Source organism: Ursus maritimus, unplaced genomic scaffold (genome assembly GCF_017311325.1).
Source record: "Ursus maritimus isolate PB19 unplaced genomic scaffold, ASM1731132v1 scaffold_2, whole genome shotgun sequence".
NCBI lineage: Eukaryota > Metazoa > Chordata > Mammalia > Carnivora > Ursidae > Ursus > Ursus maritimus.
Window position 1 is genome coordinate 92,274,371 of NW_024424452.1, and position 144,179 is coordinate 92,418,549.

General features: G+C 41.9%; 3 protein-coding genes and 1 pseudogene across 7 annotated transcripts in view; 1 reads left to right on the forward strand and 3 right to left on the reverse strand.

The window, feature by feature from the left end:
• Window positions 1–8,567, reverse strand: part of NENF (neudesin neurotrophic factor) — a 10,785-nt gene extending 2,218 nt beyond the window's left edge. The window contains exons 1-2 of the mRNA XM_040636359.1: window positions 8,358–8,567; window positions 304–364 (exon numbers count right to left, since the gene is read on the reverse strand). Of these exons, the coding sequence (XP_040492293.1) occupies window positions 304–364; window positions 8,358–8,534 (238 nt within the window). The 5' untranslated portion in view covers window positions 8,535–8,567. The remainder of the gene's footprint in view (window positions 1–303; window positions 365–8,357) is intronic.
• A 5,839-nt stretch (window positions 8,568–14,406) lies between these two features.
• PACC1 (proton activated chloride channel 1) lies at window positions 14,407–51,055 on the forward strand. Of its 5 annotated transcripts, none has more exons than XM_040636362.1 (8): window positions 14,407–14,610; window positions 18,435–18,531; window positions 38,603–38,833; window positions 40,249–40,400; window positions 45,053–45,195; window positions 46,172–46,316; window positions 48,381–48,580; window positions 50,128–50,261. In XM_040636362.1, exons 1-8 carry the CDS (start codon window positions 14,575–14,577, stop codon window positions 50,129–50,131), a joined length of 1,008 nt encoding a protein of 335 aa, XP_040492296.1. In that variant the 5' UTR covers window positions 14,407–14,574; the 3' UTR covers window positions 50,132–50,261. The 5 variants fall into 5 exon arrangements, with proteins under 5 accessions (XP_040492296.1, XP_040492294.1, XP_040492295.1 ...); XM_040636360.1 differs by having other exon boundaries at window positions 14,408–14,610; window positions 48,381–48,488; window positions 50,128–51,055; XM_040636361.1 differs by having other exon boundaries at window positions 14,408–14,610; window positions 38,624–38,833; window positions 48,381–48,488; window positions 50,128–51,055.
• Window positions 27,399–28,213, reverse strand: LOC103672468 (annotated as a pseudogene).
• A 1,594-nt stretch (window positions 51,056–52,649) lies between the features above and the next one.
• Window positions 52,650–118,157, reverse strand: PPP2R5A (protein phosphatase 2 regulatory subunit B'alpha). Its single transcript, XM_008701172.2, has 13 exons — window positions 117,346–118,157; window positions 86,239–86,435; window positions 83,448–83,549; window positions 70,299–70,391; window positions 66,172–66,302; window positions 65,030–65,089; window positions 63,802–63,910; window positions 63,100–63,153; window positions 56,858–56,908; window positions 56,239–56,358; window positions 56,028–56,155; window positions 55,257–55,358; window positions 52,650–53,841 (listed from the first exon to the last, which is right to left on the reverse strand). Exons 1-13 carry the CDS (start codon window positions 117,527–117,529, stop codon window positions 53,709–53,711), a joined length of 1,464 nt encoding a protein of 487 aa, XP_008699394.2. The 5' UTR covers window positions 117,530–118,157; the 3' UTR covers window positions 52,650–53,708.
• Window positions 118,158–144,179: the final 26,022 nt, after the last annotated feature.

Sequence of the window (144,179 nt, forward strand, 5' to 3'; positions counted from 1 at the left end):
TTCTATCATGTTCTATGATCCCAACGCCTTGCAAAGCAACACTTTTCCTCTCACTGCTTCAACCATGGTAAATCAGCAAGCTGGAATTTGATGCCAGAGGCAGCAGAGAGCCATGGAAGGTTTCTGAGCAGGAGGATGACATTATGAGAAAAACACTGTGGAAGTACAACGCTGACAAAGATTGTTACTCAGTCTGAGGGAAAAGGAGCTGACCAGTGTTCCCTCCCTTTCTTCACACATCCCGTGCCCACTCTGGCTGCCAAGCTCCCCAGAAGTAAGGATTCATAAAGCCGAGCCACTTACCCTTTCCAGAAGTGACATCAAACACCACTCCTTTCACTGCCATGTAGATGGGCTGATCCTCCTAGAAAGCAGGAGAGAAGCTGTTGGAGGGAACCCAGGAGCTCCACTCTTCCAGCCCAAGTTAGTGACATCTCTTCTCACGACGGGCTGTGCAGACAGCGGTGGGTGAAGGTACAAAGCAGCCTTCCCAGAGCTGGTCCTCAGCAAGCTCGTCCCTATCAGGAGCTTGCCCCTCCCTGCCCAATGTCATGTCCACTCACAAACTTTGGACAAGACCATAATAATACCTTTCTGTGAAAAAAAAAAAAATCCCAGGGACTGAAGCGAATCTGCATAGATAAAATTCAAAGGATGTTAAATGGTGAGTTATTTAAATTAACCCAAATTTCTTTTCATCTTGGTCAGGTACCCACATGGATGCAATCAGTATAAATGATCAATATTATATTTTGCTTCTTACAGGTAATATTCTTCATATAAACATTCCCATGTATTGAAATAACCAAAATCATTATCACTAACACAGCTATATTTTATATGAGTGATACTGTGTACCTGTTGGTTTAGCTCTTCTTCTCTTTTGGGTATTTGGGTTCTTGCCAATTCCTTAAAACCATAAGTGACAGGATTATGAATATCTTTCTATAAGCTACTTTATAATTTGGTGAGGTACCTCCTTGAGGCGTGGAATATATGGAATTCCTGGACCAAAGTATACGAACAATGTAATCACTTTCATTACAAATCTGCCCAGTTTGTTCTTCAAAAAACCATTTACAGTGCTAGAAATAGAGCAATGCTGTTTCTGCAAAGTACCAAGAGTGAGTCTGATACCGTACTCTTTGCTATATTCGTAGGGATAAAATGTCACCTTCAAATTCCTACCCCCGCCCCCTACCACCAAAGAGAACACCACAAAAACAGATGGCATGAATTTTCTAACTACCATCAAGGTGGACTCGGGCTGGGGCAACTGGCACAGTTCTAGGACATGCAAGACCAGGGCTCCTTTGTCTCAGCCCCATTGTGGGTATGGGGACACAACAGTCGGCTCCTAGGCTGGGGTGAAGGGGGGGCATTGCAGCCGGGTGTACAGGAATCTCTAGATCTCCAAGAGCACATGGCTTGGTCTTCTCTAGGCCTGGGCCTTAAGGTTCTTGCCCTTGTGGGGCTTAAGGTCAAGTTTTCGTGATTACGTTTCACAGAGAGAGGAGGTAAATGACTTGGCCCAGGAAGCCTATCTCACTGGCACATAACTTCCCAGGCCTCAGTTTCTCTAACTGTTATATATGGATAACATGTATAACTGACCTTCCAGGCACGCTGAAGGACACAGCGTCCGTAAGCACATGGCAGGCCCAGCTCAGGAAGTTGGTGCTTATTATAGTCCCTATCAGCTCCAAACAGACAGTCCCCAGAACTTCTTTTGACTTGGTAGACGCTTGCCCCACTTCACCTAAGAGTTATTTTAATTTTTTTTTAAGATTTTATTTTTAAGTAATCTCTACAACCATGTGGGGCTTGAACTCGCCCCCAAGATCAAGAGTCGCACACTCCACTTACTCACTCAGCCAGGCGCCCCAATAAGGGTGATTTTAAAAGGCCTGGCTTAACCAGCCAGCAGCCTGCATTTTTTTTTTTTTACGGCCTTTCTTTCACTATGATTATTTATTTTTTGACTTCAATTGCTTATCGAGTGCAAGTTATATATTATTTCAATTTAAACAATATATTAACAGTTATAATTTTACCCATGGCATTTTGTCATATTTTCCATTCTGTTGCTTTTCCTTTGATATGTTATTCCTTTCTTGTGTGCAAAGAGGCATAGAAACCTGCCATTCACATACATAAAATATAACCGCAAGCATCGTATCACTAACACCCTTCATTTCTTCGACAGTTAAATATTTATCTCCTCGTGAAACTCTACGTTGAATGTCAGTGCAAAGAGGAAGTCCCAGCAAAGGGGTCGAAAGGAATGTTGTTACAGACATTCCACAGAGAGGAAAGGCCTTCTCGGTTAAAGGTCAAGTGTGCTGGGGGTGGGGCTGGGGGGCGGTTCTCGTCTGTGGACCTGGGTGTCCGTGGACAACGGAGCAGCGGCATGGGTTCCAGGCCCTGGAGGTGGCAACTGAGAAGACAGTGTGAGTGGAAGCCTTGGGAGTAGAAATGCAGACTCCGAAACAGAAATGTCCATGGAGCGGCGCTTGGGTGGCTTAGTCAGTTAAGCGTCTGCTTTCGGCTGAGTCATGATCCCAGGGATCAGGCCCCTGGCCGGCGTTGGACTCCCTGCTCAGCAGGGAGCCTGTTTCTCCCTCTGCCACTCCCCCTGCTTGTGCTCTCTGTCAAATAAATAAATAAAAAATTAAACAAAGAAATGTCCATGGAGACATGGAGACGCACGTGGTCATCACCAGCCTCACACCGTGCTCCCCCACGTGCTCATCCACCTGGAAGGATGCTCCGTTCTTTTTTTTAATCTGCACAGCAGGTCTGAAGTAACTGCAGGAGGTCTGCCCTTTTCCCAGAGCCCAAAGGAGGAGTCACCATGGTGGTGCGTTCCAAGCACAAGGGCTCAAGTCAAACAGACCCGGATTTGAGCCACCGCTTATAAGCTGTGTTGCCTTGGGCAAGGTACTTACCTCTCTGTGCCTCCGTTTTCTCCTCTGTAATAAGAAGATAATGAAAGTATCCACTTACTGAGCCGTTGTGAGGGTTAGCCAAGGCAAGAGATACGAAGCACTTAGCAGTTTGGGGAAATACATGTTAGTTACCCAGATCCTTCTCTAGATTTTTAAAAGTTATCAGATCAAAGAGGAATCAGATAATCCAGTGGAAGAAGACTGGACATCTTCCCAAAGGAAAGATAGAAAAAAATGTAATTCCCAAGTGACAGATAAGGATTCTAGAGGAATTTTAAGTTAAAACTGGAGGGGCCTTGAAGATTATGCAACACCTTCATTTTACAGATGCAGCTCTCCTGGGTCCCAGCAGGAATTAGAGCTGTCTCTGGAGCCCGGAGCCCTGGAACCCAAGTTCCTTCCACTGCCTGGCCTGCCCCACCAGGGGGCACACAGCCCGAGGACGGAGCACTTGCCTGGGACCAGGAGAAGGTGAGGGTGGCCTGGGAAATTTCATCCACAAGACTCAGGACCACCAGGTGAGACACGGGGTGGGCCAGAGGCACCCAGATGGACGGGAATCAGGGGGACCACCTGCATGAATGAAACCTGGTTTTCTCCTCGGGGTCTGGACTTGTCTCACTGTCTGGCCTTCCTCCCCACCTACTGTCAAGGGGGTCCAGGAGAGTGCCAGAAGAACGACCACGAAAGGGCCGATGAAGGCAGCAAGGTGGAGGAAGGAGGCCTCTTCCACAGCCGGGAGGGAGAGGCCTGGAGCCTGGGTGCAGGCAGCAAGGTGGGCCCCTGAGCCTTCAACCCTCACACCCTACACCAGGGGTCGGGGACAGAGCTGAAGGTCCTCACTGATAAAGAGGGAAATTGCTGCGGATGTTTTATTCTGCAGAAATAATGGGGCCCTCCGACGATCTAAGGCCAGGTTAGTTTCTAACTGCAGTTGGCATTGGTAACCTATTAATGGATCATGGATTGATTTAGCGATTTACTAACCAATTTTAGATAATGAAGTAGAAAAAGAAAAGTTTAAAATAGAACAGAAAATAGAAAATGTCTAAGTGCATCACACAGTAAGAATCAGCATTGTTGCGTGGAACTTCTGTGGTGTGTGTACTGGGGGAGGGTGTAGAATGTACTCCTTCGCACAGCCAAACGTCTACAAGCCATCACTCAATTGTATGATTAGAGAGGTGGTTTCACCTCTTTATTCAGCTGCCTCTATCCCATTGCGTTCACTGACTGTCTGTATATTCTTAATGTCTGTCCAGAATGATCCTTTTGGAGGAAGTACAGTCTTTCTCTTCCCTATCATTAAGTTTTAGAAAAGCCGAAAACAAATGTCACCCTGTCCACCTCCCCAAACGAATGTCACCCTGTCCACCTCCCCACCTTAGCACAGATTTCCAAGGAGAGCTGGTGTTGAGCACAGACGAATTCCATCTGCGGAGAGTAACTGTGAAGCCGAGGGAGCCTTGGCAAGCTCAGGGTCCAAATAAACTCCAGACGCTAAACTACATTTCCGGGCACGCTTGCACTCTGGTATCTTCTTAGAACCAGTATGCCCCCGGAGCAGGTCACTGCCTGAAGCGATGGGGACGGGGGCTCGTGGTAGTTCATTTTCCCTGTGCAAGCCAGAGGGAGCAGCTCCTGGTTCACCTCTCTAACTGTCTACTTGTGCAATCTTGGGCAAGTTACCTAACCTCCCCATGCCTCCTTCCTCTCTGAAAACTCACATAATAGCACCTACCTCATGTAGGGGCTGTGGGTCGTCATGAAATGAGCTGGTGCTTTAAAGTGGTTGGGATGGGGGCGCCTGGGTGGCACAGCGGTTAGGCGTCTGCCTTCGGCTCAGGGCGTGATCCCGGCGTTATGGGATTGAGCCCCACATCAGGCTCCTCCGCTATGAGCCTGCTTCTTCCTCTCCCATTCCCCCTGCTTGTGTTCCCTCTCTCGCTGGCTGTCTCTATCTCTGTCTAATAAATAAATAAAATCTTTAAAAAATAAATAAATAAAGTGGTTGGGATGGTGCCTGACAGAACCGTTAGTGCTATATAGGAGTTAAATACATACATCTGGCCCCAGGCCCAGAAATCAGGTGGGTGTGGGGGCAGGCAGGGTGACCTCCTCTGCCCTTGGTGTCCGCCAATGCAACTAAGGCTCTAAAACATATTTTCTGACACTGGCAGAAACCGCGTTGTGCTGGGAGGGTGGAGGATGATATCCCCTCTGAAGCAAAGAGAATCCTCAAAGTCACCTCATCTTCCCTATGGAGGTCCGAGGCAGCACCCCATAATCACCTATATTACTATTTCCACAGTAAAGCACGAACATGAATATTCACACTAAGTACAACACATATAGATGCAGACTCATGTCAGTTCTGGCAAGGTTCTTTCACCAAAGGAGTTCAGATCCTTTAATAACAAAGAAAAAAAGAGAAAACAAACATTCTGGGGCTCCTGCCTGGCTCAATTGGTAGACCGTTCAACTCTTGATCTCGGGGTTGTAAATTCAAGGCCCACGTTGGGGGTAGAGATTACTTAAAAATAAAATCTTAAAAAAAAAAAACCCTTCTGGTTTCAGAGCTTATTTGATTTTTGAATTGCATAAGAGGATTATGGACCTATTACACTGCCTCTTGCTTATAACTTTAATAATAAGCTAACAAAAATAGCAGCTAAGATTTATTAAGGCTTACTGTGCTAAGATCACCGCAGGCCTATCCGACACACTTTGCATTTCACCATCTCATTAAATCCTCACACAACCCTAGAGGGAGTAGGAACTCCTGCGATAGCCATTATGATGGTCGGTTTTACGTGCCAACTTTGATTACAGTATCTGGGTGTTGCTATGACGATATCGTGTAGATGTGATTATCATCTACAATCAGTTGCCTTTATATAAAGGAGATTATCCTGAATAATCTGGGTGGGCCTAACCGCATCAGGTGAAAGGCCTTAAGAACAGAATTGAGGTTTCCCTGCAGGAGAAGAAGTTCCCCTGGTGGGCTGGGGCATCGGCTACGGCCCTGGGCTTTCTGGCCTGCTCTATGGACTTTAGACTTGCCCTGCCAGTGCCCATGATCACATAAACCAATTCCTTGCAATAAACCCAATATGTTATCTCCTACTGGTTCTGTTTCGGGTGGACCCCTGACTGATAGAATCATCTTATAGATGGGGAAAAAATGAGACTCCAAGAGCTTTAGCAATTTGCCCAAAGTCACACAGTAGAACAGGGAGTCAGAGCCAGGAATGAGCCAAAGGTATAAGGCTCTAACCAGGGTACTGTATAATGTATTATATAGACAGTGACACTTCCAAGAGTGAAGGGGGTGCTACTAGCAATTCTTCCCAGACAACAGGCATAAACCAGAACCATCTAGGGCGGCTCAGAGCCCAGCACGACTCTGCTCAGCTGCACTCAACGGCCCCTCTCCTACCTGACTCTCTTCCTCTCTCTGCCTACAGACACCCAAAACAATGCTCTCCTTAACCTGTTCCCGCCTCAAGCTTCCCTCTCTCCTTCCCTTAGTTAAGAATCAATAATGTCAGCATGAAAAACCAAGGGTCTCTTCTCCATCCTCATCCTGCAGCCCCTGGAGCTGTTGCTGCAAGTACCCTTGACCTTGAATTCTCTCTTCTCTTGGGTTCTGTGCTGGGGGTCTCCAAGTTCACCCCCATGTTTGAAGATTCCATTTGAGGACTCATAGAACTCAGCCTACAGTTGTACTCAGAGCTCAGATTTATTACAGCCACACAGAAGGATATCCAGTCAGGGGCGCCTGGCTGGCTCAGTCAGTTAAGCGTCTGCCTTTGGCTCAGGTCATGATTCCAGGGTCCTAGGATCGAGCCCCACATAGGGCTCTCTGCTCAGCGGGGAGCCTGCTTCTCCTTCTCCCTCTGCTGCTCTCCCTGCTTGTACTCTGTCTCTCTCTCTCTGTCAAATAGATAAAATGTTAAAAAAAAAAAAAAAAGGATAAACAGATCGTAAGAGAAAAGGACATGAGCAGAGTCTAGAGGAATCCATGGGCGGATTTCCTTATGCTCTGTCTTTCCCATGAGGGGTCACACACAGCGCTCTTCCACCAGCAACACAACGCAGCAACACGTGTGTGATGTTTCTGCCCAGAACGTTAGTCCCTACCCTATTGGAGACTCAGAGCCCAAGGTTTTTACTGGCAGCTGGCCATGTAGGCCCTCTCTGCCTAGCAGTGTTCAATATAAATACTCTGTATAAAGAGCCCAGATTGAGCCACCCTCATCCGTTCGGAAAGTGTGGAACACCCTGGAATTCCAGACATCAGCCAACAGCCACTCTTGCCAGCAGGCCTTTCTAAGGAGAGTAGCCCAGTTATGTTAACTCTATTCTGCACCGATTCCTGGATCCTGTATCGTCTGGTTCCCTGCTACCCTGAAAGATGTGTCCCTTAACATCTAGTCACATCCCTGTCTCCCTCCTCCTGTGCTCTCTTCCACTCAGGCTTCTAACCAACGTCCCTTTGCAAGTGATATTCAAACTAGCCATTCACTGCCTAAGGGCCAAGTTTCTGACCCCCGCCCCCCCTTCAAACCTAGTCTATCTAGGGCTAGCTAACTTAGGGTTAGGGATCCCAGGCTGGTGGGTTTTAACAAGAGAACACTGGTCTCTTCCTTGTTCCGCCACTAACTGGTGGCATGCCTCATTTCCCCGTGTGTAAAAGCAGGACGTGGGTTCCTATCAACGCTGACATGCTGTGGTATGGTCATTTCCCCATCAAACTGTCCCCCTGGCTTCCCCGATAGGCCCGCTCCGGCCCTTCTGCCTCGCAGCATCTTACTCGCACTCTCCGCAGGCGTCACGCTAGACCCCAGCAGCCCAAACTGCCAGGGGATTGTGAGGTGTGTCCTGGACACCTCCAGACTACTGACTGATGTGGCTGTGTTGGGGGGTGCGTGCCTTTGTCTCTAACTTCTGGTCTCGCCCTCTGCCCTCTCCACCAGCTCCTGCTCAGCCGAGAGTAGAGGCACTAAAAGTGGGTTTGAGGAGTCGGGCAGGGGCAGGAAAACAAAGTGCAGGGAAGCCTGGATCATGTCTGGGCCCGCCCTTCCTTCTCGCCCTCCCCCGCCACTCACCCCAAAGAGGAGGCAGAAGCGTCTGCCCCCAGCTGATGCTAACATCACCCCCCCCCAACTTTCTGACAGATCGTGGACAGATCACCAGCCAAAACGGGTCTCAAAGGGGCAGTTCGCCGGAAGGCAGGGGGCAGCGCTGGACTGGGCGTGCGGGCTCGGTGCCGGGGCTAAGCGGGGAGCCCCCATTCGGGAGGACTCCCCGTTTCCCTGCGTGGCCTTGAGCCCGGAGAGAGGAAGCCCGCAGGCCTGGCGCCCAGCTGGGGGTCCGCGCCTCCCCCGAGGCCTCCCGTCCGCTCACCTCCTCCCCGCCGTAGCGGGCCAGCTCCTCCTCGGTGAAGAGCCGCACCGGGGGCCCCGGCTCGGCGGGGCGCGGCGCCTGCCCGGCCCAGGCTGCGGGCGGCCCTGGGGCCAGCGCCAGGAGCAGGGCCAGCGCTGCCAGCCGCCGCAACCGCCGCCGGGGCACCGGGCCCACCATGGTGCGCGCGCCGAGCGGGGCCGGGTGGCCTGGGCTGCGGGGTGGCCTGGACGCCTGGGCCCGCGCGCTCCCGCCCCGCGGCCCCGGAACCCCGCCCCCCGCGCGCGCCCGCCGCCAGCCCCGCCCCCGCGCCCTGGGGACCACGCCGCTGGAGACGGGGAGCTGGGCTTGCCAACCCAGGCTCCTGACTCCCCAGCCGCGGACTGGAAGCTGTGCAGAGACCGACCTATGTGACAGTAGTTCCTGAGTCGGTTCGTGGGTGACACAGCCCTACATTCCAGAACCAACGGAGATATATTTATAAACCAGGACCCCACCTTTATTCATTCCCTCTTACTTCTGGGGCGCCTGGCTGGCTTAGTCGAGGAGCATGCCACTCTTGATGGGGGGGCGGGTGTGTAAGTTCGAGCCCCGCATTGGTGTAGAGGTTACTTAAAAACAAAATTCTTTTTAAAAGTTCCCTTTTACTTCTGGCTGATTTCTTTTCCTTCCCAGTCGTGTCCCTCAAGGGGATTTTTGCAAAGGGTAGGGCATGGCGCAGATAAGCACTGAAATAATAATAGCTAACATTTGTGCAAAGACTCCTTCATTAATTTCTTCAGCAAATACTTTTTGAGGGCCTCCATATATCAGGTCACTGGGAACACATCGCTGAACCAGGGATCCGTGCCCACATGGAGTTTACATTCCATGAGCTTACCTTCTATGGGCGAAATAGACAAAAATAAGATACATACGTTGTGTGTTACATGGCAATGAATACCAGGGAGAAAAATACAGCAGGGCAAAGGGAGAGCGAGCCTTAGGGGGGGGGGCTGCAATTTTAAATAGGCTGACCAGGGTCACCTGGGTGGCTCAGTCTGTTGAGAGTCTGACTCAGAGTCAGCTCAAGTCATGATCTCATGGGTGGTGGGACTTGGCAGGGAGTCTGCTTGAGAGTCTCTCCCTCTGCCCTTCCCCCTGCTTGTGCTCTTTCTCTCTCCCTAAAATAAATAAATAAATCCCACAAAACAAAGAAACAAACAAACAGGCTGACCAGGGAAGGCCCCACTAAGAAGGTGATATTTGTATAAAAAGGGGTTAGGGAGGTAGCCAGGAGGGGAGGGTGTTCTCTGCAGAGGGATAGACAGGTGCATACATGTTGAGGAAAGACAGTGCGGTGCTTGCCGGAGAAACAGTGGGAGGGAAGAGGTGTGGGAGATGAGGTCTGGGAGGTCAGGGAGTAAAGGGAATGGATGTGGGGGGCAGGTTTCGTGCGGGCCTCACAGCTCATTTTTAAATGATTTTGGCTTTTACGCTGAGTGAATGGAACAGAGGAATGAGTTTAAATGTTAGTGGAATGACTGCGGTGTTGAGGACAGACTAAAGCAGGGAGCTCCAGCAGTAATCCAGTAATCCAGGGCAGAGGAGATGGTGGCTTGCCCCAGAGTGCTGGCAAGGGAGATGGTGAGCAGCGGGTGGGGCGGGTGGGTCTGGATGTGTTTCAAAGGTGTGGCTGGCAGGATTTGCTGACAAATGAGAGGAGACATGGGGTCAGGGAGACAGAACAGAGTCAAAGATGACCCAGAGGGTTTTGGCCCTGGTAACCGTAAGGATGAGATAAAGAGGGACGGTGAGAAGAGCAGGTTTGGGGGAGAAGCTTGGTCGGTTTGAGAACATATAGATGTCAAAGTTAGAAGTATCAAATTGACGGTTGGCTCCATGAGTCTGGATTTGGAGGAAGAGTTCCAGGCGAGAGACAGAAATCATGGAATCCTTGGCATGTAGGTTGTATTTAAAGCCACAGAATGGATGAGATCGTCAAGGACTTGCAGGTAGATAGGAAGGTGGAGAGGACCAAGGAGTGAGTTCTCAGGCCCTGCCAACATTTTGCAGGTGGGAGTCCTGACAAAGGAAACCGAAGAAGGGCTTACAGTGTGCTAAGCCCTGGCTCAGCACTTTCACAAGTATTGACTCATTTAATCCTTGCTTTCACTCTATGAAGCAAGAATGAGTATTATTGCCCATTTTTACAGACAATGAAACTGAAGTGCCGAGACCTTGAATACCTTGCCCAAGGTCACAGGTGGGTGGCAGAGCCAAGATTCAAGCCCAGGTCCCCTCCCAGCGACTTCCCTTAACCATCAGGCTACCCCTTCCCTCAGTGAGTGCACCAAATTTTCATACATTTCATCCATTCAACAGAATGAGCTTCTAGTACAGAACGACATGAGCAGGAGCCATCACAAACCCTCTGAATCTCGGTTTCCATATTAGTAACATATCAGCCTGCCTCCTTGATGGACTTGTGCTGAAACCAAAAATGATCGTGGATGTGAGAGGCTGAGTAAGCTGCAGTGTGCAGGGTCTATGTCGCCTGGGTCACAGGGTCTCCAGGTTGAAAGAGGCCCTTCTAAGCCCTTGAATAGAATATCATCCCCTTCCTGATGCATCGTGTTCCTCTGTAACATCCTGGCATACAGTATGCTGCTTCTCTGCTTGAGCCTTTTCTCTCTCTACAGTTCTATTTGTCAGTAACTTCTCTGAGCCAAAAGATATGCCCTATAATTTCTACTGATCAGATCTAGCTTCCCCTCCCTGAGATGCTGAGTATAAATGTATGATTTAATAGCATGCTCATACGCCCTTGGATTTTTCTAGGTATTCCTCTGATTGCCCTTCCCTACTTGAACCCAGATACGTTTTCCCAAATGAATCAGTCACCTGCAAGGAGAATACAAATTATTCGAAGAGAAACAGAATGACTTGTAATAAGACAGTTGGTTGCATAGGGGTTGAAGGAGGCTGAGAAGAATCCCTGAGGTAACCAGAAGATTAGAAACAGCAGGAGAGTAACAACATCCTACCCTTAGAAGGGAGGAGGAGGCGGTATGAGAGTCTGGGGGCCTGAGTCACCAGCTGAAGCTAGAACCACAAACAGCCTTTGCATCTGGGGCTGGAGCCATGGAAGGGGCACTGCCAGGAACAGGAAGCAAGGAAAAGAAAACTCCTGGCTTCTCCCTTGCCCTGACCCCCTCCAATCTCCCAGTAGTGCTTGCTGTTGACTAAATTCAGTGGAAACCCAGCCACAGGCCAGTCTGTGCCCTATGAGAAAAGGTTTTTTTTCACCTGTAAACAGCAGGTGAATGATTAAAGCCGCCTTGGCTGGCAACTGCATCATTGTGGTCTCTGCTTCTGCCGTAACAGGGCATTCTCCCTGTGTGTCTGTCTTCACATCATCTTCCATCTTTGTGCAAGGACGTGAGTCATAATAGAGGAAGGGATCACCTTATTTAGTATGACCTCATTTAATCTAGTACATCTGCAACAATCTGTTTCCAAATGAGGTCACACTCTGAGGCACCAAGGGTTAGGACTTCAACACATCTTTTTGAAGGACACAATTCAACCCATAACAAGAATCTTTGGGATAGAGATCGGAATTCAGACCATGAGACTAGAGAGGAGCCCATTTCACTAGCCTCTAGGGAGTGAGTTGAAGGGAGAGCACAGACCTAGCTTGGGAATGCCGTCTTGGAGAATTGAGGGAATGAGGAGAAACCAGCAAAAGAGGCTGGGAAGGAGTTTTAAGTGAGATGGGAGGCAAAGGGGAAGCATGTGGGGCCCTGGAAGGAAAGTAGACAGGGAAGAAAGGATCAGCTGAGGCCAAAACAGCTGACAGATCAAGAAAGAGGGTAAATAACAAAACACATAAAAGCAGAATCAGACCTATAAATACAGAGAACAAACTGATGGTTGCCGGAGGGGACGGACAGAATGGGGGAAGGGGAGTGGGAGATGCTGTTATGGAATGAATGAGCCACGGAATAAAAGACCTAGCATAGGTTATATTTAATAAAAGGCAAAGCATTGATTATATTTAATCAATGATATTGTAATTGCATTGTATGGTGACAGATGGCAGCTACACTTGCGGGGAGCACAGCATAACCTAAAAACTTGTTGAATCACTGTGTTCTACAGCTAAAAATAATGTAACGTTGTGTTACAACTATACTAAAAAGAAAAAAAAGCTCACCAAAAAAAGAGGAGGATGGGGAAATGGACATCTGATTTGACAACTCTGAGGTCATTTGTGACCTTGACAAGCATATTTCAGTGGAGTGGAGAGAATGAAAGCCTGATTCGTGTGTGCTCACGGGAGAATGGGAGGAGAGGACTTGGGAACAGCTAGTACAGAAAATTCTATTTATGTGTTCATGGTGTCTCCATTCTAGAATGGAAGAGCCGGAAGGGCAAGGACCTGGGAGTATCCCATTTGTTTCTGTATCCCAGGGCTCAGTGCTATATTTGTTAAAACCATGTTAAATATTGTACTAGTATCTCCTTCAAATGTGGGATGCTGTAATTTTCCAAGTTGGTCAAAGCAGCAAAGAGTAGAGAGGAACAATAGGGCTGGACTTGATTTTTCTGATTCCTTCCAGCTCTAAAATTCTATGATTGTGTGACCTGTTCTTTCAACCGGCCTTGCATTAATACAGCTAGGTATCTCTTGAGTTGTTTGTTGTCATTTGTACTTGCAAGCAACTGTTAAATGGTTGGAATAAGTGTTCCATTCACAAACTGAACATTGTGGAGTACTTACGATATGTTAGGTGCTATGTATACAGTTCCATTAAAGATGCAAAACCAGGGAACCCAGGATGGGGGAGGGTGGTCAGAAGAGGCGGAGGGGGGGCACTCTCTACTAATACTCTGGAGGTCCAGGGGGCTTTGATGTGGTTGGTGCTACTGTGGTTGCTGCTGAAGAGGAAGAGGCCCCGAGTGGCCTGCGTGCAGGGGGTTGCAGAGCTGCAGCTGCCCAGGACACAGAGCAGCATTCACCAAAGCATAAGTGACCTCTGTTTGCCTCACTACGAATCAGCCCGAGGTGGCCGCACAGAACAGCAGTTCAGACAGTGGGAGGAGGGGAAGATGCGGTCCTCAGATCTATCCTGCTACAAGGCAAACACCATATCCTCCACTGCATTCAGGACAGGAGACTTCTGCTGCAGGAGACAGCGCTTTTGGGGTTTGCTGCAGGATCTGTTTAGGCTCTCAGTAAGGCCCTGTGAGCAGGGCAGGGTTTAGGCATAGAGAGGAGGGCTCAGAGTATTACAAGACTGGCAGGAGGGGCACCTGGGTGGCTCAGTGGGTTAAGCATCTGCCTTTGCTCGGGTCAGGATCCTGGGGTCCTGGGATTGAGCCCAGCATTGGGCTCCTTGCTTGAGGGAAGCCTGCTTCTCCCTCTGCCCCTCTTCCCTGCTTGTGCTCTCTCTCTCTGCCTCAAATAAATAAAATCTTAAAAAAAAAAAGAAAAGACCTGCGGGAGAGGGGCAGAGCCAGGACAAGAAGGTAGAGGTCCTCACTCCAACTGTCTGCCCTAGGAATAATGGAAAGTTCTTGGATTCTGTAGTCTGTTCCTGGATTAAATAACCTTCATTTCAAAACAACACTTCATTACTGCCCTGCCCAAATCCTTTCTGAAACAAGGTACCTCAGTTTCCTTATCTGTAAAACAGGAAGCAAACTGTCCGGCTCACAGGGTTCCTTGCAGGATCAAGGGCATAATACGAGTGAAAGTGCTTTGGAATATACAAAGTGCTCTGCAGACATTTATTAATGGTTATAAACCACTAGGCTGCCTCTTGCAGTTATAGATTAGGCTCTCCCACTCATCTGACCTGACCTCTTTATTCCACTTTCCACTCATTTTCTCCGTCCTTCCTCCTCCAACAAACAGAGGAAGTGAGAGATGAAGAGAGCACGTGCGTCTAACGCCTGGCTAAACGTGGCTCTGAGTAGCGCGCGGGCTTTGAGGCTCCAGGGTTGCCGAGCTGCGCCTCTAGCACCGAACTACATTTCCCAGCAACCCTTACGCGGCTCCAGCGGAAGCGACGCGCACGCGCCGAGTGCCGCCCCGCCTGGTCTCGGGGCCGCACCTCCGAACCGGTTTCGCCTCGCAGAGCCGGCAGCTTTAGGTGCTGCGGCCGCGGTTCTCGCTCCGCCGCGGCTCCCAGGCCGTAGCGGTCTCAGGTGTGCCTTAGCTCGGACCAGTGCCATGATCCGTCAGGAGCTCTCCACATCCTACCAGGAGGTACAAGGCAGTGGGGGGCGGAAGCAAAGTTTCCCGTGGGGCGCAGGAGCGGGGTCCCGGGGTCTGGGCGGATGGGGTGCGGGGGGGCGTCCCGGCGGGTCGAGTGCGCTTTCCGAGGAGTGCGGCGGGGGAGGGGTCCCAGTGTGCAGAGGAGCGGCGGAGTAGGAAGGAAGCGGGACGCCGAGGGTCCTCCGGATGCCTTCGGCGCGGGATGGAGCCGGGGCCCCGGAGCCGCGACCCGTAACCAGCAGGTGAATGATTAAAGTGGCGTCGGACCCAGGCAGCAGCGCCTCGGCCGGCCTTGACCTCGGCTGTTCTTTGCAGCAAGTGGAGGCGCCGGCGCCCTCCTCCCGGCTGGAACGGATGTGCGGGAGGCATTAGCCCCTCTGCAAGCCCAAGGCCTCGCGGACCCTTGCAGGTGTAAATGACAGGGATAATTGTGTCTTGTTTGGGGACCCGCCTAACTTTGAAAAGGTGCTTTCACCACCTAGGTGCTTCTCGCTGTGCCCGGTTTTTCTTAACAGTCTCACCTCCTCCTACACTTTAACTATCAGTTTCCAGCTCTTTCTCTTTTTTGTTTGTCCTGAGCTGCAGGCTGCGGTTCCAGCTTTCCCTGAGACCTCCCGACTCCCTGGAACTAGTGAACTGCCCTCCTCCTTCTCTCAGGTCCTACACCCTGGTCATCTCTGGTGATCACCCTCCCCTGTGCCCCGCATGGTGGTCCCCTCACTTGCAAATTCAGTGAGTTCCACATCTTCAGTCCTCAGGTTTGTGTCCCAGTGTCTGCTCTGGTCAACTGACTGAGATGCTGTGTTACTACCTCTCCCTTTGGTGTCTCCCATGCTCTACAGATTCGATTTGAGGCCCTGCCTTGATCCCTCAGCATCCCTTTTTACAAACACCTGATGCTGCCCTTGATCTGCCCAGAACAGTCCAACCTTCTTAGCAGCTTTCCAAGCTCTGCACAGCTCAGGGCCATATTTTCAGTTATCTTCTCACGCATCTACATTCAAACCACACTGGAAACTCAGTGTTTACAAATGTGCAACTGCTTTCCTGTCCCTTTTCTGCTTTCTCACGCCGTTTCTTTTTCTTTAACTCTCTCTCAAACTTCATTGGTTAAAATTCCACCACCCCCCCCCCCCATTATTCAGGGAGGGATCTTAAGTCCCATGTGCTCCATAGAGACTGACTTCCCAGATCAGTCTAGCATTCTTCCTGTCCTTCTCATATGTACTTCCTGCTGTCTTGATCAATATTGACCACTATTGATGTCCATTCCTCCCTTTGTAAATGATACTGTGTGGGTAAAGCAGATGGCTTAGCCCTACAGTGGAAGGGGAAGCCGAGTTGAAAGTAGATGAGATTTGCCCAAGGCTTCCTATTTTTTAGTATAAGACCTGGTCTGGAACCTGACTTTGGGACAAATTTCTATATTTTTCCTACCATCTCCTTTATCCAAAAGGAGCCAGATGAATTTTAACCAGTGCTATGGGTTCTGTGGCCCCTAGATTCTATACCCTAGACTGTGAGGGAATGCTGAGGAATGAGTTGTGTCTTTCCTCTGAAAGTTTTCAGGTTTATAGGGAGTAGGGCATAGTGGATAAATAACTGTTTTGAAGTCAGAAAGCCGGTGTTCCTGTCCTGGTTCTGCTTCTGGTCGTTTGTCAAGTCACTTCTCTGAGCCTCGGGTTTCTTCATTTGCAAACGAGGGTAGTGATAGGCCTTATCTCATATACCAATGAGCTGGCATATGGAGAGTGCTTAGCTCAGTGCTTGGCAGGGAGTGATCCCTCAGTGAGTGATGGCTCTTGTTAATAGGACGCGGGCGGCTCCTGCTTCTAGGGAGCTTTGGGGTCCTGGTTTGTAGGACCACGTCGCTCAGCATCCATACATAACCTACGGTGTTGCCTTTCCCAGCAGGGCTCCTGAAATGCTTATTAAAATATAGGCAGTTATCCTGCTTGAAGGGGCAAGGCCAAAGGTGGAGTCACTTTCTATTTGGGGGTACCCCAAGATGGAAGACACTGGAAGGACCCTTCCCCTTACCTTCTTCAGTGGCTTGTTTTGAAGACCCTGTCTCTTGTTTAGAAGAAGGAGGCCTCCCAGAGAGTGGCCTACATCTGTCTTGCCTGGATCGTTCTGAGAGCGGACCTAGCTCTGAGTGAAGTTTCTTTGCTGAAGGGAGATTTTGGGTTTGGGAATGGGGCAGGCAAGGAGTGGGCTCATTATGGCTGCAGGTAGTCAGGAAGGGAACTGGGTTAGGCCAAACCTGGGTAAGGCTTGGGTCAGAGAACTCTGGGTCTTCCCAGAACTAACATCCTTCTTTCTCTTTGGCCAACAAGAGCGCTTGGGATCTCTTGCTCTGTGCTCCCATGACCCATATCTCCTGGTGTCTTTTCTAGCCTCCCAGCCCTCTCCCACGTGTTGGTTTTCTTGTGAGCTTGGAGGATTTTAAACTGGAGGTTTTACCTGATTCTAAGGGGGAGGATTGGAGGCATAGAAAGGAAGATGGAGGCGCTTGGCTGGCTCAGTTGGTAGATCATGTGACTCTCGATATCGGGGTTGTAAGTTCAAGCTCCGTGTTGGGTGTAGAGGTCACTTAAAACTAAAATTAAAAAAGAGAGAGATGGAAGACTAGTAGATACATGAGAGTTTTATTTTAACCCAGGTCTCTTGGAGATTAATTTTTAGTGGAAATGTTTTGAAACCTTAAGTGTTAACACCGTGAACCTAAGAAAATACTTAGGGAAGGGAGGAAGATAGCTTTCCTCCTAATTCAGTGATAGGCCCTCTAAATTCTGGTCTTGATCTCTCTTGCCCTCTTCCTCCTCAATGCTATGAGAATTGTTGGTTATCACTGTATCCTTTTTGCCCCCTACCCTTCTCAGTGGCATTGCCCCCATTTGCCAGGTGAGAACACTGATGAGGGGAGGTTGAAGTTGCTTGCTACCAGGCTGTTATTCAGCATCTGTCTCTGGGATGGACTGCACTCCCCATTTTGTTCTGCCTGAGTCGGTGGACGTGAGCCAGAGGCCTGGAGAGCTCCGACACCAATTTCACCATTTCCTCCTGCCTCTCAGCAGACTCTTAGCCGAGTTTCCTCCTCGTCTGGAAAGCCATTAAAATCATAGGTTTTGGAACTAGACCAACTTGGATTTGTCTTCTGGCTCCATGACCATGGAAAGTGTTGTGGTTGAATTGTGTCCCTCCAAAAAGATGTGTGGGGAATGCTAACCCCTGGCACCTCAGAAAGTGGCCTTATTTGGAAATAGGGTCATTGCAGATGTAATTAGTTACGATGAGGTCTTCCTGGAGTAGGGCGGGCCCTGATCCAATATGGTGTCCTCATAAGAAGATGACCACGTGGCGACACAGAGACACACAGACTCCATGTGAAGATGAGGGTGGACGTTGGAGACGAGATGCATCTACAGGCCAAGGCACACTGAGGCTTGCCCGCCATTGACAGAAGCTAGGAGACGGCCATGGGAAAGATTCTTCCTCACAGCCCTCAGAAGGAACCAGCCCTGCCAACACCTTGATTGCAGCTTTCTGGTTTCCGGGGCTGTGAGGGAATAAACTGCTGTTGTTTTGAGCCGCACAGTCTGTGGTGCTTTGTTACGGCAGCCCTGGGAAACCAGTATACAGGAATTACAGGACTTTTCGGAGCTTCAGTGTCCCCATCTGTAGAACTGGTGTAACACACCCTACGGCATGTGATTGTGTGTGTGACCATTGCGAGGCAGTTTCTGCTTTCTCATTCTAGTCCCGACTAGCAGGGCTGGTGGAGCTCACGGTTCGCCTTCTGTCCCCCCCTTCAGCTGAGTGAGGAGTTGGATCAGGTGGTTGAGAACTCAGAGCGGGCGGACGAGCAGGAAAAGGAGACAGACGGAGTCCAAGGTCCAGGAGTCTTACCAGGTAAGTGGGTTCAGTGCTGGGGCGGAAGGGCTGGCAAATGGCGCCCTGCCGTTGCTGCAGCTGGAGGCCCCAGCCCGGGCGCCCTGCCAGCGGGGTACCTGCGGAAGAGGAGGAGCCCCCTTGCCCTGCGCCCCGGTGTCAGGTCTCAAGTATTGCCCTAGTTTTAAAGCGATACATATTTAACCAGCCTGGGGACCGAGGATGTGTCCAGGCCGGTAGCTGCTCTTTTCTGTTCGCTGGTCTGAGCCAGTTCCTGAGGCCAGGCCGCTGGATACAATGGATCTCCGCTCTTCTGTTTGTTTTTCCCCCCAGGAGGCAGTTAGCAGTTGAGCCTCTTAATATCTGAGTCACTTCCCAGGGCCTTCTAGGAGAATATCTAATAGGCCTCACCTCCTGGACGTCAGGCCTCCGCAGGATCGTCACCCAGCTGGGCAAGCAGGGTCCCATCAGTCAGGCGGCATCTTAGGGAATTTTACGGTCTTCCTCCTGGATACCCTCTGCTCCCTTAGGTGGTGTCATGTGTAACACTTTACTTCCCAGACCGCTTGCTCCTTCCAGCCGCCTTCGCAGTCTCCCTCCAGCTCTTGGGGGTTAAATGTTTGTCAGGGGCCCCTTGTCTCTCTGGCGGGCAGTCTCACCCAGGCCAACCTCCATGCTTCCGTCACTGCTCACAGCGACACCACGTTTACACTCCTAGCCCAGAGGTTACCTATAAACTCCAGACTTACATATCCTGTATATCCAAACGCCCATTGATAGCTCTGCTTGGATGTCCCAAAGGTACCCTAACCCCAAAACTGACTTCATGATCTCCCCCCTCCCAGTGTGGCCCTCTTCCGGTGTTTCCTGTTTTGAGGAATGGAACCCACCATCCATCCAGTTGAACCAGAGAGTCATTTTCTTCCCCTTCCTACCCTTCTTCCCCTTTTTCTCTGCAGTTCAACCACGCTGGCCTTTGATTTAGGCCTCACTCCTTTCCACCTTCAGGCCTTTTTGTTTTAGTCCTCTGCCTGGAATTGTCTTCCCTCTGGCATCTAGTTAATGGTGATTGTTCTTTAGGTCTCAGCTCACCCACTGTTTTCTATGAGGCCTGTCTGACCTCCTGGCTAGATCGCTTCCGCCCTCCTTGTGGCCTGCGCACCTCCCCGTTGTAGCCATCCCTGATGGAGCGGTATATCTGTGTGCCTAGCATTTGATGAACGTCGGTGCTGCTAGCCTGTCAGCCCCACGAAGGTAGACACCGGTCCGTTGCGCTCATCACCTTGGCCCTGGCCATGCAAGAAAGATTTCTTGAATGAATGAATGACTGAATGGAGCCTCAGCCTGACTCCCAGTTTCTTGGGTGGTTTGAAGGAGGTGGGATTCTCCTCCTCTTGATCCTTGCATTTATAGGGGAGAGGAATGAGATAGGATCTTCTGTGATTGTGTCTAATTCTTAGAGAAGACTCTAGAAGGAAGGAGGCTGGAAGAGTAGCTGTTTATTGACTGCTTCCTCGGGGCCAAGCTCTGTCCTCCCCATCGCCCCATTTAATTTTCATAGCTTTCACCTCCTGGGAGGTGGTCATTCTGATTTTGATGGATGAGGGCCCGAGGCCCAGGGGAGTTAAGGAAAGTATGGAAAGATCCAGCTCTGACCTCAGACTCTTTCTACTGCACCAGTGCCTTTTAAGAAGTATTGTAAGCGTCCTTTTATTAAAGCCTCTTGGCGTACGAGGTCCTCCGCTCTGACTCTCAGCACTGCCTCTGAAGCCCTTAGGCCCCAGGGAGAGAACAGTACATCCGTGTTTATTTGCATTAGCTTTGTATGTTAGTTTCTATTGTTTCTATAACAAATTACCACAAACTTAGTGGCTTAAAACAACACAGATTTATTATCTTACAGCTGGGGAGGGGGGCAGAAGCAGGACTGAATTCCTTTCTGGAAGCTTTAAGGGAAAATCCATTTCGGTCCCTTTTCGAGCTTCTAGGGGCTGCTCACATTTCTTGGCTCATGGCCCTTTTTCCATCTTCAAAGCCGCCCGTGGCTGGTTGAGTCTTTCTCATATCTTATCGTTCTGACACTGACTCCTGCCGCCTCTTCCATGTTTAAAGAACCCTGTGATTGCATTGGGCTCACCTAGGTAATCAAGGAAAATCTTGTTTTAAGGTTAGGTGAGTGGCAGCTTGAACTCCACCTGCTGCCTCAGTTTCTCTTTGCCGTGTAACTAGACCTATTGATAGTTCCAAGAATGAGGACCTGGACATCTTTGGCGGGTGGTTACTCTGCCAGCAGCACACCCTGCACTCTGCTCTCTAGCCCCCAGTCAGAAGAGGATGGATGGAGACAGCCAGACGAAGAGGAGAGAGGCCAGACTTGGAAAGATGAAGCGTTCTTTTGTGTTTCCCTCTTATAGATAAGTGCCAGGCAAACTAGGAAGTGGCCATGGTGACCTTTGGCCTTAGCTTGTCTTTTGCCTCAGATGCCTGAGGCCTTAAAGCCTGAGGGCAGTCCGAGCAGGAAGCCAGACCTCAGGCAGAGCAAATTTTGGGAAGTTTCAGGGCCTGGCAAGGGCCTCCCCTGCTTTCAGGGGACCCTTCTGGGTGCCTGTCCTTTGTAGACCATAGCAGATCCAGACTCAGAAGTCTCAGTAGTGAGCTGGTCCGAATCTGATGACCTGGTAGACCGCTCTCAGGGCTCATTTCCTGCCTTCGAGTCCTCTAACAATAATACAAGTAATGGTAATGATGACTTGGCCTGCCTAGGGCTTTGCCTATCTACTTACATGGCAGGGCTGGGATTTGAACCCAGGGCTGCCTCCCGGGGTGTTCTGACTCTGGCTCAGTTTCTAGATGAGACGCTTTCTTTCTCCCAAATCTTCCCTTTCCTCCACGGGAGTCACTCATGGACTCCTTCACCTGTTACGCCATGTGCTAAAACCACGAAGAGGGCAAATGAGGCAGGGCCTGCCTTCAGGAACTTAAGGCATGAAGAGAGAGAAGGCAGGCTACCCAAAGAAGAACTTACCCGTCCTTCTCCAGAGCTGGCCCTGAACCACCTAACGAGGGCCTCTTCTCCCCGTTAGGTGCTTTCCCAGCATTCAGTACTTTCCTTTGTAGAATTTAGCACAATTGAGAGGGCACACTTAGTGAATATAATTCTTTTTTTTTTTTTTTTTTTAAGATTTACTTATTTATTTTAGAGAGAGAGCACAAGCCAGGGGTGGGGCAGAGAGAGAGGGGGAGAGAGAATCCTCAAGCTGACTCCTTGCTGAGCGCAGAGCCCAACGCAGGGCCTGATCTCACCACCCTGAGATCACGAACTGAGCCAGTATCAAGAGTCAGACGCTTAACCGACTGAACTCCCTAGGCACCCCTTGAATATGATTCTTTAATTAGTCATTACTAACCCCTTGGGTCTGCCCCTGAGTTCTGTGAGGTGCTCTCAGAACTTTGTCTTTTAGCAGGGCACCTGGTCCACCATGGGTGCTCAGTATTTGTATTTGTACCTTAAGAGGAGGACGTCAGGGTTTGGAACAGGAACGTAGGTCATCTGAGCAATTGGAACGAATGAATGAGCATCAAGGAAATGGTAGAGATAGGTGCTTCAGAAATGAACAGGAGGGGGCTTGTTAGTGAAGGAAGTGGGATTAACCTGAGGAAGGGTGCTTTCTCTGCGCAGGCCTAGCACATGAAAGCACCCAATAAATGGCTACTGTCATCATTAGGCGGAAAAGAAGGGACTGGCCAGAGAGAGGGATGGCACGCCAACCATGTCGAGGTCGGGATAAAATGAACGTGTCGGAAACTGGGTAGCACAGTGTGGTTGGAGTGGAGGGTTGGCGGGAGAAGTGTAGAAGCCAATGAGGTGGAAGGACAGATTGGTTCAGATTAGGGAGGGCTTTGAGTGGCAGCATTTAGCCTTTAGGGAGCAGAGATTGGAGCAGAGCAGTAAGGGGTAAAACGGACGTTCTAGGAGAGAGCAGCATGCGGGGTCAGAGGCTGGCGTGGTAGGCTGCTCCGATGAGGGGGAGTGGGAGAAGGAAGAATCAAAGACGACTCTGAGGTTTGAAGCCGGGTGAGTGGGAGGACGTAGACATACAGTCCGGACGGGTGGGCAGCTCGAGGAAAAGGTGCTCGTGTGCTGCAGACACAGGAGGCTTCAGTGGGTGCGCTGTGTCTGAGCTGGCAGGGCCCAGAGGAGGGAGAGGTGAGGACTGGCGGCGTGAATGTGGGAGCCTTGAAGAAAGCCTGGGACCGCATGTAGAGGGAGCTGTGGAGACTGAGCCTCGAGGAATGGCCACGTTTGGGGGCCAAAGGGGGAGCTGGAGCCCAATGGGGGGCCTGGAGAGCCTGAAGTGTGGCCTGGAGCCTGACGGGGGGCCCAGAGGTGGGAGCCGCGGGACAGGAGGCCGGTACTAGGATCCTGAGCCTGCCGACTCTGGGCAACACAGGTTCAAGTTAAGCACCCAAACAGTCAGGATTATATTCCCAGTTTTGCTCTCTGAGATAATGCCAATCCATAATCTGAAAGCCTCAATCTGTTTGTTTCCTCTCCTTCAAGGGAATCACAACCACTTATTCTCTTCAAAGGGAGAAATGAGACCAGACATGCCAACTGAATAAGCAGTTTACTATATCACAGTTGAAAAAAAATTGAGGAAGACACTTGGCTAATTAGTCGTTACAGTCAGTTCTCCATGGAGACAACTGTATATTAATAGAATTGACAAAGGTCAGCAACCAAAGGAAAAAAATACATTGGATCTCCTCAAAATGAAAAACTTGTGCATTGAAAGACACTACCAAGAAAGTGAAAAGACAGCCCACAGGATGAGAGAAATTTTCAAATCGTATGTCTGATAAGGGACCTGTATTTAGAATATATAAAGAACTTTTATGATCCAATAATAAAAGGGACACCCAAGTAAAAAAATGGGCAGAGAATCTGAATATGTTTCTCCAGCACAGATGACTGAGAAGCACGTGAAAAGATTTGTCATCCGGGAAATGTGAATCTGAACCACGGGGAGATGTGTATCATTGTGTAGTCTTCACACCTGTAAGCATGGCTACAATCAATCAGATGGACAAGTTTTGGTGAGGATGTAGAGAACTTAGGACCCCCGTGGATTGTTGGTGGAAATGTAGAATGGTGAATTTTTTTAAATGGTGAGATGTAACGGTGTCTTGTTTGAGAATTGGAGTGTTGTGGCGTGTGCTACTGTGGAAAACAGTCTGGCAGTTCCTAAAAGTTTAAATACAGAGTTACCATGTGACCCAGCAATTCCACTTCTGGGTATATACCCAAGGGAAATGAAAACTCATGTCCACACAAAAACTTGGACATGAATGTTCATAGCAGCATTATTTGTAATAGCCAACAAGTGGAAGCAACCCAAAGGTCCATCAAGTGATGAATGGGTAAATAAAATGGAGTATTCACACAATGGAATATCACTTGGCAATAGTAAGGAATGAAGAACTGATACATGCTACATCATGGATAAATTTCGAAGATATACGTTAGAGAGGTCAGACACAGAAGGTCACGTGTCAGTTCCATTGAATTGTCCAGAATAGGCATCTCCATTGAAACAGGAAGCAGGTTATTGGTTGCCAGGGAGTAGGAGGAATAGAGGAGTGACTCTTGATGGGTAGGGAGTTTCTTTTTGGGTAATGAAAATGTTCTGCTAATTACGCAGTGGTGATGGTTGCACACCTTGTGACTATACTAAACACTAAATATATTCATTTTAAAGGAGTAAGTTTTATGGTATGTAAATCATACCTCAAAAACCCCACAAAAACAACAAACCCACCACATCACTGAAAACGAAAAAAAAAAAGTAGAGACTGTTCATTCCTTCTTTGCATTCAGAATGCATTTTGGCCCCGTGCTGTTTGCAAGGTAGAGTTTTGCAGGCTTTCAGTGGACAGCCAGTTCCCCCTTCCTGGGAATAAATGTCCCACTGTGGTTTCAGAAGTTGAATTACTCATCACACATCCCCTTACATTCTGGGGCAAGTCTGGGTTTTGGAAGCAGTGCTGTCATGGGTTTTGTAAAACTCATAGATTACCTTTCCCAAGAACATCTTGTGCATTATTTTTGACTGTCTACTGTCATGAGTCTGCATTCATACAAGGGGTGGTACTTTTACAACACACTCACCCAGCTTGCCCCAGAAAAGCCGGGGTTTGGTTTTCCTGACCGCAGAGTGCATAGGACATTTTATCAAATGTCCAGCACCGTTTTGTTTTTTTTTTTAACGGTGAGATGGAATGATGTCTTGTTTCAGAATTGGAGTGCCACGGCGTGTGTGGATGATAGTTTTACAGTTTGTATTCAGCTTACATGCCGATCTGTGGATCAAGGAAAGGCCGGTAGAGAAGCGCACCTTGACTTCTTTGCGTGAAACAGGAGACTCTTGGACAGTGCTCCCCACGGGAGTAACTCGTCCACGTAGCTCTACCGAAGAAGTCCAAGTGACGCAAATTGTCACGTGACCTTTTTGTGCCTTAAGTTCCTTTTTTGAGAATTTAGATGTATGGGGAGATTCATCTCTTTCCCTAACCAAGGGCATCATGAAAGTGGAACATTTCAAATCATGTTTTGTGGCTTCTGATTGAGTGAAAACCTGCCCCCATGTGCCCGTTACCATTCCTCTTCGTTGCATGGGTTAGCGGGATGAAATCTGCAGTTGACCTGAAAACGTGCCGAGCTTGTACTTGTCATGAAGTCCTATTCTTTCAATCACATCTTCTTTTGTCCTTGTTTAGTGACTGGAACTAAGTATTAATGTTCGCTGTTGTGGAGTGGAAGAACACTGATTAGGAGTCGGGACCTCAGGGCTCTCATTCTGTGCCAGTTATAGGCCCTGGGACCTGGATCACTGCACAAAGAGTGGATTTGAACCAGATGGCCCTTTAGGTCCCTGCCAACTCTTAAAAATTCTATTCAGATGTTATACAGCAAGTCAGTTACTTCAGGTTTGTGATTTTTTTCAAGCCTCGTTCGGATGTGGAAAGCTGGTCCCTGTTGCCACTGGAATTAGGAGCAGCTCGTGACAAGGAATGTTCTTTCTTTAACCTGACATGTTTTGAAGTGAACCTGTGAGGGGCACCTGGCTGGCTCAGTCGGTAGACCATGTGGCTCTTGATCTTGGGGTCATGAGTTCAAGCCCCATTTCAGGTGTGGAGGTTACTTAAAAAGAAAAAGAGTCTTGAAGTGAGCCTGTGGTCCCACATGGGCCGCAGGAGGCAGGAGTGCCTTCCAGACAGAAGAGCTGTGGGTGGGTCCTGTGACCCTGCTGCCCAGCTACATGGGACAGAGCAGGGATCAGCACCTGAGCTAAGGGGAGCCACCTACAGGCTGGGTATGAAGGACAGCAGGGTCCTGAGATGTGTGTGACAAGGTGCCCTATACCGGATACTCGCTGGGAGGCGGACTTTGCCGGTACGGTGGAACACAGTCCTAGAGAAACGTGGAGAACAGGCAGGAAGCAGAGCCACCTAGGAGCAGAAATCAGCATGGTCCCTAATAACAGTAAGAAGCAGTAAAAGTCGAAGCATAGACAAAGCTGAAAGAGACCTGCTTTAATTCCTCTTGGAGAACCAGAGCTGCCACCTTCCACGGTGGCTTGTGCTCGGCTGCCCCAGGGGCTTCCTTCGGGCTGCCTGGCTCCTCACTTCTCTTTGTGGCTGTCAACGCCCATTGCCCCCAGTGCCCTGTTCTTTACTGCCTGCAGGAACCTCATAGACACTTCTGGGAACTTGCACTTAAATGTAATGTAAAAACTTTCTAAAATATTTGGCCACGAAGAGCAAGACACACCAGTTGCTTTAGAGTTTCACATGCCTGGAACGCACTCTCTTCTCCTACAGATGGAAGGAAGCTAGTTAGCACTGCTAGACTTCGGTCCTCTATTATATGGGCCGTTCAGTCATCTAACAGGCATGGAAGCATTACATGGCTATACGTGAAAGATACCATACGCTGCCTCTCCTCCATTTAGTTTTTGGCACTTTTTTCCTAGTTTATCATTAGTAAGAGGCGGTAGTGTGGTGGTCTTCATTTTTGCTATCTTATCAGTGAACGCTTTGTTGTTTGAGGGGTAGAGGGTACATTCCATTTCTCTAGTAACATTAATGCATTAAGCAGGCACTCTGTAATGCATTTTGCAACATTCTGTCATTCCTTTTAGACATACTATAAAATTGAAATGATTATTTCTTTTTCACATGAAGAAAGTGAGGCTTAGGAGCACTAAGTAACTTGTCCTGGGTCTCGGAGTCGTCAATAGCAGAGCTGGAGCCCAAATCTCTTTTGCTAAAGCTCGTGCTCTTAACCACTTGGCTGGATATCGGGACTTTCAGTTCAGAAAATAAATGAATAATGAACACCAAATTATTTCTTCATCAGAATCTTCCTGGTGTTTTGGGCACGGGGCTATGTGACCTCCACAGAGCCTTTGCTGAACGCTGTCGTCCTCCCCACACTTCACCCCAAGCAAAGGAAGTCTCACAGATTACATCCTCCTGTCCTTCTGAATTCTGTGGTACTTTTAGCACAGACCATCAGTCCTCCTCTCTCAGTATCTCTCTGAAGCACCTAGCACAAGTCTTGCACACAGAGTTGGTGTTCGTTGCATGTTTGTAGAAGTATAGAATGAATGACTTACTTTTCTCTAACCTAAGACCCTTTGATGGTTCTGTGCTGATTGTGCTTTTGTGCCCTTTTTTTTAAAAAAGATTTTATTTATTTATTAGAGAGAGATCACAGAGGCAGAGGGAGAGGGAGAAGCAGACTTGCAGCTGAGCAGAGAGCCTGATGTGGGGCTCGATTTCAGGACCCTGAGATCATGACCTGAGCCGGAGGCAGATGCTTAACCAACTGAGCCACCGAGGCGTCCCCCTGTGCTTTAAGAATAAAAGAATATGAAGTAATTATGAGCAAATACTCTCATATCTTTGGATTTAAAGTCCATTTTTTTTTTTAGGGAGTGTATTGTTAGGTCTTGTTTTTAATCCAGCCTGACAGTCTCTGCCTTCTAATTGAAATGTTTAGTCCATTTACATTTTTTAAGTTGTAGTTGACATAGTTATAGACTAATATATTAGTTCCAGGTGTACAACATGGTGATTCAACAATCGTATATATTACACAGTACTCACCACAAAAATTGCCATTCGTCACCATACAAATTTACTACAAAATTATTGACTATATTCTTTATGCTGTACTTTTCATCCCCAGAACTTTATAAATGGAAGTTTGTATCTTTTTTTTTTTTTTTTAATGTGTTTATAGCTTTCCATTCATTTTGATTCAGGTTGCTTTTAGTGCTGCTTCTGTCTGAAGGAGCATCCTTCTGGAAGCTTTGCCTTTCTTCCTTATAGGTTGGCAAAGGACAGCCAACACACAAAACTGCTGTGTTTGTGCATGGCTACGGACAGTGGTGATTTTATAGCCTCCTGGGCATTTCACATCTATGAAGTAGGAATTCGAGCTCTGCACCAGGCGCTGCTGCTTATGCGTCCTCTTCTCTCCTTCCAGGGATGGGTCCTCTGCAAGGGACATGTTCTTGTGGGCAGGTTGTCACTGCCAGGAAGGCCTGAAGTTTGAATCTCTTAGTTCCTTTTTTTGTTCTCTTTTGTCCTTTTTAATTCTGTTTTGCTTATCACCCCCCACCCCTGGCAGCCTCCAGCTTGTTCTTTGTATTTATGAGTCTGTTTCTGTTTGTTTTGTTTTTTAGATCCTGCATATAAGTGAATCATATAGTATTTGTCTTTTTCTGTCTGACTTAGTTTCACTTAGCATAAGACCCTCTGGGTCCATCCATGTTGTTGTGAATGGCAAGATCTCATTCTTTTTATATGGCTGAGTAATATTCCACATCTTCTTTGTCCATTCATCTGTTGCCGGGCCCTTGGGTTGTTCTCATATCTTGGCTATTGTAAATAGTGCTGCAGTAGACCTAGGAGTGCATATATCTTTTTGAATTAGTGTTTTTGTTTTCTTTGGGTAAATACCCAGTAGTGGAGTGGTAGTTCTATTTTTAATTTTTTGAGGAACCTCTATACTGTTTTCCATAGTGACTGCACTAACTTACTTTCCCACCAACAGTGCCTGAGGGTTCCTTTTTCTCCACATCCTTGCCAACACTTATTTCTTGTGTTTTTGGTGCTAGCCATTCTGACTGATGTGAGGGGATATCTCATTGTGGTTTTGATCTGCAGTTCCCTGATGGTTAGTGATGTTGAGCATCTTTTCATGTGTCTCTTGGCCATCTGGATGTCTTCTTTGGAAAATTGTCTATTCAGATCCTCTGCCATTTTTTTAATCTGATTTTTTGGGGGGTGTTACATGAGTTGAATGAGTTCTTTATATATTTTGGATATTAATCCTTTGTTGGATTTATCATTTGCAAATGTTTAGTAGATTGCCTTTTCATTTTGTTGATGGTTTCTTTTGCTGTGCAAAAGCTTTTTAGTTTGATGTAATCCCAATAGTTTGTTTTTGCTTTTGTTTCCCTTGCATGAGAAGACAGATCCAGGAGATTACTGAGTATGTTTTCCTTTAGGAGTTTTATAGTTTCTGGTCTTACATTTAGGTCTTTATTCCATTTTGAGTGTACTTTCATGTATGATGTAAGTTGTATGTGTTAGAAAGTGGTCCAGTTTTATTTTTTTGCATGTAGCTGTCCAGTTTTCTCAACACCATTTATTGAAGAGACTGTCTTTTCTCCATTGTATCTTCTTGCCTCCTTTGTTGTTGATTAATCGACCATATGTAAACATGGGTTTATTTCTGCGTTTCCTATTCTGTTCTGTTGACCTACGTGTCTGTTTTGTGCCAGTACCATACTGTTTTGATTACTATAGTTTTATAGTATAGCTTGTGATATCTCCAGCTTTGTTCTTTCTCAAGATTGCTTTGGCTATTCACGGTCTTTTTGGTTCCACACAGATTTTAGTATTATTTGTTCTAGTTCTGTGAAAAATACTATTGGTATTTTGAAAGGGGTTGCATTGGATCTGTAGATTGCTTTGGGTAGTATGGACATCTTAATATTCTTCCAATCCATGAGTGTGATATCTTTTCATTTTTTTGGTGTTATCTTCAGTTTCTTTCAACACTGTCTTATAGTTTTCAGAGTACAAGTCTTTCACTTACTTGGTTAAATTTATTCCTGGGTATTTTATTCTTTTTGATGCAATCATAAATGGGATTGTGTTCTTAATTTTACTTTCTGCTACTTTGTTATTAGTGTATAGAAATGCAACAGATTTCTGTATGTTAACTTTGTATCCTGCAACTTTACTGAATTCATTTATTAGTTCTAATGGTTTTTAGTGGAGTCTTTACGGTCTCCATATATAGTATCACGTTATCTGCAAATAGTGACAGTTTCACTTCTTACTTACTGATTTGGATGGTTTTTATTTCTTGTGTGATTGCTGCAGCTATGACTTCTAGTTCTGTGTTGAATAAAAATGTCAAGAATGGACATCTTGTCTTGTTCCTGATATTAGAGGAAAAGCTTTCAGTTTTTCACTGTTGAGTATGATATTAGTTGTGGGTTTGTCATATATAGCATTTATTTCGTTGAGGTATGTTTTCTTTGACCCTATTTTGTTGAGAGTTTTTTTTTTTTTTTTTTAAAGATTTTTTATTTATGTATTTGACAGAGATAGAGACAGCCAGCGAGAGAGGGAACACAAGCAGGGGGAGTGGGAGAGGAAGAAGCAGGCTCATAGAGGAGGAGCCTGACGTGGGGCTCGAACCCGGAACGCCGGGATCACGCCCTGAGCCGAAGGCAGACGCTTTAACCGCTGTGCCACCCAGGCGCCCCTGTTGAGAGTTTTTATCATGAATGGATGTTGAATTTTGTCAAATCCTTTTGCTGCATCTATTGGGATGATCATATGGTTTTTATCCTTCATTTTTTTAAATGTGGTGTATCACATTGATTAATTTGCAGATATTGAACCATCCTTGCATAAATCCATCTGGAATAAATCCTGCTTGATCTTGGTCAATGAACTTTTTAATGTATTGTTGAATTTGGTTTGCTAATATTTTGTTGAGTATTTTTGTATCTATATTTATCAGGAATATTTTCTTTTTTTGGTAGCGTCTTTGGTTTTGGTGTCTGGGTATTCTGAACAGAAATCTGTTCAGATTTTTTATTTCTTCCTGATTCAGTATTGGAAGATTGTATATTCCTAGGCATTTATTTCTTCTAGGTCGTCTAGTTTGTTTGTGTATAATATTTTGTAGTCTTTTATAATCCTTTTTATTTCTGTGTTATCAGTTTTAATTTCTCTTTCATTTCTGATTTTATTCTTTGAGTTCTTGCTCTTTTTTTCTTGATGAGTCTGGCTAAAGATTTATCAATTTTGTTTATCCTTTAAAGAACCAGCTCTTGGTTTCATTAATCTTTTCTATTTTTATTTTTTTAGTCTCTATTTTATTTATATCTGCTCTGATTTTATTATTTCCTTCTTTTTACTACCTTTGGGCTTTGTTTGTTCCTCTTTCTGTAGTTTCTTTAGGTGTGGGGTTAGATTGGGATTTTTCTGGTTGAGGTGAGCCTGTATTGCTATAAACTTCTCTCTTAAAACTGCCTTTGCTGCATCCCAAAGATTTTGAACTGTTGTGTTTCCATTTTCATTTGTTTCCAGGTATTTTTCTTTTTTTAATATTCTCTTCAGGGGCGCCTGGGTGGCTCAGTTGTTAAGCATCTGCCTTCGGCCCAGGGCGTGATCCCAGAGTCCTGGAATCGAGTCCCACATCAGGCTTCTCCACTGGGAGCCGTCTTCCTCTCCCACTCCTCCTGCTTGTGTTCCTTCTCTCCCTGGCTGCCTCTCTCTCTGTCAAATAAATAAATAAAATCTTTTAAAAAAATATTCGCTTCAGTTTTTTCATTCACTCATTTGTTGTTTAGTAGCATGTTGTTTAGCCTGTGTTTCTGCTTTTTTCTAGTGTTTCTTTTTTTTCTTTCTTGTAATTGATTTCCAGTTTCATACAGTTGTGGTCAGAAAAGATACGTGATATGATTTTAGTCTTAAATTTATTGAGACTTATTTTGTGACTTAATGTGATCTTTTCTGGATAATGTTCTATGTGTGCTTGAAAAGAATGTGTATTCTGTAGATTTTGGATGGAATATTCTGTATATATATGTTAAGTTTATCTGGTCTAATGTGTTGTTTAATGACACTGTTTCCTTATTGATTTTCTGCCTGGATGATCTATCCGTTGGTGTAAGTGGGGTGTTAAAGTGCCCTACTAGCATTATATTACCATCAGTTTCTCTCTGTATATCCTTTAATATTTGTTTCATGTATTTAAATACTCCATTGTTGGGCATAGATATTTACAGTTATGTCTTCTTGTTGAATTACTTTATCATTATGTAATGCCCTTCTTTGTCTCTTGCTGCAGTCTTTGTTTTAAAGTCTATTTTCTCTGACAGAAGTATTGCTACTCCAGTTTTTGGGTTTGTTTTTGTTTGTTTGTTTTTCTGCCTTCATTTGCATAGTAAATGTTTTTCCCATCCATTCACTTTCAGTCTCTGTGTGTCTTTAGGTCTCAGGTGAGTCTCTTGTAGGCAGCATGTAGATGGGTCTTGTTTCTTTATCCATTCAGTTTTGTTTTTTTTTTAAAGATTTTATTTATTTATTTGACAGAGATAGAGACAGCCAGCGAGAGAGGGAACACAAGCAGGGGGAGTGGGAGAGGAAGAAGCAGGCTCATAGCGGAGGAGCCTGATGTGGGGCTCGATCCCATAACGCCAGGATCACGCCCTGAGCCAAAGGCAGACACTTAACCGCTGTGCCACCCAGGCGCCCCTATCCATTCAGTGTTTTGATTGGAGCATCTAGACTGTTTACATTTAAAGTTTTGATAGCCATTTTGCTTATTGTTTTCTGGTTGTTTTTGTAGTTTTTCTCTGTTCTTCTTCTCTTGGTCTCTTCCCTTGTGATTGATGACTTTCTTTGGTATTATGTTTGGATTCCTTTCTCTTCATTTTTTGTATATCACAGATTTTTAGTTTGTCGTAACCATGAGGTTTATATATAATATCCTAAGTATATAGCAACCTATACTGAGTCGATGGTTAAGTTCAAACACATTCTAAAAGCACTACATTTTTATTCCCCATTTTTATGTATATGATTTCATAGTTTACATCTTTCTATTTTGTGAATCTCTTCACTAATGTTTTAGATATAATCGATTTTACTACTTTTGTCTTCTAACCTTTATACTAGCTTTCCAAGTGATTGGTCTACTTTACTATATGGTTACTTTCACCCATGAAATCTCTTCCTTTCAATAATCTTCTAGTGATGTTCTGTTCTGCTTAAATAAGTCCCTTTAATGGCCAGGTTAGTGGTGATGAATTCCTTTAAATTTTGCTTGTCTGGGAAACTTTCTCTCTCCTTCAATTTTGAATAATAACCTTGCTAGGTAGAGTATTCTTGGTAGTAGGTTTTTTTCTTTCAGCACTTTGGCTATATCATGCTGCTGCAATGTTTCTGCTGAAAAATCAGCGGATAGCCTAATGGGGTTTCTCTAGTTATTAACTTTTTGCTTTTCTCTTGCTGCTTTTAAGATTCTCTCTTTGGGGTGCCTGGGTGGCTCAGTTGGTTACGCATCTGCCATTGGATCAGGTCACGATCCCAGGGTCCTGGGATTGAGCCCTGCAAGCAGGGAGCCTGCTTCTGCCTTTCCCCCTCCTCCCTGTTTGTGCTCTCTCTCTCTCTGTGTCAAATAAATAAAATCTTAAAAAAAAAATAAGATTCTCTCTTTATCTTTAATCTTTGACATTTTAATTATTATGTCTTGGTGTGGACTTCATTGAGTTCATCTTGTTTGGGACTCTGTGGATATCTCTTTCTTTCCCCAGGTTAGAGAACTTTTAAGCTGTTATTTCTTCAAATAAGTTTTCTGCCCCTTTTCTCTCTCTTCTTCTGGGACCCCCATAATGCATATATTAATACACTTGAAGTTATCTCAGAGGTCCTCTAACCTATCCTTAATTTTTTTTTCACTTAAGATTTTTAATATTTTCAAAATTAAGATTTTTAATATTATGACAGCTATATCGCCTTTTTTAAATTTTAAATTAAATTAACATATAATGTATTATTAGTTTCAGAGGTAGAGTTCAGTGATTCATCAGTTGTATATAATACCCAGTGCTCATTATGTCACGTGCCCTCCTTAATGTCCCTCACCCAGTTACCCCATCCTCCCCCCTCCCCCCCTCCAGCAACCCTCAGTTTGTTTCCTATGATTAAGAGTCTGATGGTTTGTTTCCCTCTCTGATTTCATCTTGTTTTATTTTTCCCTCCCTTCCCCAATGATCCTGCTTTTTTCTTAAAGTTCACATGAGTGAGATCATATAATTGTCTTTCTCTGATTGACTTATTTCTCTTAGCATAATACCCTCTAGTTCCATCCATGTCATTCCAAATGGCAAGATTTCTTTTTTTTTTTTTTGGCTGAGTAGTATTTCGTTGTGTGTATGTATGTATGTGTATGTATATACATCTCTGCATACACACACACATACACACACACACATATACACACCATATCTTCTTTATCCATTCATCTGTCAATAACCTATCCTCATTTTTAAAAAGTCTTTTTTCTTTTTGCCATTCAATGGGTACTTTCCATTATCCTTTCTTCCAAATTGCTGATCTGATCTGTGTATCCTAATCTGTTGATGTCTTCTCCTGTATTTTTCATTTCAGTTACTGTATTCTTCAACTCTGGTTGGTTCTTTTATATATATATATATATATTTTTTTTTTTTTTTTATATATAATGATTTTTATTATGTTAGTCACCATACAGTACATCCCTGGTTTTCGATGTAAGGCTCGATGATTCATTATTTTTTATATTTTCTATCTCTTTGTTGCATGTCTCACTGAGCTCATCCACTCCTCTCTCAAGTCTCATGAGCATCTTTAGAATTATTATCAGGTAAATTGTTTATCTCTGTTTTGTTTAATTCTTTATCTGAAGATTTGTCTTATTCTTTTGTTTGGAGCATGTTTATATGTCTCATCATTTTGTTTGACCTTCTGTGCAGGAACTTACCTGCATAGACTGCGTGTGCCTGGCTGTGTGTAGCTTTGGCTGGCTGACTGGAGCTGTAGTGGGTGCCAGCTAGGGGTCCCCGGGTGTTCTCTGCAGGGGGCATCCTGGCAGGGAAAAGTGAAGCTGGCACAGGTGAGGATGGGATGGGGGTCTGGGGTGTGCCTTGCTGGGTCAGCTGGCGCTTAAGCAGGCATGGGTTGGGAGGGGCACCTTGCAAATATGGCTGGATGTGTGGGCTGGGGTCCTGAAGCTCACTGAGGCAGTAGGTGGGTTAGAGCATCTAGCCTCTGCTCCCATCTGTGCCACCAAGGTGGACGGGCAACATAAACAGTGGTGCTCACCAGCACCTCTGACCCTGGAGAAAAGTCTAGCAATTTCTCCACCATTTGTCAGATGCTCTAGGGTTAGCGAATGGGTTTCCTTCACCTTTAGTCATTTAAACCTTTTAAACCACAGCTTTTTTTCTGGGCTTCAGGGCAGGTGAATCTGCACGAGGGTCCCTCAGTGCTATCCCCCTCTACTCCAGTCCACAATGGCAGGAGAGGGGTACAGTTGTTACTATGTTCCCATCTCTCGTGCCCGTCTGTGTGTGGTCCTTCTATCTTTTGTTGTGCTGTTGGGTCAGCCATCAGTTCTTCAGGAGGCATTGCTCTATATGTGGGTGTAGAATTGGTGTGACCATGGGAGGACGTGAGTTCAAGGTCTTCCTGTGTTGCCATCTTGGACTGTCCCTAGTCCGTTTACATTTAATGTGATTATTGATATGGCTGGATTTGGTTCTACCATTTTGCTGTTTTCTCTTTGTCTCGTGTTTTTTGTTTCTCCATTCTTCTTTCCTGCAAGTTATAAACCTTATGATTCTGGTGTGTAATTTTTGCTTTAGAAGTCTTATGTTTTAAAAATACATAAGCAGCTTTTTATATTTACCCACCTGTTAGCATTTCAGTGATCTTTATTCCTTCCTGTACCTTTGAGAGTGGTCATCTAGCGTCAGTTCCCTTTGGCTTTCAGAATTTCTTTAACGTGCATTGAGGTGCATTTCTGTTGGCCATGAAGTCTCTCAGCTTTTATGTTTGAAAATATCTTTCTTTCACCTTCATTTTTTGAAAGTTAGTTTTGTTGGAATTTAATTCAGGGCTGACAGAATTTTTTTTCTTCCGGCCCTTTAAAGAGGTTCCACTGTCTTTGGGCCTACATTATTTCTGATCCCAGGTTACCTATCATGAGACAGAATATTCTGTACATAATATGTCTTTTTTTGCCTAGCTGCTTTCAAGATTGTTTCTCTTTGCGTTTGCAGTTTGACTGTGACTTGCCTCGGGACTCTTCTTTACTCTGCTTGGCATGGATTGACCTTCTCAGATCTGCAAATTTGATGGTTTTTTCCTCCAGTTTTGGGAAGTTTGGGCCTTATTTTTTCAAATCCTCTTTGTAACCAATTTTCTTCAGTTACATGTTGTTAGACTGCTGGATATTGTCCCACAGTTATCTAGATAGGCTTTATCTAGGTAGGTTCAGTTTTTCCTTCAGTTTTGTTTGTTTTCAAAGTGGTTAATTTTTGTTCATTTAACTTGAGCTGCGCTTTTTTTTTTCCTGCCGTCTTCTGCTATTAAGACAGGTCAGCGAATTTTTCATTTACTTTCCAGGTTTAGAATCCCGTTTGGTTCTTTTTTTTTTTTCCCTTCAAATTTATTATTTATTTGAGAGAGAGAGCAAGAGAGAGCACGAACAAGGGGAGGGGCAGAGGGAGACAGAGAAGCAGGCTCCCCACTGAGTAGGGAGCCCAACGTGGAGCTCGATCCCAGGACCCCAAGATCATGACCTGAGCTGAAGGAAAATGCTTAACTGTCCGAGCCACCCAGGTGTCTCTGGTTCTTTTTTATAGTTTCTATTTCTGTATTTCCTCTTTGTCTCTTCCTTGTGTATATATTTTCCTTTAGCCCTTCAAGTGTTGTAAAGTTCCTTTCTCCAGATGGGAGCTTCTGATGGCGACATGTGGGCCATCCTGGATTTGCTTTCTATAGACTCCTTTTTTTCCTTAGGTATGGGTCATGTTTTCTTGTTTCCTCTCATGTCTAGTGATTTCTGATTCAACCCTAGACACGATAATGGTACATTACGGAGGTTCTGGATTCTGTTACAATCCTCTGAAGGATTTTTGTCTTAGCAGGTAGTTAATGTGATGAGACACGTTCCAAACTCCTGGGTCCCCTCTATTAGCAGCAGCTGTAATCTCCACTCAGTTCTTTTCATTGACAGCTGCTGTTTTTTTTTTTTTTTCCCCTTGGGCCCCCCCTGGAGTCTCCAGCCAAGAGTTTGATATGTGCATATTTAATAATGCAGATTTGGGGGTTCACCCTCCCCATCCCTTTCAAGGTTCCCTTTGACTTTCTGACTGCTCTGTCAGCCCTGAACTCTGTCCACGGCCCCCCGGAACCATGCCCTGTAGAGATGGGTGAGTGCACTCAGGCAAAACATGCAAACTTATAAATCTGATCAGGTGCAGTTTCTCTCCTTCCAGGGTCCACTCTTCTCATTTCTGCCTGCTTTTGATCGTTCTCCAGTGCCTTCATGTAATTTTTAAGTATTTTGTCCAAATTTTGTAAATGTTGTCTGGTGGAGGGTGGTGTGACCAAGGTGTTCTGTCATTGGTGGAAGCCAGAAGCCACGCACATACGTTTTTGGACTTACGGTCACACTGCTCTTCAGCCTTGGGCTTCACCACTGTGGAGGGAATGGGGCTCCTTCCTCAGGAGTGGAGACGGCACAAAGCACAATGGGAGTGTCTCAGTCGGCTTGGGCTGCCGTACCAAAGTACCCCAGGCTGGGTAGCTTAACCAACAGACATTTTTTCCCTCTGTCCTAGAGACTGGAAATCAAAGATGAAGGTATTGACAAATTTGGTTTCTCGTGAGGCCCCCCTCCTTGGCTCGCACATGGCCACCTTCTCCCTGTGTCCTCGTGGGGCTTTTTCTCTGTGTGTGTGTGTCCCTGGTGTCTCGTCATCTTTCTTAAAAGGGTACTAGTCCCGTTAGATCTGGGCCCCACCGTTATGCCCTCATTTAACCTTCCTTATCTCCTCACATGCCCTAACTCCAGGGGCAGTCACACTGGGGAGGAGGTTCAGAGTATGAATTTGTTGGGGGACAGATAATTTAGTCCGTAGCAGAGGATGACCAAGGCTGGGGGTGGTCTGCGAGCAGGCAGGAGAGGCAGAGCCGTGCCGCAGGGATGGCATCAGGACACACTCCCTCAGCCGCTGAGTCACTCCCCCGTAGAAACGCAGGACGCCGCGCTCGTCCAGGCACGTTGTGAAGGGCGAGGGTTCAGTGAGGGCAAGACCGGCTCTGCCCTCGTGGAGCCTATGGCCGAGGAAGATGAAGAGACGTGCAGACAGGCTGTAGAGTGAGGAGAGAGGACATGAAGGCGCCTTGGGAGCCCTGACAGAGGGGTCCTCCAGTCAATGTATGGGTCAGGGAAGGCTTCTTTGAGGAGATGCTTTTCTAAACCAGAGCCCGAAGTGTGAGTTAGGGGTCAGCTGTGGAAGAAAGGGGTGTCAGGCCAAGCACATGGATGGGCAGATGGGGGGGCCCCAGGGTCGAGGGGGGCTCTGCACGCTGGGGGAACAAAGTCATTTAGCACAGCTGGAGCTGGAGGCATTGCAGGAGCAGAGAGGTAAGGGATGAGGCCAGAAAAATCGGTTGGGGCCGGCTTCTGTGTCGGATTGTAACTTTGTCCTCCAGATGGGAGGTTCTTAAAGAGAATAACGGTCTCCTTCCACTTGGAGCCCCCTTTCTGGCACAGTGAGTGCCCGGCGAGTGTCGCCACGTGCCACGTGTTATGATTTGGGGGAGGGGGCCGAGGGGGGAGGGCTGGGGGTGCGGGGGACCTTGCCTCCTCGGTAGAGCAGGCGAAGGGCCTGCAGGTCGCCGACCGCCTCCGGCCGCACCTGCCGCTGGGCTCCGTCAGCTGTGCCACGTTGTTGTCCAGCCCCGGACAGCGGGTCCGCCTGCAGCAGCGTCCGCTTCAGCAAGGCCTGCCTGAAGAACGTCTTCTCGGTGCTGCTGCTCTTCATCTACCTGCTGCTCATGGCCGGGGCGGTCTTCCTGGTCTACCAGACCGTCACAGACTTCCGCGAGAAACTCACGCACCCGGTCATGTCGGTGTCTTACAAGGAGGTGGATCGCTACGACGCCCCAGGTAGAGAGCCTGCCCCGGATGGACTGGGGCCCCGGCTTACAGAGGAGCCCCCGCTGCGCTCACTCGCCGTGCTGGGCGCCACAGGCAGCCGGAGGAGCCCGAGCCCCGTCTCGGTGTAGCGGACACACCCAGGGGGCTGCTGTCCGGACGCAGCAGAGCGTGTCCTGTGCCGAGCAGAGGGGTGGACAGGGCTGGCCGTGGTCACTGCAAGGAAGGCTTTGCACAGAGATCGGACTTGAGCTGGGCTTTGAGAGGCGAGAAGCGAGTTTTTCTGGGAGGGGGATCGGCAGGAGCAAAGGCGAGTATAGGGAGGCACAGGGCTTCTCTGGAGAGGCTGTGTCTAGCCTGGCTGGAGCTAGAGGCCAGCGGTGAGGAGCAGTGGGAGCGAAGGGTGGCAGGAGGTAGAGCCATCCAGAGGTGGTTGGGGCCCTGCCTGGGGAGGGGGCTCCCTACCTCTCCTGTCCCATCGGGAGGCCAGTCCCTGAGCAGGCAGTCATCTGTGCCAGAGAGTGTAGTGTCTGCCTCCTGGCCATGAGGCTGCCACAGGGTTCCGGAAGTGTGGGCGTGAACTGAGCTCTGAGGGCGCCAGCCGTGCCCACCTGCTGCGCGCACCTGCTCTGAGAACGGGATGCCCGACTGCCCCTGTGGATGGCGGCACGCAGGACGAGGCCAGAGTCTCAGTGCCTTTTGCCTGGGCTCCTGGAAGGTGTGCGGCTCGCAGCTGCTTTGCCCATCTTTGTCTATCTTGTGTTTGTCCCTCTTCTCTGTGGGTCTGCTTTGGTCCCCGAATCCGCGGTTTCAGCATCTGTTTCCGGTCTCTGGGTCTCCGAGCTCTGCCTGTGTCTGGTGCCAGTCGCTGCTCTCAGGTGTTTCTGCCACCGAGGGCGGACAGCTACTGTCAGTAGAGCCTCGAATGAGGTGCTCTGGCTGAGGTGAGGGAGGGACCGTTGGGGTGCGACTTGCACACCTGGAGCCCTGATCAGAGCAGGAGGCGAGAGGCAAAGTAAGCCGTGGGGAGTCCCACAGCCGGGGGCCTCCCACTGAATCCGCAGGTGGGTGGCGGTGCCGGGGGGTTGGCGCCTCCAGGCTCTGTCATGGAGGCCCCCTCGGGGTGTCCCGAGCAGGGTCGTGAAGTAGGGTGGGTTTTGGTGCAGGCGCCAGGGAGGCCGCAGCCCAGGCCAGGAGAGGGGCTTTCTGAGAAGGGGACTGTGTCCTCCGTTAGAGTAGGGCTTTCTGGGGGCAGCAGACTCGGCTCCCCACTCCATAACCCTCTTCTTCTCCCTCCTCTGTCATCAGCCAGGGAGTCTTGAACTTGGGTTGTGGGTGGGTGTGAAAAAATGTGCGTGACGTGATATTAGGCGTGTGGCCGGGACCGTGACTTCTGACGTTCCCTTTTTCCTGTGTGTGCCCCGTAGGGATTGCTCTGTACCCAGGTCAGGCCCAGCTGCTGAGCTGCATGCACCATTACGAGGTCATTCCGCCTCTGAGGAGCCCCGGCCAGCCGGGCGACGTGAACTGCACCACCCAGAGGATCAACTACACGGACCCTTTCTCCAGCCAGACCCTGGTAACTCCCGTCCGCTGCGCCAGGCCTGGGCGGGGCGCTCCATCAGCCCTACGCCCTGCGGGCCTGGGCTTCTTTCTGCCACGGGGCCTCTCGCACTCCCTTTGTGCGGGCCCTTGGCCCCCAGCAACCACGAGGCTGTCCCAGTTGGAGTCATGGCCATGGCTGGCTGGCCTCTGTCAGGAAGGGCTGTGGGGGCTTCAGCATTCTCCGAGGGATGCTCGGGGATTCCTGACGTTGTGATAAGATCCCACCCTTGATGGAAGGATGAAAGGTTGCAGGGTGAGGCCAGTGTGGCGTAGAGGAGGCAGTCCTATACCTGAGCGCCCGACAGAACTGCCACATGGGGTCGACTGAATGATTCATTCCTGGGAGCGGAGCCTGGGAATCCGTATTTTGGAATCAATAGGCCACTGTGAAGAAGCCGGTCTGGGTGGGAACGAGGACCCCCCAGCCCTGGCAGCACCTGCCCAGGGTTTTGAAGGCAGGGAAGGAATTTTATATTTATTTACATCTTCTCTCTTGCATCCCATGTCCTTGTTCCAGGGAGGATTGAACGGGGCTGAGTAAAGGTTTTTCGGATCAAAGAGAGGAAAGGGGTTTTCAGGTAGAGGCAGCCGCTTGCCTGTTTGTGTCTGTGCACGGTTCCGGTAGCTGGGAGCGCTGCAGGGGCAGGGGCCCCCAGAGCGGCGGGAGGCGGAGTGGGGGGGTGAGAGGAGCTCATGTGGCTCCTGGGGTGGGCCTGAGGTGAAGAGTCCTGCCGGGATGGTTCTGTTCACATTTACTCTAGGCTTCCTCCTAAGAGCCGGCTGAAATGATTCCCTCTGCTGTAGAAACTAGAGTAAAGCAAAGTTTCCATGGGGGCCCCACAAACCCAGAACGGGTAAATCGGGTCAGGTGGACCGAGCAAACAGAGTGCACACCCTGGAACAGGTGAGGAGAGGCGTGGGGGAGCCGAGAGCCTTCCTTCCGGCTCCCAGCTCAGCGTCAGCAGGCACAGAGGGCAGGGCAGCGGTCAGGGGCAGTCGTCCCGGGACCGTCCTTGGCAGGGCCTGCTCTGCGTCCTGCCCTCCCGGGGCGCGCGGAGCTGCTGGGCATAGCGTCTTCCTCTGGGTAAGAACGTTCTCGGTGGAGGCTCAGGGGAGGTTCCCTGTTTGGGCGCTGGGGCGGCACAGAAACGGCACAGCTTGACACTGGGCCTCCACAGCTGACCCGGGCGACAGGTACCGGAGGGGAGTGTCTTCCCGGGAGAGAAATCAGCCCAGGACCCGGCCTGCGGGCATTGCCTGTCCACGGCCGCAGGCTGTCAGGCCCAGGCGAGCGCGGGCCCGCAAGAGGACGCCCGGGGGGCACTCGCCCCCCTGACCTGTGCTCGTCACCCTGGCCCGCCCTTCAGCAGTGGGAATGGACAGTTAAGGCTCACCGGACATCTACACGAAAGCAGCGGCATAGAAAGGAGGACCGAGAGGAGCAAGCAGGGCGGACTCTGTAGAATAGGGAAACGGATGCTAATTTAAATGAAAAGGAACGTACTTTTAGAAACGTTAAGGAAGAGCTGGATGGACCCTAGAAACGCCGTGCGGACCCCCGCCGCTGCTGTCCGCTCGGGGTGGCCGGCCCCCCCGCCCCCGCTGAGCCGCGCAGCCCAGGGGCCCCCACGCTCGTTCCCACTCCTGGTGGGGCCGGTTGCAGTCACCGCAGTAGTTACGGGATCTGAGTACATATAAACTCCCGTGAAATCCGGGCACACAGGAGGGTTGTTGGCGCAGAAGCTGCGTTGAAGGCCCTCAGCGCCTCCAGCACCGGGTGACGCTCGGTCTCCCCCGGCGGTTCCGCACGCGCTTCCTTGCGGTCCGCAGCCGTGAATTGGGAGCGATTCTGGCCTCCCGGGACGCCGGGTCCCCCACCCAAAGCAGCACGGGGCGGTGAGGCGGGGGAGGAGGGTCAGGGAAGCATCGGAGGGCTCCTGCGGGGCCGGGGGCCAGCACACGGCCGCTGTGGGGGCGCCGGTGACGCCCGCGGGGGGCGGCCTGGGGCGCCTCTGCAGGCACCGCGGAGCACCTCGGTTAGAGGTCTCTGTGCGCTCCGTGGCCCCGGGCAGATCTGGCCTCGGCGGACGTTCTCCCTGGTCGTGGCTGGAGTGGACATGGGACAGTGCGCCCCCACCTTGCCCTGCCGCCGCCGCCGCCGCGGCCTTGGAGGCAGGCTGGTCCTCCCGCTCCCGCCTCCACCCCCTTGGTGTGCAGTGCACCGTCTGGGAAAGGGGTCGGCTGCGCGCTGCTTGCATCCTGGCCAGTCTGCGTGCACGTGACCTCCCAGGCGCCTCCTCCGAGCTGCTCGGTCAGACTTGGGTTCTCGCGTTTCCTGGTCTCTCGTGCCCCGAGTTCCGTGCACTTTTACCACGCGATGGGCTCTGCCACAGTTGGGGCCACCGCTGCTCCAGCCTGTAGCACCCGTTCCTTTCCTCACCGCCTGCCGTGTTCCCGGGGCCCAAGTGGTAAGCCCTCGCCTCTTTCGGTTTGTCCCCAGAGCATTCCAGTTCCAGAAAATAGCTTGTGTGTTGGGCGGAGACTAGGCGGAGCTGCTGTGCAGAAGCAGACACCCCAGACACCCCGCTCTGGCTGAGCCCAGAGACAAGTCTGGTTGTTTGGAGCCGGTGGGGCGTGCGGGCGGTGGGCGCGGTGGGCGGTCAGCGATGGCTTCTGTCCGTCGCTCTGCTATCCGCAGGGCACGCTCTTGGGCCTCGGGGGCAGCCCTGGCTCGCCGGCACCGGCTCACGTGCCCGCTCCCAGAGGGTGAGGACAGGCGGCTCCCTGTGACGGGGCCGTGTGGTCGCCTGAGTCACTGCTGTGCACGTCTGGGAACTTCATCACGTGGCGGCGGCTGGGACCAGAAAGGAGCCTCCCGCCCGGCGGCCGAGCTGCTGAATCTGGGATTGGGGAAGCGGTTCTAGCTAGTTCTCCAGGAGGAAGTGGATTGTGGGAACCATTAGCATTCTCTGCTGCCACCCGACATGTCACGGAAAGGTTGAAAATAAAAGGGACAGAGATCTCTGGGGAAAATGCAGCAAGAGGCAGGCAGAGTAAGGGGCGGCTTTCATATCGGTCAAACTAGAATGCCAGGTGCGAAGGGCTCCAAGAGGGGGGTTTAATATGGATAGAAAATATATGCCTCTCCACGAAGATGTAGCATTCAGAAAAGTCCGTATGTGCAAAAACAGCATTCCATTTGTATATTTTAGGCAAAACCTGCTAGCAATAAAAAACACCCATCGCCTTAAACGGTGACTAAATCCGTACTTTCCGCTCTCACGCTCACAGACAGAATAGACACAAAGGAGTAAGAAGGGTTGACCAGCCCCGCGCAGAGGTCCAGCGTGCGTGTGTGATATCTTGCGCCTGACAGTGCCCACTCTCTCAAATGTCTGTAGAGCGTTGATAAAAGTTATTGATGTAAAGATGTTTTTTCCCCAAATTAATCTATAAACCCAGTGTCATCAGTCAAAAAAGTCCCAGTTCATTTTTTCATGGAATTCAACAATCTAGTTTTAAAAGTTCTCCTAGAAGAGCCCCTGTACAACAGTCAGCCCTCTGGGTTTGGGGACAGGGAGCAGCGTCACAGAGGGGACCTGCCCGGTCAGATGGCAGAACAGTGTGAGCCCGCAGGGGTCAAACTTGCCTCTGTCTGTTGTCTGTTGTGTGTATCACACCGGATACAAAACTGAAAGCCGGGCGTGTAAAGCATCTGAATGTAAAAAAGTTTAAGAGTGTTATAAAGAAATAGAGGGGAGGGGCGCCTGGGTGGCTTGGTTAAGTACCCACTCATGATTTTGGCTCAGGGCTGTGAGATCGAGCCCCACGTCAGGGCCCCTGCTCAGCGGGAGTCTGCTTGGGGTTCTCTTTCCCTCTGCCCCTCCTCCCGCCATCTACCTCCCCCCACGCACCCCCCCCATGCTCTCGCTCACGCTCTCTCTCTCTCTTAAAAAAAAAAAAAGAAAGAAAGAAATATAGGTCGTTGATGTCGTTTTACCCAGAAACCATAAAGGTAAAGATTTACAGGTGTCACTGTATCAAATTTAAAGCTTCCTTTAGCAAATGACATTAGAAACAAAGTTGATGGAAAAGTGACAGCCTGGAAGAAAACATTTGTACATGTAATGGATGTAAGCTAGCATGCTTTTTATTAATTAATTAGAGAGCGAGAGTACGCATCAGCAGGGGGAGGGGTGCATGGCAGAGGGAGAGAGAGAATCTCAAGGAGACCCCCCCCTCTCAGCAGGGGGCCTGACTCGGGCTGGATCTCAGGACCCTGAGGTCATGACCTGAGCCAACATCAGGAGTCCGATGCTCAGTGGACTGAACCACCCAGGCTCCCCACTGGCGTCCTTTCTAAGTAAAGGGCTCCCCTCGCGCAGGCAGCCACCAAGAAAAGTGGACAGAGGACAGTTGCTCTCTCAGCTGTGGTCCGGCGGTACCCGCAGGGCTGAGCAGGAGCGAGCATGGACAGCGGGGGGTGGGGGGTGGCCTGTGGTCATCTGGGGTCTGCCAGGCGAGGAGCTTTCCAGTCACACTCAGTGTCTCGGGGGGGTGGGGGCGGTCAGGAGCAGAGCAGCCACAGCTCCCCCAGGGCTGATTCTGGCCTTTGTGTCTCTGCAGAAATCTGCCCTAATTGTCCAGGGGCCCCGCGAGGTGAAGAAGCGGGAGCTGGTCTTCCTCCAGTTCCGCCTGAATGAGAGTAGCGAGGACTTCAGTGCCATCGATTACCTCCTCTTCTCGTCTTTCCAGGAGTTCCTACACAGGTGGCCTTCCAAGTCCACAGCGGGCTTGCCCATCTCGGGGCGGGGGCAGACGCTCGGGGCTGCGATGACCCATCGGCCCGGGGGACTGACCTGGAGCTCCGTGGCTCTGGGAGACCTGTCTTCACAAAGTGCAGCAGGTCTGGTGTGGTGTGTGTTCAGACTGGTGGGCCGGGAGGCTTGGTCCTGTCGCTGCCGAGCAAAGGCGGGAGGAGCTGCTGGGACCTCGTGCGCCCCCCGAGTCCCTGGCCCGAGCCAGGTCTCCCCTGCGGTGTCAGGGGCAGTGTGTCTAGCGCTCAGTGTGTGTTTGCCACGTGTGTTTAATATGGGTATGAAAGTTCTTGTCTGCCGCCCTCGTTGGGGCCCAGAGTGCTCACTGGGACTGGGAACATTTTCCTCCCATCCCCAAGCCAGCGTGACTCAGGCCTCTGGGTCCCGCTGAGCCTGGGGCTCCATTGAAGGGAAGCGGGTGGCAGTCACCACGGAGGAGAGGCCACTCCCCTGGCTGAGGCTGTTGGCCATCTCCCCCTGCTCACACACCCCTGCTCTGTCCTCTGTTTCGGAGCTTGAAGCCTCTGCTGTGATGTCTTTGACCCTGTCTGCTCCCCAGCATTCCCTCTGCCCTCCCTGCGTGGAGCTGCTGGCTGGGCAGATACCATGGGTGTCCCGTCTGGTGAGGCTCCCCTCACCGGGTCTCCCAGAGGGAGGCTGGCGGGCGCACCTGCAGACTCGCGGCCAGTGCTCTGGGAGCAGGTGGGAAGGAGGAGGGACCCCTATGGGGGGCCACCTCGAGGTGGGTGACAGTTCTCCCTGTGTGTGCAAACCGAGACACAGAGCTTGGAGAGGGAGCAGGAAGCAGGCAGCATCCCGGTGGTACCAGCCAAGAGACCAGCTCGAAGTGGGGGCTTGCGTTGGAGTGTGGCCGAGTTTGAATCCTGCTGTTGTGCCTAACGGGGCCCTTTCTTCTCTGTCTCCCAAGCCCAGACAGGGTGGGCTTCATGCAGGCCTGTGAGAGCGCCTATTCCAGCTGGAAGTTCTCCGGGGGCTTCCGCACGTGGGTCAAGATGTCCTTGGTGAAGACGAAGGAAGAGGACGGGCGGGAAGCGGTGGAGTTCCGGCAGGAGGTGGGTGGACCTGGACCTGCTGTCCGTTGCCGGCCACCTCCACCCTCGACTCGGGGGTGGAGAGGAGCTTTGCAGAAGGGATGACCTCTAGGCAGTCTTCAGAATGGGAAGGGACCCCGTGCTGGGGCGGAGACATGTTCCCCAGGCCCTTCCCTGGGCCACCATCAGTCCTCGCCAAACACGTGGGCCAAGCCGAGATGCCTGCGTTTCATGGAGCAGGTGACTCGCCTTGCCCAGCCGGGTTCTTGGCCCTCAGAGGCTGCGGGCCGCAGGGAAGACGGGGGATTTGCAGGGAAGAGACACTCGCTACGGTGGCCTCTGAAGGGTTGTGCACGTGACGATCCACTGGGATGCGCTTTCTTCTCGTATTAATTTCTTTATCATCCTTTTTCTATTTCTGAATATTTTGAAAGGCGTGTCGTGTTAGAACAGTAACAGAATGTTACATCACTTCTGAAAGTCATATGTATGTTGGGTATATGCTCAAAATGTGATCCTGATGGGAAGCGCGATTGAAACCTTCCAGTCCACTGGCCTGGAGCCCAGAGACGTCCTGACGGTAGACAGGAGAGGACCCGGGGAAGAGGCCCGGCAGTGCGGATGGGAGGAGAGGGCATTTTGGTTGCCACAGCAGGGCTGTTTGTCAGTTACCACTGAAAGCAAGGCCGCAGCCCTACCTTTGGGACGTCCACCTTGGCTGTGGCTGCCCCCCTGCCCACATCCACACCCAGAGCCAGTCATCCTGTGTATCCGTGGCTGGGTCCTGCAGAGGCAGCGAGGAGACGGGTCTGTTCTAGAAAACTCTGTTCCTCCTTAGAGGAACGCCTCTTAGAGATGTTCTGTTGGGCTGGACTCAGGCAGCATCAGGAAAGGCCTGGGTTGGAGTAGAAGGACCGACTTCCACCCACGCGGCTGTCATTGGCCAGGAGCCATGCTCTCGTCCGGGTCTGCCCCTTCCCTGCCCCTGGTCCTCAGATACTCCAGATTAGAGACCTTTGGGAAGGGCTTAAAGCCGATTCCCTTCAAGAGGACAGGCTTTTCTCCTGCCCTAGGGTGTGGCAACTCCCTGGCCATGGGTCCTTAACGTATCCTAGTTTGTCAGATAACTGTCACCGCCTGGATTTTTACTCCACACTCTTCTCCGGGAGCTTCCAGGACCTTCCTCATCAGGCCCCATGGAGGCTGAGGAAAGGAGACACCATACGTTCACCTCGCAGTTAGGAGCGGCCTGCCTCCCCAGCTCTCCCCGCAGCTCCCCCGTGACCGGAACCCAAAGGGGCCGAAGTCCCAGTGAACCTACGCATTTTAGAATGTTTGTGCCTTTTGTTGCTATCTAAACTGGAAGTTTTTTGGTGGGTGACATGACCTCTTTAGAACGAAGTTTAAAAGTTTTTTTATTGAGTGTTTTAAAGTTTAGAAAACTTAATGTAGTTATTGTCTCATTTGATCGCGACCGCACCTGCTGACCGTCTAGGCGCTTTGTCGGCTGTGCGGCGAGTGGCTCAGGGAGGCTCAGGTCAGGGGGTGGGCACAGCCCTTCAGCTGGACCTGGGCTTCTGCCCCTGGGACCTGTTTGCTCTCCGTGACACCACGCAGTTTCTGGTAATTGCTAACCAGAAATTACCAAGCACGCGTGCTGTTTGCAGGGAATGCTCAGCTGGGCGGGTCTGTGAGGCTGCACTTCGTCCCTGTTGACCTGAAGCGTTGAAACACTCCGCTTTGAAGATCAAGTATTTCGAAATTTGAGGTTTCTGTGGCTTCTCATTATGCCTTAACATGATACTTCGAGTATGGTTTACTCATGAGTCCAGATACATAATGACGATTTTGGTGATAACCAGAATAGCTGTTGTACATCCCAGATCCTGTTCCTTTCCCCAGGGAGCTGGAAACCAGGGTAAAGTCTCGGCTCTGGTACCAGCTTATGAGATTTTTGGCTTTCTCTGTCCAGAAGATGGCAGGAAGAGAACCAAGGTCCAAGATCCCGTGACTCCTCTCCTTTCCTGCGACCCAGGCTGGGGAGTGGCACCGAGGTGCTAACACCGCTTTCTCTTCTCCACCTAGACCAGTGTGGTTAACTACATTGACCAGAGGCCAGCCGCCGAGAAAAGTGCTCAGCTGTTTTTTGTAGTCTTTGAATGGAAAGATCCTTTCATCCAGAAAGTCCAAGATGTGAGTACTACTTCACGTTGCAAGAGCAGACTCCTTGCGCTGAGCTGTTGGACCCATCCTTGCAGGCTGTCCTCGTCTCCTTTCGTGCACAGGTTACTTTGTCATTTATGACTTTGTGTCCTCTGCTGTGTTTCACTGGCCTTGCCGTCACAGGACGGGTGGCCCTGTGAAGGTGGGAGCTTCATCTTTTGTTCACCATCGTTTATCTACCATCTGGCAGGGTGCTTAGCACGGAGTACGCGCTTGATGGTACTGTTAAGTGAATGAACCAAGTGGAACGCATGGATTGCATTTAGCTCATGTCTAGATTACGGCTGTCGGAAGCCATTCTTTTTTGACGGGTCTCTGTTGGATAATAATCCTTATTATTTGTTGTCAGAGCAGAAAGGTACGAATAAAAATTAACAGCACGGCAACTAATGCCAGATGCTGACTCCGTCTTGGGGGGGAGGAACGATGGGACAGCTTTGCTAAAGGGAAGGGAGACCCCACCACCAGAGCCAGGCCCGATCTGCTACTCATGCGCGTTTAGATGATCCCAGCACGTCCTGGTGTGGTCGTGGCTGAGGGGAAGCGCCGTCCGGGGCCGAGGCCCACACGTGGAGGGTGTGAGTGACCCGAGCTGCCCCGCGACCTACCCCGCCCGGGTGACCCGTGGCCTGGCAGGGCTGCGCGCCGCGGACCGAGGCAGGGCTCCGGCGGAGGAGCAGCCGCCTTGGCCTCCGCCCGTGCAGCGCGTGAGGACGCGTCTTCCACTCCCGCTGTTGTTCAGGAGGCGGCGCCCAGCGAGCCGAGCCAAGGCCACGCTCGGAAGAGGCCTGCTTTTGTCGCGCGGTCACTCCGCTTCACCGCAGCCCTGAGCGGTGGCGCCGGTGTCGCCGCCTTGTGTCTGCGAGCTCTGAGGCTCCCGCTGTCCAAGGTCACCCTGCGGTTACGGTGCTGGGGACTCAGAACACCCCCCGAGGCGGCCTCGGCCTAGAAGGGGTCGCGGTCAGGGGGAGCGCGGGTGGAAGCCGTGACGGGGCGCGTCCCAGGCCGCACGCGGCTGCCGCAGGGGGTTGTGGGGTCGGTGCCTCGGCCGAAGTCGAGAGGGTTTCGGCTTGGTGGTCGGAGAGCAGAGCTGCAAGGGGCCGGGACGGGGCGGTACCCTGGGCCCGGGAAAGCCTCGCGGGCCGGGCAGCAGAAGGCACAGCCTGGGGCAGGAGTGCGGGCGTGAGACCGTCGCGGGACCGGAGGGAGGGCAGGTTGGAGTAGCTGAGATGGCACCCAAACGGGAGGAACCGGCCTGATGGCGCGGGTGGAGTTTTGGGGGAAATTTGTCCCAAAGCAAGTTCGCTTACCGTGGGTGAGGCCAGAAATGTCAGCCTCACTACTGAATATCTGACTTGTGCAAGAGCTTTTTTAAGACACGTTTTTGTCCAGGATCCCTTTATGGTAGGGGCGTGAGTACGTGTCTCAGACTTGAGCTCTGCACCTTGTATCGTCAGAACGGAGTACAGTTACAGCGCTGTTAGGACCCGGGTGTTTTTCTTGCCACTCCCGTCACTGGGGGTAGGAGGCCCTCGACAGTCACGCTGACGTGACCTGGGCCTCAGAGCTGAAGCAAACTGATGAGCTTGTGTATGTTGCTGTTTTCCAGATAATCACCGCCAATCCTTGGAACACAATCGCCCTTCTCTGCGGGGCCTTCTTGGCGTTATTTAAAGCAGCGGAGTTTGCCAAACTGAGTGTGAAATGGATGATCAAAATTAGGAAGAGATACCTGAAAAAAAGAGGTCAGGCGGCAAACCACATAAGCTGAGTGGCCTGTGGTGTTCGTAGAACTGCCCCCGGCGATGGAAGTTCTCGTCACTTCTGGTTTGGTAAACGGAGCGACCAGCGGCCCTGTGCTCACTGGCAACGGGCCTTGCCGGGAGGAGCAGCCTGCCAGACTGCAGCTTCTAACCTGGCCCCAAAAGAGGATGTTTAGAGCCTAATGGAACAGATCCAGTGGAAACCTAAAACCTATTTAAGTATTTAAATTATTAGTGAACGTTTTTGGACGTATGACTAGGGATTGTGGAAGATGGAATTAGATATGTATCAAGTTTTCTGAAGGTTTGTGAAGCTGCCTTTTTTATTTGTTTTGGTGTATAGTTAAGCTCTAACGAGATAATTAAGGCTCTACATCTCACCTTAGTTTTTTTTCCCCTGAGGTTTTTAAAGTGGACAGAAGAGAGTGTGATTTTCTGTTTCCCCAGATCCTGACGACGCAGACACGCAGGGTAGGCGCACACAGAGGTGGAATCCCGTATGTCCCCGGCGTCATCTGCCGGCTGCGCTGTCTGGCCACGTGCTCTCATTTGTTAAATTTTAAGTGGGACTTTTTAAAGCTGCTAGAAACTAGTGCGAAGATTTCTTGCGGCTCGACTAGCCACCTGCCTGTCTGGCTCGAATCTGCTGATGCAGGCGTAGGAGCGCAGTGAGGAGCATGCGGGAGCACCGGGACGTGTGTGCAGAGGAGGGGCCTACTCGGTGTATTTTGATGATTTTATTAACAGGTAAATAAAAGTTAGGTTAATGCAAAAGGCCTCCGCGTGCCAGTATGCGTGTCTGCTAAGTTGGTACGCACCGGTGCGCTCCCATTCTGTGACCTCCACGTAAGTGGCCGCGTGAGCTTGGACCCCCGGGATGCATGGATCGGACTCCCAAGGTGCATCATGCCTGCGTCCAAGGAAGGGTAAGTGGCCCAGTCGGGAAGAGTGACAGACAGATGTGCTGCCATGACCAAGCCGTGGTCTGTTCCTGTCCAACAAAAGCACCCATCTGAGAAAGGGGCTCTCGGTGTGACCCTCAAAGCCTGCTGCCTGGCTTTTGACAGAGGTGAGTACTCAGTATTTTTCACATGGTAGCAGTGGGGTGATATTTAAGGTTATGGAAATCGTCTCCAGAGCTTCCAATTATTTCATGCCTTCTGCTTCCAAAGAGGACTTGGCAACACTTCCTGCATTTTATAACCTGGTTTTAGGTAAAGAGGAAAAACTCAAATGTGCAAGGGGGTCATTCTTATCTCATGTCTAACTCAGCAAGACACTGTTATTTGATTGAATTACTAAGGATAAACTTGTGCAAAGAATATTCCCTGGTACTTCGCTAAGCCACAGAAGCACGCACATTCAGATGTGGGCCTAGATCTTGTCTCTCTGTGAAGTCTTTTTTGTAAGGCAAATGCAAAGCCAGGCGTAGCTTAACAGTAGTGGAAAACACGTGTCCGTGTGCATGTTAAAATATCTCTAAAGAGGACACACCACTTTAATACTTAACTATCTAATAGTTGTTCAAATGCACGTACCGAAACTGCATTTCCTGTACTGTGGAAAGCGGAGAGACATCTTGCATGCGCTTTAGAGTAAGTAGGTGGTTAGGAAGTGCGCGTTTTTAGTTTGTCAAAGAGAAGACTGACTACAGCTGCAGCCTGTCTGAGGCCGCTGTGACTGCTTTCGGTGACAGAGATATAAACCTTCCACAGCATTCAGACCTAACCTTCACTTCCTGCCAAGGCAGGGGCTGCCCTTCTGGTCTGTGTTCTGCAGTAGGACCGCCCTTGCCTTCCTATACTGCCCCGGCTGTCAGGAACCCGGACAGGCCTTGGGTCAGTGCGGAGGACTTGGCAAGAGCACGTTGATCTGGGTGGCTGGGACAAGGTGGCTATTGGAGACACTACAATATGAGCCATGTACCAAAAGGAAGAGTTTCTCCTGGGGCCGCAGTGGGTGAAAGGAGTTGCTTTTACAGTGACCGAGGAATCGTGTGCGGGACCCAGGCTAGAGTTTTTCATGAATGCAAAAGAGTGGAAAGTTTACAATAATGTCTAATTTCTGACTCGGCCACAGTTTCCCTGCACCTCACCCAGGGAAGTACTGTTTATTATAAATTTTGAGATTTATCCTTGTGGGTCTGTTTTGATTAAAACTGACATTTAAGGTAATTTGAACCTATTCTCTGAACAGACATGAAGGAATATGAAAGGCTATCCTCAAACTGAGCATTTTATGCAGGCATTCTATAAAACAGATGTACTTTGGTAAGTGGCTGCAATAGTCGTGTATGTACGAATACAAAAGGGCAGCAGGCTGCTTCTGGGTGCCTCAACTCAGCCAGAAAAAGCAAAGACAACATAGGCAAAATACAAACATAGACTTTATTAAATGCTGCTCAATCCCCCAATGAAGATCTTTCATTACAAAACAGTTTTCCACACAACTGCAAGAGATTGGAATGGTACTCATAACAAAAGAGGTGAGAAATACTTGACCGAGTGAAAACATATAAGACCTCTCTAGAGTCAAGAACTCTACAGGGGAACCTACTGCATTTCCTTTAAATAAAGCCAGGCAGTGACAGTGAGCGCTCTGCGTCACCACATTGTGGGACTCAGAGCCGCCTTCCCTGGGTCAGGAGGGACTGGAGGAAGGGCAGGTTGTGAGGACTGGAAAGGTCCTGCCTTCAGCCTTCGGGAGGAAGAGGAGGAATGAACTGAGAGGCAGGCACAGTGTTCGCCTGCGAGGCCTCTGAATCTGGCCGCATCACGCTGGGGGCTGCAGACGAAGGGGGATAGTCATGAGGAGCCATCTGAAGAATGTGGTTTACTTTCCCAGCTTTTATTTATATTTTGTGCTTTAAAAAGTCTGGAGATTCAAGCTTCTGCTCAAATTCCAGAGTGCAGTAATATCTCTAATGAAGGCAGGCTTAGGGCAGGTAACTCCCCCCATCATATTTCTGGGAGCAACAAAGGGAAGGGTAAGGATTACACCTTAGTTTTATTTTAGGAAATTCTTTTTCCCGGGATGTAACTAAGGTCTGCAGCAATGTGAAAAGCACATTATAAAAGGGAAAAATATACAGAGCAGACTATATCTATGTGCAACACAATCAAAAAAAGAATTCAAGTCATAATTCTTACCACTCCCATAATTATCTCACTCATATCACAGACGATAAAGTTCATTCATTTCTGTGAAACTTTAGAAGTGACACAATAAATCCATGATTAGACAAAGGTTACAATATACTGCGGCCATGATACAGCACAGGGCTATGTTTAGTCCATATTTTTCATTTACAGTTGCCAGAAAAAAAGTTGGCCTTTTAATTATATTATACTGAGAGGTTTGTTTCATAATTTTTACATATTTCAAAAAAGTGTACAAAACTGCCTATCCAACGGAGGTGGTGGGCTTTTTATTCATCACTTGTATTGCTGAGAATACTGTGCATGTTGTAAGCACTGTTCTGCTTTTCCAGAGCTTTCTTTAGCTTTAGCTCCTCTAATTTTTTCCATAATTCTTCACGTTCCAATTCCTTCTTCTTCTCTCTGTAGATAAACCAAAATTTTTATAGTCAGAAACCTTTGAGAGCCCGAAGAAACATGCTGTTTGGCAGTTTGCTGGGGACACATTCACCCTCGTTTCACTTAAATCCCTTTACTAAAGCATTTGAGGCCAATTACCTGGAGGACCTAATGAAACTCACTGTCACTCTCCTGAGTGATTACTACGTCTGAGTTACTCTTTGCTTTCCGCCACATATTCTCCCATCCATGACCGCTATTGTCACTGGTGCTTTATTACACATTCACTCGCTCACCTAACCCTCTCACAGCCACCAGAGCTGTGACGGTCATCCTTTTATGGAGACGGGAGGGTAGCTATGAGGTCAGGCTGGGGCCACTTCCAGGTAGAATCACCTCTCTGGCCACTAACCAGTCTGTATCTTTGACATCCAATGAAAGCTGAAGTTTGGTAAGAAAACAAAATTCAAAATATTTTTTATGTTTCAACTATTTAATTTCAATTCTAAGAAAAATGCTTCTGAATAACTTGGACCAAACTATTCTGAAGGACTACATGAACGTCCTTCAGATGTTTTTGCAGATATGATTATTCTTAGTTATGTGAAATATACGAAATATACAAGTTTAATGTGATCCTAATCATCTTCTCCCTCATTGCTTCCTAAGGTTTAAACTATGTACCTAATTTCTTTTCCTGTCTGAAAAGTGCTATTTTTTAAAGAGTTATTGATGGACTAGGATGGCCCTGAAGAAGAGCTATCCTTGTTCTTGCCACAGGAAAATCCTGATTGGGAATTTATAGTCAGAAGAGATCAGCTTTTCCAAACAACAGGTAATGAACTTCTTAGACGTAAGGCAGGTTTGTAAATGCTGCTATGTGCTACCATCCCTAAAATATTTACTGTTGCAAGGAACAAAATCTCAACAGTACTGAGCCAGAGACATACCATTATGTGAGCTCCCTCTGACCAAAAAAAAACCAAAAAAACCACAAACCCCTATGCTGAACTTTAAGATACCACTTTGTTAAAATGGGCAACTTAAAACTACCACACTGTTGTGCAAAGAGCAGTTGAAGAGTAAAGCTCACTATGGAAGCCCATCTGGACAAAGGATTTTCATAAATACATAGATCAAATTGTATCAGTTTGGCATCAGCTGTATTTCATGATGCAGATGCTACCAGACCGATGAAGTCTAAGGCTCAGAATGAGATAAACAGGATTTATAATGCACATTAAAATTGTAGTCTAACCCGTAGGGGACGTTTTTTATTTGGAAATGACTTAAGAGTTTGAGCATTACAATTTGAAAGTCTCTAATATAACTGACTTAAACATTATAATTTTAACTTAGGCAAGACACCTTACTGGACTGAATCACATTCAGCTAACCTGAAGTGTATAGATAACTTGATAATTAAAAATACCAAATACCTTTGTCTTTCAGCTTTGTATGAGCTAGTAAGGTCATCAAAAAGCTTGCCATTCATTTCCATTAGGGTTTTCAGCACGTTGTATACCAGCGCTACAATGGTCCTAAAATGAAAATTAGCAGTGCGGGGTCACAGGAAATGTAACATTATCATCCCTAAATGGTGGCTGATTCACTTAATTCCATCTTAGAGATAATAAACTAAGGTGCAAGGGTTAAATAGTTTGCTTAAGGTCACACAGCCAGTGGTGATACAGTCTATCCGATCATATCGTGCTTCAACTCACCTTCACGTCTGCTCTACAGCCTGCTGTCTCAAGCTAACAGTAGTAAAGGGCCGGAAAGAGCTATACCTACCGTAACGCGTAAGAAACTAGAAAGTAGGACAAGGATGTTAGAGAGGTTAGAAAGCGTGCACGGTGTGAACACTGCCGGTGTGATCTGAAGCATGGGAGCTTCTCCCCAGGACGGCGCTAACGGCAGAGGCTCACGCAGCTTCTGCAGATGCTGGGTTGGTCTCCGCACCTGGGTCTGACCACAACGCAGTGCGGAGTGACGCACTAGGTGGTTTCAACTTAAAATTGCAAATCTTCCTGAAGGGAGGACTAAGAACATACATATACTTACAGTTTTATAAAACTATATGTATATCGAGTACACAACAGAATAGAACTGTGATGTTAACCTTGGAATAAGCTCCGAATCTGTATAGGTTAGATCGAAAGACAAAAAGCACAAATACAAGAATAACACAATCAACATAAAAGACTTACGGATTCCAGTGTTCTTTGGAGATTTTGTACAAACTGCCAAACATAATTGGCAGAATTTTATCAATGTTCTCCTCAATCAAACTAAGAATATATTCATTATTCCAGAAGTACAATGCCCTTTCTGCAACCTAAGAAGACATTTAGAAATGTCAAAACTAAAAGAGAAAAAAGAAATAATAGTATAAAAATGGCCTCATTGAAAATATCATACCTGAAAATGAGAACTGGATACACACTTGGATATCTGCTTAAAAAGGGGCTCTTCAATTTTTTTGAACTGTGTGGGTTCAATGACATCTAAGATTTCTTCAATTTCTCCTAAAAACATCACCTAGGTTAAAAAAATTTTCTTTTAAAAAACAACATAAATTACATGGTGTTAACATAGAAAACTACAAACGAGAAGATTAACCTACAAATTACACAGTGGACAAAATTAAGGTCTTGATTGTACATACAATTTACTATAACGTTCAGCTATCCCACCAAGTTGCTCTCAAAAAGACCACCTCTTGCTCGGTAGCAGTGACAACACAGCCAGCCCAAAGAAGCATGTTTGCTTTTTTGTTTTTAAGGATTTTATTTATTTGACAGAGAGAAAGTGGGGTGGGGGGGGCTGCAGAGGAAGAGAGAGAAACAGGCTCCCTGCTGNNAACAGGGGAGCCTGATGTGGGCTCGATCCCAGAACCCTGGGATCATGACCTGAGCCCAAGACAGACGCTTAACCGACTGAGCCACCCAGGTACCCCAAGAAGCATGGTTTATAATAAAGCCCTAAGATTAAGAAATTTTAATAAAATTGTACTGTTTTTTTGTTGAACAAAACCTACCTCTTTCTGACTGCATGTTTTTGGCCAAAATTTCAGCAACCCTCTGATCACCTGCAAAAAAGGAAAAGTTTAGCACAAATTAAGCAATGAAGTTGGTTAACCCCAGGAAATTTTTAGTAATTGTGATTATATCAATATTCATTCTGAAGTAGATCAATATTATTATCTAGGTGTATCCCCAGATTTTCTGTGAAACTTTATACTTTTATAATAATCCAATAAACATTGAGTACCTTTGTACCAGATACTGTTCTAGATGCTAGGAACCCAGTGATGAACAAGACGATGAGATCCCTGGTTTTCCATTAAACATAGATTATCCATTAAACATAGAAGTAATTTTAATAGTAAGTGCTACTTACATTAGTAAGAAAACAAAGGAAAATATGATAATGACTGGGTGGGGTGAGGGAGGGAAGTTATTTTAGGGAGAAACTAAGGAACAAAGAATTCCTGTTACTTAAAACCGTTTGAAGCATCAGAAAGTTTCCCGTTTCATAGCTAGCACCATCTTGGTAACCAGAATACAAGGGATCATGAATTTAACTGAAGACAGTTGCAAAAGTTTGTAATAAACAATGTTAACAGTATATCAACAGAACACTACTACTTGCTCCCTTATGCCTTATTCCAGAAATTCCAGTTCAACTTATTACAGTTTTAAGTTAAAAGGGAAAACTGTATGATCATCTCAAAAGATTCTGAACAGTTATTTGATATATTTGACTGATATATAGTCTGATAAAAATTTAGTAAGCTAGATGAAGAGAATTTCTCAGAAACCATTAGCAATCATCTATTATATAATGATTTCTTGGAAATAAGCTGCAAACTACCAGGACCTGGTACTTTTGTGGAAATATTTTGTTAAGAAACTGGAACTCTTGTGCACTTTTTTAAAAAAAAGATTTTGACAGGGCACGCACAAGCAGGGGGAGCGGCAGGCAGAGGGAAAGGGAGAAGCAGGCTCCCCATTGAGTAAGGAGCCCAACATGGGGCTCGATTCCAGGACCTTGGGATCATGACCTGAGCCGAAGGCAGACACTTAACTAACAGCCATCCAGGTGTGCCGGAAATATCTCTTTGATAGCTTTTTAGGTTATAGTTGTAGTTCAGTTATATTTTATAGCCTGGTTTAGTAATAAACCTTCGTTCAAATTAAAATTGGGAAGAAAACTATTCTGGAGACAATCCAGTAAATTAAAAAGGATCTGATGAATAATCTCAGACAAGAATACCAGAATTATACTGATTTGTCTAAGTATATAAAAGTATATAATGATTATATACCCCCTAATTTTAAATAAACTGAAAAATTACTAAAATGAGTAGAAAAGTTCAATATGTGGCCAAATATATAAAAATCAATACCTTTATAAAACAAAGTATCAGTAATAAAAGATGCGTTTCATAACAAAAACTAATGTACATAAGTAAAATTTGTAAGAAATGTTTACTGAACATCATGAAACACTTCAAATGCATAATATATATTTTTCCTACATTTAATGTAATTTCAATCAAATACCAACTAAATTACTTTCTGAAACTAAAAACACTTACTCTAAAATCCATAAATGTAAGCAAATAACCAAGAATTTTTTTTTTGCAGGGGGAGAGGGAGAATTAATGGAATGGAATGGGCATTACTGATAACAGCAACTAAAATGAGATGATAGCACAGAAACTGACAAAAAGATATGAAATAGGGGTGCCTGGCGGGCCCAGTAAGAGCATGCGACTCTTGATCTTGGGGTCATGAGTTCCGTCCCACACTGGGTAGAAAGTTTACTTAATTAAAAAAACACGGGAGGTATGAAATAGAGGAGTATCTACACTCATGTGTAAATGGGGTTTAGTATGACAATGGCGGCATTTCAGTTCCATGGGAAATAGATGAATTAGCCAATTAAGTGGTGGTACTTGGATTGCTGTCTCACCATTTAGAAAGAAAAAATGTAGCTCTGTTGGTACCCAGACTCCTAAAATGATTCTCCATGACCCTTACTTCCTGAATTCACACACTTGTGTAATCCCATCCCCACAAGTTGGGCTGGCCTAGTAACTTGCTTCTAACCAACAGAATGTGGCCAAAGGGACAGAGTACCACTCCCATGAGTAGGTTACAAAAGATTGTGACTTCCAGCTTATTAGCAGACTCTAGAGCCTTCTTGTCTTGCAAGCTTTGATAAAGCAAGCTGATATGCTGGAGAGGCCCACAGGACAAGGAACTGAGGGTGACCTCTAGCCAGCTAGGAACTTGAGGCCCTCAGTCCAACAGCAGTTGAGGAACTGAATTCTGCCAACAACCACATGGACTCAGAAGCAGATCCTTCCTCATGTAACCCTTTCTATGAGATCCCAGCCTAGGCCAACCCCTAGACTGCAGCCTTCCGAGAGACTCTAAAGCTACGTAATACCTGGATTCATACTTCACATAAACAATGAGATAATAAATGTTTTGTTTTAAGCCACTAAATTTTGTGATAATTTGTTTATAGCAATAGAAACTAATACTTTTTTACCCTTGTCACATACAAATTTTAATTTCAAATGGTGTAACGGGTTAAATGGTGGCCCCCCCCCCAAAAGATATGTCCATGTCCTAATCTCTAGAATCTATGAATGTGACTTGCAACTTATTTGGAAAATGAGTCTTTGCAAATATAATTAGTTAAGGATCTCAGGATGAGATCATCCTGGATTACCTGGGTAGGCCTAAATCCAGTGACATGTCCTTATGAAAGACACACAGGATAGATAGATAGAAGAGGCAGCAGTATGAGACTGCAGCCATGCCACGAGCTGCACAACACATGGAGACACTAGAAACTGGAAGAGGCAAGGAATGGAATCTCCCCTAGAGCATCTGGAGGGAGTGCAGCCCTACTGACATCTTGATTTTGGACTTCTGACCTTCAGAACTCTGAGAGAATAAATTTCTATTATTTTAAGTCACCAAGTTTGTGGTACTTCATCATGGCAGCCCTAGGAAACTATTACTGATGGAATAAAGTTTTTATAGGTAAAAACTAAATCCATAAAATAACAGGATACTGGAGAATATTTTCATAATCTCAAAGGGTGTAGAGGGTTTTTCTTGGTGCCTGGGTGGCTCAGTTGGTTAAGCATCTGACTCTTGATTTTGGATCAGGTCATGATCTCAGGGTTGTGAGATCAAACACCACATTGGGCCCTGTGCTGGGAGTGGAACCTGCTTAAGATTCTCTCTCTCCCTCTCCCTCTGTCCCTCCACATCCCCCCGCCTCACCCCGTCACTTTCTCTTAAAAAAAAAAAAAAAAAAAAAGATTTTTCTTAGCATGACATCAAGGCCAGAAACCAAGATGATGAATAGATTCCACTACATATATTTTTTTTTTAGTTCTTTAGGGTAAAGATTAAAAACTATATTCAAACTTAGAAACTCCAAATGGATAGAAACTATTTACAAACTATAACAGGAAAATGATTAAACGCAGGCAAAGGACCCAGAAATGTAAATGACCAATAACTATAATAAAAGGATGGCTTAATCCTTGTAGTAATAAGAAAAAAAAGCATATTAAAATAGTATTTCATATCAGGTGCCTGGGTGGCTCAGTCGGTTAAACATCTGACTTCGACTCAGGTCATAATCTCAGGATCCTGGGATCAAGCCCCCCAAGTCAGGGTTTCTCCTCAGTGGGGAGTCTCCTTGTTCCCCTCCCTCTCCCTCTGCCCCTTCTTCCACTCATGATCTCTCAAATAAATAAAATCTTTAAAAAATAATATTTCATACGTATTTGACTAGCAAAAACTTTAAAGCTTAACATTCAGCATTGGCCAGGGTGAGGGAAAGGCATCTTCAGACTCTGGACTGGAATATTAGATTGTTCAAACCTTTTGGAAGGCAACTTGGAATATGTTAAAATTTCCAATGTACTCTTTGACCCAGTGACATGGTTTTAATTTGAGTGATTTTTAAACATTTACATACATGGGACAGCTGGCTGGCTGAGTTGGTAGAGTATGCAACTCATAATCTCGGAGTCATGAGTTTGAGCCCCACACTGGGTGTAGAGATAACCAAAATTTTTTTTAAATACTTAAAAAATTCATATACATTTTTTTTTTTTGGTGTGCTGTCCTGAGGACTTTTATACACACATAGATTTTTTTTTTGTTGTTACCAGCACCACAGATAGGACACACAAAAATTCTAACACCCTAAACATCCCCTCACCCAGCAACATGTTTCAACTACTCATGTGTCCATTAACTGAAGATTCAGTGTGTTATGGTAATCCATATGATGGAATTTGATGTTACCAGTGAAAACAATGAATATGGAAAGGCAGCCACATTATACTGAGAAGTGAAAAAACCTGGTCAGCACTGTCCCACTGTTTAACTTACACACATATATATGCATAGAAAAAATGCTAGGAATATATTCACCAAAGATGGTTATCTTTTAGAAGACAAGATTTTAAGGAATTTCCTCCAACTTGTGCTTTATGATTTTGTATTGTGTGAACTAAATTAATACACTATTTTCATAAACAGAAGTAACAATCATTTCCATTTTAGAAAATAAAATAATTTCAGCTGAAGATATGGGTACACAAATAATGTAATAAACTAGCCAAAGCTCTGACTTATTTATAATTTGTACGAAGCTTTGATATGAAAACCAGGTTTCTAGAGAATGAGTATTAAGGCTCAAACCCAAGTATCATGGCCATAATTTGGGTGCTGAATGGCCTATGGTAGAAACTGCAAGATCTATAGAAAAATATTTTCCTTTGCAACTTGGACATTTACCTTCCTACCTCCTCATCCTGTTTCTATTTCCATTAATTCAGCTCACCTAAGACAGACATCTGGCCATCATCCCTCTCCCCAATCTACTCTTTAAATAAAAAGAAATCACCTATCTTCTCCCCCATCCATCCAGTATTAATTTATATTTAAATTACATCTGTCTACAGTTCTATTATGAACCATGCTTTATTATGTTACGGGTTTTGTCTTAATTCTGAGGAGAGGTACCATGGATTTATATTAAGTTTTAATTCACTTTAGAGGTTTATGTGGTTTCATGTAAATACTAGGCTTCTAATTCTCCTGATTTGTCTTTAAAAACGGGTTTTTTAGCTGTTTCCAGAAAGATATGCAAGTCTAAAAGTTCAAAAACCCTACGTGTTAGGGAATGGAAAAATATCTTTTGTTCCTTTACAGGATGTTCAAGTCAGAGGAAGAATACAAGTTCATAATCTTTCAAGCATGCCTAGGGATAGCCTAAGTAACTTCATAATAAAGAAAATCTTACTTAAATCCTTCAAATCCTTTGCTATTCTTCAAGAATGCTTAGTTTAAATATTTAGATTTAGGATGCCTTGAAAACATACTTCATCAATGTTAAAAGGTTGTTTTGTCTGCTTTCATACTTTTCTATTTTCTCCCTATCTTTTTTTTTCTTGTATCTTCAATTTTCATAATAACATTTATATTCTCTCCTGAATCTTCTCATTGTAGGCACACAGCAGAATTTGAAGACTGAATTGCTATGCTGATTCATAAATAACCCTTATTCCGAGATTACATCTTGGTCACCAAAGGCAAGGAAATGTTTTCAATCCCTATCCTGTGGTTTATCATTAATAAGAGGGAAATCCTATTTCTAAAAACAAAACAAAACAAAACAAAACTCCAAAGATCCTCACAGTATGTTTTAATTTTAAAAGGTGAATGAAGGGGTGCCTGGGTGGCTCAGTTGGTTGGGCAGCCAACTCATTTTCGGCTTGGGTCATGGGATTGAGCCCAGAGTAGGGCTCCATGCTCAGTGGGGAGTCTGCCTGGGATTGATTCTCTCCCTCTCTCTGCCCCTCCCCCAGCTCATGTGTGCACTCTCTCTATAAATTAATAAATCTTTAAAAAAGTGAATGAAGAATATAAAGATTATCAGTGAAGATAAGATGCATATAAAATTTCACTGTAGTCACTGGATCCTGTCATCACACATCTCAACCATGATATTTTAATATTAATCTCTATTTAAGTTATTCAAGACACAACTTCTAACTTGTGAGAACTCCCCCTCCCAACACTGTTCTTTGAACGCAGATTAACTCAACATTCCCTCTAAATGACTTTAAAGTATATTACTACTGCTGTTTGACAACTTTACAAGGGTATAAAGAAACCTACCACAAAGTGCTACAATGTAGATTAGAGACATAAAAAGAAGTAGACCACTTACTGGTTCTGTCAGCGTAGTGTCCTTCTCCAGGAACTGTACGACACAGTAGGCCAGCTAAAATGTAAGGAACAGTTTATAAATATTACTGAATAACAGTGATACAGGATTTTTATATTTAGTTAACAAAAATGACTACCTCATTTTAATAAATTTTACTTTATCTCAATACATAAACATGAATATAATACAACTGTGTAACTTTTAACCTTGAAAGTAACTTCTAGGTCAAAAACGATGTTCTTTTTTTTCAGTAGTTACCTTCTGAATGTAAAAGTTAAGTGAAACAGAACTAAAGCTAACATTTTAGTTTTTCGGCATGTTTCTGCACGTATACCTGTACTGATAGGATATTATTCTCTAAATACTCATGGAGACTAAAATCAGTGACCAGCTATGCTATCAAGGCTAGATGGAACATTCTACAGATATGTGGGGCTCATTCAAAGTCAAAGCCTGGACCAGAAAAGAAGAAAACTTGATATTAATCTCTCATATTATTTACACTTAAAGTGCACTGAGCTTATTTAATAAAGCTAAATATCATAATACTTTTAAATTATAATGAAATTTGCCTTGAGCAATTTACAAAGCAAATTGCTTAATTATACCTAAAATTGCTGCCTTAGTATTTCTGAATTTTTCTACCTTTATATCAGCCTTTGAAACAATATTCATTTCACTTGAAATCTGTCTGAAACTTACCTGAGCATGAAACAAAGCTAATCCTTTTGCAGTATGCATAGGAATAAGAACCTTCATTAGAAATTGTTTATGTTCTGCTTTCAGTGGCAATGCAAAGCCATTGATAATACTGGAGGGGAAAAAAAGGCAGGGGGAAGGGTTAAGTAGTTACTACTTTATTTCCAAAAATTATATCCATGAGTACATAAGGAATAGCGTTCTGCTTCAATCAAATTCAAAGTGTTGAATCACTTACCCATCTTCAAACTAGTCTGGTTCCTCTAAGTCATTCAGTGATCCCAAAAGAAAACTGGGACTGCCAATTAAAGTCCCACTAAATAATTTCTATCTTCATTTTCTATAAAGCCTGTCACTTTACTTATGCATTATTGCCTTTATTCTCCTACCTGAAGCCACAGGGAGTCAATATCACAATGCTGTTAGAACTTTCTATATTTTCTGAAGCAATAAGTAAATTCTGAAGTTTCTCCTACTTTGCTGAAAGATCTGAAATTAAGAATTTTCTCCAAAATCATTCTCTAACTATAAATAGAAGGGGCCAGGGGCACCTGGGTGGCATAGCGGTTAAGCGTCTGCCTTTGGCTCAGGGCATGATCCCGGCATTATGGGATCGAGCCCCACGTCAGGCTCCTCCGCTATGAGCCTGCTTCTTCCTCTCCCACTCCCCCTGCTTGTGTTCCCTCTCTCGCTGGCTGTCTCTATCTCTGTCAAATAAATAAATAAAATCTTAAAAATAAAAATAAATAAAATAAATAGAGGGGGCCTAATCTTCTCAAGTTAATACCGCTATGTGATGAATAAGGAAGGCAAAATGTTCATGTAAACTAAAAGGCTATAGATTCTTCTAAAAAGAACAGATGGATTAGGAATGGCCTATCAATATCTCAACAAGAATTCTTATAACTTTATCAGAGATTCACTACAGTTTATTTCATTTCTTCCCAATCAGATCCTATAAATTTCTGAGGCAGTCTGGCAAGATCAGGTATAAAACATGCCGCAGCTTCAAAAGCAGGCAGCCTATTCTAAAACAGATGTCTTGCATGGCAAGTACTTTAATATGCTGACCGCTTAAAAGCTATAAAAAGAATTCAGTTGAGAAACTATGTCTTGTGCTCTATATTTAAACTCTAAAATACGAAATAATTTCTCCAACCCTAGCTAAGAGTCTAATACATAAAACATTCAAAGTTATTTAACTCTTTAAAAACAAAAAAAACTGACTTACCTTCCTAATATTTCAAGGAGTTCAGCAACACCATTGAAATGTTCTGTTTCATATATAAACCTGAATTTAAAATAAAGATAGATGTAATGAAAGATAGATGTAATGAAAACTCAAACATTAGAAAACTAAACTCAGAGAAGAAGGCAGGAAGGTAAAGAAATCAATCCTAAGGGCAACTGTAAGAAACTACAAGCATGCTTCAGGAATTCTTTGTAAAGTATTTTGTCCCAAATTAGTTAACTTTTGCTAAAACTAGCCATAAAGATAATGGAATATTATTTCACCTGGAGTATTTTACTTAAAATTTTAAAAGAAAGATGGGTTTTCTCAAGGAAATACTTTTCAAAATAGGAAACCTCCACCCATAGGAAAATCCAAGAGAAAAGGACCCACATGTAATACAGCCACATTTATTCATAGCTTCACTAAACTAAACTACACAGGCTGCCTGGCTTTACAAGATTAGGCTTGCTGTTAAAGCAGGAAGTCATAAACTCAAATGACTACAGGACAGGGATGGTGTTAAATGAGTAAAGTGGACTTAGGAGAGGAGGACAGAGACCTGCAGAAAGATATTCTCTCTAGAGGAGACCGCTGTTAACTGCTTTCTAATTGTTACAACGTGGGAATGCTAGCCTAATTCTGCCAGATTGCCAATCAAAACGAACAGACCAAAACTGAAATGTAGGTATATTAAAGCTAAATCTCCTAATTAGAAGCAACTACTCAACAGATTATCATTTATAAAGTAGTCAAAATATAGGCTCCATATAAATTAGCTTTGTCAGAAAAACAAATGAAAGTATTTTCAAGAGCAAATGATTTAAATAGTATTTATGCATATTTTTTAAACAAAAAGCTCAAAGAAATAGGTAACGAGACAAATTCAATAAGTTTTAAACATGAACACTGGTATTACCTATTAAAAACCGTCTTCATTACTACTATCCACTCACATGAGAAGTAGGTTACAAGTTTCTAAAACGTTACATGCAATCAAATGACACCCATGAAATATGCTAAAAATGACTCAAATACTATCAATAGAGTCCAGATACTAAAAATTAATCTAAAGGAACTGAAATAAAAAGAAAACATGGAAGGGGAAAAAAGTGCTAATTATGAATATATGACCAGTTTACCTGAGGAAAATGTTGTTAATTTGTTTTCTGATGAATGCTCTTAATCCAAGAAATTTCCCATAAATTCGGTGCAGAACAGTCTTCAGGAAGTCACGTTCTCTGGGATCTTCACTATCAAAAAGCTCCAGGAGCTTTAAAAAAAATCTGAGAAATTACTTTTTAAAAATAATTGAGCTAAAACTTCACTTTATTCTAATTTGATTTAGAGATAACCCATGAAATCTTAAAAATTTTTTTAAAGATTCTTAAGGATTCTGCCTTAGTTTGATTTTATTCCAGCTAAATAATGAAGCTAAAGAAGAGCTTAAGGAACATTTCTTTTCACTTCATTTCAAAAAACAACATAATATAAACCCTTCAAAAAAGTGGGATTTTTTTTTTTTTTGGCCTTGCCACTCATTTTAAAATTCTATCCTATTCTTGACTACTAATCATGGCTTATAATTTTAGAGTGTTGTAATTTAAGAGATTTTTAATGCTAATAATTTAAAACTACATACAAAAATCTTAAACTTGCAAACTGCAAGTCATTATAAATAAATGAAGTTTAAAAAATACACATGTGCAAATGAGTATTTACAGTTTACTAGGAAAGATTTATACAAACCGAAGCTATTTTGTGGTTTTACACTAAAAATCAAGTCAGCAGATACATGCTAATAGAGCAAAAATCATTCATGAAATAATGAAATAAAACATAAGACCACAGATTTTTACTTAAAGTCACCTTAGCAACTGGCTGCAAAATTTTAAACCAGTTCAAAGTGCCCAAATCACCATTTTCCTATACCTCTCTACACAACTCTTCAGCAAAGACAGAATAAAGAGATCTGTGAAAAATTTAAAGTCAAAAGCTCAAATTTCCATTTTTAAAATGGTACAGAAAGTGAATTTCTTTTGTCAAAAAATGGTACTACTGTATTTTAAATAAAACACTGGATTTTCTAAGGAAAAATTTTAAAATACTCCCTCTCTATAAAATATAATTATGTATATGAAGTCATCAAGAAATTCTATGTTCTGTACTTTGATATTGATAATTACAGTCAAGATGGCAAGCTCTGAACCTCATCAAAGTTCTTTCCCATTCTGTCTTGAATTATATGTAATTGTACATATCCATCTCATTATTAGAGTGGATATTTTTTGAGAGCGGTGATGACTTTAGTCATTTTTATATACCCCTAAACAAATGTCTTGTTTATAGTTTGCATTCTTTGTTCACTAGGTTATTAAAGTCCTGACTGAGAGTCCAGTCAAAAATATCCAGAGTATAGGGGCGCCTGGGTGGCACAGCGGTTAAGCATCTGCCTTTGGCTCAGGGCGTGATCCCGGCGTTATGGGATCGAGCCCCACATCGGGCTCCTCCGCTATGAGCCTGCTTCTTCCTCTCCCACTCCCCCTGCTTGTGTTCCCTCTCTCGCTGGCTGTCTCTATCCTGTCAAATAAATAAATAAAATCTTTAAAAAAAAAAAATCTAGTGTTTAAAAAAAAATATCCAGAGTATAGAATTTGTGTTTATATACCTAATAAATTCAGTTCAAATTATTCTAATTAAAAATGGTTAAACCACTCACTTGAGACACTCAAATCCAAGTTTCTGATGTTGGGTTTACGTAGAAGACAAGCTTTTAAATTAATAAAAGGGGCCCTTAATTGTTAAGGCTGACATGTTTTAATTCAAGAACTATAATCTAGTACAAGTTGATCCTCAGGAGAAAAATATAAAACTAGAGAATAGCTGTTAGCCAAGTTTCAAAGCTATTTAAAGAAGCCTATTTCGAAGTATTAATCTAAATAAAATAATCTATTTAGAAATATAAATAGATATAAATTCATGTAATAAAACACATACAAACCTAGCCATCAGGCAATTGTTTCGTATTCTGGCCGTGATACTTATATTTAACTGTGTTTTCAAGGGTAATTCATAACCTCTGAGCGTTTTCATCATTGGTAAAATGAGGAAGGTTGAAACTAGTTTTTTTTTTTTTTACGTGACGGTAATATCATAGTCTAGTTCCAATCCTGATTGTCCCAGCTACTAGCTGTGTGGAATTAGACATGGTCTAGTTCTTTATATAAAATCATGTAAGGACAGTGCCTGGCACATAAAAATATGCACTCAATAATCTTAGTTTCCTTTTTTTCTTCTGAGATCCTATGACTTGAACTTACCTTGGAATTATACAAGTGTTTTTTTCTCTTGAAATAATGAATGTCCACATTTATGCTTAAGGTTTTTTTCCTGTACATCTAAGTCTTAAAATTACCATGTAATCAAATAATTTCAAAATTCAAAAGCTGAGAATTCCCTTACATACAAAAGTAACATAGTAAGAATAACTAAGAGAAGTGATCTATGAAAGCATAGTCGTCTAAACTGCTAAGAACAAATTATTGGGCTTTGGCTTCTCAGACAATTCAGGTATTTAGAGAAGGTAGAAAATGGGTCCCACTCTACCGCTTATCTTCTAGTTCCCCCTGAAATCCATGGAATAATCCAGCAGCAGAAATACCTCAAACTCCAGACTGAAGTACTACGGCAACTGTTCCTCTCAACCTGCTTTTATCTTAAACACAATTTAATACGGTATTAACAGAGCTCCTTAACATGCTTTATTCCTTCCGCAGCACACAAGAGCTACAGAAAGAAATAAATAGGCATTCATTTGCAATTACCAAAGTAACAAAGCTCCATCTAATCTCATTTTTACTTGTGGATCAAATGTAAATTTTACTGTTAGCACACACCTAATATTTCTTCATAATTTATGAGGAGCTGCTTGAATGGCTGAAGAACATATTCTTGACAATATTCTCCATTAAATATACTCACAGCAACTAGTCAGAATACTTTATGTGAGGTCAGAGGTAGTTGTAAATGACCAAAAATGAATTCCAAATATGTGGAACTCACGTTTGTAGAATCTTTATCATACAGTGGTGGTAAGAGGGTAAGAAAGGTCCTCCTAACGATCTTAATCCCAGCCTCAGCACTGGGTTCATCACTACCTTCTCACTCATCTTCTACCTTTCTTGAAAATGCAAATAACTCTAGAAGAGGAGAGCATCAAATTCCTAATGAGACCTTACATACTGATAAGTTTCCAGAGGAAAAAATGAATGTAGAAAGATCTGGTCTACTTCACAATCTTGTCTAGGGCCAGCCAATTCCCCATAGTTAAAAAGAGGCTTTTACATCGTTGAAAATATTTTGAAAATAAAAATAAAAATGAACACATTCTGAGAAATTTTCAGTATTAGGTTCCAAAAAATAATAGCTAATAACCGATTTATAAAAGAAGGGGGTGCCTGGGTGGTTCAGTCATTTGAGTGGCTGATTCTTGATTTTGGCTCAGGTCGTGATCTCAGGATCCTGGGATTGAGCCCTGTGTCAGGCTCTGCAATCATCGGGAGTCTGTTTGAGACTCTCTCTCCCCTTCTGCTCCTGCCCCCACTTGTGTGTGCCCTCTCTCTCTCTCTCAAATAAATAAATCTTTTAAAAAAATAAAAATAAAAAAAGAACAAATAAAAGAAGGTATCACATTGTTTCACTCTATCTCCTTTTCTTCTTAAAGATCCCATTTATCTCTGGCTTAGGAACTGGGTGGCTAGAATGCCTAAGGTGGGAAGGGGAAAGGAAAAAGGAAAGGTCACTGGTAATTAATAACAGGGAAGGACCCTAACACCTAAACTCCTAACAATGATTCCATTTCCATTTTTTCTCTGTCATTTCAAAGTCACAATGCTTAAAACACATGTCAAAGTTCAAGTTCAGAGACTTTAAAAATTTAAAAGAAGGCTTCTTCCCTTTAGATTGAATGGTCATACCAAGCTTTCTCAGATTGTCCAGAAGGGCTTGCTTTTCTGATCTTCATAAAGTAACTATGAGAATTCAGTATTGGATAAGAAATTCACTTGACTTCATTAGAAGCTCACTTGTGATTAAAACACCCTTGTATTCTCAAAGCTACTTCACCTTTACCCTAATTGTCTGGCAAGAGTATTAAATGCTGTTAAAGTGAAATAAACCATTTAAGTTTTGAAAGACTATTTTAATCACAAATTAATAAATCATTGATAAGATGAACATAAGAAAATTTAAGACATTAAGAATTCCTTACCTGTTGTACAAATTTCTGATCAATGTATCGCTTTGCAATGCTAGGCTGGAAATCAGGGCTCTCCAAAAATCTTAAGAAGAATTCATAAACCAACTATGAAAGAAAGCCAAATAAAAACTAAGACGATGCCTAAAAAATTTTACCCAAATTTATCCCTTCATACCAAACATACCTCCTCTACCACCCTAGGAGGGAGATTTCCAACCTCATTAGAAAACGTGATGAGTTGGTAGCAGTTTTTAAGAACTAAATATATATTCACAATTTGGCCTCCTAAGCTAGTAAATTGGGGGATTTATTGCTTCATATCACTTGTTGAAACTGAAATTACAGGAGTTAGAAAATAAAAACAACACCTATAAAATATTTAACAAAGAAAGACTATTTTGCAGTCCATACTCACTGGGAACGTGTTCTTTCTCCAGTGGACTCCTAACCCACCCAATTTAATCTCCAGAGTTCTTTAAATACAGGATCAGAAACCTCCAGATAAGAATACACTGGATTGTAAGGGGTAGTGTATCACTAACAATAAAAAGCAAAAAACTTCACATCTTTCTATACTATAGTGGGAAAAAATTAAATCAAAACCAGCATGCCTTATTTACATTAGGGAAGTAATGAACTAAATTATGTAAGTTCAGGGTTTGGGAAGGAATGTCTGTTTACCACAGCGAATAAACTAGAAGTCACAGCAGGGTATCTACTTAAAAAGTGCCAAGCATCTTGGGGTACCTGGGTGGCTCAGTTAAGCATCCGACTCTTAGTTTCGGCTCAGGTCATGAGCACAGGTCGGGAGACTGAGCCCTTCACTGGGCTCTGTGCTGGGTGTGGAGCCTGCTTCCCCCTACCCCCAAACCCCCTCGTCCTCTTAAAAAAATAATATACATTAATACATATAAATATATATATGAGTGCCAAGCATCTTAAAAGTAATAGGAAATGTTCACTTGCTGTCAAAATCAGAGTCAAAAGCAAGGTTTAGGGCGCCTGGGTGGCTCAGTCAGTTAAGCGTCTGCCTTTGGCTCGGATCTATGATCTCGGGGTCCTGGAACTGAGCCCTACGTCCAGCCCCCTGCTCGATGGGGAGCCTGCTCCTCCCTCTCCCTCTGTCCCTCCCCCCTCCACCCCGCCACTCATGCTTTCTTCTCTCAAATAAATAAAATCTTAAAAAAAAAAAAAGGTTTAGTTTAACTCACCTCCATCAACCTCCATCACACCTACATCTATCTTTTAAGAAAGGAAAATACACTAAAGTTTTTTTTTATTATAACCTAACAGCTATAAAATGCAGAAGTATAGCCCCAAATGTGCCTTCATTTATTAGCTATCAAACAACATATTAGTCTAGTGCCCTAAAAATAAAAAAGGAAGATTACGTCCCAAAGTAAAAACAGTCATTCAATAAACATTTAGGTAGGCCACATACAGAAGGGAGGGGAAAAAAAAAAAAAAAGATCGCTACACTAAATGCACAGACATTACAACACCCAAAAAAGCATTACCAGATCTGGGCCTTATCATTCACCACAGAATAACAAATTTTTACTTCTATGAGTTCCATAATATTCTAAGCCTAACAACAGTTTTGGGAGCTGAATAAAGGTTGTTTTTGTCTGACACATCTTTCCCCAATTATCCAAAGGAGTGATGCTTATCTGGTCTAATTATCATCTAACTTTTAGTTGTTAAGTATGACATTATAACACAAAAACAGAAATTGATATCAGTTTTTATTTATAAATAATCTTCTAATCAACCAACTATACAAATAATTTTGCTTTGGATTGCACACATGCAAAAAGATAAAAAATTTAGCAGAGTCCTCTGAAGAGTTAGTACAGTCTCATGGACTACTACGGAGTTTCACCGGCACAACCTACTCCGTGCCTATTTTTCACGTCCAATACTGGCCTACAGCGATATTGTGATATAAGAAAATATATACTTGGTCTTCATCTCTGGTTACTGGCACAGAGCTCCTAAAATCCTTGGAATTTCCTGAGAGATAAGGGGTAAGAGATGCAGTTCTTGTTATTTATAAGAAGCCCCTTTCAAACACGCCTGAGTTTAGGTTAATGTGGTAACTCCAGGAGGATGAAGCCTGGTTATCACAGGAAACAATGTGATAATGAGAGGGTTGAAACTTTCAGCACTCCCCATCCTCCAGGGAGGGGAGAGAGGCTAGAAACGGAGTTCAATCACCACTGGCCAGTGACTTAATAAATCCTATTCACCTACTGGGACCACCATCAAAATCCTCAACAAAGGGGTCTGGAGAACTCCCAGGCTAGGGAACATATCAAGGTGCTTGGAGGGTGGTACACATGGAGCCCCTTCTCCATACCTTAACCTATGCATCTCTTTCATTTGGCTGTTCCTGAGTTGTATCCGTTATAATAAACTGGTAAGTAACAATAAGTGAAGTGTTTCCCTGTGTTCTATGGGCAGTTATGGCAAATTATCAAACCTGAGGAGTGGGTGGTGGGAACCCCAGACTTAGAGCCAGTCGGTCAGAAGTACAAGAGGCCAAGACTCATGACTGCCATGTGAAGTGGGACATGGTCTCCTGGGACTGAGCCCTTAACCTGTGCATCTGTAGTTAACTCTGGATCATTAGTGTCAGAAATGAATAAATTATAGGACACCCAGTTGGTGTTCACAGAGAAGTGGTGAATTTCTTGGTGTGGAAAATCAACACATTTGGTGTCAGAAGTGTATGCATAGACGAAATAAGTTTTCTTTTTAGCTACGTATAGTGTGAACAGATACTGGGCACTGTATAGCTCCAAAAAAGCTTTCACTTGTTAGGGAGAGAAGAGAAAACTAGAAGCATATAAAATGGTATATATACAAAAATTATACGGCACAGGGGCACCTGGTTGGCTCAGGCAGTTGAGCACCTGACTCTTGATATCAGCTTGGGTCATGATCTCAGGATCATGAGACTGAGCCCCATGTTGGGCTCTGCACTCAGCAGGGAGTCTGCTTGAGCTTCTCTCTCCCTCTGTTCCCCCCTGCCCCCAGCTTGTGTTCTAAATAAATAAAATCTTTAAAAAATTATATGGGACAGACTATGAATGGAGGAGACGTTTAGAAAAGAGCTGTATCACTGTGGAATAAAGTCAGTAAGAAAAGTTTTAAGGAGGGGCGCCTGGGTGGCACAGCGGTTAAGCGCCTGCCTTCGGCTCAGGGCGTGATCCCGGCGTTGTGGGATCGAGCCCCACATCAGGCTCCTCCGCTATGAGCCTGCTTCTTCCTCTCCCACTCCCCCTGCTTGTGTTCCGCCTCTCGCTGGCTGTCTCTATCTCTGTTGAATAAATAAATAAAATCTTTAAAAAAATAACAAAAGAAAAGTTTTAAGGAGGACTTGCAACCTGAACCCTACATTTGATTTGATTTTGGATAAGCCAAGAAGAAAAAGGGCTTATTATAGAAAGGCAGGGCATGTCCTGAGAAGCAGATGTGTAGGGTATAGGTTGGTGGGTATGGAATCAGAGACTCAGAATCTTTATGCAGATCCCTAGTTCAGTGGAAGTAAGATTTGTGGTAAGGTGGGACCAGGTTATACATGAGTCAAGTATGGCATGCATTAGCCTATATACTCTACCTCTTAAGATCTGCATGAGATATATAGTGCTTAAGGCTTAATACTATTAAGAGTAATCACATGTCTTTTGGGAGACTTGTATGTCATCAGCTGAATCCTCTATTAGTTGAAACCTATGCCTATCACAGATACCACATTATTATTTCTTACATAGTTTTCATCTCCATCATTTACCTGACACAGTGAACATTAAGTGACCAGTCAAGATTAACAGCAAACTGCTTTTATGCAGCCAACTTAGCACCGCTGAAGAGATGAAAACAAAAGGTTATCTAATAAACACATGCCTGAGTAATGTCAAACAGAAGTAAACACTAATGTACAGAGCTGCAAGTCTTCAAGATGGCACAATTAAGACTATGCTTCTATAAACTAGTACCCTGTCCTCACTGTCACTCTCTCTATACTCTTTATCCTGCATTACCTTTTTTTGTTATATTTATCATACCCTGACATAGTATTATTTATTATTTTCCACTAGAATATAAAAGATTTTGCTTATTAGTTCAATACTTTACCCCCAATATTTAGAACAATGCCTTAACAGAATATTTACTGAATGAATAAAATCATAGTTGTGCAGAGACTGTTTCTGAGTAATTACCGAAGTTTCTCTATATTCTTCTATATGAAGAAATAATTTGCTCTAAGAATCTAAGAAACAGTGCTACAAAGAACTATAGATACTTTTAGCAATGGATTCATTTCTCTAGTAAACTGGCAAACTTCACATATGTTCAATGTATGGCTGGTCCTCCTACTTCTGTGAACCAAAAAAATACCCTAAAAGATAAAAAATAAGTACAAAATGTAAAAAGTAACTAAAAACAGGTAAACTTACCACTCTAATGACCATGTCTTTCCTAAGGTAGTTAAAATATATAAAATTCTGATCTTCACACCTTACACAGTAAAAGACTTTAGAAGAAGGTACAGCAAAAACCACAGATGATTAAAGTATCTGAAAATAAGATCTATACAAAAAGCTAAAGGAACTGGAAATGTTTGGCCCAGAGGGGCAATAAGACTAAGAAGCAACTTTAACGAACCGTATATACACAAAAGGCTCTCTTCAAGGAATATGGTGGACCAATATTTTCCAAACTGTATTAAAAGAAAACTAATTAAAATTTTTTTTTAAGATTTTATTTGTTTGTGAGAGAGAAAAAGAGCACAAGCAGAGGGAGCGGCAGGCAGAGGGAGAAGCAGGCTCCCCGCTGAGCAGGACCCTGGGATCATGATCTGAGCTGAAGGGAGACAATCCACTGAGCCACCCAGGCATCCCAATTTAAATGGGTTTTAAAATCGATTTAATAGATGAAAGAATTCATGTACGGCTTAACATACACTGAACTAAATGTGCCTGAACACTGAAGCTAAAAGCTACTTGAGTGTGAAGGTGTATACTGTAAAATGTACATGTATATGTTCCCAGTTTAAATTTCTAATTGTAGAGAGAGGTCACAAAGAAGAGTTTCTAGTCCCTAAAATACAGGTTATTCCTAAAAAGGTCTATGTTTTAGTCAGTACCCTACATAATTACATCATAAGTATCTGTGCCACTAAAGAAAATAACTAATAAAAGAAAATTAAAATACTATATAATCTGCCTGTATTCCAAGCTAATACAGCAGCCAAGCCTCCCTAATTATCTAAAAGTCAGTATACAGAAAGTTATAATCTTGTTTGTCCTCAATAAATACAAAGCAGTAATACTTACGAAAGAAAATAAAAAATAATTTATAACTGTTAATAACACATTATACCATATAATATTACATTTTGTAAATTAAAAGATGACCAGTCACCTACTACTAAAACGGTTTTTCTTTTGTTCCTTTTTTCTTTGTTTCTTTATTTCATTTATTGCATTTTTCCATTGCTCGTTAGTATTTCCATTACAGTGTGGAAAAAAAGTAAAAACAAACTATAAATTAGCACATTTTTTAGGAAATTCATGAACAGGGTTGGGGAAACAAAATTTTGAAAGGTTTGAAATTACTTGTGATTATTCCCCTCTTTAATTTAATGATTATTTTTCATCCTATCAAATCAATTTCTAAAATCAAGTATCTGATAAGCTGAATGTAAAATGTAAACTTCTAATACAGAACAAAAAATTCCAGGTGAATTGATTTAATAAAGTACAATAACAAAAGAAGAACTTTCATTGAGCAAATTTCCTCAGTGCTACAACTGTCTACAATCTCATTTATCAGAACAGCTCTAATATTCCACCCTAAAAAAAAGATGATTAAATAATGATGTAGCAACTATATTCTGACAGATCCTGTAGATCAGTTCACTCAGCATTTAGTAGTTTCTGATGGCCCTAGACCATTTAATTGCCAAATTTTAGAAGTGTATACTAAATTTAGTTAAAAGAAAGATTTTTAATTATAAACATATATATCTAGGGCAGAGTCTTTTCATTGGGGTCATGGATGTATGAAAATTTCTTGTGTGTCTCTGTGTATTCTGTCTTGGGAGAAAACCCATTTTTTAAAAACTGTATTTTGAAAGCAACTCACCATCCACCTACTACAATGTTAAGAACTGCTAGTGGCAGGGAATTCAAATGAAACTTCAAATCATACCGGGGAAAAATAGAAAGCATATTGTTTGTTTGGCTGAATTTTCACTGTTAATTTCCATGAGCATATAAAAATATCTTAATGGAGATACTATTTTTAGAAATTCAAAGACTGAGGAAACTTTTTCAGATTATCCAACTACATGTGATTAAAAAAGATATAACTTACTAGCTAATGAGAATTTCATGCTTTTAAAACCTTTGCATTATTAAATATAGTATCATTAATTTTATATCAACTATGGTCTCAAATTTCACATGAACTGGTATATGATGCTATTAAAAAAGTTTTCCGCTTCAGATTTTCTAGTTCTTTAAGCTCTAATGTGCTGATAAATCTTAAAATTTTTATCAGCTTTTGCTAATCTTAGGATTCCTCTTTCACTTTATTTAGATATGTATATGCTAGACAGAATAAATGAGGCAGACTATTGTTTAGTGTCCCAAAGAGCACAGAATATTATAAATTTCTTTCTCCTGTATTTTAAAATAAAATGGAATGACCACTAAAAATGTAAGTCCTGGCAAAATAAAAATGAACAATGTAATCGGAAGTAACAGCTAGCACATATAAAGCAGGGTTTCTCTCTACCTCCCAGAAACTATATAAAAAATAGCTGATGTTGCTGATTATCCATCCTATTGCCATTAAAAAATATCATTTTTCATTTTACTCAACACAGACTCTCTCCTCCAATGATTCTAGCCTGTGGCAGGCATTGTTGGTTGACTAATATAGTACCCATTCCCTTCCTCTCACCTGTCTCTCATACTGTCAGTCTGCCTTACAACTAGAGGAATCAAAAAAGGAAAAAGGGAATGGAAATAAGAAAGATGAACAACAGTCCAACAGAATAAAAAAGGAGATTAAAAAAATAAGACTTCAAGAGAAAGTAAGAGACACAGAGAACCAAAGAAGAGCCAACATATGAATAGCTGGCATCCCCAAAGAAGAAAAACAAAGCAGTGCAACAAAAGAAACATTAAAAACTATTACTGAAAAAAACTTTTCAGAAATAAAAATAAAAGTTGACTTTTATAGTGAAAGAGTACTATTCAACTGAGAACATTTATCTAGAAAAATCAACACTTGTGTATGACCAGTAAAGCACTTGGCCATTAAAGGAAAAACATCCTTTAGGTGTCCAAGCAAAAACACCCAAGTCTTTATATAAGGAAGGAAAATCAGACTGAAATCAGAAGACAACGGAATAACATATTTAAGGTACCTTAGGAAAGATGAATCAAGGATTTCATAACAAATCAGGTTGATCTTTAGAAATTAAAGCTACACACAAATTGCTGTTGTACATGCAAAAACTCAGGGAATAATATTTCCACGAGTTCCTCTCTAAAGAATGAGCTCCAGGGGCACCTGGTTGGCTCAGCTTGAAGAGCAATTTACTCTTGATCTCAGGGCTTGTGAGTTTGAGCCCCACACTGGGGTATAGATTACTTAAATAAATAAAAACTTAAAAAAAAAAAAGAATGAGCTCCAAATTACCAATTAATGATTAGAGGAACTCTGACATACAGATTGATGGTAAAATTAAATATATTACCCGTAGAACTAATAAAAAGCAATGGCCATAAGGGTAACAGAATAGTAGTATACAAGAGTTACACATTCTAACCATGCAAGTATTATACAAGAATAAAAATATAAAGTTGAGGGAGGGGATGGAGAAGAGTGAATGGAAAGCAGAAGTTCTGAATTGCTATATAGGTATTTACTGTGAGAGTAAATGCATTATTTACATTAGATGCTAGGTAAGTAGGAAATGGGAGAAGAGACTACTTGATAATTTCAGTATTGTTCATTCTAGGGAACCAATAAATTAGCTATCAGAGAAAGAACCAAGGGTATCATATATCATATAAAGGTATCAGCATAAAGTTAACAATAAAAACAAAATTATACTTCTTCCCACATACCAAAAGTACTTATCTTTTAAGAAACCAAGGGAAGAGAAAACAGTATAGTTTTAAAAACTGTGCTAGTTTCTGTGCATACATTATCTCATTCAATCCTTATACAATCCTGTTTTATTCCAGTTTTATAAAGGAGGATACAGAGAAGTTAAACAGCTTAACCAGGTCATACAGGTAGAAAAAGTATAAAAACTGGGATTTAAGTAGAGGTCTGTCACCAGAATCACTTCCATTTCATCAGGCTTTGTAATGATAATAATTCTCTTGTTAGATTTTGTATATATAAACTTTGGTTTTATTTAAGGCATATCCATACCTATATAATTATACCTTTAAAAACTCACTTATGAGGGCTAAAAAAGAAAAAGTATGGCTAGTTGAATTATTTGGAAGATTTAATTTACTGGTGTTACAATGAAGCTAAGAAGGTATGAATTAAGCCTCATTAAGAACTGGTATGCATTTATTTTAGGGCCACAGACTATATTTAAGAGAGGCACTAAAGCTTTTAAAAATTTAGAGCAAGTACTCTGGAGTAATACTTGAGTTGTAAACCTAATTTGGCCATTTATTACTTTTATAATCTTGGGCAGGGTTCTTAATCTCTTTTATCTTCACGTGAGCTTATCTATAAAATGTAAACAATATTTTTGAAAAATTTTTTATTTAAATTCAATTTAGTTAACATATAGTGTATTATTAGTTTGGCAGAATTTGGTGATTCATCAGTTGCATATAACACCCAGTGCTCATTACGTCAAGTGCCCTCCTTACTGCCCATCACCCATCCCTCTATCCTAAAATGTGAATATTATGGTGTTACCAAAAGGATTAAATGAGATAATGTATATAAAGCAGTTGTCACTATCTCTGAAACACGTAAGTGCTCAATAGTTATTCGTATTGCTATAATATAATTCGCTAATCATGATCAGCAGTCTTATAAATGAGTACCATTGGTTATATATAGACCTATTCATTAAATTCTCTAGAAAAACATATCATTGTGCTTGCCTGCAGATTTTAGGTCATTAATATTATTTTTAAAATACAAAATTTATTTGAAGCATTAAAGGCAAGAGTCCTTTGAGCTTTTACTTTCTCCTTCAGAGCCTTGCTTAAAAATAATAAAGTGTCATTTGAATATTCTCAGAGTATTTTAGCTAGACAACTGGGGAACAAAAATCAATGATCACAAAGACTAGATATAAATAAAAACATGTGCAAAAGAAACACTATACACATGTGCGTACAATACTTTATGGCTATAGTGGATTCTCTGTAACAGTCTGTAAGTAGTGTAGGATGATCTACCCTGAATTCTACCTGAAGAGTGCTAGTTACTAAAGTATGAACTGAGGTAGTGCCAATGTGATTCTCCTGAGTGAACCCTAGATGACATTACATTAAAGCCACATATTTGAGGGTATGTTTGAATGACGCAGTTAGAGCTAGACAGAAACAGGGAAGGTTTAATGGAAGAATTGGTCCTGCCTATATAAGTTTTTATTACCAATTTTCCAATTACATCTGAGGTGTGAACTGTCACATAATGGCATTTAGGTCAGGAAGACACCCCTCCCTCAGTCTCAATTAAATAGACATGCTCCAGATAAGAGACTTCTGAATGGCAGAGTGAGGACTTCAGTGAACTTGCTGACCCACAAAAGCAACCCAAAACAATCTGAGCTGGCATAAGAAAGAGTAAGTGAATGTGAAGGCAGATGAGTAGAGATTATCCAGGGGCGTCTGGTGGGGGGGGGGGCTCAGTAGGTCAAGAGTCTGCTTCTGGCTCAGGTCATGATCCCAGGACCCTGGGGTCAAGCCCCACGTCGGGCTCCCTGCTCAGCGGGGAGTCTGCTTCTCCCTCTCCCTCTGCCCCCTGCTTGTGCTCTCTCTCACAAATAAATGAATAAAAATCTGAAAAAAATTCATTAAAAAAAATACATCATAAGGGGAATGCAAACTAGTGCAGCTGCTGTGGAAAATAGTATGGAGGTTCCTCAAAAAATTAAAAATAGAACTACTATATTATCCAGTAATTATATTACTGGGTATTTACCCAAAGAATATGAAAACACTAATTTGAAAAGATATATGTACCCCAATGTTTACTGCAGCATAATTTACAACAGCCAAATTATGGAAGTAGCCCAAGTGTCCACTGATAAATGAATATGGATAAAAGAGATGTGGTGTGTGTGTGGAATATTATATCCCCCCCCTCCACACACACACACAGTGGACTATTACTCAGCCATAAACAAGAATGAAATCTTGCCATTTCAAACAACACGGATGGATCTAGAGAGTACAGTGCTAAGTGAAATAAGTCAGTCAGAGGAAGACAAATACCATATAACTTCACTCACATGTGGAATTTAAAGAGGAAAACAACAGAACAAAGAAGAAAAGAAACAAACCAAAAAATAGACTCTATAAATAATTATAAAGAACAAACTAAAGGTTACCAAAGGGGAGGTGGGTGGGGGGAATGGCTGAAACAGATGAAGGGGATTATGAGTAAACTTATCACAGTGAGCACTGAGTAATATACAGAAGTGTTGAATCACTACACTGTATACCTGAAACTAACATAACACTGTATATTAACTATACTGGAATTAAAATTTTTAAAAAAACATAAGGAAGAGAATACATTTGCAGTACTGTATTTATCAAACAAAATTTGCATATAAGTAGACCCATGCAGTTAAAACTCATGTTGTTCAAGGGTCAACTATACATAAATAAATATGACAGCATAAACGTATTTTATTTATAACTAATTTATTCTATTGCTCTACAAGACAACCACATAAAGCAATAATTACAAAACTGTATTGGTGGGCATGTATAAAGGTCTAATTCATGGGGCACCTGGTTGGCTTAGTCAGTTAAGTGTCTGACTCTTGGTTTTGGCTCAGGTCATGATCTCAGATTTGTGAAATTGAGCCCTGTGTCTGGCTCCCCACTCAGTGGGGAGTGTGCTTCCCCTCTCCCTCTGCCCACCCCCATGCTCTGTCTCTCTCTCAAATAAATAAATCTTTAAAAAAAGAAGATCTAATTTGTATGACAATAATACCACAAATAATACCACCAAGGAGGTAGGGGAGGCAATGGAGGTATACTGGACCAAAATTTTGTATATTATTGAAATTAAGTTAGTATTCAACCAAACTAGATTGTTTTAAGATGCTAACTGTAATCCCCAGGGTAACTACTAAAAAAATAAAAAATACAGTTCAAAACAAAACAAAACAAAACAAAGGTAAGGATGCCTGGGTGGCTTAGTTGTTTAAGCATCTGCCTTCAGCTCAGGTCACGATCCTAGGGCTCTGGGATCAAGTCTCGCATTGAGCTCCCTGCTCAGCGGACAGCCTGCTTGTCCCTCTGCCTACCATTCCCCCTGCTTGTGCTTTTTCTCTCTGACAAATAAATAAAATCTTCAAAAAAAAAAAAAAAGGAATTAAAATGGTACCTTAGAAAATAACTGTTTAATACAAAAAGTGGTCATGGAGAATAGAGAAACAAAATGGCATGAAACAGAAAATTGCAAAATGGCAGATGTAAATCCTATCTTATCTGTAATTACATTAAATGTAAATGGATTAATCATTCCAATCAAAAGGCAGAAACTGTCGAAACTAACTAAAAAAACATATCCAACTTTTACAAGACACAATTTAGACTCAAAGAAACAGATTAAAAGTAAAAGGGTGAAAAAGATGTATCATGCAAACAGTAACCAAAAGAGAGGTGGAGTGCCTATACTAATATGAGACAAAATAAACTTGAGAAACTTTCTAGAGTTACAATGATAAGCACATCCAGATGGAAGATATAACAATTATAAACATAAGCAGCTAACAACAGGGCCCCAAAATACATGAAGAAAAACCTGACAGAATTGGAGAGAAATATATAATTCAGCAACAATAGCTGGAAACTTCAATATCTCACTTTCAATAATGGATAGAAGTAAATAAAAGATCAAAACAAGGAAATGGAAGACTTGAACAACCTTACAAACCAATTAGACCTAACAGATTTCTACAGAACACTCTACCAACAACCACAGAACACACATTCTTCTCAAGCACACATGAAACATTCTCCAGAATATACTATATGTGAGGTCCTAATACAATCCTCAATGAACTTAAAGGACTGAACTAAATGAACTCAATCCTCAATGAACTTAAAGTATATTCTCCAACTACAATGAAATAATTAGAAATCAGTAATAGAAAGAAACGTGGTGGTCAAAAATATGTAGAAATTTAACATATTCCTAAATAATAAAGAAGAAATCACAGGAAAATTAGAAAATATTTGAGGTGAATGAAAACAAAAACACAACTTATCAAAATTTAATGGGAAACATTTTAAAACAAAAACTGGTACGTGACTGGTCATAATAGCTCTTGTTACAATAAGCCAAAACATCCATTAACTGATTAATGGATAAATAAAATATGGTGTATCCAGAAAATGAAATATTATTCACCCATTAAAAAGAATGAGGTATGGACACACGAGACAACATTGCTGAACCTTGAAAATACTATGTTAAATAAAAGAACCCAGACACAAAAGGCCACATATTATATGATTTCACTTATATTAAATATTCATAACAGGCAAATCCATAGAGCCAGAAGGCAGATTAGTAGTTGTCAGGGATTGTGGGGTTAGGAGAATGGGAAGTGACTGCTAATGTGAAGGGGGCTTCCACTGGGGTAATGAAAAACTTCTAGAACTAGAAATGGTGATGGTTGCACAGCACTGTGAATGTACTTAATGCCACTGAACAGTACACTTTAAAATGGTTTAAATGATAAAAGTGTATTTTATCACAATAAAAAAGTAAAAACATTTTGGGAAAAAGAAAATAATGATAACACATACTAAAAGTCAAATATTTTAAATAGACACTCGGATCTAAAAACCACCATGATTTCAGCAGAATATCATAAATGCAAAAATTATCAATATATAATATGTTTCATACTTGTATGTGAGGCCAAGAGGCCTCAAGCGTGGGTTCATCCTCTTCTGGATCAAAATCTGGATTATCACTTGGAGGAAGAGTACGGAAGATATTAGCACTGATCTGTAAAGAAAAAGAAATTTAGATTTATATTCCTTGCTGTATAATTAGATTAAACAATGTAAATGAAATAGTTTAAAGATAACTTTAAGGAAAGAGTTAAGTTGTGACTACAAGCCTAGTTCAAAACCTATAAACCTCATCAAGATATGAAGAAGGCAGGCATTTGTTTCTCTTTTCTCTAATCCATAACTGACTTCTTCAGATGCCAACCTACTAAAGATTACAGATTTCTTCTGGATTCCTCCTTCCTTATATTACAAGTTGTTCTTTCCAAGTTTTGCTTAACAGAAAAAAAAAAAAAAGGAGGGGAGGGGATTATGGGGGGAAAAGCATAAAGATCCTAACTCTACCTATCTCTAACTTGATCCTCTTCATCTTTCCACAATTCCCTCCATATTCTAATCCAGCCATTTACTTACCTTACAATACGAAAGAGTTTGAGAAAAGATCTCCATTCCTATACATACACACCACACTAAGGAGAGGAGTGGGAGGCAGAATACTTTCACTGCTATTACAGATATAGTTTATAATACCCCATTGGTGATTTAATGTATTTCATCTACTCTGAGCCTTTTTAAAAAAAAAAACATTAATCTCTCTGAAATCAGGATGTGAGATTCTTCATTTCAGATTCAATGAAATACAATAGTTATAATTTTGTCATTCAACTGTCTCAGCAGCAAGGTAAATTTCACATCTTTTTTTCTCTAACAAAGTTAGACTGTGGTGCTAACTCACAATTCTTTGAAGAATGATGAACAGACTGAGAGACTACATGGCTTAGTAAACATTTAAAGCCATACTAATAAGGACTGGTCACCTGAAATAAACTATTTATGGAGTAAAGGATGAGACAAGAGCTGTTTGGTGGTGCAAGCAAATCTCCAACTGTTCTTATGAAGTGGCATCTATGGTCAGCCAAAGAACTGCTAACAGTCAACTACTAGAACCATAAGACTTAGAAAGTAATAACCTAGAATTTGATCTGTTAGAACTCAACATTAAGGCAGAACCAAAAGTTTGATGGATATCAATTTCTCAAAGAATGGCAGAAAGTCACAGACAAAACTTCAAAGGGAAATATATCCCAGAAGAGGGCATAATTTGCCTTTGACATCATACTTACTATTGGTAGTAAAAGAAAAAAAAATAACCTTCTAGCCACCAACAAAAGTAACTGTATATAACAAACATACATAAGAGCTTTACAGGGCCAACAGGGTGAGCTGGCTTCACACTTACCTAGAAATAAAGTACCCGGAAAAAAAAAAAAAAGACGACAAACACACACACCTTTTTTCTTGGGGAAAGAAATTAAATTCCAGAATTTATTATTACATAGCAAATTACAGAATAATTTGACTCAAATATTTGAGCATTTTCAATATGCAAATATTTAAGTCACTTCAATATCCAAGTCAGTAACTTTAAGTAATCTCTATACCCAACATGGTACTCAAACTCATAAGTCTGACATCAAGAGTTGCACGAACTACCCACTAAGCCAGCCAGGCACCCCCTCCTCAAGTCAGTACATTTACAGAGATAAAAATAAAGTATCTTTTTCAGTATTTTCAAAATTCATGAATACTAACCATTTGGAATCAGTAAAATAGAAATACTGTTTTCCTCTGAACATATTTTAATGATAAACGCAAAACAAAAAACAAAATAAGTTTATCAGTATTCAATATTTCCGTTTTCAAACGGTCACTTTTTACTGTCTATGAGAGTTTCGGAAACCAATTTTATTTTGATCAATGTTCTCTGGAACAGCTAATCTTTTAAAAATTCTTTAAGGCTTTTATTTTCATTAAAAAAAAAAACACAAAATTTTCTAGTACAGAGTGATGAAAGAAAACTAGTATAATAGGGCCAAATTTAACTACATTTTGTTCTTCCCCCAGAACATATATTAGGCAAGGGGAAGGAAATGAAGACAAGTACAAATTATACTTGCTATAACCTTCTATACCCGGGTAACATTTAAGCTTCAATTATGTACTCAGTGACTCTCTAATTACTCCAACTAAATTTTTTGTATTTTGTTACTATGCACCAAAATACAAAAGTCACAAATCCTAAACAAATTTCTACTATTTGATGGAGAATAAGGTTGAATTATTAATAAACAATATCCTAAACAACCTTACTTTAATAAAGTTAGCAGTAATTTATATTTCAGAGATTTCATACACTTATTTATGTTACTTAACTTTTTAAAGGTCCCGAGTTTTTATCAAAATTCAAGTGTTATAGACTCTATAAATATATTAAAATATTTTAAATAAATATAATTTTTTAGATCTCCTTTACCCAACTACTGAAATGTAGAGAATCCCATAGTTTTTCATTGTTCTTCTCTTCCCACTTTAGACATCCTCCCTTAGTGACAATTCAGCCCTATCATATTAATTATCTATCAGTCTGTATAATCTTAAGCCTACATCTTTCTCCTAAGCTCTGGATCTGCAATATACAATACGGCAGCCACCAGCCACTGTGTCTTATTGAATTTTCAGACTATTATAAGCAATGACACCATCACTAGAATGGATGGATAATCTTTCAAATGAACTACTTTAAAAACATTTTGAGTACGTTGATTATTGCTCATTTATTAAAAATCAGCCCCAGTAATTCATAATTACACCTTAGATCTTACTTGAATTTATATAAATCTTACCATTTTTACTATATCAGAATACGCTGATTCAACAATTACACCACGATTAGTTGAAACATACTCAACCAGTTCATTCAGTGTTGCTCTTTTAATTTCTTTGCTCTTCAAGTCTGAAACAGAGTCCATGAAATCAAACAGTATACAACACTGCTGCAACTTCTGACAGAAAAGCTCTTGTTGTTCATTGGAAGTGGCATCTATAAATAAAAATAAAGAAAAACTTAGAAATAACCTACCCAGAAACTACCTTTAATATGCCTATTAATTTTATAGGAGCTATTCATACACATAAAGCTTCTCTCAAAAATCTAGTGAGGAAAAAAAAATCTACTGAAAAATTCATCCATCTAATCTCATCATTCATGCCAGAAACGAGGAAACATAATGGACTTTTCCTTCTCTCTCACTACCCATAATCAATCATTAAATATTACGGATTCTGTTTCTTTAACATATCTGGAATCATCCTTTTCTTGTCATTCCCACTGCCATTTTAATACCCTCATCATCCACCATCTAGATACAAAAGTGATATCCTAACTGCTCCTCTTGCCTGTTCCCGTAACTACTACAACTCCTGATTTATCTTCTAAACAATCTCAAAAGCTAAAATCTTGCTAAAAGGAGAATCAATCTGATCACACTCAATACTTTCCAATGATCCTCCCAAAATTACAAATTGAAGCTCAAACTCCTCAGAATTGTATACAAAATTCAGCTGTCTACTGTCAACAATCATCTCTCAACACTTTCCAGCACGTACCCTCACTTTGGTTAAATCATATTCCCTGCAACTTGCCAAGATTTTACAGTTTCCTCTGCATGGAATGCCCTTTCCCCACATTCCCACCCTGGGAACTCTCCCCATTTATTAGGTTTCAGCAGAAACATATTCCCCTCAGAAATGCTGTCTAAGACACTAAAGCTGATTGGTTAATCCACTTTTACCCAAATGTATCTTAGGTGTGTATCTCTACTATAACATTTATTGTGCTATATTATATGGCAATTATGTTTTACATGTACAACACTCCTAAACTATTAGGACACTAAACACAGGAAACAAGTGTGATCTTTTCTCTCTTCCTCCCCACCACCTCATATCTAGCACAGTGCCTGGTACACAACAGACATTCAGTAAACGTTTATTGTTTTACCCTCTACTTATTACAAACATATGGGCACATTATATTGATTTGATTCTAACAAATGTATTAAATCCTTTTGTTTCCAACATTTGAAAAACAGCAAAATTTCAATTCTGAACCTTCACATCTGTAAACAAGGACCTTCAATTAGCTCAATTATTTAAGTTTCTTGACTGAGATTAAATTTATTTATTTATTTATTTTTAAAGATTTTATTTATTTATTTGAAAGAGATAGAGACAGCCAGCGAGAGAGGGAACACAAGCAGGGGGAGTGGGAGAGGAAGAAGCAGGCTCATAGAGGAGGAGCCTGACGTGGGGCTCGATCCCATAACGCCGGGATCACGCCCTGAGCCGAAGGCAGATGCTTAACCGCTGTGCCACCCAGGCGCCCCCTGAGATTAAATTTAAAAGAAATCATATAGATGTCTACTATACTGATACTTAGTTTGAAAAAGTATAAGATGAATACCTCTGCTTTTTGTAAGCTTCCCAATTATGCAAAACTTATTAGATTGGGTATGTGTTATACACTAGAGAAGGGGTGATTATCTGAGCTGTAAGAATCCTTCTCAACTCATACTGTACAGGAAATCCCCACAGGTTTTCTCAGTTAGTAATACCTTTATCTATTTATAAAGATATCTATATCCTCATTATATAATTTTATATCTTTATTATAACATATATTAGATTTTTATATATAACTAAATTCCATTATAGTGATGGGGAATATAGGGAAAATAAGTGCCATATCTTTACAAGCTAACTCAGTTCTAACAGGGTTTTGTTTTTTTCCTTATGCTAAAAGCAATACAAACTCATGCAATAGCCCATTTTAATATATGGTCACTTTGTTATCCAGTCCTAATTCTCTTCTTCCTCCTGTTACCTACTCCTCAACATGAAATCACTCCTTTTCTCCAAAGGCCAATGGTTTGCTCAAACTCTTTTCCCTACCTGAAATACCTTACCAGATTTCCTCCCCTGTGTTTCCAAATCCTACTCACCCTCTAAGAATAAACTTAAATCTCACATTCTCCACAAAATTTCCCTTAGGTAGCAAGTCAGGATACAGTAATTCCTCCCTTCTCAGGACATCTACAGTACTCACAGTCTCAAACATACAGTTGAGTATGCATTATATTCAAGCTTGTATCTAACGAATATTTCTTTTATTACCCACCAAAAGATTTCAGGTTCCTCAAAGGCAAGGATCATTCACGGAACAAGGTTCCTTTTTATTTCTTTTACATCCAGCAGGGGGTGTATAAAGAGCCAACAAATACATATTGATGTTTGAAAAAACTCTTAAATTTGAGGAATAAAGATTATGCACTGTGGGTGCCTGGGTGGCTCAGTTGGTTAAGTGACTGCCTTCAGCTCAGGTCATGATCCTGGAGTCCCAGGATTGAGTCCCGCATCAGGCTCCCTGCTCAGCATGGAGTCCGCTTCTCCCTCTGACCCTCCCCCTTCTCATGCGCTCTCTCTCTCACCCTCTCTCTCTCAAATAAAATCTAAATATATATATATATATATATATACACACATACACACACACACACTGAAAAACACTATAGAATAAGTTCAAATTGGTGCTGAATATCAAAAGTGGCACAAATAGTAAACTATTACATCATGTCTATGCTTAAAGAATTTATAACAATGACCATTTTTATCAATAATCTACATTGATGGTAGATTTAAATGGATTAAATGAGATAATGATCATGAAACTGAGTACATATATTTCAAAATAGAATACAAACAGAAGGCATTCTTTTCTTACAGCACAGGCCAGAAGCCTCTGGCTAACATGTCAGAAGACACAAAATGGGGGCGCCTGGGTGGCGCAGTCGTTAAGCATCTGCCTTCGGCTCAGGGCATGATCCCGGTGTTATAGGATTGAGCCCCACATCAGGCTCCTCTGCTATGAGCCTGCTTCTTCCTCTCCCACTCCCCCTGCTTGTGTTCCCTCTCTCGCTGGCTGTCTCTGTCAAATAAATAAATAAATAAATAAATAAATCTTAAAAAAAAAAGAAGACACAAAATGATTTCTAGGATTGGCAAACGGAAGATTCAGGATTATGTTCCTTACAAAGAAAAAAAAAGTTTCATTTTCTGGGCACCTAACTCTTGAGAGTCTTCTCTAGAAAGAAATTAATGTTTTTCATAGCTTCTCTATTTAGTAATTCATTTCTTAACCTAAGGATTTAATTTATTTTTTCTCCTCCAGAACTTTATCTTAGCATTACCTAATGCTCAGATGGGATAGGTCACATCTGGATCTTCCCAAACATTAGAAATATTTAGAAATCAGTTAACATTTTAACTCCTTTGTCTCTGAGTTAAAATAGACATTTCCTTTTTTTTTTTTTTTAACATTATTTATTTGAGAGAGAGAGACACACAATGGTGCATTAGTTTCCTAAAAGCAAGCTCCCTGCTGAGTAGGGAGCCTGACTCAGGGCTCATCCCAGGACCCTGGGGCCAGGACTCAAGCTGAAGGCAGACACTTAACCGACTGAGCCACCCAGGTTCCTGTAAAATAGACATTTCCAATCCTCAATTATTTTCAGGTATTAAAGAGTAGAAAAAAATCTTTTCCCACCTAACCCTTCCTGTAAGTACATGTTCTTACTAAGCAGTTTGCTGTGCTACGTAATAAAATATAATACCACTGCTAACATTAGTGTGTCCTTCATGACAAACACAATATTAAGTATTTCATATGTGCTAATTTAACTTTCAAAGCAATCCTTAGTTCTGAAAGTTAGAGATGATTTCCTGTCTTCAAGAGATTAGAAACTGCTAGGTTCATGACATGCAACATTTTTATATAGGTCAAAAACATTTTTATAATGGTTTTCCTAGGAAGAAAAGACAATGATGGTTTTCATCAAGAAGTTATGAAATATTTTGCACTTGTAGATGTTTAATTAATGTCCCAACTCTTAGGTAACTTTCTGAAACACAATTTACACTGCATTTTCTCATAAGAAAAAAAAGAAAAGCAAAAAATATATTTTAATAGGTTGAAAAAAGATCAGACTACATTCTGGCTATATTTCATAAATATGAATAACAACCCGTGAGAAAAAGAATGCATAATAATTCTCTTTGTTAAATGTAAAAAGCATTGACAAAAATCTACATTGGCCACTTTATACTTTAACTTCACCATTACAAGAATGCTTGCAAACTCAACGATGTTTCAGTTTGGCAATGTCTAATATTTAGGCAGTAATGTCACATATTGTTCTGACTTGGTCATTTTTAGTGGGCTAATGTTAATTATCCGTTTGCCATTTTCAATGTGGATAATGTCCATTCCAATTCCTACGGTGACAGCTTCTTTGCCTGGGATTCTCTATCTGCAATATTCACTGATGTTTTCCACCAGAAGTTCACTTAGTAATTTAAAAATAAAAACACCTGTGGAAACATACAAGTTCACAGGAAAAAATCAGAACACCTTATAGTACATCATACAGCAACTGGAATGGTAGATGCACACAGAGTAATTGTTTTGCATCATCCCCTGAGTACAACACAGTATTTCCTTAGTCACCTTGAAATTAATTACAAGAGAACCCAAATTTTTGTTAGAGCAGTTTACACCAGGTCTTCTTGAAATGATGACATGTATCTATTTCAAATGGATTATTAATTTCTTCTAAAATGTGTAAATAAATCAGGAACAAATAAAGGATAAGTATTTAAAATCCTAGTGACTGCCATTAAATGAAGAGAAAAACCCAGTCCTGTCATAAACCTGTATTTTGACCTCCCTAAGTATTTGAGAGCAATTTAGACCAGCAATTTTTACCAGTTATTATTATTACAGTGTATCATATTCAACAATTTTAAATGCCTTAAGTCTTTAAAATTCCTCAAGGAAATTTGATTACAACTTAAAAATATTATGACCTGAAATACCAATTTATCTCTTCAACAACATCAGAGCTAAGGATTTATTAAAGTGCTCTTCTAGAAAACATTACTAAATCCCCAAAATGGAAATTATGGAAGATACAAGAAAAACTGCACAAAGAATTATCTAAAAAACAGATGTGTCTTGCCTTGCAAAATACATAATTGGTTTAAACTTGACTGGACGATTAGTTTTTCAAATGCATCTTAACTGTCTTCCATTTTTTTAAAACTGAAATTTCATACCACCGAACAAATCTTACTGTAGAAATCCCTGCATGGTCTTAAGCAGAAGGAGAATCAAGACAACGCTAGGATAAAGTGAAACATTTCAATTTTGAAGATTAACACAACTTTTAAAACTCACAAAAGCCCTGGGGCACATGGGTGGTGCAGTGGGTTGAGTATCCACCTCTTGGTTTCCACTCAGGTCATGGTCTCAGAGTTGTGTGATAGAGCCTGTGTGGAGAGTCTGCTTGAGATGCTTTCCTTCCCTCTGCCCCTCCAGCCTGTGCATGCTCCCTCACATTCGCTCGCTCTCTAAAATAAATAAGCAAATCTTAAAAAAAAAACAAAAAGCAAAAAAAACCCACAAAAAAACTCACAAAAGTCCTATTAGGTTTCCCTACTTATCTCTTATTTTTTTTTTTTTTTTAAAGCAGTGTGAATATGTATCTGGCTCACATTTTAAGGAATACTGATCTAGAGAACTCTTTCAAGGTGTGAGCTGCAACCCACTGGTGGGTAGTACATCATTTTAGTGGGTCATGACCAGAATTTTAGAATATATATAAAATATCAATATGTTGCAGGGCACCTTGGTGGCTCAGTCAGTTAAATGTCTGACTCTTGGTTTCAGCTCAGATCACGATCTCATGGGTCCTCGAGATCAAGCACCACTCCCCCTCAGGCTCATGCGCAGGGGGGATTCTGCTTAAAGATTCTCTCCTGCTGCCCCTCCCCCCACTCTCACACGAGTGCTCTTCTCTCTCTCTCTCAAATAAATCTTTAAAAAATTAAGGTGTTGCATGTATATGAGTACAATGTGTTTATAAAATGCATTTATTATAGTTTGCAGTCAAAAAGTCTGACAGCCACTGCTTTACAATATGTAAAGTACTATTAGAGCCCAAGATCACAAAACAAATCTGTAATGAAAATGGGACTCAAATCACTTAGAATGCAAGAACATGTATAAGACTACAGTCTTCGAAATATCAACTGTTCCTTCAATAGCTGTATTCTAAATCCTTATCCACGTAAAAATTCATAATGCATATTAGAAATGACAAATTTGTTTATCTCTCTTCCCCTTCACTCTAAATAAGACTAAACCAAAAAAAAAAAAAAAGAGTATAGGTGTGTGTACCCCACAATAACAAAGAGAATGTTCACTAATATTAATAGAAAGTAAAGGATCACCAGACATTCAAGGAAGGACGGCCTTGAAACATGAAAGAAAACTAAACAGAAAAAAATGACCCCAAACAATGGGTTAATTTAGCATATCACTTTGAAATTTCAGATCTCCAGGAGAAAAGACTAAAAGCTTTCAGATTAAAAAAAAAAAAATCAACTCACAAAAGAACCAGAGGCAGATATCCATTAGATTTCTAATCAGCGACAGTGATGCCAGAAGATAATGGGGGTATATCATTCAAATTTGAACACCAGTCTAGAACTGTGTAAATAGCCAACTATCAAAAGTATAATGATTCAATAAAGGCATTTTCAGACATGCAAATACTTGGAAAAATTAGTACCCTCACAACCTTTCTTAGGAAATTATCTGAGAACATGATGCAGAAATAAAGGAAAAAGAGGGGCGCCTGGGTGGCACAGCGGTTAAGCGTCTGCCTTCGGCTCAGGGCGTGATCCCGGCGTTCTGGGATCGAGCCCCACATCAGGCTCCTCTGCTATGAGCCTGCTTCTTCCTCTCCCACTCCCCTTGCTTGTGTTCCCTCTCTCACTGGCTGTCTCTATCTCTGTCAAATGAATAAATAAAATCTTTAAAAAAAAAAAAAAGAAATAAAGGAAAAAGAGAAAGAAATGGAATCCAGGAATAGGGGAATCAATCCAGAAAAGCAGTAAAGCCCTACAGAGCAACTGTGCCATTCAGAATAGGAAGAAAGAAGCCCCATGACAGTGATGTCTACAGGAGGATGAATCAATAGGATATCTTATTATATGGAAGAAAAACTTGAAAGTATGTCAAAAGTGCAAGAAAAAGAAACACAATTAGAAACTCCAGGAAATACTAAAAAGACTATATAAGGAAATGTAATTACATTTGTGGCTCTGAAGCCTATACAGGCACACAACATAAGCCATGCTCACTGACTTTCGACTTTTAGAATTACAATTTAGAGAAAGCTTAATTATGGTGTAGAAAATGTTACCAACCTTAAAAATGTAATGTAAAGATAACTAAAGTTGAGGGTGAGAAAAGAGGAGGAGAAATTGAGAGGCATCACCTTTCCAAGTTCATTTCCCCTTACTCCCCCTTTTATACCCTATGTTCCATTTATGCCGACACTTGGAAGTTTCCTGTTTCATATACACCGGTTTTAATATGCACTCTCCCATCATTTTTTAACCTCTTCAGAAGGGAACACAAGACGGTGCCCACCTAAACACTAACCAACGAGAAAAAACTTTAGCCAAAGGATTTCAAGTCTACCAGAACTATTAATGGTGTTTAAACATGACTATATCCCCTGCTATGAGAGAACTAGGATATTTTAGCCTAATGCCATTATTTATAAAACTTCCTTGTTTCTAATTTCATGCTTAGCAAGTGTACTAGTTTTAAATTTTTGTCCGCAAATTATTTGACACTCTTCTTTTCAAAAGGTTTAATTTACTCTCCTATGAATGTGGGCTGGACTTAGTGACTTGCTTCTAGGGAACAGACTCAGTACTGCATTAGTGAAGCTATGCGACTTTCAACTCTAGGTCAGAAAAGTGAGGCTAAGTGACTTTTAAGACTGGTTCCTCCTAAAAAGAACCAGGGTCACACAAGGCCTCAAGGTTCATAGAATAACCTGAGAAAAATAATACCTATGTAGTATATAGTTGAGTATATAGTCTGGTTGACTACAGCTTCCACTGATATTAGCAAACTTCGTGAAAAAATTTTTGAAGATTAAGTTAGAATCTTTATGAAAATGTGGTAAGGAAGTTTTACACTATACTCTTTGGTGTCAGTTTATGAAACTTATTTAGAAAGACTGGACAACCAAATAAAGATATCTTTGAGTTAATGTGTGGGTCTATTCCTCTGTCTTATACACTCAGATACATGTTTTTTTTTTAATCATACACAGTACAAATATAAATTAACCAAGTTCATGACACAGTAATAAATGCCAGTTTATTAACTGAGGATAAGAAATCATTCCTCCATGTACTATATTAGAATATTTCAGTTATGTATTCCTTAGGCAGGCCTAAAGAAGCAGCCAAATCACAATCAGAATGATGTTTGGTACTTTAACTTTCTAATGCTTAGTAACAAATTATCCCAAATTTAGTGGCTTAACACAATAATTATTATCACAGTTTCTTTGGGGAAGAGATTCAGACAGAACACAGTAAGGACAACTTATCTCTGCTCCATGATATCTTAAGGCCTCAGCTAGAAAACTAGAAAGCTAAGAGGTGGAATCCTGTGAAGGCTAAATCACTCATATGTCTGATAGTTAATTCAGGCTTTTGACTGAAGGTCTAGCTGGGGCAAGTGCCAGAACCCCCACATGTGCCCTCTCCATGCAGCCTGAATTTCCTCACAATATGGTGGCTGAGTTCCAGGGTAAGTAATTTGAGAGGTCTAACAAAGGAGAAGAAAGACTCTTATGAAGAAAGTTCTAAAACTTTTATGAACTATATAAAAGGTATAAATAACAGAGATATACCATTATTCATGAACCACAAGAGTCAATGTCTTCCTCAGTGTATATACAGGGAATGCAATTTGGATTGCAACATAATGCTGCAATCAATCAACAAGGTGTTTTGTTGGAACCTAAGAGCTCTTAAAATTCATCAGGAAAAATGAAGAGCCAAGAAGAGTCAAGATGATTTTTAAGATGAAGGAGAGAAGACTAATCTTACCACATATAGTAATTAAAACTACATGATTTTGGGCAGGAATAGACAAAAAGACCACTGGAAAAGAAAAAATAGGTAACTTAGGACATTCTAGTGTACATATACAGAAGGTTAAAATATAATAGAGTTGTTTTTTTTTAATGTCAGTAGTGAATTTTAATTTGAGAAATTATGCTAAAACCACTGACTATTCATAGGGAAAAAAATTAGATCCCTCCCTCACACTATTTATAAAAATTAATTTCAAATAGAGAACTAAAAGACCAAATGTAAATAGGAAAACTATAAAACATTTCATTTTATAACCAACTCAGGACTGGCATCCAGAATGCACAAAAGAACATCCATAAATCAGTAAGAAAAAGACAAAACTATAGAAAAAGGCACATGAAACATAAATGACCAATAAACATGAAAAGACATTCAACCACACTGGAAAGCAGAAAAATATAAGTATGTAAAAATCATATATACGAATTCATGTATGAAATGCCATACATCATTTCATACCCATTGCATAAGAATGACAGGAAGTGTGGGCAACATTTCTACTTCCACCAGACTAGCGTTCCCACTGTAAACTACTAAAAACTGGACAAAATATGTGAAATAACTGCCCTCAGATGCTGGAAAACAGACAATATGGCGCTGTGATCCCCGAGAGAAGGAAAACAGAGTGAGGCCCACAATCATACCAGTTCTCTGTTACCACTTTCTAGACTCCACTATAGGGAGAAGCCTCGAAATAACAAGCAGCCTTATTGAGCTAGACAGTAAGTGGAAATCAGGGTTAATAAGGTGGCTGGAATTTACACATTAAAGTACTAGAGAGAAAGGAATTATAGAGAAGGAATTTCTATTTTTCTATTTATAGCTAAGTGATGATACAATTTATTCTGCTTACTTAGCAAGTCTTTTTTTTTAATTTTTTTAAGAGTGAGAGAGTGAGAGAGCGCACACACGCACACACACACATGTGGTGGGGGAGAGGGACAGAAAGAGAGAATCCCAAGCAGACTCCATGCTGTGTGTGGAGTCTGACTTGGGGCTTGATCTCACAACTCCAAGATCATGACCTGAACCAAAACCAAAAGTCAGAAGCTTAGCTGACTGAGCCACCCAGGCATCCCAGCAAGTCATTTTTGAATATAAAACCAATCCTGGATTCTGGCATGAATCCTATATGATCACGATGTATCGTTGTATTTATATGTTGCTGAATTCAATTTATTAATATTCTGTATAACCTTTCTGCAGCTAAGTTCATAAGGGATACTGGTCTGTAATTTCATTTTCTTACATCCCTGTCAGGGTTTTTAATTAGGATTCAATTAAATAGGTATAAGACTTGTTCAGATTTTTGTTTCTTTTGGTGTGAGTTTCAGAAAGCTATTTATTTCAAGGGATTTTCCCAATTCCTTTTTCAAATTTATTGGCATGATTATATACTTGAAATCTATAAATTCCAAGGTACGAGTAAGGTAGCAATTATTACCACGGAAGAAGCTAAAATTTTAGCCACAGGAAGTATACAACTTCTAGCAAGACAAGGTAAAAAGTTCCACCAGAACTGCTGCCTGGGGAAACAGATGAAAATTATTTTTAAAGTAAACTCTGAAAGCCTCCGGAAATGGTCCTAAGGCAAACAGCAAATGAGGAAACACCTAACAAAGAATACTTATGAAAATTTGTTAAGAACAACAAGAATGTGTGGTATTTGAACAAAGACAGCTAGCTACTTGCCTCTTAGCTAGGCAGAAACTCCACTCTGGAGGGGTGTAACCGAGAACACAAACTTCCCTTTACAACCAGCTCCCTGTCAGATAGCTTTCTTCAGGTGAGGAACATGATTTTGGCATTTCTCACCCTGTCCACAACTATCTATTACTGAGACTAAGTTCTGGGCCAGTGCAGTTGAAAAGCGGGGCTCCCTTCTTTTGTCCAACTAATGGGACAGAGGCTTTATCTGGTACAGCACCACTGAGAATACTGGGGCTGCCATTACCTTAGTCCTGGTCTAAAAAAGGTGGTGGTTCCATGCTGGAAGAGGTAAGCCAAAAGATCCAAAAAGATCTCAGGCTATGATTCCCTTTCCATCTCCTGCTCAGTTCCTGAAGTGGTGTGTCACTCAGAGAGAAACATGCCACTGTCCCTATAACCACCCAACTCTGGAGACCTAACTCAGAAATTTTGCCTGGGGGGAGAAGCAAGCCACAAAATAGCTGTTATGTCTCTTCCCAAAGGAAGTGATTTCTTTTGTAACAGAGCATAGAAAAGTTCAAGGTTAGGGGTGCTCTCAAAAAAAGTGGGAGTTGTGGTGAAAGGCAATGGGAAGATTTGTGGATCCAATGAGGAAACAGGCTTTAGAGAGCTAGTTCACAGGAGAACACCAGGGAAAGAAACAGCTCAGAGAAGCCCTCCCGGTGTCAGAACAAATATCAGACACTGACCTCAGGAACTATTCCTTCAAAGGAGCCTGAATTTGACTGGATTAGTCAGAAAAAATTACAAGAACAATTTATGCCCCAGAGCATTGTTGAAAACAATTAAACAAGCTGGAAGTCACTGGAATTTAAAGTTGGGGGTGTAGTTAAGAAAACATAAAGAGAGCCCTGTCCAAAGCACTGTCATCTCAGGGCCCCTACTGGCATGCCTGAAGTGGCACCTCTCTGAGGAACAACATTAGACCAGTCACTAAACAAATAAACAAATAACACCACCTCTGAGGGGTGGGGCCAGTAGCCAGTATTGTGTTGCTATAATACATTAAATACATGATTTAAAATGTTCAGTTTAGGGGCGCCTGGGTGGCACAGTGGTTAGGCGTCTGCCTTTGGCTCAGGGCATGATCCCGGCGTTGTGGGATCGAGCCCCACATCAGGCTCCTCCGCTATGGGCCTGCTTCTTCCTCTCCCACTCCCCCTGCTTGTGTTCCCTCTCTCGCTGGCTGTCTCTATCTCTGTCGAATAAATAAATAAAATCTTTAAAAAATAAATAAAATGTTCAGTTTACAACAAAAAAGATTATAAGATACACAAACAGGAAAGTATGTCCCACATACAAAGAAAAAAAAAAAGGAGGCAACAGAAACTGCCTGTGAGAGCAACCAAATATTGGATTAACAGAAAATGACTTCAAAGTAGCCATTATATATATTCAAAGAACTAAAGGTAACCATGACTAATGAAGTAAAAAAGATATGATAATGTCATATCAAATAGAGGATACAGAGACAGAATTTACCAAAAGAAAAAAAAAGAGAGAGAGAGAGAGAAACACAAAAATTTTGCATTAAAAAGTACAATAACAAAATGAAAAACTCACCAGAAGGACTCAACAGTAGATGTGAAATGGCAGAAGAAAGAATTAGGGAAGTGTGAAGATAAACTGATAGGGATTATGAAATCTGATTAGAGAAAAAAGGTGAGTAAAAATGAAGAGAACTTCAGAGATCTGTGGGACACCATATAGTATAACACATGCACATAATAGGAGTACTAAAAGGAGAAGAGAGAAAGGAGAGAAAGGAGAGAAAGAAAGGAAGAAAGAAAGAAAGAAGAAATAATGACTGAAAACTTCCCAAATTTACTGAATAATGCTAACCTACATACCCAGAAAGCTCAACAAACTCTAAGAAGGAAAAATTCAAGGAGATTCCCAGAAACAGCATAATAAAAGTGCTGAAAGTCAAAGACAAGGAGGAAATATTGAAAGCAGGAAAAGAAAAACAACTAGTCACTTACAAGGGCTAAGATTAACAGTTGACTTCTCAGCAGAAACAGCAGAGGCTAGAAAGCAAAGCAACATATTCAAACTGCTTAAAACCAACCAAACAAAAAAACCCAAAAAAACAAAAAAAACCCTGTCATTGCAAAAATCCTATATCCAGCAAAGCTATCTCTCAAAAATTAAGGTGAAATAAAGACATTCCCAAATAAACAAAAACACAGAGGCTACCCAGTCTGCCTTAAAAGAAACACTAATAGAATTCCATCAGGTTGAAAGCAAATGACCAGAGAAAGTAATTCAAATCCACACATACACAAAAAGAGCTCCAGTAAAGTTAGTTATGTAATTATAAGAGGCAATATTAATGCATATATTTTTCTTTCTCTCTAAACTGATTCAAAATACCCACTGTATAAAGTAATATATATACAGATACAGATATATATATACACGCAGATCACAGATACATTTTTATATACTTACAGATATATATATGTATATATTACATATATTTACAGATACATATACCTCCATATATATACAGACTCATATATTTATATATGCATTATAAATAAATAAATAAATAAATAAATAAATAAATAAAATATAGATCCATAGAGAAAAGTAATACATTGCCAATAACAGCACAAAGGAGGTGGGTGGGAGCAAACATGTACTGGGTTAAAGAAATAACTACTGATGGTAAAGTAATAACTACAACAATGTACTGTTGGGTCTATAGCATTAATAAATGGAACTGAACAACAATAATGCCTTTAAAAGGGGAAAATGAAATACAGGAATGTAGAAGTAATGTTTCTGTATCTCACTGGCACTAAGCTAATATAAATCTGAAGTTTATTCTATAATATGCATATCACAAACCCAAGAACAACCACTAAAAATAAACTCAAAAAGATGTAGTAAAAAAAAAAAAATCATTAAACTTAAATGCTGCTTTGAAAAATAGTCACCTAATACTAAAGCAAGCAGAAAAGGAAGAATATAGCACAAAAAAGACACGAGACACAGAAAAAAGAAAAGTAAAATGGCAGGCATAAATCCAACTATATTAACAAATAACATTAAATATAAATGGATTAAACAATCCAATAAAAAGGCAGAGATTTCAGACTGAATAAAAAAAGACCTAACTATACGCTGTCTTATATAAGCCATAGATGCAAAGACACAAATAGACTAAAAGGAAAATGATGGAAAGTGATATATCATACAAACACACACAAGAAGGCTAGAGTGGTATGCTGATATCAGATAAACAGATTTTAAAACCAAAAAAAAATTATATTATAATCATTTTATGATAAAAGGGTTAATTCATGAATAAGATGTGACAATTATAAAAATATGTGCACTAAGAGTTTCAAAATATATGAAGGCAAAAACAAAAGTGAAGAAAGAAATGGATAATTCAACAATAACAGCTGGAGACTTCAATATCTCACTTAATAATGGATAGAACAACTATACAGAAGATCAAGGAAATACAAGACTTAACACTATAAATCAACTAGACCTAACAGACTTCTATAGAACACTACAGAATTTATTTACTACGGAATACTCCACCCAACAACAGCAGATAACATATTCTCAAGTGCACATGAAAGTCTCCAGGACAGACCATATGCCAGGTCATAAAACCAACTTCAAAAAATTTAAAAACAGAAATACTACAAAGTATGTCCTCTGACCATGGTAGAATGAAACTATAAATCAGTAACAGAAAACAAATTGGGAAACTCACAAATATGTAGCAATTAAACCATAGACACGCCTAAATAACTAGTGTATCAAAGAAGATATCAAAGGAAAATCAGAAAATATCTTGAGGGGGCGCCTGGGTGGCTTAGTTGTTAAGCATCTGCTTTTGGCCCAGGGCCAAGACCCATATCAAGCTCCTCCGCTGGCAGCATGCTTCTTCCTCTCCCACTCCCCCTGCTTGTGTTATAGTCATCTTAGGCTGCCTCTCTCTGTGTCAAATAAATAAATAAAATCTTAAAAAAAAAAATAAAATATTTTGAGACAAATGAAAATGAAGACACAACATGCTAAAACATATGTTTAGAAGGGAATTTATAGCTGTAAAGGACTATAGAAGAACAAATAAAGATCTCAAATCAATAACCTAACTTTTGCAATTGCAAGTGATCCAGAATAGCCAAAACAATCTTGAAAAAGAACAAGGTAGGAAGACTCATACTTCTCCATTTCAAATTGTACTACAAAGCAACAGTAATCAAAGCAGTGTGGTACTGATAAAACTGAACATAGATCAGTGGAACAGAAATGAAAGCCCAGAAACAAAACCATGCGCCAACTTATTTCAACAATGGCATCAAGACCATTTAATGGGGAAAGCATAGTCTTTTTAACAAATGTGCTAGGACATCTGAATAGTTACATGTAAAAGGATATATTTGAACTGTTACATCACGTCCCATACAAAAATGAACTCAAAAGGGGTCAGAGAACTAAAAATGCGAGGGTTAACCTATGTAATTCTTAGAAGAAAACATACAGGTAAACCTTAATGACCTCAGATCTGGGAAAGATTCTTAGATATGACACCAAAAGCATAGGAACAAGAAAAAAGAGATAATTTGGACTTTCATCAAAACTAAACTGTGCACTTCAAAGAATACCATTAAGAAAGTGAAAAGACAAAGGGACTGGTATTAAAATATATTAAAAATTATTACAATTTGATAAAAAGACCATTCAATTAAAAATGGGCAAAGGACCTGAAGTGGCCATTTCTACAAGGAAGATACACTAAAGACCAAAAAGCACATTAAAAGATGTTTGACATCATTAGTCACTAGAGAAATGCAAATCATAACCACAAAAAGACCATACTTCATATCTATTAAGATGACTATAACAAAAAGTCAGAATAACAAGTGTTGTGGGGGTATGCAGAGACCATAAACTGGTGGTGGGAATGTAAATGGTGTGGCTATGGTGGAAAACAGTGTGACAGTTCCTCAAGCAATTAAAAAGAGAATTACAGGGTCCCTGGGTCGCTCAGTAGGTTAAAGGTCTGCCTTCAGCTCAGGTCATGATCCCAGGGTTCTGGGATCAAGTCGCATCGGGCTCCATGCTCAGCAGGGAGTCTGCTTCTCCCACTCCTCTATCCCTCCCCCCTGCTCATGCTCTCCCAATCTCAAATAAAATCTTTAAAAAAAAATAAACACAGAATTACATATGACCCAGCAATTCTACTCCTAGGTATACATACACTCAAGAGAAATTAAAACATATGCCCACACAAAAACTTGTATACAAATGTTTATAGCAACATTATTCATAATAACCGAAAGGCAGAAACTCAAATGTCCATCAACTGATGAATGAGCAAATAAAATGTGGTGCTAAAACCATACAATGGGTCAATACTCAGCCATCAAGGGAATGAAGTACTGGAACATCTACAACATGGACAAACCTTGAAAATACTATGCTAGGTGAAAAGAAGCCAGTGGTATAAAAGACTTACAAAAGACTATATACAATTCAATTATATAAAATGTCCAGAATAGGGAAATCTATAGAGACAGAAAATAGATTAGTGGTTGCTTAGGGAAGGGGATGGATGAGATGAGGAGTAAGAGTTAAATAGCACGGCATTTCTTTTTGAGATTATGAAAATGTTCTAAAATTGACTGAAGTGATGCTTGCACATATCTGTACATAGACTAAAAGCCACTGAATTATATACTTTAAATGGGTGAATCATACGGTATATGAATTATATCTCAATAAAGCTGTTAAAAAATTTTAGTTCAGTCCTGGTCTCTAAAATACTTTCATATTAAATATGCAAAACATTAAAAGTTTAAAGCATTTAAATCAAGTAAAAGTTTAAAGATCAGTTGTGATTTAAAGGTCAAATGCCACTAACCAACAATCATAAAAACTTCATTCTACCACAAATGTATATACAACACATGCCTAGGATACCCCTGTTTTGTCTTTATGCCATTTATACTAATTTATATGGAAAAAGTAAATGAAAACACAAAAACCACCACATAAAAGGAGAAAGAATAAAATCAATAGGGCTACATAGGGTTGGTTTTAAGAACAGTTCACTGAAAAAAAAAAAAAAGAATAAATTCCGTAAAGTAAGATAATTTGGAGTTTTCCCTTGTAATGTTGTTTTGCTGATACGGTCTCAAATTCATGTTGCCAGAAAATCTAGTTTATATTCATTTCTCTTAAGACCTCAAATACCAAATAGAAGAACAACGAAATTTTAATATATTATCATAAAACCTTTCTTTTATTGCCCATTTTCATAAAAGTCAATGTGATAAACTAAACTTAAGGAAACCAAATTATTTCAAATAGTTCATTGTTAATCCTCTATTTTAGATCTAAGAATAAACAGTTTAAAGTATCAAGTATAATTTATAACAGAAATAAATTTTATAGGTATAATTTTCCTTAAAGGAAAAACGTGTCATATTTCCAATTACTGCTGCTCACATTTTTGAAATCTAAAGTAGGATCTCATATAGGATTCATGCTACAAATTATAGAACAAGCACCGTATCATAGCAACCCAGCAATACCACTACAGTGACACGCTGAGGATGCAATCCAAGAGTCTAATTTAAGAAACTGGCACAGAATATAGGACATGTAGCTTTTTTTGGCAATACTCCTAGAACATTAATAACTAAGGCTCTAAAATCAGCTTTTATTTGAAACTTTAGAGGATCAAACTATTATAAAGGAACAAGACAAACATTTATTAACAAATGATTCACAGCACTGCAAACAGAACCTTGTTAAGGATTTATGATTTCATTAAAATTGAAAAATGGTTGGAAAAAACTGGAGGCATCACCTTTTAGGAAATTTGAATACATGCACCCTATCAATTTGATAATGAATCTTAATATACAAATATTGTTTTAAGAAAACTGCTAGAATACTATCTAAAACTTTAAAGAACAAATATTTCTATTCTTTACTCCATTACTATTCAAATGTGAATACATCCACAATTATTGCATTATAGAAGGATAAGAAGGCACTGTTTGATTTTTATCTTAAAAAAAATTAACTTTGTTATCTTTTGTCTTTGAAAACAACTTCTGATGAAGTAGAAAAGAACAAGAAATGAAGATGAGCTAACGGGGCTTGTTATATGAATTCCTTGGAATGCAGAAACTTGGACTTTTGGAAGCAGAATACTGAAAAACAGGCTCCTGAGAGAGTACAGACATTAACTCATTTCACTGCACTTCACAGATACTGAATTTTTTACAAACTGAAGGTTTGTGGCAACCCTGCAACGAATTAGTCTATCGGCACCATTTTTCCAACAGCATTTGCTCACTTTGTGTCTCTCTTGTCATATTTTGGTAATTCTTGGAATATTTCAAACTTTTTCATTATTTTATTTGTTATGGTGACCTACGATCAGTGATTACGACTTTCTGAAAGTTGATGATTAACAATTTTTAGCAATAAAGTATTTTTAAATTAAGGAAGGTACTTTTTTTTAGACATGATGCTATGGCACACTTAAAAGACCAAAGTACAGTGTTAATATAACTTTTATATGCACTGGGAAATAAAAAAAAATTCATTTGACTCACTTTACTGTGATATTTGCTTTATTGTGGTGGTCTGGAACCAAACCTGCAACATCTTTGAGATATGCCTATAAATGGAATATCTGTGTCATCTGCTTAATTCGTTTTTTGGTTTCTGTTTTTTTTGTGATAAATTATGAAACATTGTTTTTGCTTGATTCAATTTGAAGATAAAACCTGTTATTCATTAAATAAAACAGGTTTTTAGAAGCATTTTGTTTCTCATTTGGAATTTTGGGGGAACAAGAAGTATTAAACAAATCTTTACAGATCAATGCCTCTATAGCTATTTTCAGTTTTGATGACTGTGATGAGGTTCCATCTGGCAACTACTCCTCCCTGTAACTCCTAAGAAACACCTGCTACCGTGTTAAGGAACAGGATTAACGACTCAACAAGGTTGTTCAAATCTCTAGAACAGTCCCTAAGGTCTACAAACACTCCCACTTCCCTCCACCGTCAGATGGGCTTCAGAGTGGTAGTGGCGGTGGTGGTGGTGAATCCAAGAACCCTAAAATTATATACACAATATTGTAAACAGTATTTTCTGAGAAGATGATGCATTTCTCTAATCAGGTTTTCTAAGAGATCCATGTATAACCTCCCTAAAATTAAATATCAGTATTCTTAGAAATTATTTCCTCTCCTTTTAATATAAGGAATTTTTCTAATCAAGGTTTAGAGTAATTTGATTTAATATTTCCAGAAATAAAAACTTTATTCAGAAACAAATCTCAATTAATTTAAATTTTTTCCTTTCAGAAGTATACTACTTATAATATTCAATTAAAGTAAATAATGCATGCAGAACAGCATATATTATATGATCCCACTTAATGGGAAAATACAGAAAGATACTCAAAATTCGAAGAGACGTTTCCTCTGGGGGTTTTTATTTTCTATCTTTGTAAGATTCCTTTTGACTTGATTTTAACAGTGAAGTCTATAAGTTTTTATAAAAATAATAAAGCCATTATAAAGGAAATAGGGTAGTTAAGAATATGATATTTCTTATGGCATAGTCTTTAAGTGAGTTTATTTTAGAAAACCATGAAAACTGAAACTCACTCATGACTCACAGCAAGTATTGTATCCTAAAATAGTCATTCCTATTCCACAGGAGAAGCTACTTTTCTAGATCTTTAAAAAAAAAAAAAAAAAAGTTCTCAAAATATCAAAATATGTTATGCGTAAGGTCATCCATGTGGTCCAAACTAAAAACAGGGTATCAAAATATAAGAAATACCAAAATCAGTCTCTGGGTACTTGGTAGCTAGGTAAAAGCTGGGTTATTTTTAAGTTTCCTAAATGAATGATAGAAATTTCCTATGAAGGAAACATGACTATTAAAATTAAATGCCCCTTAAAAGGTGCATCATTACATTTACTACTTTATTTCCATTTAGGATTCAAATTTAGGCTGGTTCATTCACTGGAAGGACAAATGTATGTGGAAAACTACTTAACAAGATGACATTGTCCAATCTGTTTTTCTGGAGGTTTTACAGGAGAATAGTATCAGTAAAGTGATAGATGAATTAGCCCAACTGACTTTTACACCCAAGTCTCAGTTATTTTGCCTCAATTTATTTCCTCCCTCAAACTGAGAAATAATGATCAGAAAGACTACGCTAACGTGGCCACAAATACAAGTTTTCAAAAACTATGTGTACATAGCTTGTATAGAGGGAGACTGAAATATATACAGCATTTCCAAAAGAGAGGCAGAAATAAGTAGACAGTCTGATCAGTTCTTGATATTCCATAATAACTCATTAAAACTGCTAATTATAGATTATAACTTTTTTTTTTAAAGATTTTATTCATTTATGTGACAGACAGCCAGCGAGAGAGGGAACACAGCAGGGGAGTGGGAGAGGAAGAAGCAGGCTCCCAGCAGAGTAGCCCGATGTGGGACTCGATCCCGGAATGCCAGGATCACGCCCTGAGCCGAAGGCAGACGCCCAACGACTGCGCTACCCAGGCGCCCCTATAGATTATAACTTTAACTCCAAAATATAAATCTAGCTCTGACAAAAGTGCTGAGTGATTAAAAGTTCACTTCCTCTTGTGTCTCAGTACTCATTCATAAAACAAATGTTAAATGTTCTCCAATGAAAATTTTACATTACTTCAAAAAGGGAGGAACAGTGCTAAAAGGGAGACACCAAAGAAAATCAATGAAGTATTTTTATATCAGCACAATTTAAGAAACAAAAATCCTCTGCATTGAAGATTCTTAGAAAAATGTTCAATAGTGGTCTACTTGCCCAGGACCTAAAAGAAATCATATCTTGACAAGGTTCAATTACTATTATTTTCCTTTGTACTGTTAGAAAATAAGGTATTAATATTGCTTTATTGCAAGCAATACATATCTTCAGTTTAATATTACAGAGGAAGAATCAAAAACCAACTGAAAAGATACTGAGCTATATATGACTTGCACAAACATATAACCTATCTGTTTTGGTTTCTTCATCAACAAAATGCTAAACTTAGGGTTGTATGTAAACATTATGGGACTCAGTTATAAGTCAGTATAAAATTGTGAATCACTGCATGACACAAATTGGTGCTTTTCTTTCAGTCAATTTAATAGCTTTTGCTTCATTATTTCATTCAATAAATAATAAAACCAAGAACTGACTAACTAAATGCTGGGGAAGAAGATACACCCTAAAGGCAGAAAACAGTAAATAAGTAACCTAACCTTACTCATGCATTTGTCCAAACGTATTTTGTGATCTCCCTCACACGTACACCATCTGGTGTACAGACATTTCACTGAAGAGTGAATAGATAATCCCAATTTGCCCAGAAGACCAACTAGCCAATATCACAAACTATGACCATTTTCTGACAGGTAGACTTGAAAATCTTCTATTTAATGTTTAGAAGTCATAGAAATTACCAAGTGGGCACTCCATGATTCATGCTTCCAAAAGAAAATCTATTTGATATTCTTACTTGGGTTTCCAAAAGACATCCCAAAACTCAAATTTCCAAAATTCAATTCTGGATTTTCCCTCTATATCTGGGGTTCCTTCTTTAATGTATTCCTTCTCAGTGGTGGTAGACTTACCCACTCAGAGGTCCAAGCTAAAACACCTGGAAATCACCCTTGATTCCTACCTTTCCTTCTCCATCTCCACTCAAATAATTAACAAGTCCTATCCAAATATATCCCAAATACATCTCTTTCTTTCCATTTCAACTACTACCACCCCTAGCCCAAGTCATGCCATGTCTCACCTTGCCTTATAAAATAATCTCCTAACTGGTCCTCCTAAAAATCTTGTTCTGCTACAATCCATTCTGCACCTGACAGCTAATGATGTATTTTTTTCTAATTGTCAAGCTTCCTGAAAGAGATGTCTGTACTTACTGACTTGACTTTAACAATTTTCATTCGTTCCCCACTTTACAGAAATTTCAAGTCCATCAATCCTCTGAAATGCTCTCAAGTCACCAATGTTACGTAGACTACCAAACCCATGGGAACTTTTCAGCTCTTACTTGACTCGTCAACAGCTCTTTTCAGTGTTACTGGTCCCCCACCCTCATTTTTTTAAGAAGGTTTTATTTATTTTTGTGAGAGAGAAAGAGAGCATCTGCACGCACAATTGTGCAGGAGCTGGGGGAGAGGCAGAGGGAGAAGCAGACTCCCTGCTGAGCAGGAAGCCTGATGAGAGACTCGAACCCAGGACCCTCAGATCATGACCTGAGCCCAAGGCAGACACTTAACTGACTGAGCCACCCAGGCATCCCCTCACCCCCATTTTTTAAAGATTGTCTTTCCTTGACTTCCTTGTCTCTCCTCTTACCTGTCTTCCTTTGGCTTCCACTCAAGCCTTCTCTCTTGCCTTTAGATTACCCCCTTTCCTTTGATCATCATCTAAAGGATGGTATTCCTTGGCCTCTTCCCTGTCCACATATTTTCAGTGGTTTCTTCTACTTGAATAATTTCAAGTGCCATGTTTAATCTAAAGACTCCCAAATTGCTCTCTAGCATAGGTCTTTCTATTTAGTCCCAGACCGAAATATCTATCTTCCTACTAGACAGCTTCACTTTGATTTCCCACAGGCACTTCAACCTGTCCAACAAAAAAACATTTTCCCCCAAATCTGATCTGCCTCTCTTTCTCCCTTTCAGTAAATTGCTATTGTGCCTCTAGTTGCCCGAGTTAGAAATATATCATCACTGGTTTCTCCCTCTCACCAAGTCCTGCCTTAGACAAGGCCACCTTCATCTCGTCTGAATTACTGTGCCAGCATCCTAACTAGTGTTCCTTACTCCCATCTCCCAATATACTCTTCATGCTACTATCAGGAGTAAACACAGCACATGGCATCAAGACTATGATGTAGACCCCAATTGTTGCTTCAGTCTCTTCTCTGATCAGTTCTCTATTACAGTATCCTTTATCACAGCCACATTGACTGCTAGCAGTTCCCCAAATATGCCACACTCATTCACCTCTGGGCTGCTCATATTGCCCATTAGGTGGACTTCTCAGACCCCATCTGTCTCAGCTGAACACCTCTTTTAGATGTCAGTGTAGCGGTTGCTTTCTCCAGGAAACTTTCCCTGATCTCCCTCCTTACATACCCAAAGGAGATTGGGTCCCCCGTACACTACCCTAGCTACTTACTGCTTACTCTTACCACAAAATGTGACAGTAATTAAAACTGCCTTACATATCTATATTCCCCACCAAACTACAAGCTCCTAAAGACATTTAATTTTAAAAAATCATCATTTTATTCACTTTATTAAGTAAAGCTTTAATCTCTAAATTTTAAGCACTATGAACACCAAAGAGAGGAAAGTATTTCTGCACCAGATTTTGAAAGCAAAGTATGTATCTAGTTTTAACAGCAGGCAAACAAAATTTTTCCTCTGGCCAATTAAAAGAATGGTCGTGTAAGTTTTTTTGTTTTTTGTTTTTAAATCAGATACAGGGGTGCCTGGATGGCTCAGTTGATTAAGCGTCTGATTCCTGGTTTTGGCTCAGGTCATGGTCTCGGGTGGTATGATTGAGCCCTGAGTCAGGCTCCCCCCTCAGCGAGGAGTCTGCTTGGAATTCTCTCTCCCTCTGTCTCTCCCCCCACTCTCTCTCTGACATAAATAATCTTTTTTAAAAAGGCAGATACTTATTCCTACAGAAATTATATTTTACTTATAGCTCCAGCAGATGTTTATCATTAGAAAAGTCTGTCTGAAGCACTCCGTTTTGCTAAATCAAAATTCAGAGTTTACAACAAAAACTGTCTCATCTTTTTCACTTTATTAATTTAAAGGCATGGGATTAACAATGTGTTCAAATAATCACTAACTCGCGATAACAGTTATAATTCTAGATTATCTTTTACCAATGAGTATGAAACAAAGGCAAAACCATTTAAAAGAGAAAATGTATAATTTTTGAAGCCATATTTAAAATCTGATACTCCTAAACTACAAGTTTTAAGTCTAGTCATTAAAAAAATTCTTAACCTTTTTTTAGGTACTGCCCATACAATTTATTCATTAACAAATCAAAACCTGAGAAAACATCTAGGAGCTTAAAAACCCCGTATTTTCTCTGTACATTAAAGAAAGCTTCTCTGATGAAATGACAAGCTATTTATTTTGAACAAGTGTGAAACTGATTCCCAGTGAAGGCTAAACTACAATGACTTACTTCTGTGGTCCCATTCACCACCAGAAGGCTCAACTAGATGTAACATCATGGTAAGGTTATAGTAGCTGCAATTAGCATCACCATTCCAGTAGGAGGAGTGTGTTCCCAAGAAATCCCTTGCCTTCAGTGTCCAAGTCAGAAACAGATTCTCTGAATTTTATCATGTGAGCCTATCATATTCAGCAAATTACTCCTCCAAAAATCATGTCTCTTTAGAATTTCTGATCAAAATTGCAGGATTTCGAAAATTCACCAATACTCAAAAAGTCCACATAAACAAATTCCTTCAGGGAAGACATCAAACAGATATATATAAAAAGTAGGTTTGAAACTGCTTATTAGTCAATATCCTGCTCAGACAAGTAGAGTTTATTTTGCATAAACCTACTCTGTCATGTAAAACTCTTCCAGCAAAGCATTTAGGTTCCTTGTTACACAATAATGCATTAAAAGTAATTATATATTTAAAATCTGTTCCTTTCATCTCCTTCAAGGACATCCTTATAAAGATTGAAACTCAAATTTAGAAATTACTGCAAACTAATTATGTGAGTTCATTTAATGTTTGTATACACATGTCCAGGTTGGGAGTCAACCCAGTACTACTTTTCCACATAAACCTTACACAACACCTTTCCTGGCAAGAGTCTATCAATAATGTTACATGTCACTTAAACCAGTCATTTGGCAACGCATAAAATACAAGAGCAAACAATTCTTCATTTTTTACTGCCATGGTATCAAAAGCCCAGAATTTATTTACTAAAAAACCCTGAACTAGACTTAGGCACAAATACATTAAAATAAAAAAACAAAACAGAAGAGAACCAATCTGCTGACAGACAGCACTGAACATCACTGAACAAACGTCATTGAAAGAAGCACCATCAATAACTGGGTGGGGGAAGGGGTGTTAAGGGAAAAGAGTCAAAAGACAACTAGCAGGAATTTCTTCGACAAAACAGTTGTTCTAACTACATAACTCCCTTTTCTATGCACAGAATACTGTATCTGGTATCACAATGGGATATGAAAACACAGATGACTTCTGCTTTCAAAGTCTTTCATTCTGGAGAGAGAACATCACTCCATAACAACTGAACACTAACTCAAAACAACAAATCAACAAATACGAGTCTTATTCAAATTGGATAGCAGAAAGGCCAAAAACAAAATAGGAACATGAAATATAAGTGGTACCGTGTCCCTGATGCTTTATCTTCAATAAAAAGCTGTAATCAAGATTAAGATGATAGAAGTAAAAACACTGTGCAAAAAAATTTCTTGTTGCCGAATAAGGACAAGGCATAACCAAAAATACAGTTAAGTTCAAAAACAGTTTAATATCTAATAATATCTAATATTCAACATATACACTAGTAATATTAGTTTTAAATCTTAAAGAAGTAGAACAGTGCCTTTAGTGTATAGCAAATATCAGTGTTATACTCCAAAGCGGCTGAAATCATCATGTTACCCTGAATGATGGAATTAAAAACCCTCTGATATGTTCTTTCATTTTACTCAGCCACAGCTCTAAAATCAGAGAAAAGAAAAACAGACCACCTCATATAAAATGGTAACAGTTGAGTTTTAACTATGATTAACTACAGAAAAATCCTATAGAATCATCTCATCATACCTAAAACTCCAGAATCTAACATCCCTTCAGGAAAGCATCTGATTAGCCATAGGGGGCAGCAAAGTTAAGAGAGTGAAAAGCAAATAGCAGGAGGTGAAGTGAGGGCAGGAAATGTTAATAGACTGGGTAATGAGCCATGAGTATCAAAGAGAAAAGGACAAAGTCTCAATTAATGAATTAAATCAATAGACAGATAATGCTAAATTAGTGATTCTCAACCCTGGCTGCACATTAGAATCACCCTGGGAGCTTTTAAAAATACAAATGCCTGTATCCTACCTTAGGCAAATTAATTTAGAATCTCTTGAGGGTGGGCCTCAGCATTGATATTTTTTAAAGCTCTCCGAGTGTACAGCCACAGTTGAGAACCAGAGTGCTAAACACAAAAATAAAAATAAGCAAGTCTCCACTACCAGCTTTTTACAATTTAAAAAGTTAAATTTCAAAAATTAGGCACAAAAATCGATTTCCAAAATATATTATTTTTGTTGCTAAACTTGTCTTTGTCATCCAAAGAAGGACAAAAACTCATTAAGAACTAATTCATCTTTGTGATTTTACCAAGGAAAAATGTGATTCTTACAAATAAAAATGATCAAACTGATGCAGAAAGACAACTCAAGTTTACTATTTACAGGCTAGCGCTCTATCCCTATGATCACACTATTTTAACTAAATACATTTTACTGCACTATCACTTAAATTCAATTAGACACTTCATAAAGTAATCCAAAATTCAATTAAGGATCAGAGGAGGGAATAAAATTGGGGGAAAAAGACATTTGACCCTACATAGGAATTCTGAAGATGTTAAATTAAACTTAATTAGAAAATTTTTCCTTCATGTAGAGGCCAGCAATGAATATTATGTTATCAATTTCTCTAAGAAGTATATCCTTAAAAAAATTTTTTTATTAAAAAATAATCTTCCAGAAGAAATTTGACATTACTTTCAGAAAACAGTCCTAAAATGACAAAAATGTGTCAAATCCCTTTGCAAACATTTTTCCTGATAAATTCAGATGAATTTCAACTCTCCTTTAGTGCCAATCCAACTACAAATAGGGATTTGGGGTTTAGAGAAAATGATATTAACTTTGAGAAGACCTATAAACCTTAAAATTTGAGTTAGTAGTGTTTTCCCCATTGCAAGAAAGTTAAGATACTTAAGAAATTTCAGATCATGTCAGTGTTCTTGTTCCAGTTACCCTAAAAGACCATATACCTCAAGGGAAAAAAATTTTTTTTCCTAAAGGTAAGCAAGGCACTTCAAATCAGCATCACTGTTACTGGCCTGGATACCTCCAGTGGGACCCAGTTTCTAAGAATATACCAACCAAGAATCTGAGTGATACTTGGGAGGTTCTTCACTTCGATCTCAAAGCTGGTTTCATTCTGTTCGTGGCTATTTACCGGCTGTCTCTTAGGAGATATGCACAACTATACAATTCTACTGGTTAATTCAATTACTTTGCTTGGTAAAAATCTTCTAACACAGCTTTTAATATTTTAAACAGTCTTTAACTCTGTCCTATTTCCACTTACATACTTATCCTGAAAAATGATATAGCTTCACCTTACTTCACATAAATCATATCTGAAAACTGGTTATAAATAAAATCATACTTTAAGTACACTAGGGAAGTTTACTTCTTATGTGAATCCTTCATTAAAAAAGTATTTTTAATCCAGACTTTCAAATATCAGAGAGAATGGGAGCTAACATTCTTTGCCTATAATAATTACATTATTTCACTTAATCCCCATAATCCTGGGAAGATATAAGGTATTATCCCCATTTTACAGATAAGGAAAACAACTCAGAAAGATTAAAAATTTACCTTTGACCCAGGATTGACCCCAATGATCAAACTCTATCATGCTGGTTCAAATTTTTATAAAATAGGTTAACAGCAAAAATACTGAAATCATTTGACCTAAGAGCCGGTATATCAGTTGCAACACCAGGTAAATAATCATAGGCCTGAAACTAAGTTGTTTAAGCCTCGACTTTCTCATCAATAAAATGTGAATGATACTGGTTTTGCACAAAGTTGCTGTGAATATATAATTGCAATGAAATATAATGTTTGTAAAAACACACCGAGCTATGTCATGCAACAGCATTGCCTTAGTAGGTGTGAAAAAGCAAGGGATATCAGAGATTAGGAGTTACTACACCTCTTTGGACTGTTTCACTTATTATTCACAATACTGTTTTATAATTAAAGAATTAAAGTATGATACAATTTGTAAATGCTAAGAGTTATATAAATATAAGGCATCTACTATTTTACCAAATAAATGCTTTCAGAGACTTAAACAGAATAGGTTAAAACTGAAAAACTTCCTATTGTGAATAACAGATTTTTTTTAAATGTTAGAAGTTTCCTAACTGTTGGTTACTAGCGGAAAAATTTAAGGTAGAAAAATTAAGTCCTATACTAACTTAAATTTGAAAACAAAAAAAAAAGGTTGATAAAATGCTCCTACTTTTATTTTCTAGTACCTAGTTCTCAGGGGGAGCTTATAGAATTAACATAACAAGAAAATTTAAAAGTGCTTTGAAAAATATTTTTTTAAGCTATACAATGAGGCAGTTTAATTTTCAGGACTCACATGACAGTACCTTGTTTTTAAAATATCCTTCTAACTAGTCTATTTTATTAAACACTTTCTGTAACAAAATAGTTTTCTCTGAACATTTTCCCTATTAAAATCCTGCAACCTACTTACTAAATGATTTTGCACAAATAAACTTCTTATACATGAAAAAGTTGGATTATTTTGTTAATCCTTACCCATAGCATGCTTTGAGGAAAATAGCTGGCACCTTTTCAGTTTAGATCCATGTGGACAAAGTGTAACATAAGCAGGTTAGTATAAACACTTGAAAGATCTTGGTTGCCCACAAATATCTGAATCTCTCCACAGGAAGATTATATTTCAGAGCAGGAAGAAAAATTCTCTTTCATACACATACTAAAGGGCTTTCCACTGGTTTTTGTTAAGGCCACAAATGGAAAAAACTACTACGGACAGAAAAAGCACACAACTCTGTGGTATCAAGTACACTGCCAAAGTACCATGTGAAGCAACTGAATTTTTTTAAAAAAGCACTTTTCAAGCATTTTGGCATTTGGAGTAAAAGCAGCTCTTAGTGGGCAATCCAAGTAAAGGGTCTTACTTCCACAATTAAATTTGCATAAATTTATCGTGAATACCTAATTTTCCTTTTGAAGAATACTGTATTTTCATGTTAAATATACAGAATTAATCTAAAGTTCCAATTTTACTTCTGTACTAGTGACCAAATACTATAAATAAAACATTCAATGGCACCTTCAACTTGTTGAACTATGCACCATATAATTTAGAGGATTACTGACTCTGCATATTTTTGTCAAGCTTTTAAAAACTGTATTAAAGCTGCATCTCCTAGCTTAATCTACTAACCATGTTTAATATGCAATTATTTTTATTAAATAAAAGTAAATATCATATTAATAAGGACAACGGTAAGGATCCACAATACCTTACTAAAAAGCAAATTTAATATGAAAGCAAATAAATATGAAAAACGCTAACACCGAACCTTCAATTATAAACAATTTCAATTTAATGGAAAAAATCAATGATATAAAAACGTTTTAATTAAATTTACAGTTTGAAAGCCATGAACAGCAATCCAATGTCCTAATAGGTAAGATAATATTCTTTTATAGCTATGACATCACTCAAGAATTAAAATCTTGGCAATGCCTACCATTGTGGTTTACCATTGACTATGATATGTAAATTTTAACCATTTTTGCATGCTGAACAACAAATGATAAATGCAGCAACACAAGCCACACATCTTAAATACAACCTTCTTTCAAAAGCCACTTGAATTCCGGCTGTGGGATGTCCTTGATTTAGAAGCACCCCAAGAGGCAGGGCGGTATAGGGTCTGAATGGGGTTCCAGATCTATTGTAGGTCAACTGTGATTTGATCTGGGGTTTTCTTTAGACTGCTAGCCAAACTAAGGCTGGATTCATAGGTCCAAAGACAAATCTGAACCAGATTATCCTTGAAGGAGATGAAATGGATTGAAAATCTGAACATTTATCTATTTTAGTATGGGATCTTTAATTTCCAGGCCTTGCAAAACAGATGATCTAGATTTCTATCAGGTTTCTTTTCTTTAAGAATTGTTTTAAATGTCTAGGAGCATTATCATCTTGTTCCAAGACGATTTCTATCTCATAAAAAGCGAAGACATGAAAATTATAAAATTAAAGGAAAGTAATGCACAAAGAATAAACTAGACCACTGGGAAACATTTTATTAAAAATCCTATAAACCTTGTGGGAAAAATAAGCGAGCCAAAAGAAGTGCCAAGTTCTCCTGTAAAGCATTAGGCACGGATACGAATTTGAATTACTGTACAAACCTACACAGTCCCTGGAATCCCTGCTCCGCGAACTAAGTTCCCATTTCACTGCAAAGCAACACTATTAACTCTTTTATACTCCTCCAAATTTACCGTGTATATCTTCTCAGGCAATAAAGTATTTTAAAGTCTTTCTATTCTTTGAGTTAACTATACCATCTAAACCTAACGATCCAGTAAATAAGACTACACTACTCAGATTTTTACGCTTGTTCCTTTATAAAATAAATCTAAAGGCCAGCTAACTCCTAATCATCGTCTGCGTTGGGATTGCAAACAAATCCCGGTCTGTGTGACAAGTGGGAACAATCAATGGGAAGGGGAGGTGAGGAGAGGGTGAGAGCAGACGCTGGATAACTGGAAAAGTAAAGGAATAGTTCAAAGTGTATGAAAAGCGGAGGAGGATCTCGGGGAAGTACAGATCCGAAGGGAGGGCAGCTTGTTAAAGTCACACGGGGAAAGGCAAGCCCAGAGCAAGAGGGAAGAACTACCTGGCGCCGGGGCGCAGGAAAGTTGCAATCGCAAGGGCAGGTGAGAGAGCGCGCAGGTGGGGAAGGGGGTTGGCACCCTCTAGGATGGGAAGAGTTCAGGTGAATCGGGGAGAAGAAAAGCAGCAAGACACTGAAGAGCAAACCTGTTTGATTCGGGCGGGGGCGGGGGGGAGGCAACGTGGGAAACACGACTCACACTACAAGCCCCAGCGCGGCAGAAGGAAACCCCTGGAGGAAATGGCTCTGGCGGCGCGGGGGCGAGCCCCTGCGCTCCCTCCCGGGGCCGCACCCTCGGAGGTTACCTTTGAGCTGGGGCAAGGGGTGCAGCTCCGCCTGGCTGCCCTGGCTGCGGAACTGCGACGAGCCCTGGGAGCGCTTCTGCCTCTGCGCCTTGCGCACCGATTTCCGGGTGAAGCCGTCCACTTTCTCCGAGGCCGAGATGGCGGCGCTGGCAGCCCCCACCGGCGGCGGCGACGACGACGACATCGCCGCGGCCCTGGCGCTTGGCAGCTCCGGCTGCTGCGTGCACGGAACGGGCAGCGGCAGGAGGAGGCGGGGGAGAGGCGCGGAGAGCTCGCGCCCCTCCGCCCCGTCCCCCCGGCCGCGCCGCCCTCCCGCTCCCGGGCGCCGCCGAGCTTCTCCTCGCCGCCCGCCGCCGCCTCACGGCCACATCTCAGTGCCGGGGGTTCCTGGTCCCCGCCGCGCGGCCACCTCCCGGGGCTGACGGAGGCAGGGGCGGGGGCGGAGGGGGGTGAAGAAGTTGTTGACTTCGGGCGCGGAGGGCGGGTGGAAGAGAGCCTGAAGTTTGGACAACTGAGGCGAGGGCGCAGGGGTGCGGACGCAGAGCGCCCCTCTCTTCTCTTCAGCCCAGTTCGCCAGCCAGCCGGCCGGCCAGCCCCTCACTGTCCACTGGCAGCACAGCCCGCCCTGCTTGGAGCCTCCTCCCGAGGCGCTGCCATCGCGGGTCCCCTCCGAGCCGCTGCCGCGGTGCCCGCTCTTCCCTGTCAGCGCCGGACCCTCATCTCCCGGGGCGGTGACCCGCCGCCCCGGCTCTGGGAGCGCACACACTTGCTCCTCGCAGCGCGGAGCGGTCCGTGCCCCCACCCCTACGCGCCCTTCCGCCGCCCACGGAGAACCCCCAGCGAGCGACCGCTACAACTTGAGAAGGTGGAGGGTGCACGCAGGGAGGGGGGTAGTGTGTGAGCGTGTGCGCGCGCGCTAGGGCGCGCGTCCCGGGGGAGGGGCCGCGCGAAGGGTGGGGAAGAAGGAGATTGACTGACAACTTCCTCAGGGTCCCGCCAGCCTCTCGGACGTTCGGGAGGGAGTAGGAGGTGGGAAAACATGCCAGTTCTCTCAGCCAATCGCAGGGCTAAGCGGCAGGAACGGGGGTGAGGCGTGGCTTCCTGCACAGTCTATTAAGCTGAGAGGTTAGGCTGAGAAATGGGGCGAGGTTGTGTGACGGACTTCTGCCACAGCCAATCGTAAGTGAAGACGGCGAGCGGTGCGCCGCTACGTCACAACAGCGCGATGAATTCTCCTGGTAGAGAGGGGAAGTGCCCCACCACCAGCAAGTTCCTTTGCACGCCTGCGCGACAGCTCCAGGCTGTGGTTGCTCTCCTGACAGCCTATGAGAAGACCAGAACACTAGCGTGGGTAGTTTAGAGAGCGAAATGAAGGCCCTTTCCCGTCCCTGTCCCCTCTGCTGGCCAATGAAGAACTGAAGCGACTGATGGAGCTTGAGGTCTGGGGCGGGAAAGAGCGCCAGGTGTTACATCACTAAAATGGGCGGGGCAGACTTCGGGTTTGGGAAGAGGGCGGTTGGATTGACGGGCGAAGGGACCCTGGGGAAGGCGAGGAAGTGAGTCCGTCCGTTTGGAGTTGGGCGCTGGATTCCTGGGCGGGTCTTGGAACCTCCACTGGTCCTAAACAGCGTAATTAGTAGTTGCGGAATAAATTTGTAGCTCTTGAGTGGTTCAGGCACCGTGGTTCCGAGAACGGTTCTCCCGTCTAGTGTGGGCAGTCTAGCATCTACTGCTTCAAAGAGTTCTCCGTATCCACACCATCCTAGAAGAGGTTTCTCGTGCCCAAGTTAATATGCCGCTAATTTCCACCCCTTCTTCAGCAATAGGCCCTCGGCTTCTCCAACAGAACGAGTACAGATTTCGATGATCAGCGGCTTGTGGATTCCGGGGCTTGCCGTTTACTCTCACTGTGATCTCTTCCTTGGAGATTACGACTAGATTTTAAACTTAAGGACAAGGACAGGTTATCGTGTGTGTGTGTGTGTGTGTGTGTGTACGTACGTGTGTGTACGCGCGGCGCGGTGCTTTGCGTATCATGTTTAATAAAAATAAGTGAGTAGATTTGTATGAGAAGTACGCAGAGGCAACCAAATATTCTCTCTCCAATCTGTTATAAGACTCTCACTACGCGAAGTATTAGTACTAAACGAAATTCATAAATCGATTTGTCATTTACATAAAATGGAAAAACACTTGCAGAGTGGAAGAAGTATATAAAAAAATTAAGCCCAGAAAAATTTAAAAATTAAATAACTAAGCACAACAGTGTCTCCCTTTGGCTTAGTGGTTTTATGCTGGTGGGCCCAAATCTCCATTTCTTATCTCAGGAGCTGCAGACATTTTCCTTTCCACTTGATAAAAATAGGTGCCATATGTTTAAAGCAAAAGTACCTGCTGCATATGTACAGAAGATTCCAACTTTGGATAGGAAGTTGGATTCTAGATCCAGAACCAAACCAATTACCTCAAACCATTTCTTCCTCAAATTCAAGAGTGGTGAAACTGTATATTAAATTCTCCCACTCAAGGAGGTTCAGACCTCAGCAGCAGCTTTGACAATCCAGTCAAGCTCCAGATCATATTGAATCTACCTTCGCAAACATTCAGACCAGGCCCTCTCACAGTTTGCACAGTCGACCCCCAAACATACTTCAGGGCTTTAAACTACACTGCCAGATCAGTCTTTTAAAACTCCACTTGTACCTTATTCACATGTTTGAAGAGCTACCCAGTACCTACAGAACAGAGTCCAAATTCAAGGCTCTCCTCAAGCTAACTTCAACCTTCCAAGGCATAAATGCCACCATGTCCCTACGCAAACTTTTTTCAGGTCAGACACATCATTCCACATACTGATCCCCTGGAAGTAGTTGTACTCCCTGCCTTTACTCTTCCAACATCTTGAAATAATCCTTTTTCTCCATCTGGTTGAAACCTATCTTTTCTTCAAACCCCAACTCAATCCCTATCTTTTAAGAAGCCATTTATGATAATCTGGCCAGAAGCGATGGCTCCCTTCTTTACATTGCCAAAGCATTTGTTGTCTACATCACCCACATGGCCTGTCATCACACACCATTAGAGATGGCACTATGCTCTTCCTCCCCTGAAAGTTTATAAACACCAAGAGATCAAGAAGTTTGTCTTTCTATACCTCCATATTCCCTATGGTACATAACCTAGTTTTTAGTTCTCAAGAGCAGGGTGTCTGAAAGTGTGGTCATTTGAACACCTGCATCAATCCTCTGAGGTGCTTATATAAAATGCAGATTCCGGGGTACCTGGGTGGCTCAGATGGCTAAGCATCCCATCCAACTCTTGATTTCAGCTCACATCACGATCTCAGGATCCTGTGTTGGGCTCCTCACTCAGCAGGGAGTCCGCTTCTCTTCTTCTCCATCTGTCCCTCGCTATGATCTATCTCTGTCCCTCCCCCTGCACATGCATGCTCTCTCTCTCTCATAAATAAAATCTGAAAAAATAATAAAATAAAATAAAATATAGATTCCTGGACCTGATCTCAGACATACAGAACGAGAACCTATGGGAAAAGCACCAAGAAATCCATTTTTAATAAGCTCCCCAGATCATTCTTGTGTATACAAATGTTTGAAACTACTATTCTCTGGATATTACTTTAAAAGATTGTAAATCTCTAGAAGCCAGAGGTTGTATAATTAATAATAAAGGGAATTTAACAGGATAAGAAGGGGAAATAAATAGCAGAAAGCAAACAAGTAGAGTAAAGCTAAAATTCATACTGGAATATGATAATGGATACTGGAAAATAGATACCAGAAACAAGTTGAGAGATGTGGAACCAGCAAAGCTATCTAGGCTTTCTGAAATTTCCCTCTTGGGGAAGAATTTTGAGCACAGTTTTAAAGAAAGAGTGAGTCAAAACCTGAAAAGAGAAAAGGATGACATTCCAGATTCAAGTCAGCAAACATCTTGGGGGAGGTGAGAAGAACAATAGCCCGAGAATCAAAAGGCCTGACTTTATTACTTACCAGTAGTATGATCCTGCCAAGTCACTCACTCTCTCAAGAGCTTCGGTTTCCTCATGTGTACATCAGGAAGAAAGTTAAGTGAACAGCCTTCCTTACAGGGTTGGCATGAGTTTTAAACATGACACGTGAAAAAAAAAATGCTTGGGAAAGCGAAAACTATACACGTGATAATTTTATGCACATATGATTTTTCATGCACTCTTTTAAATAAATAAGGTATCTGGGTCTTAAACAGAGATTTGGTCCCTAAGAATCATCTATTGGGAAACTGCAATTGCAGTACTAATCTGTATGTGCCTCTGGTGCAGGAAGAGTGTTGATGATGATCCCACACCATAGATCTGCTGCCTCTTCCCATCTGTGAAGACCCTTGCTAAATAGCGATTCAGAGGCCAAGCCTTCATCACTGGCAAATTCTTTGGATTGGGTTGTCCTCACATGGCTTGATTTCCTTAGTCCCTAAATATAAGTACACTTACTGATCTCATTCTTTTATTCATAATGCCTAGCTTGCTGTGGAAAATGAGCAATTCATGAAACAACAACATCCGCAATACCAAATCATGGTTCTCTAATAGTTAAAGAGTGCATCATAGAGAGTGTTCTTTCCAAATCACTGTGAAATTCTCTAAAATACACCCAAGCGAGGTTTTGGCTGTCAACCTTCTCTTCCCTTAAGAGCCATGATTCCCAAACTATGCTCTAACAGAACACCAGACAAATGTGCTTTATCTGCAGAATCAAATAGTGGTGGTATTTTTCAAATTTACAAAAGTAAAATTTGTGCTATATGTTTTTCTTAAAAATTTGATTCTCACTATCACTTTATTAGAACCTAAATCAAGATAGTATCTGATTTGCCATAAAATGTTGATTTTTAATACCTCAGTCCTTTTTACGTAAATACACTCATTATTTAAAATTTAAAAGGAGTAAAAGGGTCAGAAAAAGTCTCGCTCCCATCCCTGTCTCCCAACATCCAGTTCCCCTCCTCAGAGGCAACCAATGCTATCAGATTCTTACATGTGCTTCTTCCAGAGATATAATATGTTTACTTCCTTAAAATTTCATAAATTCACATTTAAAGAAGCTCCACCAGATGCTCGTGATTTGTAGGTATTTCACACTGCTCCAGACTTCAGTGAACCTTCTAGAGTTCTTACAGGTTTATGCATATTCATTCATTCATTCATCCATTCATTATTTTATTCATTAATTCACTCATGTAACAGATATTTATATTTGCATGCTCTGCATCAACAGAATTAGAAAGTTGAAGGTATCTCAATGTGCTCATCAGTACAGGTTTGGTCAAGTTGGTACCTGACTCTAGGTAGACCAGGAAGGTCCTTCTCACGTGCCTCAAACTGGTCCAAATTGGAAAGTCCTTTTTAAAATACATCTTACAGGAGACTTCTGTTTCTATGTATTCTGACTACTAACCTACTATGCAAGTTATCAACGCTCTTTGAAATTTGGTTTTCATAAACTGAAGTCAGCACTTTCCTAGATTTTTTCAAGGACTCTAATAATTCTGTGTTGTCTTTTTGGCCCTTCTGCAAGCACAAGTGCTCATTGAGAAGACTAGAATTCCTGCAATTTTCAGGAATCAATTGTCATGGCTTTCTATGGCCACCACTTTTGCTTTTTAATTATAAATTGTTTCTAGTCAAGCTTATCATTTTAAAATCAGTTTGTTGTAGTCTATTGTACGGGCTATTTTGTTGGTCAACCAGGAGCTTAGACAAGGTCAATGGCAGTAGAGATGGGTTAGATTGGAGATTTATCTTAGAGGAGTATATAGGACTTGCAGAAGGTATTCTTAATCCGTCAAAACATGCTGGTATACTTACATGTTATGATTACCATGGAATCTCTCTTTCATAGCTCTGAGGTCTATTGCTTCATTTAAGCAGGCTATAATCATAAATGTATGAAACCCCCTGATGCACCCAATCCTTTACCTATATAAGGAACCAGGTTATAATTTGAAGGGGCTCAGCTCATGCCATAAACTCTTGTCCTTGGTGAGTGAGACTAAAAAGCCTGACGTTGGCAAACTCTCCACACTTTAATTCAACCCTGAAAGCATTTTTCATGTGCCTGCTAGGTGCCAGGCAATATGCCAGACACTAGGAACAGAAAGATAAATAAAGCATAGACCTTACAATTTGGTGAGGAGGGGCAACATAAACAAATGATCAAAGACTGCATCATAAATGTTTCTTGTGGCATTGTGTGAAAACAATGGAAAGAAGATCAGAGTTTGGTTTGGGAAGGGGGAACCAGAGAAAATTTAACAGAAAAAGTAATGCTTAAAGTGAGTTTTGAAACAAAACGGTTTTCATGTGGATAAGACAAAAAGAAAAAAAAAAGGAATACTTGCCATTCAAGAAATTAGCTTCCCCACATTTCTTTATCACTAAGAAGCTTTTCATATCTCAGTCAATGAATTTATTTATTTCACACAATATGTTACCAAGAAAACATTCCATTGCAACAGAATCAACTATACCACACCTTGTGTCAGAATTTGACCTGTATGTGGATAGTTAAAGAAAAGGCAGAAATTAAATTCAACACATGAATTTCCTCTGGGTATGTTTTGCAAAGCAGTGATTATAAAACTACCATATGGTTTCTTAATGTTCCGCTCATATGTGGATCTTATATAAGTCTATAAGTGGTCTTCCCTTTCTATCCACCTGAAAGAAGCATCTAGTCCCTATCTTAAAATATCTAGCTCCTACATGTCAACAGTGTGTTTTCTCTTATTGGCTTGCTGTTTGGGCTCCTACTTGCAAAAACAACCAATTTGAAAAATCCAGTAAATTGATCTTATTTCTTCAATGTCAGGTGGTGTTTATGGTTTGAAGAAGCAGTATGGGATTTTCAGTTATTATTGAACTGGAAATGCTTCAGTGTTTTCAGATCCTAAGCTTTGACTTGTATACCAAAGGATATAGCTTTAAAAATATATGCATGTCTGTGGCTATGTATAAATGTAATCACCACCATAAATTTAACACCTACTATGTAGTAAGCACCATTCATTCAAAGAACCCAGCAGAAAGAGATCAAACAAGATCCTCTCTTAAAGTCTCTCTTATCTGTGTGACGCTCCTCTCTGATCCCCTGAGAATTTGGTCCCAGTGACTCTTGCCATGTTCAGGAACAACTTTTGTATTCTAGCATCTCTGGGGGCCTCTATTATTCTTTTGTAAAAATCACTGGAAATTCAAGCTCTTTTTATTCACTCTATACAAAGGCATTAAGAAAAAATTATACCAAATGGATTGGACTGTCACTACCATAAGATTGCCTAGCACTATAGCAATTTAGTATATGTGGAACCATGGAGTCTGATTACCAAGAAAGAAAATGGGATTATTAAAAGATATAATCATGCTCAATACTTCCTATTCATTCATTCAAACAATACCCGTTAACTTCCTATAATGTGTCTGTCCCAGGTGCTTAGAGAATAGCCATGAATGAGACAAAGTCTGCCTGCATGGAGCTCACTGTCAGTGGGGAAAGCTAATATTAATTAACCTTCAACTGTGAAAACAAAGCAGGGAATATGCACCAGAAGAAACACCATATAATTGCACACACAGATGTATACAGCTGGCTAGCTAACCAACAGGGTGACCAACTGGTCCTGGTTTAGTAGGGACTTTCCAAGTTCTAGTGCTGGAAGTCCCTTGTCTCAGGAGCTCCCTGAGTCCTGGGTAAACCAGGACAGTTGGTCACCCTATAAACCAACAAGCAATGACATCTATTTATTGGGCCTATTATGAGCAAGGCCCATGGCTAAATATTGTGGTCTCAACCCTAAGGGAGCATGAGCTCCTAGGAGAAGAGATGGGGCATGTGTCCAGGAAAAAGTAACTTCTCAATGAGGACAATATTTGATGAGAGCTGAGACAATAAACTCTGAGGAGCTCACAGGTGGTGTTTGTGTTGAGGTGGAGGAAATGGGGTTTGAGCTGGACCTGGAAGATTGGGCATAATTACGTAAGTAAAGAAACAGGGAAGTGGTAAGGTAGAGCACTATTCAACTGCTTGCTGCGTGATTCTCAACTCAAAATGTCCAACTGATTATTCCTACCTCCGCCTCCCCTCTCTGTCACTACTTGGTATCACTGTCCACCAGTCAGTCAAGCGAGGGATGGTATGAAGGCATGCCGGGGGAAGCACAGGCAGATACAGGGGAGGTTAGATGTGTTGGCTAGAGAAGGTGATTTTTAGAGGAGAGAAAGCTGGAAAAGCTACATAGATTCACTCACTTGACAAACATTTAGCACTTATTTTTGACTATTTTCCGGTCTAGGTTATGTAACAGAAAGAAAAAAAAAACACGTTTTTTTCCTCAGAGATTCTGGAAAGGGAAACAAAACCAAAAACTAAAAAACCCCCACAAATCAGCATAGATAATATAATAAATACTGTGACAGAAGTAAGCACAGAGAAGTGCAGAATCTATGGGGTTGGGATCAAGAAGAGCTTTCTAGAGTACAAGGTTCTAGATTTGAGAACTGAAGAACTATAAGGAGTTAGTTAGGAAAAGAAACAAAGGGGAACCCATTACAAGAAGTGAGAATAGAATATGTAAAACACAGAGCTCTGAGAGAAGGCAATATATCAGGAAGCTGAAGGGAATTCGTTATGAGCCTTCTACAGTGGGCAGAAGATGAGGGCAGAGCAGGTCATGAAGGGCTCTGGGTGCAGTTATTGGGCTCTGTTCTCAAGTCAGTAGGGATACACTGAAGAGCTTTTTAAAACATGAGTGGCATGGTCACATTTGCATTCTAGGAAAATTACATTGTTGGCAGTGTGGAGGATGACCTGATTACAGAAGGGAAGGCCAGAGATAGGTAGACCCGTGAACCGGAAGAGGAATAATGAGAACCTGAAGAAGGCTTCTGAGGTAGAATGAAAACCTCAGACTTGGGAGATATCGTAAATAAAGAAAAGGACATGGTTATCTATTTGGGGGGTGGGGTGGGTGGGGAGGTAAGGGAGAGAGAGGAGAAAAGAATGCTTCATGAATATCTGGATTGAGTGACTGGTGGACAGCAAGTTCATTTAGTGAGACAAAGAAGGAGGGAATATAACTGACATAATAAGTTGGACATTGATTTTGAGAGACATGTAGTGAGCAGCTGGATAGTGCTGTCTGGAAGGAAAGAGATCTGGCTGAACATAGAGATCTGAGAGTCATCAGTAAACAGATAATAGATGAGCTCTAAGAATGCCCTTGTTGTTCTGGGCAGAGTGTAGAATGAGAAGGATGGAAGGTGAAAAAAACCCCAGGGTACCCACATTTGAGAAAGCTGCAGAGAAAGAAGGTGGCATCTGATGATGGCATGTTAACAAGGTTGGACTTTATCCTGACGTTAGTGGGGAAAATGAAGAATGTTTGAAGAATAGATGTTGTGTTGAAAGTAGTGTTTTCACCTAAAACACTGGGTGGGGGAAGTGGAAGCCAAAGAGATTGGTTGGAGGTGAGAACAGGTGTCCAGGTGATAAAGACCTGCCTGGGTGATACTAAGCAGTCTGTCAACATCACCTGTGAAGCTTACTCAAACTATAATGAATATTGAAAAATTCCCAAGTGCCAATCCAACCCACCCCCACCAGCCCTGTTCATATCTTATCCTCTGTTCCCTGATGATCACTGGCTTAAACTAAAAGTGACCTTGGGAATAGATGTGAGAGACATTACAAAAGAAACACTAGAAAGAGGTGGCAAGTCAAAGGGAAGAATTACAATGATGGCAAAGTTTTGAATTGAGTGGCCAGATGAACTGGGGGCCTTAAACAAAAAGTCCAAAGGCTGAGCCAGTTTTCTTTTGTAGGAGAGGGAAGAAAAGAGTGTCAGAGGAAGTCGGGAAAGGGGGAGCAAAGATGAACCTGAAGCTACATATGTTGAATTAACAGAGTTTTTAAAGGTCATTGAGGCTGGAGAGCTCGATCTTTATTTTTAAAAAGAGGTGACGACATGTTGTATATTAATTTAAGGAAATTAAGGAAAGATGAAGATTAGCCTAGGCTGACAGCCTGGAGTAGGCCAGAGAAAAGAAAGAAATTACACAAACAGAATGAGCTTCTTTTTCCTCTGTAAGAAAAAAAAAATTAATGAGAGAAACAAATGAGTTTGTATAGCCTGTCAAGTGCCTCAGTAGCTTCCAGTGCCAAATGGTCAGTAGGACTGCACAGGAGAGGACCAGGGCCCAGTGCAGCCTCTTGTATCTGCTGTGACAGTGGGCCAAAGATCCCTCACTATTCACAAATAGGGCTTAGGGACCCCTCTGAACACATACGGTGGTATGTGCACATGTGCGCGCGCACACACACACACACACACACTGAATCACCTGTGTCCTTAATCCTAATCATCTTTCACACAAAACCATGACATAGTCTCTTCACAATGCCTTTATGGGGGAAGCAAAAATCCATCTACTGGTTGAGGATTTCCTCTCAGTTTCAAGCAAGGCCTATGTAAGATTTCCAGTTTTCTCAGCTTCTTGACTGGCTAAGGCCTTTTCTTGCACTCAGTAGCTAATACTCACTCCCTCACACTGAATAATACTGATTATATTTCCCAGCTTATTTTGGGTCAGGGATATGGGATAGGACTGGAGAATAACCATAACCTGTGTAAGATACGATTCCAGTCCTTGCACATGTTGGACTCCATATTTCAACATGAATTATTTGAGCATTAGTCTTCAAAAGAAAGAAAGTACTACATCAGTTCAATGATTTATAGTACTATTTCCTTCTAGATGTTAAGAAGTATATGCCATATGCTAGAAAATAATGGTGAGGGGGACAAAGCTTTTGTTCTATTGGAGTTTACAGTTTCAGGAAGAAGAAAAGTCAAACACACAGAAAGTCACAGTATAAGTTAAGATCGGCAACGTACAAACAAAATGCAATTAGAACTAAAGGAGGAAATGGGCACCTGGGTGACACAGTTGGTTTAACATCCGACTCTTGGTTTTGGCTGAAGTCATGATATCATGGACATGGAATCGGGCCCCACATTGGACTCCACACTCAGTGGGGAGTCTGCTTGAAGAAGATTCTTTTTCTCGCCACCCCCTCCCAACTGGCTCTCACATGCACTCTCTCTCTAAAATAAATAAATAAATCTTTTAAAAAAAGAACTAAAGGAGGAAAGATAATATTCTGATAGGGAATGAAGAACAGGTAAGAAGAAGGAGTGGGCCATTCAAAATTAACCTTGAAGAATGCATAGAATTTGAATGGATAGATACGAAGAGGAAAGGTGGAGAATATTCTGATGGGGAACAGCATGAGCAAGTTTGCTACGATGGGAATATGTGTGGCATATTTGGAGAATAGAAAGTGGATTAATTTGGCTGGGGGATAGCAAAGTAACAAGAGAGAAAGTGGAACACAGGTTGGGGGCCTGCTATAGGGGACTTTGAATGCCAGCATAAGGAGTTAGATAGTTAGAAGCTATTGAAAGATTTTGGAGTAGGGGAGTGATTGACCAGACCTGGATATAATATGTTTAACCCCCAATTGTTAACTCAGAGAAATGAAGGGAGGAGAGGCTGCAAGCAAAGAGAAATATCAGACTTGTTGGGTTTAACATGACTGTGGACTCTCCAAGTGAAGACGCTCATTAATGCTTGGAATGAGGGTCAGTGTTTAGGAGAGAGGCATGGTTAAGGTCTTTGTAGGCTTAGTTTCTTCATCTGAAAAACAAGGACAAGTATGTTTACTTTGAGAAAGTGCACTGAAAAACACCTCAGTGCTCATAATGGGCAAGTGGGACAGATCTGATAACAGTTGTGGTGGGGGTAGCATCAGTAGTAGTTGTAGAGTTAGTTCTTCCTTGTAACCTTCTTTCTCCCCCAAATTCTGCCATGTGTTCAGGAAATAGAACCAAAGAGCAAACCCTTACTTCAGCTGAATTGCTCCTTCCCCAAGATGACCAAAGCTGTATATTGGGTCAAGCAGTTGTCTTGGTGCCTTGGTCCCTTAAGATAATTCTAGGAGACTTCTCAGCCCCTGGTAAATAGAGTTCTATTGAGTGTCTCTTTGTTTTTTCTGCTGTATCCAGATAGAGAAGCTCAGAAAAGACTATAACTCTGGATGAATGAACGAATGAATGAATGAAGCTTAAAAACACATGAAACAGTATTCATTGTTTAGGGATATCTGGAGAGCATATTTATATACAGTTATATATGTACACACACATGCACACAAAACTGTATATATATATATTCCTAAGCAATAAATAACATTTTATATATATAAAAATTTCATAGGAATAAAAACACCAAATTCAGAGATCTTGTTACTTCCTAGAGGAGGGTAGGAAGGGGAATATAATTGGAGGGGTACACTGAGGGCTTTAATGTTATCTGTTGGATTGGGTGTTTATTATATTATTCTCTACACAGTTTATGTGTAGGAAATAATATATTTATATACATCTGTATTTTAAATTTTTGGAGTAAAGAAAGTAGGGTCTCTGTATGTTAGAAATAGTGAAATTGAGCTGATACTTGGGCACTTACAAAAGGGGAAGCCTAGATGAGGAAAGAATCCTTTGCTACTTGCATTTGAACCAGCCAGGAGATAGACTACCAACCCTTAAAAAGGAAAGAAAAGGAAGAAAATAAAAAAGAAAAGAAAAAGAAAAGAAAATGCAATTCTTTATATCTCTGGGGAGAAAGGAAGTAGATTTTCCCTAACAATGCTTTTTAAAAAAGCCTTAAACAAGTTTAAGTTTCTTTTCTTTTCTTTTCTTTTCTTTTCTTTTCTTTTCTTTTCTTTTCTTTTCTTTTCTTTTCTTTCCTTTTCTTTTCTTTTCCTTTCTTTTCTTCCTCTTCTTTCTTTTTTAAGGGTTGGCAGTCTATCTGCAGGCTGGTTCAAATGCAAGTAGCAAAGAGAAAGGACCCAAATTAATAAAGTTATGAATGAAAAAGGAGAGGTCACAAACAACACTAATGAAATTGGAAGGATTATTAGAAACTTTTATCAACAGCCGTATGCCAATAAACTAAGCAATCTGGAAGAGATGGAGGCCTTCCTGGAAACCTATAAACTACCAAGACTGAAACAGGAAGAAATTGATTTTTTAAACAGGCCAATTAATTATGAAGAGATTGAAACAGTGATAAACAACCTTCCAAAAAACAAACCTCCAGGCCCAGATGGTTTTCCTGGGGAATTCTACCAAACATTGAAAGAAGATATAATATCTATTCTCCTAAAGCTATTTCAAAAAATAGAAACAGAAGGAAAGCTACCAATGTTGCAGGAAAGTTATTTTCTGTTTTCAAAGGTGTCCCAGGCATGTTGTTGAATAACAGCCTTTCCTCTCCAGGGGACGTCTGCAAAATGTAATTGCTGCCTGCATTGTAGTCTGCCGTTATGATTCTCCTGGGCCTGGGGAGGCTGCCAGAATTTCTACCTTGGCTAATCTCTTAGGTGGGGGATGCGCTGACCTCCCTCACGCTGTGTGTCCTAGCTGTGCCAACTTCGTTCTTCTGAGAGCTGCACAGCAGGATATGGTCACACTCGACTACAAACCACTCAAAACTAGCTTTGCCAAGCTAGGTCTCTATTCCATGTCAATCTTCACATGGAATGCAGGTGGAAAGGACTGATGACACTGCAGGGATGGACCTCCCATCGTCTCCATTAAGTTCCAGTGTGATAAACAAATCTGGGGGATTTGGCTCTGCAGTTCGAGCTAGACCAGTCCTCCATGGGCCATTAACTCAAGATCAAGTTTTTAAACTTCAAGATTCAATTTTCTTTGACCTGAACTGGTAGGGGGACTGTTTTGTCCTGCAGGTACCCCCATGGTGAGAAACTGCTACAGTAAGCTGTCTGCAGTACCTTTTCTGGATCTCGGTATTTCTCTGTGTGGCATGTTCTCCAATGCCATACCGAGTCAAACCTGGCTTATTCTTCATCATTGCTACCTCCTCTCATCACTGTCTGAGTTAGGTCTCCCTCCCTCCATGCACCTGGGGTCTCCTGCCTTCTGGCTTTTCCCACACTCTGCTGTACGTACCCAGCAGGAGCTGCTTGGTCTACTTGGGCTGTGTTCCGTGTCAGGGCTTCACACATAGCATCTCATGTAAAGTTCAGTCAATGCCTTTGGCTTCTTCACTGTGCAGATGAGAAATTGGAAGTTTGCTGAGATTAAGAAACTTGCTCAAGGTCACACACGTGGCTGCCAACTGGCATTTTAGATTCAAATCAAGGCAGCCCAAGTCCACATGGGCCTCCCTGTGACTCCCCTGACTTCATATAATCAGGGACCATGGCATGTCCGTCTCTGTGTCCAGAGCACCACTCAGAATGCTCAGCACATGGAAAGAACTCTAGAATGAACTGGCAGACTGACCACATACTGAAGTAATCTGCATGCAGGTCTGTCTTGGGAGGCTGCAAATTCTTTATGAGTAAGGGTTGTAGCTGTTTTATAGCTGATGGCTGGTCAATATCGAAGACTCTGGCACAGAACAATATAAGCACAAAGAATAGCAAACACAATAGTGAGCGTGTTTTCATAAACCAGGCACTATTGAAATACTTTACATCTACAATATTTTGGAAATATTTTATTTTATTATTATTATTATTAGAGAGAGAGTATGAGTAGGGGAGGGGTAGAGGGAGAGGGAGAGAGAGAATCTTAAGAGGAGGCACTGACTGTGGAGCCTGAAGCAAGGCTTCATCTCACAACCCTGAGATCATGACCCGAGCCGAAATCAAGAGTCAGATGCTTAACCGACTGAGCCACCCAGGTGCCCCTACAGCTATGTTTTAAATCTTGACAACAACTCTATGAGGCAAATTCTCTTACGGTGCCTGTTTTACAGATGCAGACACGGAGGCACTGATAGGCTAGGTAATAGACAAGGCAAGAAACAACACTTGTTGGAGAGGATGTGGAGAAAGGGGATCCCGCCTACATTGCTGGTGGGAATGCAAGTTGGTACAGCCACTCTGGAAAACAGTGTGGAGGTCCCTTAAAAAGTTAAAAATTGAGCTACCCTATGACCCAGCCATTGCACTACTGGGTATTTATCCCAAAGATACAGACGTAGTGAAGAGAAGGGCCATATGCACCCCAATGTTCATAGCAGCATTGTCCACAATAGCTAAATCGTGGAAGGAGCCGAGATGCCCTTCAACAGATGACTGTATTAAGAAGTTGTGGTCCATATATACAATGGAATATTACTCAGCTATCAGAAAGAACGAGTTCTCAACATTTGCTGCAACATGGACGGCACTGGAGGAGATAATGCTAAGTGAAATAAGTCAAGCAGAGAAAGACAACTATCATATGATTTCTCTCATCTATGGAACATAAGAACTAGGAAGATCGGTAGGGGAAGAAAGGGATAAAGAAAGGGGGGGTAATCAGAAGGGGGAATGAAGCATGAGAGACTGTGGACTCTGAGAAACAAACTGAGGGCTTCAGAGGGGAGGGGTGGGGGAATGGGATAGGCTGGTGATGGGTAGTAAGGAGGGCACGTATTACATGGTGCACTGGGTGTTATACGCAACTAATGAATCATCGAACTTTACATCAAAACCGGGGATGTACTATATGGTGACTAACATAATATAATAATAAATCAATAATTTTAAAAAGCCTTAAAAAGATCAAAATTATCTGCAGGTAACTTAACTGCCCAGACACTCAACCATGTAGCAATACAATGTCCAACATCTAATAAAAAATTACTGGACATGCAAATAAGCAGGAATATGTGGTTTAAGCAAGAAAAAAAAAAAAGAAACAGATCCAGAAATGACAGATTATGCAATTAAGTGGACAGCAGTGTAAAAAAATTATCATAAATATGCTCAGGAATTTAAAGAAAAACGTTAAAATAATGAGGAGTGAAATGGAAACTGTAAAAAGGAATCTAATGGAACTTCTAGAATTGAAAAGTACAATATCTGAAATGAAAAATTCTCTAAATGGTTTTAACACAGCTTAAATAATACAGAAGAAAATATCGGTGGACTTGAAAATATATCAACAGAAACTATTCACACTGCAGAGAAGAAGAGGACCAGGAAAAAAGGAATAGACCCTTGATGAGACATTAGAAAATGGTCAAATAGTATCATTGAAATCCCAGAGAATGGTGGGGAGAGCAAGAAGTAATATTTGAAGAAATAACGGCAGAACATTTTCCAAATTTGTTGAAAACTATAAACCCATCAATTTAACATCTCCAACAAATCCCAACTGGAATAAAAATCAATTTAGGTAGAAATTTTACTCTGAATTTTTTCAACAATGGAGTGATTTTCTGAATGGACCAATACCTAAATGTGCTGGTCCAGGAAAGCAAGGGAAAGATCTGTAAATTGGAGGCAACTATACAACTTGTGATGTGGTCAAGTAGGAATCAGCCTGGAAAGTACAAACCCAGAAAGATAATAAAGGAGACTTATTTCACTTAGCATAATCTCCTCCAGATGGGACTGGAGAAGATTATGTTAAGTGAAATAAGTCAAGCAGAGAAAGACAATTATCATATGGTTCCACTCATTTATGGAACATAAGACGTAGAAAGATGGGTAGGAGAAGGAAGGGAAGAATGGGGTGGGTAAACAGAAGAGGGACTATGGACTCTGGGAAACAAACTGAGGGTTTCAGAGGGGTGGGGGGTGAGGGATTGGGATAGGCCAGTGATGGGTATTAAGGAGGGCACGTATTGCGTGGTGCACTGGGTGTTATACGCAAATAATGAATCATGGAACTTTACATCAAAAATAATGATGTACTGTATGGTGACTAACATAACATAATAAAAAAATTAAAAAAAAAAGAAAGATAATAAAGGAGAAAAGATGGGCTATCTGGAGAAACCAAATATGGGAGGTGCCAACATACTGGAGAGCATGGAGAAAAACTCATGAGAATAAAGGAGGGTGGAGTGGGATCTCTAAGTTTTCTCCCTTTTTCTTTTCTTTTCTTTTCTTTTTTTTTTTCTTTTTCTTGTCCTTGTTGTTATACCCTATCTCTGGACAATAGTCATCTTAGAACTGGATTTGAAGCTCCATTCTTTTCCCTATCCAGTCTATCCTGCAGTTCACTGCAGTGTGGCCTTCTTACCCTAAAGAATCACATCATTCCTCTGCCAGACACCTTTAGATAAGGTGGTACCTTCAGCAGTTCTCGTAGAAGTCTGCCACAGGGATGGACCACGCCTCCCCACAATTAAACAGATACGATTTGGCCCTCAGTTTCTCAAAGCTTCCTGTCTTTAGGGCTTCATGCTATTCCCTACTTTGTCTTGCTTTTATTGAGCCCAAGTCTCTATGAGTTTATAGGCTGTAACTACTAGGAGTGCTTTATGCTTCATTTCCCCCCTTCTGCTTCTAAGTGGATCCACACCTGTCCTTTTCGACCCTTCCATGCCTGGAGTTGTTCAAGACCTCTGTTGGCACTCTTAACCCCAGTTCATAGGCCTTGAAACTGGGAGGCCACCAGGATATCTATTTGCAGCCAGAGTTCCTGGCAAGGAGGGGTTGAGAAAGGCATACTGGACTTAGAATCAGGGTTTGAATTATAGCTCCGATTCAGCTAAGAGAGAGTCAAGAGCTGTGTTGTCCCATATGGAACACTGGAAATGTGGCTATTGTGACTGAGGAACTGAATTTAACATTTTATTTAATGTTAATTAAATTTAATTTTAATTTAAAACCTGAAGCACTCCAAATCATTTTGCCATTAAACACATTGTGGAAAATATCGTTATATTGTTGTGTACGTGTCAGGTGTATGCATACATATAAACACACCTCCGATCAAACTGATATCAATGGATCGAGCGATTTGAATGAATTTTTCTACACAACAGCATAGTATTATAATATTTTTTGAATATTTTATGTAGGCAATGCAAGTTACGGTGATACCTATGTAAATCGTAATTGATAATAAAATTGAAATACTTAATTTTAATTATGATATGATAAATTATGTTTCTAGTTTAAACAAATAAGTATGGAGAAATTTGAGTACTTAAAGCGCAGGCATACCGCCGATGCAGAATTGAATAGAAATGCAGAAGCTGGTATGTACTCTAACTAACTCAGTAAAGACAAAAGAGATTGGAAGAAGGCATGTCACAAATTTCAAAACGAACAGCAATTGCAATTTGCCGCAGCAAAGCAAAGTGAAAAAGCTGTTTGTCAAAATAACTTTAAAGATAATAAAGTGGGCAATATTAGGAGATACTTTCAGCCAACACATAGTGAGTTTGCTAAAAAGTTTCCTACCAACAGTCAAAAGAGAATCAATGTTAGTTGCCTGAAATTAGAATTCAATGTCCAACAAATATTTTAAAAACAATTTTTAGCGGGTTTTGAACTTCTAACTTTGGCAGCTGTAAGATGACTTAGATTCTTGCACACAACAGAAAATCCTTTTTACAGGAAGAGATAATAAAAGAAATTGTTATTTCCGTTATGAAAATTTTGTTGGAAAACTATGAGAAAAAAAAGCTAAAAAAGACATTTTACAAAAATTAAAAACGCTTCAATTAAGCCTCTGATGCAAAGTCTTTCTAACCATATCAAACTTCAAAGTGCGAAGCCTGGCAAGAGTTTTCTTCAGCGTTGGAGAAATCATGCAATCTAAGAGATACTGTCCACTTAATACTTTGGGTGTGTTTCATCTCAAAAGGCTTTCAAACTTACTTGAGAAAAAAAGGAGTCTTGTTTCACAGCTTAAAAACTGAACATATTGGTGTAGATGTGGTTGAGTTATTTATATCTGTCAAAGAAAAACTTCATCTAGATAGGAAAACATACTTCCTATCATAGAAATGGGTTCCCCAACTACGTAAAGTCAAAAGTCTGGATTTCTTGATGTAAAAATAAGAAACTGATCTTTCTTCTATTGCTTCATTTGTCTTCTATGATACTTATTGGAGACACATGGGTTCAGTTTTCTGGACAGTGTCATGGATAGAGTAGTTAAAATTGTTCTATAAATGTACAAATGCTATGAATGGAACTTGTGGAACTGTAGAAATAGAAAATGAATGTAATTATCTTGTTCTTTTCCAAAGCTCATTGGTTGAGTAGGGGAGGATCTTTACAAAGATTTATCATACAGTTAATACAAATTGAGGATTTTCTTGAAATGAAAGGAATACCTGCCAAATAGTCAATAGTCAAAGACAAAAAGATAGTGGTGTGATATATATTTCCTTACTGAATATCACATTGCATTTGAATGAGCTAAATTTGAAGTTCCAAGGAAGGAAAAATGTATTTGCTAGAATGTATAAGAATTTATGATGAAATGGAAATTTTTCATAATAATAACAATTTAACCCATTTTTCTAACATGAATTAGTTTACAGAAGGTTTTCATTGTAAGCAAGAGGATTAGTAAAGTAGTTGTAAAAACTAAAAGATATGAACCTTTCACTAACATCGGAATTTATAGTTGCTCTTAATTTATGCAATACTCCTTTGATTTCAGTGTTAATACTACTGAGTTGACGTAAGAGTTAGTGAATTATTTAACTTAAACAGACAATTTTGAAACACAGGATTTGCTTCAAAGTCAGATCATTTCTCCTATGGAAGCAAGTATTAAAAGAATGATTTTTGAAACTTAACTTAGTTATTGTTATTATTAACTTTGTTTGGAAAAACTTGGGTATGTAAATCTACTTTTTCAGCTATAAATTATGTGAAACATATATACAGATCAAATATTTCTGATGCAAATTTAGCATTTGAATTGAAATGTGCTCTAAGTTAAAAAATGCTTGCTAGATTTAGGAGATTTCACATAAAAAATGTGAAACATATAATTAACTTATTGATTACATTGTTGAAATATTTATATTTTAGAGGTATTTGGTTAAATATATGTACTAGTAAAATTAATTTTACCTCTTCCTTTTTACCTTTTATTGTGGCTACCAAAACGTTTACACTTACACATGTGGCTCACATGTGGCTCATATATTGTGGTACACATGTATTTTTTTTACTTTCCAGTTTTATTGAACTAAAATGCACATACAACATTGTATCATTATATTTTTATGGGCATCTCTGCTTTGGAGTAGAGGCTTCAGTACCTGGGCTCTGAAACCAGACAGCCTGAATTTAAGTCTAGTTGCAGACACTTCTGGTTATATACCTTGGGCAAGTTGTTTAACAGCTCCGTGCTTCAGTTTTTTTCCATCTAAAAATGAGGATAATAGGGTGCCCGGGTGGCTCAGTTGGTTAAGCATCTGTCTTCTGCTCAGGTCATGATCCCAGGGGGTCCTGGCATTGAGCCCTGCATCAGGCTCCCTACTCAGTGGGAAGCCTGCTTCTCCCACTCCCTCTGCCTGCTGCTCCCTCTGCTTGTGCTCTCTATCAAATAAATAAATAAAATCTTTTTTTAAAACCACATTATCTTTATTATTGTCCACCAAGAAACTCCTCCTTCAAGTATTTGTTCCCTAAACTAGCCTTCCTTGGGGCCTCCCTAATTCTACCCTTTTATCATCTAGACTGAAGGCCTGTTCCTCCATGAGGCCCTCAGTGTGGACTCTAGCCCCATTATGATCTCTCTCTCTCCTCTAAATTCCGGGAATTTTCCCACCCATTGTGTACATTTGGCATGTAAACATATACTACCTTGTCTTGTTGTTTAAAGTAATCACGGGTATGCCTCTCTGGTCAGGTTATAGTGAATGTTTTATAATTTGTGAATTCCCCCAATAGCACATAATAATTCTTCAAGAAATATTTGTTCAATAAGTGGAACTATTGGAAAAATTAGGGCAAAAAAGAGTTCTCACTGGGGAGATCCAAGTATCCTCTACAAAGAACAAAGAGTACACGGAAGAGAGGAAGTTTTAAGCCAAACTTTGAGATAAGCATGAAAGGGCCAGTCAGAGCTGATATGGGAAGTGAGAAGGGCAGAGGGGGTAGGACAGAGCAAAGGTCAGGGAGCAGAGCGGACCCCCACCCTGAAGGACAGTCCTAGAACTCAGGACACAGCTCCTTCTTCCCATGATCCCTCTAACAGCTATTTCTAACCACATCCAATTATAGAAAGTGATACAAGGTCTCATCCCCATCAGTTCTCTTGCCGATTTCAGATGGTTTACTCCCAGAGCTTCCTTCCTCTTGCTCTGGGAGTGTTCTCCACACCGGGATATTTAAAATGTTTGGAAATCCTTGCCTCTGCATTAGTTTTGCTGACCACCTGAAAGTGAATGAGTTCACATGCCCTCCTCTCCTATCATCTGCCCTCATGGACCACCCCCCCCTCCCGGGCACTCCATCAGGAGAAGACACCTTACCACCAGCGTCAGTGGAGAATCCAACACACTGCCTGTTCTGTAACAGGCAGCCCATAACCCCTGGATGAACTAATGTCACATGGTTCATTCCTGTTTGGGCTGCATTGAAGGAAAAACACAGTTAATGTGGAGAGAAAAAAGCCGTTGTTCAATCATGACTCATGGATTTAACTCTCAACACAGTTCAAGTTTATTTTGAATTTTTGTTGCTCCAAGGTGAGGGTGAACTGGCAAAGAGAAAGGGAGGCAGCATGGCGGAAGTCAGGAAAGGCATGATTCGGGCCTTCACACTAACTTCAGTGTGAGTTTGGGCAGCAACTCATTTGGGTTTGCAAAATACAGAGGTGCTGTCCCATGTCAAAATTGTATTATTCTAAAGTTATACTGTTGCCATTAGGTATGATGAACTAATGACAATCATACCTGGAAGGGGATGGACCCTTCCTGGGGAAAAGGGCCACTAATCACTGGACTTGGGAAAGTAGGACATCTCAGATCTGGTTATTTTGGCTACCAGGCTCAGGGACCTGAGACTAACCGAGGCCAGCTCACCAGGAGAGGCACCAAGCTGTCTTCATCACTTGTTCATGCTCTCTCCACCCACCCAGGTACAACCAGTCTCTTCCCCTGTCTTTCTTTCTAACCTTATTCCCAACCCCCAAGCTGAAATCTGATTACGTAATTAAGCACTCAGTAAGTGTTCTCCAATGCTGATTTTTAATGAAGTTGGCCAATGCTGCTTCCTGTTTTGAAAGACACAAACCCATTTAAAAAGCTAGTCCGTGCCTCCAATACCCACTGCTTCTTAGAAACCAAATGAACATTTTAACCATTGGTTTAGAGGAAGAATAATCATATGTAAATAGGTTAAAGTTCTCACAAAAGAGCTGGTAGCTGTTAAAAAGAGAAACGCTGGTAGAGGATAAGATTGTGATACAAAAACTGGTACTGGTCTGTCTGTCTCTCTTGCTCTCTAGTCTATCCTACCTATTCTCAGATTGTTCTGGGTTAATACCAAAAAGATCATGGACGTGGGGACTCCTAGAGCCTGCTTTTCTCATGGGATTTTGGAATGGCATGGAAGATATATCTGTAAGACGTTTGAAGGCACTGTCCTAGCAAATCACTTCTCAGTCTCCTGAGTAACTTTGGAGACCAACTTGGAATGAATTCCAGAAATTCATGTAGAGGGCTTCAAGCTCTACACCAGGCCTGCTCATGTTCCTTCTTGGAAGTAGAATCAGGCTGCCCTCCCAATCTTCTTGGCATGCACACTGAATAGTACAAGTGGAAAAGAAAGGGAGAGGTTGTAAGAGTGATGGTGTTGGGAGAAGTGGTGAAGATTCGGGAGGGTGTTATAGTTGTTCTCCATAAGCTATTGTCTTCTCACCCTAGATCCATGACTACCGACCACTGAAGGATTAAACTCTAACACTGTTATTTCCCTACTTTAAATCTTTCACCCCCAGGCTGTTTGCCACTGCATCCATGATTTGCCATTCAAATTCCATCCTGCCTGTGTCTTTAAATTCATTTCTCAACACTCCCTGCCCCACCTCATGTGCTCTCTCCTTTCAATGCTTCCACCATGTTGAACTCTCCCTCGGAATGCTGTTTGCCACCTTCTTCACCTTCCATCTTCTGCTTGTTCTTTAAGAGAAGTCAGGTTCCACCATCCCCGTTACCCCCTTGGGCTTGGTCTTCCTCCTCTGTTAGATCTGAGGACCCAGGCAGATCTCCATCGTGGTCTTCATTACGGTCCTGTAATCACCTCTTCGCTTTACCGTGTCCCTGACTAGACTGGACCATAAGCTCTTCGAAGGGAAGACTATGTATTAACCATCATCGTATTTCTGGTGTTTTGCACAATGCCAGTCATTTACAGAAGACCAATAAGTGTTCAACTAGTTGATTAGGTATAGATTGGCAATAGAACTATCCCCACCAACTAGCATTGGCACGGTGCCATAGAATTCAGCTGGCTTTGTCTCCAGTTCTCTCCTTGGCACAACCTTAAGCTCCTTGGGCACTCTCTGACCTGGGCCCTGTGTCCACACAGACTCACACTATTCTCTCCATCTAGACTTGGACTCATCATCAGCTCCCAGTGCCACGTTCCGTCTCTTTTGGAAATCTGTTTCCTGCTTAAACCCACTTGGTTCTTTTCCCTCATCTCTTTGTTCCCCCCTCATCGTCATGTGTGCTGTATTTTGGGTGCATGTTTCTGAGTCTATTTCTGCTTGCATGAGTATGTTCCCTATCTCCTCCACGCAGGTCAAAGTTTGACAGATGGCCATGGCTCTCCACCAAGCCCTCTGCAGTGCTGTGTGCAGAGTGCAAGTTGCCTCCTTCACTAGTCCAACGCTTGTTTGGGACAATTCACAAACCCTGTGGTCTGTAGCCATCACTGCAAGAGGCTGATTTGTACAGCTTGTCCTCTACTCTTCATTTCCACTGTATACCGAGCCCTGTACCAGACCTATGCTGAGCTACTGAATGCTATGAGATTTCACTTCTGTCTCAGGGATGTTCGATGAGGTAATATGTCACGACCTCAACAAGCTTAGAACAATTACACAAAACATGATATTTCAACTGGGTTGGAACACCTCTAACCATTACCCAATATACCTTTTGGGGGAGAAGGAGTAAATATTGAAGTTTGGCCTTTTAGGGATTGCGATTCACTAAAATGCTAGGTGTCTACTGCAAATAGAAAACTATCTTTATATAAGGTTGTAAACCTTGACCATCCATCTGTAGGGTATATGCTTTCATGGTTTACTTATTAATTTTCCTTTTTAAAAGAGAAGGCTATGTTAAACCACTTCTGTTCTCGTGCAATGGTCTGCACTTGAGAAATGCTGACCAAAGTTAGGACTACTATTTGTGACCGCAGGATGGAATGGGAGTGAACCGGTCCATGAAGGAATCAGAAATGTGACATTGGCCCTATTACCACCCACTCAAGTAGGAAATGGGTCCAGAGGAGCTTGGCCTGGCAAAGTTGGAGCTTGATGACCACAAACTCGTGAAAGAATAGACTACCCTGCAAATGACCAGTTACAAGTCCCTATGGCTTCTGGGGCACCCAGATCCTTGGTGACCGGCTTCCTCTCCCAAATAGTTTCATGTTTGAAATGGTCTTCCCCATTTCAGCAGGTGGGAATAAGCCAAGCTAAATGCCTTTCAAGCAGTGTATCATGATGGTTGAGAGCAGGGCATTGAGAAGGAGACGTATCTGGCCTGCCTCCCAGCACAGCCACCTGGTTGCTATCTGGTCTTGGGCAGGTGGCTTGGCCTCTCTAAACCTTATTTCCTCATGTTTACAAAGGGGATAGCGATAGCACCCACTTCATGTGTTTGCTGGGGGATTAAATGAGAAAAGGCACGTGGGTGCTTAGCACTGTGCTTGCATATAGTTGGGTAAGTTGGGCACTCACTCAATGGTAGCTCTTCTTCCTATATTAGTGACATTAAGGACAGTAATGATAAGAAGTCATATTTAAAATGATGAAGGCAAGGCAGGGCCCAGGTCAGCTGTACTCTCAGGTCACCCCCCCACCAACACCGCCCTGGAGGCTCTTGCCTGCCTTCTTCCAAGGTGACCCAGCTTGGCACTGCCAGCTCTGTGCAGGGCTGCTGAGTGAGGTAAGAAATTCGGCCAGCATCAGGCTGCCTGGGCATGACCCCTGAGCGCAGTTGTGGGAGGAATAGCACAAGGGGCAGGGGAGAAGTGGGGTGTCAGTGGGCTGGCTAGGACTCTGGCGAGGAAGTGGGTTTGTGGTGGGGTGAGGGCGGGGTAAGGGAGAGGGCAAGGGCAGAGTTTGAGAAGGTTCAGCAGGAAGGAAGGCCGTTGAGAAAAAAGATAATCTACCTTGTGTCTTATTGGCCTCTTGTTATCATTTTCTGGAAATGAAGAATCAGAAAGAAACCAACACAAGGCTTCTGGGGTGTCACAAAATACCAGGCCTGATGTTTTTTGGGGGGATACACAGGGGATGTCTTACCGCTGTCCTATCTGTGGTTCCAAAGAAGGAAAACATGGGCTGTGTTTTAAAAAGTGATCAGAGTGTCGGACCAAGATCTAATGTGCCTTTTTAGCCCAAAAAGTCTGGTTGCACAACCCAGCGTTATTTCCACAGGCAGCTGAAGTAATTCTGCTCTTGAAATCCTGCCCTGTGTGACTTTTTTTTTCTTGTTTGTTTGCTCAGTGATTAAATAATCATGGCAGAACAGTTCCTCAGTTTCATGGGCCACAGACCTGGGCGGTCATCAGCAGCTACCACGCGTTTCCAGAAAGAAGTCCTGTGTCCGGGTACTTTGGGCTAGAGTTATAGAGCTGGTCCCCACCCTCAGGGAGCGCCTGGTCTAATGTCCTTCCCAGCCATCAGTTATCCAACCGAGATTCAGCTCGGTGCAGACTGAATGACCCACTAGAGATGTGCCCCATGGAACCCCGAGAAGGTTCTCCTATCATAACAGGAAGCAAAAGCCACGGGAGAGCAGGATTTCAAAAGCAAGATTTCTTCAGCACCTTGGAAACACCCACTTGCCTGCTCAGCCTCCCCTCAGTTTCACCTCTTATCTCTGCTCAATCACTCACCGTTCCAGATCTTTTTTGGACTTCAGTTTCCAGACTTGAATCAGGCTTTATTTTGGGGAGGGGAGGCAGAAGTGAAAGATTTCACCAGTCAATGTATTTGCTTCTAAGTCTCCTTGCTTCCCCCACGAAATGTCCTATTGTTTGGAATCATTGATTCTTTGAAATATCAGAGCCCATCTGTTCTATCCTCATCTCAGATTTTGCACATTCAAAACCAACCCTTCATCTTCATCTTCAAAATCAGCTGAGTTTCCTCATCTCTCTTAGATGGTACCATCATCTACCCAGCCATTCAAGTTAAGCTTTGGCTCACACCTGCTAGCTTCATAAATAGGCACCAACAGATTCGGCTGATTCTTGGTTCGCCCGAAATGTCACTCTATGGGCCTCTCGTCGCGGTCACCCTCATCCAGTCGCAGCCTTTATCACTTCCTCATGCACAGACTCAATAACAACCCCCTACCAGACTTCTCCACCCTCTCCATGCTGCCCAGTATGTCAAAATTAATTCACCCAGAGCACAGATTTCATCACTCCCTCTGCTGCTCGGAAGCCCCATCGAGGCCTATAGTGCGAAGTCCAGCCAGACACCCAGCCTGGCATTCCCCACATTCCTCTGCGGTCCAGCTGCCAAATTCCCCAGGCATCTCCCCACTCCCCAAAAGACACCCACTGCTCCCGCCAGGCTGCTTTTAATACTGCCCTCTGCTTGGGGGGAGGGGCAGATGCTAACTCATGGGAAGGGAGAGAAGGGGGGAAGGGCAAAGAGGGAAAAAGTACTCAGTTCCATCTCCTCCACCAACCATTCTAGTCCTTACCATGAACACCCTCCTGGGAACTGTTCCATCTGTGTCT

Bases quoted from the DNA above. Each gene is read 5' to 3' on its own strand.
- PPP2R5A (XM_008701172.2), bottom strand. From the start codon at position 117,529: ATGTCGTCGTCGTCGCCGCCGCCGGTGGGGGCTGCCAGCGCCGCCATC. The intron at 86,436-117,345 runs GTAACCTCCGAG...TTTTATTTATAG, and splicing joins CCCCTTGCCCCAGCTCAAAG to ATGCCACTTCCAATGAACAA. The intron at 70,392-83,447 runs GTATGAAACATA...TTTCTTTCATAG, and splicing joins CCTCTTGGCCTCACATACAA to TTGGTTTATGAATTCTTCTT.
- PACC1 (XM_040636360.1), top strand. From the start codon at position 14,575: ATGATCCGTCAGGAGCTCTCCACATCCTACCAGGAG. The intron at 14,611-18,434 runs GTACAAGGCAGT...CCCCCCCTTCAG, and splicing joins TCTCCACATCCTACCAGGAG to CTGAGTGAGGAGTTGGATCA. The intron at 46,317-48,380 runs GTGGGTGGACCT...TTCTCCACCTAG, and splicing joins CGGTGGAGTTCCGGCAGGAG to ACCAGTGTGGTTAACTACAT.